The sequence below is a fragment of the Lampetra fluviatilis genome, chromosome 12, assembly GCF_964198595.1.
Source record: "Lampetra fluviatilis chromosome 12, kcLamFluv1.1, whole genome shotgun sequence".
Lineage (NCBI taxonomy): Eukaryota > Metazoa > Chordata > Hyperoartia > Petromyzontiformes > Petromyzontidae > Lampetra > Lampetra fluviatilis.
Genome location: NC_136286.1, coordinates 694216 through 816111, shown reverse-complemented (window position 1 = coordinate 816111; position 121896 = coordinate 694216). Strand labels below are relative to the sequence as shown.

The following is a 121896-nucleotide window of genomic DNA, read 5'->3' as shown; positions in this document are numbered from 1 at the left end:
ATGGGCACCTTTAGCATAATTTTTCTCAAAAACTGCAAGGTTGTGTGCGGATAACTTTTTCCTAAGGAATCTCTATATATTTCTGATGTTAAATATAAAAAAAGTAGGTAGTGCCCCACTTGGTGGAACGAAACCCTATTTCTAGGCCTCTTTTAGGCTACCGACAGCGGCCTACACGACCTCCTGCATCCCAGGCGAGGGAGTTAACGTCTCCTGGCCACCGTGGCGCCCTTTTTGCAATGCACAATCGCAGGGGGAATTGGATGACAATTGCACGTCCGTCTTGGCACGGCGGTGACAGCTGATGGCATCGACCCTCCTCAAGCGGCAAAGCTGCGCCCCGCACAAGCAGAGCGCTGCTTTGTCCAGTGGCGTTAATTCCACATTGCCATGGCGAGGGCGAGTCATTTCTTCATGCGGACACCGCGTACGTGTACAGCCCGGTTTGTGCACGGCCCGTTTGGGGCTCCACTGCTGGATGAGGTCCTGCGAGGTCACGTGGGCAAGGGTCTCAACAACACCGTGTGGGGCGTGGGGATTGTTCGGCCATACTTCACCACATTGGTCAGTGCGGATTGGTGAAGGTTATAGGAAGCATAGAAGTACAGGACAACAATGGATGCTATGCACCTATGCTGCCCACAACGTAGGGCCGTAGCCTATAGCAACGGTGGTGGCCCATCCAGGTAGTACCCAGGCTTAACTCTACTTAGCTTGAGACAAGTCACGTATGATGCACCCCCAGCCGTCACCCTGACCCCCCCCCCCCTCATAGTTTCCACGGTAACGGGGCGTAGGCCCCCATCCCGGGCGGTAGTGATTGACAGACAAACCATCCAATCAGCGTCCGCAACACCCCCCACCTTCCCACCACTCGCGTCCAATCGCGGCAGGGCTTCTTGCGCGGCTCCGTTGTCATGGGGACGCGTGGCCCCGGAAGCTGAATGCACGCGCGCGGCATGGCGGAGCCACCGCGTGCGGATCGCGACGTAAACACGGAGCGGAGGGAGCCGCTCAGGAAGCCGCGGAGCCGGATCGCGACGTAAACACGGAGACGGATCACGACGTAAACACGGAGCCGGGGAAGCCGCGGCGCAGCAGCAGTCGCAGATCTCCCCATGAGACGCCTCCAGTCGCAGCAGCTCCCGGGTAAGAATCGCGGTTTGCTGAGGCCACGCTCGCGTGCAACGCGGCGGGAGTGACGGCGGTTTCGCTGTCACCGCGCGTGCCGATATTGATGGATGTGCGGGGGGGGCGGCTGAGCTAAAGAGCTCCCGCGCACAGGCAGGGAGCTGTGAGGGGCGCGGATGCCACGCGACGGCTTCGGAGAGCGAGGCGGAATCCGTCGGTCGGTGGCTTCGATTCCGTTGCGTTTCCAAAGGTCGCGGTGGTTCACAGCGAGCGCAGCGACGCTCAAGGAACCCGGCGCCGCCCCCCGCTGTCGCGATATCGGCGGTGCGAGCGCGTCAACAGGCGACACGCAACGTGTACACAGTGCCACGCACACCGCGGTTCGTCCTCGTCCGCTCGCAAAGCAGGGGCTGTGATTGCCGCCACTCGAGTTAGACCCTCTAAGGGGTTGGCGCGATCTCCCCGCTGGCTGCCGTGTTCGTCGAATTACGCAGCAGATGTCCCCGCCGCGGAGACGCGGGTTTGCGTGTCGCCTGAAGAGACCGCCGCGCTTAATGCTTCCTCGCGATGATTGGGGACGTCTTCAGCTGTTGCTGCCACGCGGCGGGTCGCGCGCAGTGACCCCACACGACCCCTCGTGCCCGGGAGCTCCGCGGGCTTCGAGGACCGTCAAACCAATCGTATCATCAGTTCATGTAACTTTCACATGAAGGCTCTCAGACACCTACGTCCTCTCATCTCCACTAAAATTGCCAACACATTGGCATGTTGCATAGTTGGGTCTCGCCTTGACTATTGCAACTCCGTCCTAGTCCGGACCTCCACTGGCAACCTAAAAAAAAACTTCAAAGACTACAAAACAACCTAGCACACTCATCCCCGTCTCGACTCACTCGCCTGTCTCCGTGCTCTCAACTGGCTACCCATCGCCAGTAGGGTCATGTACAAGATCGCCTGTCTCTGCCACAATGCCTTCACATCTGCCTGCCCGCCATACCTTTCTTCATTATTGACAACTTGCAGCTTAGCACATGGCAGATGCTTGCGCAGCGCGACTCACGACCTCCTCTTGATACCAAGATCCAGGATGGTCATGTCTATGCGCCGCTTCTCAGTGGCAGCCCCAACAGTCTGGAACGCAATCCCTCTGCACATTCGCAGCATCACCTCAATCGCCTCCATCAAGAGAGACTTAAAAACTCCCCTCTATAACCACGTGCTTTCGAGCGAATCTGAGCTTGGCTCCGCGCCTCTGAGTTGCGGCCGTTACGTCCGCAAATTTGCGAGCGTTATTATTATTACTTTCCAGTCTTTTAATCTGCTTATCATCCGAGATCTGTTGTACGTAATCACGATTGCACTCTTTTCATGGGTTACGGGTTCTGCCAAATTTTAAACGGACACCTACCTATCTGTCGCATCACCAAAGAAATAACACTTGAGCGCAACAGCCAATTTGATTTGCGGAGCACATCCTGCTCACACGAATTAACGTCAAAACCGATCCCGGCTTAGGCTGATTAAATCCAGGCCGCTGGAGAACATTGCTCCAGAAGATCTCTTCGGCTGATGGAACTACATCTATTCTATTTGCTGTTGGCGACTCTCATGGCTATTTTGTTTGCACGAGTTCAGGTGCATTTTAAGGTTGTCACGGAAATGCTTCCTTTGACCTCCGGGGGCACGTGATCCATCGCTGAGCTGGGAATAGAAGATTTGCTTAGGAAGCCTCGAGTCATTCATCCTCACGAGGTGACTTGCCCCTCTGAGTTGATACTTCATCATGATGGCCTCTATGCTGGATGAGTTGGATCGCTCCAGGACACTGATATTAGTTTGTCTTTCTTCCCAGGTGATGTTCAGTATTTTCCTGAGACAGTGTTGATGAAACATTTCGAGAGATTTTACGTGTTTACGATAAGGTGGTCCAGGTTTCTGCACCATATAAGAGCGTTGGAATGATCACAGCATTATACACAGCCACTTTGGTCTTGGTGGTAATGTCGTGGTCTTCAAAGACCCTGTTCTTGAGTTTGCCTAAGGCAGCACTAGCTCGGGCAATCCGATGTTGGATTTCATAATCAAGTAAGACATTGCTAAAGAGATGGCTGCCTAAGTATGGGAAACTGGGAACGTTTTATAGTATTGCATTGTTGGTAATGATTGTAGGGGGTGGTAGGTGTCCTCCCGGAGCTTGTTGAAAAAGGATCTTTGTTTTGCTGGTATTCAATGTTAGACCCATCCTGCTGTAAGCATCTGTAAATATGTTGACGATGACCTGAAGGTCAGCGTCTGAGCAGGCACTGACTTGGTCATCATCAGCATATTGGAATTCAATAACGGATGTGATTGATGTTTTCGACTTGGCTGTGAAACTTTGATGTTGAATATGTTCCCGTCTGTCCTACATGTGATATTTATGCCTCTGGGAAATCTGATCTCTGTCAGATGAAGCATTCCCGCCAGGAAGATGGAGAAAAGAGTTGGTGCAATAACGCAGCCTTGCTTCACACTGGTCCTTCCAGAATGATTCTCCATAGTGCTTCACAAATAACAGAATCGGAAGCTTTAGTCAAATCAAAGAAGGTCATGTACAATGGTAGTCTCTGCTGCTGGCACTTCTCTTGGAGTTGAGGGGCTGAGAAGATCATGTCTGAGGTTCCCCTGCCAGGTCGAAAGCCACTCTGCGATTCAGGAAGGAGTTTTTCAGCAAGTGGTAGAAGTCTGTTTAGTAGGATTCTTGCCAGTATTTTCCCAGCGGTGGCGAGAGATTCCTCTGTAGTTGTCACAGTCTGACTTGTCACCTTTTTTGAAGACGGTGACAATGGGGCATCTTTCAGTTCACCAGAACAATGCCCCCTAGGGCCCCCTTCCATGCCATAACATACTCTGGTGTCAGAGAGAGGCTCTAACACTCGCAGTTCTACTCTTCTACCAGTAGCTGGCGCTAAACGCCGTAGTGACCCAATATATATGACTACACTTAGCCACGCAGATCAGTGGAGGTTGGTTTAGGTGTGGAGTATAGAATCGGAGTCTTTATTTAGACTGGATGAATCCGATGAGCTTTGAAACTCTTTTTCACAGATGTCCAGAGTAAACACGTTGGGACATAGAATCAGAGTACCTGTACAGTATAACATTGGGCAATACCGCCAGTGGCCCTTGCTGTCCACATTGCCTCGAAAGCCTCATCACAGATTGTTTGTGAATGGTGCACTGTCTAAGCTCAACGCTGCTTAGCCAGGTGCATTATAGGCGATTTGTTCATGGGCATGTGTCTCACGGGGATTGTATCCACTGTTACGTTGCCCCTATTAACGCCGCTGGGGGGGGGGGTACCACATGTTCTGCAGACGTCTGTAGCTTCCCCTGGTGGTGGAGGAGCGGCTGAGGAGTGAAGAGAGCACTGTGTTCCAACAACTTCCCACAGAGCGGCAGCGGCCTCATGCACTGCTCTACCCCCTGTCCCCCCGACCATGATGGCTCACCTGCCCGGGAGCATTGCCGTTCACCCCATGTCCCCTGGTCACAGCCTTAAGGACAGGGGAACCTCAGCCCGGAGGCCAACGGCTATCACGGGAGAGCTGAGCTCGAACAGCGACCAACCAACTTGTAAGTCAAGTGAACAAAAATGAAACCCACCACATTCGTAAATAGCCAGGAGTGTAGCGCGGTTGGCATTGGCCTTGGTAGAAGGAATGACATGGGGCCTCCTGTCTAGCCCATGGGCCCCCGCGTGGTTGCACTGCCTACACACCCAATAACTACGTTACTGTCAATAGCACCGCCTTGCAACAGGAATGTATATGGTGGGCTAACGTTTCAGGCATTGGCCTGTCTTCAGAGATTAAAGATTATGAATTTGGTGTTATTAGACTTTAGTTTGAGCAGCTTCTGCATCATTGCCTACATACTAATTCGAACGTTTTGTCTAATTGTGAATAGTGAGTAGTGTGGAGGGGCTTGTAATAATCCCACCAGCTTCGTGTGGATTTATCAGAGCCCATGCCTTTGTGTGTCCAGTATTCATCATCGTCGTGACAAAATCATGTTCATCATGGAATCACGATCATCATCATCTTCATTTATAATGCACAAATGACAACACAAGTCCCAATACATAACCTCTAAAAATATGTTTGCAGATGAATATTTTATGAACGAGTGATATTATGAGCAGGTAATTACCGAATGAAGTGACTTGGCTACGTGAGCGGACTGTTGTTCTGTGCATCTGAAGGGACTCGCTGTGTCTGTGTTGAGATGCAGCAAACTCGTGTGGGGAAAACTGGCCAAGCAATACATGGCAAATGATGAATGTGAAATGTGACAAACTTGAATATAATCACTGAGCCTCACTCAGCCTTGTGTGTCTTTATTTTAGCTGCTGCTGCTGCTGAAACATTGCCATCTGGTGGACAGTCTCCTGCAGGCGGCTCCAAGGTATAATTTCATTCTTCTAAACCAGTGGATTTAATCTCTTTGGTATGCCGAGTCCCCAATCAAGATCACTAGATCGCGTGCCCTCCTCCCCTCCTCAGATTACTAAGGCCACAATACACAGATGTTCACATCTCTAGTCAATGCGGTTTTGGTAAGGTATTTTGGTTTATATCTTGGAGTGGTTTTTGACACCAAAACGTGGCGCTGACGTTTCCCACGCATATTAATATTTTTCCTGCACGGTATCTATGCCACTGCCTGCGCCCCCCATGATGAGTTTGGGGAGGGCACCCCCACAGTTTGAGAACCGCTGATCTAAAGAATGCTTCATCAGGTATGCAAATTAATAAATGATGACTCATTAACTGAAAATAAGTAGGTTATAAGAATTATTATCATAATAATTAGATTTTTACGGTCATGATACTTACATCGAAATATAGCGTGCAGGAATTAAATACGATAAACGCAGAGTGTATGCAAATGTTTTGTTGAGGGCAATAGAGTGGATGCTGACTGTCAAAACGAGACAGACCGTACAGGAAACAGCCGAGCCAGAATGGTAACGATGAGACGAAATTCGTCCTCTTCAAGTGCGATCCCGAATTGTGACGATTCATCAGATTGTGGGGGGAGCACTGAATCATTAAATGGTTCATAATAACAATTATGTTTATTTATGCAGGAGTGCTTCACTGACTCTGAAGACTTTTGCATGAGGGTCCTGAATGCTTTTGGCAAGTTCTCTTCGAAGGAAGTTTCGCGTGCGGATTAAAACACGAGTATCCAGAGAACATCCGCACAGTGGAAGGGTTAATCCGCAAGTGATCGACACAAGCTGGCCTAACGAAGCCGCTTGCTGTACTGCCATCTGGTGGCCACCTCTCAGCCTGGCGGGTTTGAGAGTTTCGCAAATTTGGTTGATCCACCAACCCTTGCCTCCAAAGCGCTGCTTAATAATAATTCATGAGTTGTCTAGGTGCTTTCTAAAAGCGTTATATTAACGTTTAGTGAATGACAGAGAAGAACGCGAGTACTGAAGTGTGGGTTTGGTGGCCCCAGCTGATGAGGAAGATGTGAGACAGCCATATCTCAGCAGCAGGAGAGAGTCGGGGATAATTGTTGCTGAGCCCGAGGAGTGAGTGAGTGAATCAGCCTCTTAAACCAAACTCGGAGCAGGACAAGGTGGGCCCTGTTCTCCACACGCCAGGTGCTGGTGCGATCCCTTCGATGCGTTTTACCTGCGTGGCTTCTCCATGCAGAATGTCGATGCGCAGTCTTGTTTCGCATTTTCTTGTTGGCACGTTGCTCGTTCTATTCATGGCTTTCCTGTATTTTTTAACACACATTTGCCTTGAGATGTGTATCCTCATAATCTTTCTTGGTCATAAATAATTTGTATCGTCAATGTACATTATGTCATTAATGGAAACGTGCGCTTAATGATTAGCAGGCAATTCTGGTTGTAGATAATCGCTGTGTGTATTCTTCTCGATCACAGGGTGAGGGGAGTATGAGCAAGAGTGGGATGGAGCCTCAGCTGTCCAGCTTGCTGGCGCCTATTCAGGACGGTCTTCTTGACATGGTGCACGACTTCCGCGTGAACGGTACAGTGGACCACTGCGGGGGCCCTGCATCACACAACTACTGCTTGCACACATCCGACGTGAACTCGTGGGCGTGCAGCGCTGAACTCGGTGTAAACTGCCGCTAGCTCAAAGTGTTCCAACGATTTGCCGTACAGCACTCTTGTGTTTTCGCCTGCAGGATTGAAACCGCTGGTGCTGGGCTCCCAGGTGAAGGAAGGTGGCACTCGGCGGAAGCGCGGGCCCAGCCTCATGACCCGGTTGAAAACCATGGCTGGCCACGAAGGAGGGCAGCACGAGGAATGCCCCGGCCAGCAGCTGAGCAGAAAGGGTGGCCATCCGCCAAGGGAAGGGGGCAACCGTACCCAGCACACGCTCACAGCACACCTCCACGCCTGCCTGCAAAACCTGGGCAAGCACTATCGCAGCGTTGCCGTACCCACCACTCCGCACACCAGGTGGGTTGTGTTTTGGTAGTCCGTGCATCCGCTCACTCGCGCGGCAGCCAGTGCGCATTTGACGACCGTGGTGCTGACCACCTGTTCACGACCGTGTTCGCAGATGCTGCCACTTTGTGGTGGAGGAGGGTGAGGCTGCCGCCCTGGCGTTCTGCCATCACGCCGGCTACGCCATCGTGGGGGCGCACTGCCAAAGGCTGCAGGAGCTTTCCAAGCGCCGCGCACGGCTCCTCTTCTCCAGAGACTACGTTCAGGCTCTGACCTCGGCCTCCTTGTACGTGCGCCACGTGTCGGGGCTGCTGAGCGCCGACAGGGACTTGCTGTGCGACCTGCGAGGTCGGTGCCACTCTGGCAGCATTGCAACGTCTCAACACCAACTCCCGCCTCTGAAAAGCACCTGCAGTGAGTTGCAGGATTTATGTAAGAGCTGGAGTGGACTTTACCAGCGGGTGAGGAGCGGCCCGGCTTTCGGAGAGAATGCATGGACACACGGTGCCCACTTACCTGGGGTGGCACAGAGTAGTACCCGCGACCTACGGACTCAGCAGAGGTCTTGCTTTAACAGGTCGTCCCTGCCGTTGCTGGCTTTGCAAGGTGTTAGTTGCATGGAGCAGCTGCTGTGCATCAGGCTGTGTCTTCTTGCCAGGCATCCTGATCTTGTGCCAAAAAGCGACATTTGCCAAGCCATTGTCATGTTCAACAAAACACTTGCAGAGTTCCAAACGAGTGATTGCGCCAAATGCTGCATTTACCCAAAGATTGATGCTTGTGCCTTCCCCAGTGGGTTGGCTGTGAAGGTCGTTTCTATGGAAAAAGTGCTCAAGATTGTTGCAAATGAGCGTGCAGTATCAGTTGCTCACACTCTGTGCAGTGCCTTTTCACCAGACCAGGAGTGGGACGTCAGCTTGGGGAAAGTGGCCAATGCAGACGATGACTTTTTGGCTCAGATTGGTCTCCTACCTGGTTCTGATGTCCCTGTTGGCTCCACTGACGAAGGCCTGACACCCGGCCAGGCTCCTCCAAAGGACAAATTGAAGGACAAGACTGCATCCATTGTGTGCATTCTTAGGCAGCTGTGCTCAGCAGAGGACGGCTTTATGAAAACAATCCTGGCCGTCTGTCTATCCAACGTAAGCCTGCCCGAGGAAAATGCCGTCCTACAACAGGAAACTTGTATCGTCGGTCAATCATACCTGAGCCATCGCTTGTCGGATTACATTGAGCAAGGCAGTGAAAGGTGTTTGGCTGAAAGGTTGCGCGTGGACGGTGAAACTCCGCGGATCCCGGGCCCCCCTGCTGCAATGTTCTCCGAGACGACGAGTTGGGCGCGGTGGTACCAGCGGCGGTTGTGGCGTGGCGTGTCCTCTCGCCTGCTGGGACGGCTCTTCTTACCCACACATGCCTGCGACGGCGGTGCCCATCGCGGCCTGGGACCCTTGGGTTTCCACCCTTACCCGGTGGTGATGGCGCTGGTTGAAGACCTCCGGAAGGCGGGCGCGCAAGGTGTGTTCGCACAAAGCCTTCATGTTTACACTTCGTCTTTTCTTTTTTAATCGATGCAGTGCTCTCAGTTATCCAGGCGCGAATGAGCCTTGCTCGTCCGTGTCTTTCACACTCGCGCTGGTTCTGTTATAGTTGCTGCTTACTCACCAAGGGGCAGTGACTCTGTCGCGCTACTCTAGAAGCTATCGCATAGCTCACAAACGTCAACTGGGACGTATTATTTACACAAACTCGCCATGCGCTCGAAGAAGAAGTGACTCGGTGCCCATGCGACTACAAAATGCTTTGGCAAATAAACTGATAACTTTAAAAAGCCAATAAAAACAGTTGATACATTCTACGTATTCACCCACATTCTATAAAGGTTCGCTATAAATGCCCTTTTTACAGCCCGACTTACACGTATTTTGCATCATCCGTGTTTGTGTTTTACACTGCGTAACCGAGAGTTGGCTGCATAAAAATAAAGTTTGTTATGCCGTTCAACAATTTGTGAGCTGTTGGCAACCGTGCATTTCCCCTCGCTCGTTCCGAGAGGCAACTTACGAGAGTCGCTGTCCTGCCGTGCAGAGTGCCTGCCTCTGGAGTGCCAGCAGCAAGTGCGGGCTGCATCCTCGCATCTGCACGCGTGGCTGGTCATGAGGAGCTGGGATGCAGGTGCCTGTCGCCCCCATTCCCCGCCCGCCCCCACCATTCCCCTCCATCACCCACACCGACCTCCCTCCCCGCCCGTCCGTCCGTCCAGAGTTGCGGCTTATCATGATGGATGGCGAGTTGAAGAGCAACGCGTCTTGCCCAACAACCACAGATTTACCACTCACGGTCCGGACGCGTGATTAATGTCATTGAGATGCGGGCGCTAAGTGACTAACTATTGGCATGTCTGGATGGATTGCAGTGTTTTGCCAAGCGCTGAGCTCGGCGTCGCGAGACCGCTGCGCCCCGTGCGCCGACGAGGGTGCCTGCATGACCACGACTGCTCGGCTCTTCCACCAGTCTCTGCTTCCACTGCAGTCCTTGCTGGGTACATTGATCAACTGGCTGTCTTCCAGCATCTGTGCTTTCCTGCCCTAACGATCTAGATGGAGCAAATAGTCCCCTCTCGTTAGTAACCTTTCCAATGTTCTGATATTCCGAACTTTACAAGCCTCGCAGTTATTTTATCAGTTTGCTCTTCAGACGCAGAATTACTATTTTTAGAGACACTGCACACGGTTGTTGTGTGACCACTAAGGCCAGGTAGGGGTATTTGAGATATCCGTGACTGTAAATGTGGACAGAGGCAGACCATGTGGCACACTGGAGGAGGAGGGAGGAGGAGGGAGGACTGAGAGCACTCGACACTGCAAACGATGGCACTATGGCCATGGCATGGCCTGGTCAACACACACCAGGAGAATTCCAATCAGAAAATAAAGTTGTAACAAAAGCATTGTCTTTTATTTCTTTTGTTTGTAGCCAGCTGTCATGGTACCACATTGCTGCCGTCTGCGAACAGCCCGATCGCACGGTGTGCTATGGAGCAAGGCTTGGCCACCTTGCAGGCTGCGTTCCATTGGCTGTCGACTAAAAGCTTCCACTTCTTGGCGTCTTGGTCCCTGGAGGAGGTCTTCCTGGTGACGCAAGGAGATCTCCGAGTGAGTGCTCAACCTTGCACGACCGCTCATCAGCGGTTTACCCGTGTGGCGCTGATGTTTGAAGGCAATTTGCCAAAGTACAGTGCATTATGAACACTTGTTTTCTGTTTGCATAAAATATGATTTGTCGTTGGTTTGTGGTGCTTACAGAAGCTTTATTTTTATTGAATGTCAGGTTTTCTTGGAAGCGAGTTCGGCATTTTTGTTGCTGGCTAAAGCCGCTTCCGTGAGTGCGGGGAGCGATGGGCGGCAACGTGATGCACGCAGTGCGCTCACTCTGCTGGAAAACACAGCCTTGCAGCTGCAGGTGAGATGCCTCGCCCGTCATAACAAAAACAAAGATCTCCTGTATAGCCTTTGCAGGCCGTTGGGGAAAGTGCGGTCAGCGAGCATCCGTGAAGGCCGGCACGATGCTCCAGTGTCGCGTGTCCGGCGCCACACCTGGCCACCTTTGTCTCCCCAGTGCTTATGTTTTCCAGGAACCCGGGAAAGGCTGCGTCTACCTAGGGCAGGGGTTGAAACCTGTGGCTCCGGACGTGCATATGACCCTTTCAGGACTGCTTTGTGATGTTATTTATTAAAGACCACCATCTTGTGTTCACATGTATGCATTGCGGCTCTTTTTTTTACCAAATTCGAAAAAATGTCTCAATGTTATTTTGGTTGCCGACCCCTGACCAAGGGGAAGTCGAGGACCAATTCAGGTGTCATGTGGCACTCATTATCCGTGGAGGCAGGTTCATAACCCCGTGCCACTAACCACCGCGCTACCGATTGTCTCCCTGGCATCGCACGCACGCACGTACTTACACAGGAAACTCCGTCGTGTTTTTCACTTATCGTGGATTCTCACTGCGTCCCTCGCAGGCCCTTTCGGAGGAGACCCTGCGGCTGTTTGCGAGTGACTGCAAAAAGATGGCGCAGGAGACACTGGAGCAGACCATGCCCCTCGGCAAGCAATGGCGGCTCGCCAAGGAGCTTGGTGAGAGGTCCCCTCCTGGCATCTCCTCTCGACTTGCCCTTACTTTCATTGCAGTAATTAACCTCGGGAGATATTGATGAGCTTGTTGGTGAGCTTATTGGTTCAGAGGGTGAATAAGAATAGTAACATACACGTGCATCCCTTTTGTCAATCCGCTGCTAGATGAGGGCCTTTTTATGCCACCAAGATCAACAGTTATTTGGTCATACTTCACCACACTGGTCAGTGCAGGTTGGTGAAGGTGGGACACATATACATTGTAGCATGGTACAGTACAACAAAGCATTCTGCTGCACTGCCCTTGGCTTCCAACGTAGGCCTGCAACAGCAGCCTACAGTACAAGCCCGTCTTGTGCTTGGTCGTTGCTATCCAAGCTAAACTACTTTTTTTATTTTACCAGGTAAGGTCCACTGACCTATGTAGCTCTTTCAAAAACGACCTGGTCACAAATGATAGCTCAACGAAGTTGCTTATAACGTGGAATGCTATAGCAGCCAAATACTCTAAATCCCATGTTCAAAAATCCACAAGACCACGAGGGGAGAGACATGAAAACTCCAAATATACAAGCATCACGGTTGGGATTGAACCCATGACCTCCTGCATACGAAGCGAGGGAGTTAACATCTCGGCACAGTGGCGCCCCACTGACCTGTCTCAAAGCTGCTTAGCGTCTGAGATCTAATGAGTCAAGGCACATTCTGTGTGATTTAGTCAGAGGATAATAGTAATATTCGTGATCTACTTTATTATAACCAGGATAAACCCGTGAGATTCACATCCCATTTCCAAAGGGGTATTGGCAAGATGGTATCGATATTTAAATTCTGTGTAAAATTCACAAAACCAGCCACAAATTTATACAGTCAATTTTGCACATCACAGTAATGCTTTACTTCAAACACTAAAAATGTTAATTTCCAATTAAATTGTAATAAAATAAATGAATGATATAAAACGTTACAAAGAGTTATTAAATTGTTTGAAGATGAAGTGCAGAGAAAGACATTACGTGGCACAATGTAAACATGAAATGGGAAATTTTACACGGATCTTAAAATGAGTGGTTACATCGCTCGTGGCTGAGCGTGGTTCCCATGGGGCCTGAGGCAACAAATTAAATGGGGGCCCCCTGTCCAATTTACTCCTTCTCTTCTTAGCCCGGTGTCCGAACCCCTGCGGTCCGTGGGTCCTGGTGCAGGTGCATTGCCTTTACAGTCGGATCTACACCACTGCATCACCACACGTCCACACGTGGTGTCGCGGCACCGGTTCGCGCCATCACCCTGCCCTCCCCTCCTGTCCCCCACAGCGGCACGCCCCACGGAGCCGAACGAGTACGCGCTGGTGGCAGTGGCCACGGTGGTGCAGCCCGTGATGGAGGCGCTCGCTCCGCTGGAGACGCACTGCCAAGCGGAGCCCGCAGCCCAGGTGTGCTCCGCCCTGATGCTCGCATGGATGGAGCACATTGTGCACAAAAAGGTTGTGTTCAGGTGACTGGAGCATGTGGACGTGCTAGCGTTTGCTTGTTGAGTAATTCGTGCTGCACTCGCCGATCATTCTGTTCCTATCATACAGACAAGGATGCGCATTATGAATGCGAGTACAGTTAGCTGTTAATTATCCGTATGCAGATTATCCGGGCTGTGGATTAACCGTGCTTGTGAAAATAATAGTAAAATATGAGAAGGGGCTGTAGGGGCTAATGATTTTCACTGCGCGAGTTAGCACTGACACAAACAAGGGGGATGGGTTAAGTCGGGAACGTCCTTCGCATGTCGGCAATGAGCCAGTGTTTTCAACTGCCGCTCAACTCTCAAGTTGTCACTCAATCCTTGGCACGATTTCTCGAGTGCGTGTGCCGTGTGCCCATGGCCAAATAATCCGCAGTGCACCCAATCCCATTACAACCCGTAAGCTAAGCAGAGTTTATCCTAGATCGTTCTTGGATGGGTGACTTCTATGCAAATAATCTGGTGTTGTAGACGTCGGAAACGGAGGTGAGTGCAATAATATCAATTTTTCTGTACTGCCCGCACCATCATCAACCCACATTGACCATCGTGAAGTTACGGTTAAATAACCCTAACTTTCCTGCATGGCGTGAAGAGGTCCTCATCCAGCAGTGTACGCATGCGTTTGTGTAGCGTGCAGGGCGGGCTTCAGCTGAAGATGGATTTCCAGGCGCTGCGCTCTTACGTGGCCTCCGAGTCGTGCCCCCTGGCACCGGAGACACGCCGCCGAGTCCTCGGCCTCAGCGTTTTCCGCCATGCGGAGGAGGCGGCGCGCTGCCTGCTCAAGCAGCCCCGCCGCCCGCCCAACCTGCTGGAGCGGGGGAGGGGCCAGCTGAGTGAGTGCCCTGGATTCCCACACCCTGCTGCCCCCCTCCTGTCATTGCTTGCCTCTGTTACCGAACTTTGCACCAAGGCCTCCGGCTTGCACCGCTGTGCGGTATCGCGGCGCGAACGCGGTTGTGTTTGCACGTAGACCTACTCAGGTCCCTCCTTGGCCATTTTATTTTATATGATACGGACTGCGCCTTATAAATGAGTTCACATTACATTTCAATCGGCTGTGTGCAGATTAACCGAGTTGTGGATTAAACTTGCTTGCACATTTTTTTTTATAAAATGTTTTTACACGCCCTGGTTTAATTATGAGCTGCTCACTTTCCAAGGATCGGTGACTCACGCAACCACAAACACATCAGCAAGTAATTTGATATTTTAAGAAGAAATAAACAGACCATGCTGTCTTCTTCCCCACTCTGCCTTGGTAGCAACAGCCTCATTTGCATATATTTTGCATTATAGTGCTTATGTGTTACTCCTCTCCTATGTCGTGGATTACTGAGAGTTGACTGGTTTTTTTCCTACACCTGCAGAGTTTTGAAACATTTTCATAAAAAGTTGACTCTTTACAGTGCAGTTTATTAAAAGGAGAGGTTGGTTTTTAGCCCGACATTGCACCCTTCTCGCAGGCAGCTTGTGCAGCAGGGGGTCGGAGGTCAGCAGTTACCACAGCCTCGAGAGCCTGGACTTCCCGTGCATCAGCTCCAAGGTGCTCCCAGTCGGGGAGCCCCAGGACCCCGGCGAGTCGGTGGAGAGTGTGAAGCCGTTCCCGCCCGCCCCTCCGAGGCAGGGCAAGGCTCACGATTACGGCACCAGCAACGCCACGGCACCAGGTGGGGAGGGAGAGAAGTGCTTCCCGTCCGCCAGCGTGGACACGGAACGCTGCCGCCCGGTCGCAGACCGACGCGACGACGACGGCGGCGGTACCGCCAAGGCCCGCGGGCACGCGACGTCAGACGCCGGGCCGCCAGACGGGAACCGCGTTTCCGTGACCGAGGAGGGGATCGTGCCCGACAGGACCACCTCGCCCCTGCCGGGCGAGACGGACGTGTTTCGGCAGGAGGTGTGGCTGGCCTTGAGGCTGCACGGTGGGGTCAGGCGGTGGCGCTTCCCACAGCTGCCCTGCTTGACCAGAGAACCGGAGCAATGAAGGCGATGGAGCTTCGGTGCCGGCGTTCCTTCAGCAGAGGATTCTCCATCGCACGGACTTGCGCTGTGTGAACGAGCACCCTCTGCAGCCTGCATGCAATATGAGTAATAGACGTTTGGGGAATGCTGCTACGCTGGGGTCCACATGTAATGAAGCCATGTTCTCAGGGCTTAATTTCTGACCGCATATATTCTGGGTAGAGTAGGCACGTGACTCGTAGCCACAGCCATAGTGAGCAACATAATGGATGTGCTGTGCCGGGAGTGGATATTTTTCGTGGGCATACCCGGCTGAAATGCTTGTACTGTTTTTCATTGCGATTGTGTACATTTCCCCACTTGCATGCAGTAAGTCACGGATGTTTGGAGAATGCTGCTCCACGTAGGTTCAGATGTAATGAAGCCATGTTCTCAGAAGCGTTTGGCTGATGAGAGCAATGACCTGATTTCTGCAATTTCTTGTCATATATTGATACATCTATAAATTGTAAAGGACACATTGTAAACTAATCTATGCTTTGTGAAATGTATATTTTGTTTACTTTGTACGACATAAACCTTTTATTCTAAATGTTTGATTTGTAGATACAAAGTCTTTATACAGGACACTATGATACCTTGGGTATTTTTTTGTATTTTATGCAATGGGAGTCCTGAGTAAATGTTTCGCATATTTTCACTTGTCGGGGCGACCCTGCTGGTGAGTGGGTGTGGAGTGACCTTTTGGATGAGTGCAGTTTCTCATGCTCCATAACTCACCCATTCGCACACCAACCACAATGCTGCACCTACAATCTAGCATCAGCCGTGTTCCATCCACTGCTGGATGAAAGCCCCCCCAAGCCGCTGCCTTCACTCACGGTCCTACGATCCATTCAGTAACTCGTTCCTGCACGGGAGCCGATTCAATCGCTCCCTCTGCACCGTGGACATCCCCTCACCAACACTACCGGTGTTGGTCACGACCACCGGAGATCGTTGTTTCAAGTGTACCGCCCAAGCACACACTACGTTACATCAAATAGTAGTGTCTGGGTCGTACGTGAAATCATAATTGTCTGATGTGCAGCGCTTTGGCGGTTGTTCGGGGAGTAAGAGCAACGCGTACGGATCTCTTTGAGCATCTGGTTGTCGTGGTTGCCTGACAGGCCTCGCCTCTTGGGAGCGGCCCGTCCTAACCGTGTCTGTCTGGCTCTCTCCCCGACTTGGCCCTGCTGGCGTTTTGCAGACAGAGGTGTGACGATGCAACAAGCATGCATTATTTACAATGAGACGGCCACTTCGATAAGCGCGGATGTCGTGCGCCGTCCCCACCCCCTCCATCTGTACAAGCGGTGGTGGATGCGGTGATCCGTTTGAGATGACCGCCGCTTGCTGGATGAACGTCGTCTCAGGGATTAGCAACAGATGGGAAAGTCTTGGAATCGCGTGGCTAAATAGCGCCAGCAATCTCCGCCTGCCCCGAACGCGGACTGTATTCACGCGGACTGAAGGGCCGCGTGTGGCTGTGGAGGCCGCGAGGTGGCAGCGCCGGACCTCGGCCTAACCTTGTCGTGCAACAAACACGACAACGACAAGAATAACAACAAAAACTCCGTAGGAAGCAGCAGTAACCAGGCCGCGCTGTGTGTGGCCCTGTGGGTTGCTCGGAGAGACCGAGGCTCTGTCCTGGCAAGTGAGTCCACGTGTTCCCAGCGCAGAGCCGAGTGCGCACGCACGTGGGCTGTTGTCGGTGCGCGTCGTTCCGTTCGTGTCGTGCCAAGTAGGCGATGGACATCACGCCAATCAGCCGGCTCGGCGACAGCGGTTCTCGAAGTACTGTAAATCCGTGCCCTCGTTCGGAGGAGTCGCCCTCGTGGGCAGCTTAAACTATTAACGAAGTCAATAACTCTGCTGGGTCTGGGCCCGGGACTCTGGATCTGCAATTTCCCCGAACACTGAACTCGGATGTCGTCCGGACTGTTCCACTCGGGATTTGGAGGGTGTCTCGATCACGCGCCTCGATCACTCTCACGCGGTTCACGACGGCGCGACCATCACGTATCATGAAATAGAGCTCATAAACATTACAACAAAGATAGAAATCAATTTTCTAAGGTCACTGTCGCATAAGTGGAGCGATTTTAGTTTTAACCCCGAACCATTCCCCCCCCCCCCACCAGAATGTGGCGCGGGTGGTAGAGTCCGCCTATAAAGGAGGCGGCCCCACGCGCTCCGCTCGCAGTGAGAGCGGCGGTCGCCTCGGGGACGTCAGCGGCAGCAGCAGCGGCGGCGGCGGCGGCGGCGGTGGTGGCCATGGACGCGTACGTACGGGGCCCACTCCTCCCCCGTGCAACCGCGTGACCCGGGCGAGTCGGGCAGGCGCAACACGTCCGCGGCTGTCCATGCCTCGCGGTGATGAGAGCTGCGGTCGGGGCCCCGTGGACGGGTCCAGCGAGGGGGCAGACAGAGAGATCGGGAGTGGGGGGGGCGCGCGCGTGCTCGGGCCTCCACCCTGGGCCTCGCGAGCGGCCTCGCCCGCAGGACCCCCCCAGCCCCCCCCCCCAGCCCCCCCCTAGCCCGAACTGAGGTCCCTTTGTTGTAACGAGTCCCGCGGCCGTGGCGGCGACAGAGGGGGCGCTGGGGGGGGGGGGCGCTGGGGGGGGGGGGGCGCTGGGGGGGGGGGGGCGCTGGGGGGGGGGGGGGCGCTGGGGGGGGGGGGGCGCTGGGGGGGGGGGGGGGCGCTGGGGGGGGGGGGGGGCGCTGGGGGGGGGGCGCTGGGGGGGGGGGCGCTGGGGGGGGGGCGCTGGGGGGGGGGCGCTGGGGGGGGGGCGCTGGGGGGGGGGGCGGCGCTGGGGGGGGGGAGCGCTGGGGGGCGGGCGCTGGGGGGGGGGGGTGCAAGTGACGAGGGGCGGGCAGGGCTCGCGTGACGAGGGGTGAGGTGATGTCCGCTGACGAGGTGGACATTGGGACGCGTGAGAAACGAGGACGTGGAGACGAGGACACGGGTGACATGGTGTGTGTGTGTAGAGAGAGAGGGACTTGCGTGACGAGGTGGCGATAATACAGTCGCCGCTGATGAGGTGTTAGATCGGTAACCGAGTGACGAGTCGAGTACAGTATACATACTGCATGGTGCGGATCAAACCCGCGTGACGAGGTGGCGGGGACGGAGCGTGCGAGACGAGGTTTAGACGGGCTGAGTGGGTGGTGACGAGGGGTTTGTATGTCGGTGGAGCGCATTGGACAGAGGGGTGGTGGAGGGTGGACGCAGCGCAGGGTGACGATGCACACCCATCCACCTTTCCGCGTGTGTCGGTCGACCCAGTTTACATTGGCCACTTGCTCTCTCCTCATTAATCCCGGGTGCCCTAAGTGGCAGCCCAGACTAAATCTGCGATGCCTGGAGAGTTTGTGTGGAGGCCCAGTCAGTCGGGTCCATCATCATCACCACCCCCATCCCTCGGGAGCGATGGGGGGGTGGGGTGGGGTGGGGGTGCGTGAGCGATGGCCGAGAGAGAGGGGGGTGGTGGGGGGGGTGCAACCGCGCTGATATTTGATACGCCAATTAATTTTCGAGGTTACGTTTGTGTTGGCAAACCTCTAGTATTGCCAGCAAGGTTGGCGAGGTCTGGTTGTGTTATTTCGGGGTTTGGGGCTTTGGTAGCTGGAGGAGGAGGTATGTTGGTAGTGGTTACGCCCCACAATGCATGGCTTCTGCGAGGTGTTTACAGGCAATTAGGCGGGGCTGCAGGCAATTCTCCAGGCAATGTTGCAGCCTTTCAACCATCTGACACGAGCGGGCCGTCGCCTCCTATGCATGTCCGACTTGCTCCCTTTAGTCTTGATTAATGACAATGTTTGAGAGAGAAAAAATAATACATGCAACCAAACGCATCAGTTCTTGGCAGCGTGCACGGCCAAACTATTAATTTCCTGTTTAAAACTAAATATATTTAAAATATTAAAATCGCGCATATGTTTGCTCTTACAGCTGTGGTAACATTTACACGTGTGTCTCTGCTGCTTCCTTGTTTGGTTATAAGCCGATTTTACAGAGCAGCCATGCCCGACCTCCTGCACCTCTTGGGCCGCGAGGGCCATGGACTCGAAAACGAGGCCACATGAGGCCCTTCCTCCCTCGCTGAGCCAGTGTAACCTGATTAATGCTCCACCGTGGGCCCTATCTCCTGCCCGTGCCCCCCCCCCTCGTAATCTCCCCATGGGCCCTGTCATGTCTCATCTCCACATGGGCCCTGTCATGTCTCATCTCCACATGGGCCCTGCTTCCCTGGTAGCCCTTCTGTCCCAGGGCAGTGCTCTTTGTGCCGGCACATGGTGGAGGTGGTGGTAGCTGTGCTCACTGCAGCGGCCACCAAAACCGTCGCCCGGCACCGTCTTAAACAATAATGAGTGCTTGTTCCTCTGACCCACTGCCAGCGCAACACACTTCCCTAACTGCGCCGCGGCGTCAAGTCCTGACACCGCAAACGCTTGCGACACGAGCTGCTGGAGTGTGTGCCGTGCCAGAGACCAGCTTCTGAAAAGCATCACGAGTGTCCCTCACCGTAATCATTACCATCATGGCGGGGGGCGGGGGGGAGGTGGTTTCCATCGCGCTTTTTTCCCGAGAGAAAAATAAAAATTGCTGCGGTGTTGGAAAATGCCTTTGCCCAGTTGTTTAGCCGAGGTCCTAGTGGCAGGCCTCGCTTGGCTGTGGCCTTGGCCTTGTCTGCTGCACGTCCCCTGCCAGGACCGGTTTTATCGGCGAGGGGAGGTCGCTGGGAGGCTTGGGTTGGCTTTCATTCCCTACTGCGGGGCTGTGTAAAGTAGAGGAGTGGCAGTGGTGAGGCTTACAGGCAAAGCGTGCAAATTAGTGTGTGTGTGATTTAACTGGCTTGCGCCAAGCCATTATAGCGACTGGCGTTTAAAAACTGCAGCTTTGGCAAAGCGGTGCAAAACTTGAGCGCAAAATCTTCGCTGGGAAATTTGCCACCCTTCCCACAGGTTTGCAGAGGGTGGGACGCATGTCTTCCACGATCAAGCCCCCATGTTCAGACCTGGGTGGGGACAGCAGCACAGGCCTGACTATTCAACACATTCTCTGCAGCCCCTACGTCTGGGACTCCCCCCAACGCTCCATGCTGTCGAATCCCTGCCCTTCCTCAAGTCCAGGCTCAAGACCTTCCTATTTTCCTGTACCTATCACTGACTTTCTCGATGCAAAAAAAAACTATCGCCACTTTTTCAGCACAGCGTCTTGAGATGCAATTGTATTTAGATGGTCTTAAATAAAAAAAGAAACTATTTAACTTTAATTACCTGAAAATACCGAAAGAATCAAACTTCTCCAAGATTGAGTTTCCCACTGTTGTGCCAGGCCTGACTCTTCACTCGACGATAACTGAGAGGCGGGGGGGGGGAACGGTTTACTCAGAGCTGTCTTGATTCAATCACGCACCGCATGTCACCAATCTCACGCCTGCCGTGTCGGTCTCCTCTCTCTCTCCGCCTGTCCAAGGGGGGCTTCATCGCTCGCTCGCTAGCTTGCTCGCTCGTTCTCTCCCCGCTCACCTATTTGCATCCATCTTAATAGCGTGGCCATTTTGAAGCCAAGTGCTGGGTGTGCACCCCTCAGTAAAAACAAACACAGGCCGCCGCTGCGCCGTGACCCCCCCTCACTCTGATTGCAGTCGCTCGGAACATCTCTCTACTGAGGGGCTTCCGCCTGACATCTAGGAAAGCCTTGTGGTAAACACACTTGGAAGTGAGTGGGGATATTTAAGGGCGCGACAGTGGTGAGATGTTAACTACCTCGCATGGTATACAGCAGGTCGTGGGTACGACCCTGACGCCTGCAGTATATTTGGAGTTTACATGTTTTCACTGTGATCGCGTGGATTTTTTCTTCAGGTCCTGCAGTTTTTCCCTCCACATTTAAAAACATGCATTTAGAGTATTTTTCTGCTTTAAATCTCCACATTATAAGCCACTTCGTTGAGCTGTCATTTGTGGCCAGGTCGCTTCGGAAAAAAGAGCTCTATAGCTCGGTGGTCCTTACCTGGTAAAATAAAAAGAAATCGTTTTTAAGTTTCATCTGAAGTGGAAAGCTACTCGCAGGGCGCGGGAGTGACAATGGGTGCTGGATAACAGGGAGGGAGCGTGCCGCTCTCTTGTTGTGGCGTGGGGCGCTTCGGTCCACGCTTTGCTAGCGAAGTGCCCACGGTGGCACGTGATAGCGCGGCGTGCTGGTAACGACTCGCCACAAACACCTGCTTCCTGAATTTGCAGGTGATTTGACTGCCATTTGCTGCCTGGGCCATTTGTTTTGGATTGCGACGTTGCCATGGTGACGCTCATCACGGAGAAGCTGAAGAGCCAGGCCCTGGAGGACTCTTCCCGCCAGAGCGCAGGCCTGGTACGTGCACGCGTGTTTGTGGGTGTGTGGTACGACTTGGCCTCAAATGAGTACCTGGTGAGATGTGTAAACATTACCATTAGGGAGACCATGGTGGCCAGGCATGGTACTGGCCACCCACCCCCTCGTATTTATTTAGCTGCAGTAAATTTCCACGTGACAAGCCACTAAGTTGAACTATCATTTGTGGCCAGGTCACTTCTGAAAAAGAGCCATGTAAGCTTAGTGGGCCTTACCTCGTAAAATAAAAATAGTTTAGTGCCGTGTCGGCATTCATATATACTCACTAATGGAACTTTGCCCTGTTAAGGCTATACAGAGATCGTTGTTTTTGTACATGTGTGCGTGCGTGGCACATGTGCCTGCATGTGTGTATGGTACGTAGGCTCCACGCATGCACAGCTCATGTGTGTGTGTAGACTCATGTATGTGGTATGTACACGCCATGCACACACAACTAAAGTACGTGTGTGTGCGTTTGTGCTCGCACATAGGTACGTGTGCTACCTGCGTGTGTGAGGGGGGAGGTATCGCAATAATTCTAGCCGTGTTGCGAATCTGGCAACATTGGTCCTATTACCAGTTGAGGATTCGCATCAGTAGCACGTGGCAACCCAACCGTTCCTGGGCCTCGTGTAAGTCAACTAAGCCTTGGATGATGACCCGCTGTGTTGTGCAAGCATCAGCACGGCAGAGACGCGGACAATCTCGCAAGGTGCTCGCTCCACTTGTCTCTTTGTATGTCGTGCCGGTCTCAATAGGTGCTCGCCAACAGTACTTGACACAATAATGCATGTGGCCTAATGGGGGGGATCATTGTGTGTGCGGTTGGTAGACTTTGCACACAAGTGCAAAGGCAATATTTTTAATGCGCTTGTGATGTTTGTGGGTTCAATGTGACTCGACCTTGCCGTGCAGCGCAGCGGGCCCCAGGATATAGGTGGTTATTAACCCACGCCTCGCTCGAGTAAAGTAGAGCAGCAATTTGTTTTGCAAGCATGTTTTGCTGTTCTCAAAACGATAACCAATAGCCCCAGCAAGCAACACTGGGGTGGGGTGGCCGGTCCAGTGGTTAGCGCACACTGCATTATAAACCCCACGACCCTAGGTTCATTCCCTTTCCTTGGCTCACATCAGTGGCGAGTGATGTCTGAACCGGTGCTGGGTCTTCCCTTTGGCAACCGGCACCGACCAGCCGTGGTCAAGTAATGGTCAAACACAAACCCACGTGACTGACACGTCCACCCCGCAGTGGCTTAACAAAGGGCTGTGTGTACGCTCTCGCGAGATGACGCGATGTCGCACGGCCCCAACGATGAAGCGTTGTGGCCGCGGTGGAGCCGCCGGTGCCGTCATTCTGTGAAAGCGTCCACCGCCGATTCGGAATTTTTTAAATGGGAGGGGGGGGTGGTGCCCAGTAACGCGAATGTGCATCGCCTTCACCACTCGCACCTCTGTGCCAATAACCAAACGACTGCTTCCCGCCGAGTTTTTCACAGCCGTTGCCCTAAAGGGGTTGGTGGTGCTCGGCAGCAGCAGCGGCTCGCTCGTTGAGCAGCCATAGACAATAGGGGCCGACACCCCCTCCCCTGCCCCAAAGCCAGCAGCTCTGCTCGGGGCCACCTGCTGTGCTGAGAGCCTTTAGGGCCCCACTGGGTGGGAACAAAAACAATTTTAATCCAATTCGTCTGAAAGAAAACACGCTCGAGTACAGTAAGAGCAGCAATTGTCAGTGCAAGTGTGTTTTGGTGTATTCAGAACGATAATCGAGAAATCCAGCAAACTATCCAAAACAATCCGACAAAGTTACCATTGAGGGGCTTAGGAAGTGGTGGCGGTACCCTGTGAAGAAAGTCTCCAAACTGTGCGGACTCCGTCTGAATGATCCATGAGGGTGAGCTCTGACAAAGGGTGAGCTCTGACAAAGGGTGAGCGCTGGGAAAGGGTGAGCACTGGGAAAGGGTGGAGGGCGATCACGGCCAGCCTGGCGGTCGCGCGGAACCCCAGACCCCACGCCGCTAGAGCCAGCCATGGAAGGTGGATGGGTCAGACCGACAAGTGTGATGACGACGATGCTGCTGCTAATTAGTACTTTGAGTTCGATCGTGCGGGTACAATGTTAATAAACAGCTGTGCATCCCTCCACCACCCGACATGGCCAAACACGTGAGGGGGGGGGGTTGTCGCAGGGAAGGATGCGCGCCCGGTTTGGTTTAAGTTTGTGCTGCGTTAGTCGGGTGGCTCAGGAGATTGTGCACACGTTGCACTGCCCGGTGGTGCCTGGGTGGGTTGCCAGATTTTTTTTGCATAGTTGCTGGACTAAGACCCAAAGGCCAAACATGTCCACGTGGCCAGCGACCAACGGCTCTGTAAAAGTTGTAAAAGACGCACGTTAACATGGTTTATTTAATTGAGCAAGCTTGGCGGGGAAGGGGGTGGGGAAGCTAACCACCACGGGTGCCTTGGTGGATGGCAAACGTCGCAGGGTACCTCGTTAGGTCACGGGGTTAAACTAAAGAACTAAACTATTTTTATTTTAAAAACTTAGATTTTTTTAACCAGGTATGGCCAACTGAGCTATGTAGTTATTTTTTTTCAGAAGCGACTATGGCCACAAATAATAACCCAATGAAGTGGAAATTTATAGAGGGAAAAACTTGGAGAAAAATCCACACGACCATAGGGAGAGAGACATGCAAACTCCAAATATACAGGCATCAGGGTTGGGATCGAACCAACGACCTCCTTTATACCAGGCAAGGTAGATAACATCTCACCCAGGTTACTGAAGAATCTTGACTTAAAGCATTCGTGAATGCAGGAATTCGTATTCTTTCGGTAAAGTCATGTATCTACGTGACTTTACCGAAAGACCCAAAGAATAGGTTCCTGAAGGTCGAGGGCCACGGTGTGGTGGTGCTGAGAACGGGCCACACTGACACACAAACGCGCTGACACACAAACTAACGCACTGCGCCGCTAAGCGGGGCCTGCGACGCTCACGACAGGTGTGCGGCGGGGCAGGTGCAATGCGGGGTCACAGGCAGCGCAGTGCACCGCCCACATCTCCGCAGCCACTCCCCGTGTCTCGGGGGGCGACCGCGGGGCCGTCAACCAGGTCGACGCGACGATTCCCCTGCCTGGTTATGCCACGTGGCGAACTGGCGGCCAGAGAAGCGGAGCGATGACTGCGGTGGCCCACGTCGGGGCTCGCCGCGGGAGGTTCGCGACGCCGGAATGATCGCTCGCTCGCACGGAGCCCGGTGGTGTAGCTATCTAGAGTCTGAGCACGCGGGAGAGGGGGGCGTTGACCTGTGGCGAGGAACGATTGTGTCACTGTTTGTATTGTGTGACTGACAATGCGGTAGGAGGGGGGGGTAATTGTTGGGTGTGTTGTGTGGGGATATTGAACATTCAATATTGATCGGCGTGCTCATTTATGTGTTGTCTGGTTGCTGTGCGTGCCCTCCGCGTGTATGTGTATGTCTCTATCTGTGGGGAGCAGTAGCGTAGTGGTTAGTGCGCTGCGCTACGAACCTGGCAACCCGATTCCCGCTCACTGCCAACACCGGTGACGATTATCTGAACCGGTCCTGGGCCTCCCCTAGGTCGACTCGGCCTCAAACGGGTACCTGGTGAGATGTGTAAACATCGCCACTGGGGAGACAAAGGTGGCTGAGTGTGGTGTTGGCCACCCCACCCCCTTGTGTGCCGTGCCAGCCTTCATAGGTGCTCACTAACAGCACTTGCCCTAACAGCCTGCTAAGGCTATACAGGGGACCTTAGTCTGTATCTGTTCTGCTGTCGACGTCGAGCAACCACACGGCCTTGATTTTAAACATGTGCTTGAGAAGGCAAGGAAGGGTAACCGGTAGGCACAGCCATTTTGTAAACCACTGCTGGATGGAAGGGCGGCTTCCCCCTGCTCTGCAAGTTTTCGGGGTCATTTTAACATGCTTCACCAACAATAGTAGAATTTTGCTTTGTTGATGGCGTATGAATCGCCACATATTGATGCTTTCGTAGGTGATTTTACACTGGCATCATCAGCTTAAGAATCGATATTAATCGGGTACACCTTTAGTCTGCAGTACTCTTAACACAAGGACTCGCATGAATTGTTTTAATCCAGCCGGTGTGGCCTATTGTGCGCGTGTGCGTGCGTGTGCGCATGTATCATTCTGAAGAAGGTCTGTGGCGATTGGGGTATGCGTGTTGCATGTTTGTCGGGTGCAGGGCGTGCAGGATATGCGGCTGTTGTCATTCAGCCCTTCCCGGGAATGCCTATTTCACAAGCGCACAGCCAGACCCTCGCACGCATTCATTCGCAAGTCTCTCGCGGGGCCAAACAAACCTGGAACAGCCATGGAAAGTTCTGTTTTTTTGTTTAACCAGAGGCCCCTTCCCCTCTCTGCTTTGTGCGTTCACATGGCATTCTCTCCGCGCTGTCATTCGGCCATCGGCTTTATTGTAGCTGCGAGTATTGCACAACGGCGTTAATGCTCGATTGCGAATAGTGTAACACCCAAAACGCAATTGGCGGTGGCGGGTAAATGTGTAACGGCGGCCCTCGTGCGCCTTCGCAGTTTAAAGTCTGGGTAAGAAAAAAAGATATTTTGTGAAGGCGGTGGAGTTGAGAGCGGGGAGAGGAATGCGTGTGACTCGAGTTTTCGGGCAAAGTGAAGTAGTCGCCCCGGAGGCACTTTCTGATATTCAAGTGCGAGGCTCCGTGATGATGCAGGCCGCCTCGCTAAGCAACTGCAGGCCTGCCCTTTAGGACACAAAGGAAATGTAAATACCGGGAGAAGCACTTGAGAACACACGCACCACGCCGCCCCGTGGGGTGGGAGGGAGTGGGGCGGGTGGGCGCTCGGTGGAGCCACAGGGCCCATGAGAGCCGTGCTGTGGGCCCTCTACACTCCACAAACGGTGAGATGGCCGCACGCTATGCCATGGACTCGGGGCCAGAAAACGCAGGCCTTAGCCCAAACCAACTAGCCAATACCAACACTAGTGCTAGCCCTAACGAACTAGCCAACCAAAGACTTGCACAAGCTGTAATCAGCGAGCCAAGCAAACCCCAGCCCTAACCCTAGTCATACGAGCCACACAAACTATAGCCCTATCAGCACTGCTAACCAAACACTAGCCCTGAGCCCAAACCAACTAGCTGAGAGGGACACTAGCCTTTAACTATCAGCATCTGCCAACTAAGCACAAACTCGAACCAGGTGGCCAAGCAGCCACTAGGACTAGCCCTGACAGTGACTCCACGTGTTCACAAAGGCCCTTTTTCACTTGCTGCTTGTGTTTGTGTTAATGACAATGATGTTCGCTTTGCCTTTGCCCTGTTTCCTGAGCCCCCCAGTACCCCTCACTGCCCCCCCAAGCCTCCCACTCACACTGGGAACCTCCAGGGTGGTTATGTTAATTGAGAGCTATTTAATCTGTCCCACGTGTCTTATAGAGAGAGAGCGTGGAGTGGATGGGACTTGGCTCCCTCATCGTTGTGCGGGTCTCGTGAGTGGTAGTAGTTTGTCCTGGTGCTATTTCACGATCGTTTTAAACTAAAAATCTAACTTTTTATTTCACCAGGTAAGGCCAACTGAGCTGTATAGTTCTCTTTCAGAAGTAACCAGGTCACAAATAATAGCTCAACGAAGGGGTTTATGTGGAAATTGATAGCAGCCAAATACTCTAAACGCATGATTCTGAACGTGGAGGGAAACACCGGAGGACCCAGAGAAAAATCCACACGACCACGGGGAGAGATATACAGGCGTCAGGGTCTGGATCGAGCCCACGTCCTCCTGCGTACCAGGCGAGGGAGTTAACATCTCGCCACCGCGGCGCCCCTTCGGGCTGCAGGGGCGCCTGCAGGGCCCTGCAGTAACAGGTGACCGCTCACAATGGGCGCTCGCCCCCCCTCCCCTGTGCCGCCGCTTAGCAGGTGCCACGCCGGCTCGTGCCGCCCCTGGCCAGGTGTGGCTCGTTGAGCGTGTTTGCGGTGGCGCTGGCCTTTGTCCTGCGTCGGCTCCAGCCGCCCTTCGCCGCGTCGCATCGCCCCAATAACGATCGGTCTGCTCATCATTGATCGCAGTTTCTCGCGAGTAATTGGTATTGCTCGCATATGGTCAGAGTGCTCGCTAATTATCTGAGTGCTCGGTAGCAGTTGCCGTGCTTACGAACAATCTGAGTGTCAGCTGACACTCGGAGCGCTTGCTGAAGATTGGATCAGTAAAGTGCGCGATTCAAAGAATTTTCGTGATTCTTGGCACAGTTTGATTTTTTTATTTAGCCAGCACTGCCTGCACATTGACTCAAGATCAACAGCCACCCATGCACCAGTCGGCCAACAAAAATTTTTTCGAATTTTTTGTATGACTGGCAAATGGGGGGCCTCTGGTGGCTGCAAACAACTGGTATGTCAACGCACATGATGCAGTGTGCATGTCGTGAGCCAAAGCATTTATTTTAATCGATGCATCGTTGCGCAGCGATTAAAAACCCATGAGTCAGACTTTGTGTGGCTGTGTTGCAGCCAAAAAATCGGCAAAGGAGGACATTGACTGCATTAATTAAACGTTATTGAAACCGTTTTTCTTTTCCCCCGCGGGACCAGGCTTCCCAGTAAATGAGAAGTAATGAACAGGCGGTCTTCCAGTGCGGAGAACTGTGGAGGAGAAACCCCGGTGTGGTGCTCCCACCGATGATGAGGACGGCTAATTTAGCCGGGAACGATGTCTGCCATCATCATCGCGTCTGTGTGAAGGGGATGGGTGGCTGCGCAATAAGCGCCGCATCCCCCCCCCCTCCTTCCTCCTCCACGGTCCAACCGCGAGCAATTGCCTCGTTCACCCGGGGAGGTTCGCGAGCCGACCTTGCGCAATGGAGCAAGTGCTCGTGCTTCTGGTTGGTGGTTGTGACCGCTTTCCAACTTGGGTTGAAAGTGTTTGCATTAATTCCGTTCCAACTGTAAATGGGGGGAGCCTTGGGTAATTCTCGTAACGGTTAGGCAATGGAAAGTTCGTATAAAGTCCCGTTGCTATCAACGTTTTTTCCTCCCCAAAACTTGACAACAAAAAAAACCCAGCGCTAAACATATTCGTCTTGCCGGCCGAGGTGGTGATGTCACACAATGTGCACTCTTCTGTGGGAGGTGTGTGCTGCGACGGGACGTGGATTCAAATCCAGCATTTTGGCGGTACTGGCTCAGTCTCCCGACATGGCCATAATGAACCATCTGAGCCACCCGTCCTCTTCGCGCAAACACTGCGCTCTTCATTGCAAGGCCCGCGGGCCACTGGCGGTCCTTGGTGGCCTTTATTGCGGCCCCTTGACATGCGACCCCCAAAATACACAAATGCGAAAACACCCCCATCATCATCTTGCTGTTAATCCCCCCTCCCTCTGAAAAATAGCGAAGAACGTTGCCCCAACGTGAGCGTGCAACCGAAACACGTGGCGCTCGGCGGTGGTGCCGACTCGTGCCTCACTGGCCCGGGCTGCCCCTGGCTCCCACGGCTGATGGTTGCGTGTACGTAAACTTTGAGCGGAGCTGGCGACGAATGGGAGTCGGCGTTTCCCAAGGCCCGACTGGAGCGACAACGGCGTGGGAGCCAAGAAGGAAACACATTATTTCCTGCACTGGTAGAGGCCACGCAGGCTGTGGGCCCGTGCCAGCGATCGTGCCAATTGAATCGTGGAGGAGGAGCTGTTTGACAATGCTGGCTGTCGAGCCTGGGCCTCTGGAGGCCTTGCGAGTCTCTCTCTCTCCTTCCCAGGCACGTTATCGGACTGCAGGAGCATTTGTGGAAAGTCCCGTGTTTCCGTAAGGACTCTTGTTTTTCTTAATTTTTTTTACTTTCATTGGGGAAGTGTCGTCCCTCGTGGACTCGGTGTTGTTTATCCCCCTCGTGGTTAGGGAGGCAGGTAGGGGCTTGTGCACTGTGGAGACGACTGCGTTCACTGACTCATGCAAACCCCCCGGAAGTCCAGACACCGCTGAGACGAGAGCCGCGTGCCGAAATGCTAGCGCTCCGCCTTGCACCCGAGTGGAGCTTTAGCAGAAAAAACCCTAAGACACCTGCACAGGAGAGGTCATGCGACCCCCGTGCGACGTGCACGCCGCCAATTGAATGGGCGGCAGCTTGGTGGGACGTGCCTGCTGCGACGGGACGAGAAACCGCTCGTGCGACACGGGGAAGATCCAACACCGCACGTATCCGTCGCCAGAGTTTCTTTGTGCCACGTGCCGGCGCTCCTCAGTGTGCACGTGTGCGCTCCCTCCGCCGGGCGACCGTGCTATCAGTGACGTGCGGCGGTGTCCCCCGTCGCGGTACGGCGTGCATCGCGCTCGGTGGCCACGCTCGGCCCTGCAGGGTAGCGCCGCCCACGGAGGTGGGGGGCTGACGGAGGGGGGGGGGGGCGAGGTGGCTCGTCCTCCTGCGCCGGCGCTAATGAGCCCGCCCGCCTGGTTTTCCCGTGGTGTGCGGAGCTCGCGCCCGTCCTCGGGAGCGCTGGGAGTCTCGGCTTTCATGCGGCATCTTTGGTTCCAGCTCGTGACCCCGGGGCACGCAGTTGTGGCCCGCGGAGGCGAGCGGGAAGAGACGGTGGCGCTCGCTCGTGCGCCCAGTGCTGTTTGTGTCCACGGATCCTCCGCCCGCCGGCGCTGTTATTGTATAACAAGCTCGCCGAGAAGCAGTGACGGTGAACGTAGTAGACACTCGCGCAAAGCTCGCCACAAACATTGGGTTGGGCGCCTTGGGACTAGTGCCGTTGGTGGGCAGCTATCAAGACCGGCATGAAAACAACAACATCGTGTGGCCGGCATAAAACCCAGCCACCTTTGTCTCCCCGGTGTTGATGTTTACACGCTGCGCCATTTCAGCCTCATTTAAGTATGAAATGACGTAGAGGAGGACCACTGAGCTACGACTTGTTACAGATATTATCTGTGGTAATGAATCGAACCCATGTTGCTGGAATCTAAGCTGTGTGTGCGAGTCATTGTGCCACCACTCCACACGGAGATCCTCACCTGCACGCACACTCGCAGACGCGCGCACACTCGCAGACGCGCGCACACACACACACATAGGTGTACTGCATAACCAGGTAGGGTGAAGTGCTGTTTGTAACTGTTAAGGGCCGCTTGACACAAGCGAGAGTGGTGTGGGCTGCTCCCACACCCGGCTGCCATGCACACGCACACACACGCACACACACGCACACACAGTCCAAACTGGTCCTGTGCAGTTAAAATCCTATCGAGGGCAGTGGTTATGTGCAACTGCGTTGCAGGAACTTCGTATATAAACAATATATGCCACATTTAACGTATCTCGTAAAAATGTACAGCGTGCATATCTAATCGAGCACCTGATCTTGCGGAGTGTAAAAATGTCATGTAAGGCATTAGCAATGCTCCCTCTTGTTCAGGAAGGCGGATGTTGGAATGGCGTTATCAGCTTTCTTCGACCCTAATTTGTGAAGCCCTGCACAGTCTTTTGCTTACTTTTGCACTAAATCCCTTTATTGTGTAACAATCGTGCTCTTTTAGGATTGTTTTATTTATGTTGGGCCTGCGGAAAGTGGTGCCCCGTTGCTGTCCCGTGCACGCAGGGGGAAGTTCTGGTGGCTGCGAGGGGCACCGCCTGTTTTTATGTTTTAATTTTAAAAATGTTTCTCTCTCTCCCGTTCTCCCTTCCTCCCTCCTCCCATGCGGCGTCTTCTCCCTCCCCGCGCGCCTCAGTATCCCGCACAGAAGTTGACCCGGGGCCCCGGGTGGTTCCTGTATGACTTTGCTGGAAAAAACAGTGAGTAGACTTGTAACTCGCGGCACGTTCCTTTCTCCGCTGCTCCGGTTCACGCACGCACACGCTCGTACAAAGACAAATTTCCCCCGTATAGTCTGAACAGACTTTCGGGGCAAGTGCTGTTAGTGAGCACCTATGAAGGCCGGCACGGCACACGAGGGAGTGGGTGGCCAGCACCACGCCCGGTCTCCTTTGTCTCCCCATTGGCGATGTTTACACATCTCACCAGGTACCCATTTGAGGCTGAGTCGATCTAGGGGAGACCCAGGACCGATTTAGATAATCGTCGCTGGTGTTGGCCACGCACGTGTCCGCACCCGAAACCTCAACCCGCATCATCGTCGTCGTCGTCGTTGTGTGCATCGCTCCCTGCCGGCGAGAGGGCCCAGGCCTTTTCTCCTCCTCTCCCGGCCGTGCTCCGACCCAGATCGGCCCGGGCCGCAGTCCCGCACCCTTGGGGTGCCAATGGGTGGCGGCTGCTCACCAGGCTCCCCCCGCAAAGAGGCGCGGGGAGGCATGGGCCCGCGCGGGCGTTTGTTTGTTTTTGTTGGCAGTGTGGGTAACGCCTCGCAGAAAAATGTAATCTACGGGCGCTGCTTTGCATTGCTGGCGCCCCAGCGCCTGTTATCAGGGCTTCTCCCACTTGTTTCTTGCGCTGTCGCTGAGATGTAGCGAAGGGGCTGCCCCCACGGCTTGGCCGGTGTGGCTAAAGCGACAACGTTCACGTTAACTTGAAAAGGACAGTTTACCCCGGTGAACTTTCGGCTTAATAAAAATAGCCCAACTAGGGTTGCAACCCGGCGCTTTGACATAACAGCAATTGCGTAACGAATAATGAATTAGATGAACCGTAAAAGGGCCGGGCGCTGTGCTCTCGCCAGCAGCACCGCTCCCTGCGTTGGCAGTGAGCACCGCGACGACACCGAGAGTCGTTTTTATTTTGGTGCGGGTGTCTCGTACCACTAGACCTGGCGTGGCGACGGTGCCGCCGGTGAAAGGGAAGCAACCGAGCGGAGTGTGGGAGAAGGTGGGTGGCGGGGGTTGGGGTTGTTTCTACCAGCACGGAAAGCTACGCGGGCATTTCACCTGCTGCGGGCTGCGCCCCTTGCTGTGCACGGTCGCTCCCCTCTGTGGGCGTGGGCTCCGAGCCAGCGAGTTGCACCCCTCCTATTGAACGCTCAGCTGGAGCCGAGCGATACGCACACTGCACGTGTGCTGGTGCCTCACTCACGCTTCACCCACGCTGCACCCACGCTGCACATGTGCAGCAGACGAGAAGCGGCTCACGTTTTTAAGATGGCGTGGTAAACCATGTGACCGACATGAGCGTCGCACGCGGACCTGTCTGCTGCTTAACCTCCAAACGAGTGTGTCGGCGTGTTTGCCATGTCGTGCAAATTTAGCACCCCTGGACGCCCCCCCGAATGAGATGTTCGCAATGGAATTGCAGTGCGAAATGTGCGTAGTTAGTCAAGTAAATAATTGGCTTTGTCCGCGGGACGTGGAGCTTCCTGTGTGTACAGCCCCAGACCGCGGAGCTCGCTTTCTCAAGCCCACCGGGGACTCGGAGCCCATCGTTGTTTCCTTTATCAGTGTTGGCATTTGTTGTCGCAATCAGAATGATGTAGTTTTATAGACGTTTTCCATTATTTTAATGTTTAATTGCCATATTTGGAGCTATAAGAAGTTGAAATCTTTTGCTTGTGTTGCAATCGAAACGTCGTGATAAAATTTATTTTTATCTTTATTTATTTTCTTTACCTACGTGACTTTACCGAAAGAACCAAGAGTATACTGCAGTACAGTAACTGGGCCATTGTCAGTCCACTGCTGGATGAAGGCTTTCACGTTCCCGTGTCAGTTATGGGTGGTTGACTGTCCATACTTTACCACCAGTGCCAGTTGGTGAACCGGTAGTTGGTCTGGACTGTTTCAGATATCGCTCTTCACCGCTGTTATTAACCATGGCTGGGAATTGAACTCGGGTCGTCGGGTTCAGAGTACAACTCACTCTGCTCGGCGTCGCCACCCCTCCTGCTCGACACAGCCAGCCGGGTTTAATTTTCAATGCCATCCAACCGAGCTTTCAAACATTTGTGTGTTTAGTTTAATGACCATTCTAGTCGAGTAGGGGAGTGTGGGGGATTCTTTGATGCTCGTGAAGATGATCCCCTGTGAACCAAAGTTGGGTTACCATTCGCGATTTGTAACTAAAACTAAAAACACTAAACTCTATTTATGTTACAAGGTGTAAGGCCCACGGTGTTTTTCCGGATTGCAAACCATCCGAAAGCTCGGAATGCAAACCAGAGAAAAAATAACTTGCACGCGGATATGGTTTCCCCTCGTGGCTGGCCGCTGTCTTCCATTCCGATAACGCGGTACTCGGAGGACAAAAACGCGCGTTGGAAAGCGTTCGGCAATCGACGAGCGCGCGACATCGTCGCCGTAACCAATGCACGCGCGCGTGTGTGTGCGCGCGCGCGTCTCCCCCGCAGAAGGGAAGACCTCTATATGGAACATGTTCTCTCAGACGTGCCCCATCAAGATCCGGCCCAAGCCCAGCGTGGCCATGACAGCGGCGCCCAGCACCGGCCCGGGCTCGGCGGCCAACGGGGGCGGCCGCCACACGTCTCCCCGGCACGGCGCCAACGCCGGCGCGGGACTCAACGGCGCCGCCGCGACCTCCTCCTCCTCCGCCGTTGTCACGGGTCTAATCCGAGAGCTCAACATCAACGAGACGCTGGTGGGGGGCGGCGGCGGCAGCCCGCTGACGCCGCCCAGCAAGCGCCACTGCCGCTCCCTGTCGGTGCCTGAGGAGCTGTCGCGCTGCCGCTCGCCCTGGAAGCCCGGCTCCAAGATCTGGACGCCGGTCACCAAGCGACGGTGCCACAGCGGGGGCAGTGCCACCCTGCAGCGCTGCAACAGCCAGGGCAGCGCCGCCGCCAGCATGGTGCAGAGGCCCTTCCTGGGCTGCGGCGCCAGCTCGGCCTACTTCAAGCCGACGGTGACGTACGCGGGCTCCGGATGCTGCCTGGCGAAGGCGTCTAACAGCCGGGCCACCGCGGTCTCGCAGGCGTCCGGCGCCGGCGGCGTTGGCTGCGGGGCGCTGTTTCAAGGTTGGGGCAGCGTCGGCGGCGTCGGCGGCTTCCCCTGCTTCCCGGCACCGGTGACCCCTCCGGAGTCGCCCGTGCCGCGGCCCGCGTCGGCCAGCGCCGGCTGGGGCCTGAGCGGCCACATGGATGAGCGCAGCTGCACCCCGTGGGGCCAGTGTCTCTGGGCGCCGGCGTCCGCCCCGCTCGGCTCCAGCTCCGCTGCCGAATCGCAGGCGGCGGCGGTGGCGGCAGAGGCCGGTCCCGGCGCCGGTCCCCCGTTCCACCTGCTGGAGGCGCGGCGCCGACTATCTCTCTCGCAGGAGCGCATCACGGAGTCGGGCCGGGCGCTGCTTTGGGGTCACGCCGGCGGCACACCGGAGACCGTCAGGCGGGCAGCGCCGGCGCACGTGACCACCGCCGGCGCCGGGCACAACAGGCTTCCCCGGTGCCGCTCACAGCCGTGCGTCTCCAACGAGCGCAAGTCGGGGCTCAAGCGGCGGCGAGACGACGACGTGCGGTGGATCCGACCCTCGCTGGACTTCCTCAAGATGACGTCGCAGGTAACGAGCGCCGGAGGATTCGGGATCGGACGAGGATGAGCCGAACAGTTGCAATCGATTCTCGCGGGCGCGAAACTCGCGTCGAAACTTGCGCCTGCGAGGAGCGATCGTTTTACCTGCGAGGGGACGGCGAGAATGAGAGACGGTCCAGGGAAAAGCGGCTACAAAGGAAACGCACAACGCAGAATACACGTGAACAATGGTTGGCCTCCGCGTCTCGCTCTCACCGTCCCCATTGTTCAGCCTCGCGTGCGCTCTCCCTGTTTACGCTTGCATTGACACTCAAAGTGGAAAATAGGGTCAGCCCTTTGGCGATCGCCTCCTGATTGACCGTTGGCATGGACCGTAATTGATTGTGACACTCACAATTCGATGCATTTATCTTGAGCGCACAAATCAATATTAATCTACGAGTCGTTACACTAACGACCACCCCCTGCACTGCCCGGGTCCCGGCCTCCTCTCCCTGCGACGAGCGGCTACCTGCCGAAGGGCCGCGCCCTCACCTTGTCCCTTTGCTTTGACCCCGTGGCACCTGGCGCGCGAGTGCTTAGCGTGCGTGCTCCTGCAGCCCAGGTGTCCGCCGCTGCGGGGGCGTGAAGTTTGTACCCTGGGTGGGTGCTGTGCGCCGCCCGCTCTGTTTGCTTACCGCGGGGGTTGATTGATGGAGCCCGGCCCCGTGAGGTCGCTGCTCAAACACACACGGGGGGGGGGGTGGTCGCCGCAGCTGTCGCCCCGGGCGTGACGCCGCTGCCGGAGTGTGGTGGTGCGGTAGTGTGGTGGTGGTGCCGTGATACGGGTTTGTTGTGGGGTGCTCGTGTGGAGTGATGGTGCGGTGCTGCTGCGGCGATGTGGTGGTGTGTTGAGGTGGCGCGGTGGTACCGTATTGTTGTGGTATGGTGGTGGGAGTGCAATGGTAAGAGTGTGGTGGTGGTGCAGTGTGCTAGCATGGTGGTTTTGGGAAATTCGCCCTTCATAGCACGCGCATTAGAGACGAGTTGGTTTTAGTGACCTCATTGCAACAGGGCTCACTCTGGCCTCTCTATTCAGGCGCTATGAAGAAGGGTCATTGCCAGAAACGTCACCGATTATATTGTTTTCTTTTTTAAGGCCACATTGTTAACAAACGTGTTTTTTTGTCATATCTGTTGAAAAGGATCCTATTGAAATGCGGGATTTTATGTTGCCCAATGTGTTGACCTGCCCATTTATGGAATTGGGTGTCAGAATGTACAATTTTTCGTTTGTCACACGATGTGAGTGCGTATGGCTCGTGGGGTCGCTAGCGGGTTCACGCAAAACCCTGCAGCGGCTACAAACTCGGCACGCACCACGCGGGGAACAACAATAATAAGACGACAAGATCATTATTGAATCGATTCGTTACCCAGAGTTGTGACTGTTCATCCGATTGTGGAGAGTTGTTGTTACTGCATTGCCTCATCAGAAACTTGAGGGTTGCAGAATCAGACACTGTATACCAGGCGCGGCCATGCCCCGAGCCACGTGTGGCTGCCGGGCAGTTCAATTGCGACCTGCTTGATGTGAAATAGGAAAAATCTGCGTAAGCGGGAGGCGCTCGCATCACTCGCACCTGACAGTGGAGCCACAAATGAATACTCACGAGGCGCTCCCACAGATTTCTACATTTTCAATCCCACACCCAACCCGCGTCAGCGGACCGCCGCACGTGACCGCCCCACGTGACCGCGCATGTCTTTCGGCTTTGGGCCATGCTAAGAGTCAGGAAGTTTGGCCACCCCTGCACGAAGATCGCAGCGTGCAAACGCTTTCCAGCGCCGCGTAGGTTTGCGGTGCGTGTTCCGTCACGCCGTTTTTCAACTGTCGGTTGTTTCACGCCCCACCGGCGAGACGCGTCAATCAATTTTTATTTTAGGGTGCCAAACCGGTGCCGTTGAGTCTGTACCGTAACTCATCTGCATCGACAGCCGGTCGAGGTGGGTAGATCCTAAACATTGACTAAAGCCACTTGAAGTTTTGAAACGCGGGTTATGGAAACATTGGATAAACAGCTGATGGCATTCTTTTTAAAAAGGTTCCGCACGTCCAAATATAGACGAGGGTGAAGTCACTTGTGCAGTACCCCTTCTTTGCCCTTCACCCTTCGCCCTTTGACCCTCCGCCACCTTCTCCCCTGCCGTGGAAGAAGCGGTGGTAGCCCTCCCCGCGCTGGAGCGTCTCGGCGATCCTGTGGGTGACTTGCAACTCGTCAGCACTGACGGAGCCGTGTGCTCATCGCATGACGGCCAAACGCTATTTTAATTCTCAGGGCTTTAAATCGGCCACATTAAGCACAGAACCAAATGGAACGTGATGGAGTTTCTTTGGGCAGTCATTGGTGACCAGACTGAAGCCATCAACTCTCTGCGCTTGAAAACTCTGTTTCATCGCAGTTGGGCAGCCGAAACCCGTATTCAAACCCAGAGATGCTGCGGTGCTGGTCTCTGAGCCACCCGGCCTGCTTTGCTTCGCCGATGGCTGTCCCGCTGCGTGGCCGGTGGAAGGAGCCGCTCGTGTCGGTGGCGACGCGTAGCCACACGTGGTCACGCAAAGGGCCCGGCGCAGGTTCCAGTGTTGGGGTTCATCTCCGGCTCTCCATCCGCTAGGCTCTCGACTGAGGATCAAGAGTTTGTGTGGGAGGGGGGGGGGGCGCCAATCGTGAATCTGGTGCGATCTTTAGTGGGGCCCATGTTCACCTGCAGGGACGCGAGTGGCTCCGCATGGTACGTGCCTCCTGCGCGTCATCTCCCACCCCTCTCGCTCTGTGCGTGTGCGTACACGTGCCCGTGTTTGTGTCCAACTGTGTTTTTTTAAATCTGTATATATTTTCAAAGCGCTCTCTCTCTCTAAGTCTAGTGGGGGTGAGGAAATGTTCCACTCGAGGTTCACATGGGAATGCTGCTGCTGCAGCCCCACGCTGGCATCAACCGCCGGGGCACTGCGGGGGAGGGGCGCAGTGGAGGTGGGGGGGTCGTGGGGGGTGGAGGCAGCGGCCGCTGTATTGGATGGAAACGATGCCCCACGGCTCGCCGGCCCCGCCTCACCCCCCACCCACCACTCGGCCCCCAGCCCTCTCCTCTCATGACGTTTGACTGCTCGCAGGAATGAGTGCAATCGTCTGGTTGGCAGATTCCAATCTGCCGACGATTCTGCGTTGTGCGCGCAGATAAAACCTTCTTGTGACACCCGTCGTGGCAGCGGAGCTCTTGGGGGTGAGAGCGGAGGCCGTGGTGGGGGTGGGGGGCGCCGCCATCTCCCTTGCTTCTCCCTCGTGGTAGGATGAGGGTGGGGTGAGGGTGATGGGTTGGTGTGATGGTGAGGGTGGGAGTGAAGATGGGGATGATCGTGGGTGTGATGGTGGGAGGGTAGGGGTGAGGGGTGGAGTAGATGGGGGTTGGGTGCTATGGGTGAGGGTGGGGGGAGTAATTAAAGGAGGACGATAACGATGAAATCGCAGGATTCGCTGCCCGGCTCCGCTCTTCTCTGCCTCCCGCTCGCTCGCATGCTTACGCGTGCGGGGGCGCCAGCTAAATATAACTCGGGGCTGGCGTGAGAGAGTTGGTTTTTTTGGAGGTTGTGTTTTTTTCAAATCAAATAAATCATTTGGCTCTGAAAACCCGCATCCAGGGCCCATAGAAAGCGGAGGAGACCAAAGAGGAGGGGGGGGTGGCCTCGGTAGTTGGGACTCTCGGGCAGCAGGGGCCACCTGGTGTGGTGGGCACCTGGTTGGCCAGTGTCACCCTGGGGTCTGGGTCCGGCAAGCTCGCCTCTTGGCTGCTGCCCATGGAAGCACGTAGACCCTGCGAGGAGGTGGATGCGGACCGCACGAGCAAGCCCAGCAGCACAGCTAAGACGTGTGGTGCGAGACATGCGGCCCGGTTGGTTTGGGGAAAGCGAGAGAGAGATGGGGGTTGGGAGAGGGGAAGAGGATAAAGCTTAATTTACAGATCCCCCCCCCACCCACAGTGCGTTTTGAAATCCTGCCCGTGTGCTGTAGGGGTGAATGATATATTCACTTCCGTTACCAGCGGCTGGTCCTGGTAGCCCAGGCTCTCGTTTCTGTTTTTTTTAACAACGGAGCGGACGAGGCACGGAAAGAGAGCGGCAGGCCGCTGAAGGCAACCACGGCTGTAGGAAGAGCCGTCGCGACGCTGGGTGGTGCCCATGCGCTTGTGTCGCAGGTACGCTATTTAACTCGCTCCGTGAAGCCCTTGTCTCCAGGGTGCCTTTGGTGGAGTCGCACGGATGCGGCGGTCCTTGTAAAACTTTCAGAAATTGCCAACCCACTTCACACCCGACTTCACCACACTGGTCATTTCAGGTTGAGGGGGTTGTCCCAGGACCGGTTGCTGGTCCCGTTCGCCGCTGATGATAGCCATCGCCGGTCGCCAGGCTTGCAGTGCGGTGCGCTAACTTCTGCTCCACCGCTCCTGCGGCTGCGTATTTGTGGACAATAAACTCGCCTTCGGCACCATGGAGGGTAGCGAGCAGAGCAGAGCGTGTGTAGCAACAGGTGACCTGTGGCCGCCCTGTTTGAGCCACGGTATTTTCACCGTGCGGGCAGGATGCGGCTCCGATTTTACGTAACGACGGTCGTGCCGAGTGCGAGAAGGAAAACGAAGAGACCGGGCGACCTCCGTGCTGCCCCTTCCCTGGGGATGACTCGCCTTTCCCGCAATCTGCCTGGCTTCCCTCGCCCTCGCAGTTTGGCCGTCTTCGCTTCGTTCCCGGTGGGGGAAGGTCAGGGGTCAACAGGGATTGTTTTTATGGGGGGGAGGGTGGCAGCGGTGGTTGCGAGAAGCGGTGTTTGTACGGAGAGCCCCATGATCCATCACTCATTCATTTGGCTCCGATAGGTTGCCGCCTACACTTGCACGAGCATCACATCCAAGGCCACGGTGTCGCTCGCTCAGGGAGTGAACCTGGGGGGGGGGGGGCCCTCTTTTAGCGATTGGGGAGGGGCATGGGGAGGTGGTTTCCTTGCACAACATCTGAAGCCAATCCAGACGCACTCATTCTGCCCCCCTCCCACCGCCGCCCTGACTCCAGCCCCTTCCTTTCTTTCCTCTGGGTCCCTAATTGATTGAGAATGAGCCCCCAGGGGGGGCCGAGCAGCCCGAGTTGTCCCAGTGCCACGTGGGAGAGGAGAGAATTATTTTTTTACTTCATCCTGTGCACCTCTGCCCCCGTCACTAAACGACGTGAAACATGCACGCTACGACTCGCGATGATGTCGAGGATCAGTGGCGTTCTGGTTTGGGCACTGCACTGTAAACCAGGTGACTGGAGTTTAATTCCAGTGACGCCTGAAGCGGTGCTGGATACAGAAACTCGCACGGAACGAGCCCTTTGTCAATGCGTTGCCGAACAAAAGCCACCCCGCACCCAACATGTCAGATGTAGTGATTGTTTGACCATACTTCACCACAGTGGTCAGTGCGATTTTGAAGCGGTGGCCGCCCCCATCATCTGTTCAGATATCACTCGCCACTAGCCATGGCCACAAATCAAACTCGGATCCCCTCGCTCACTACTGGATCACCACTCCACGCACACAAGCGACGTGGATCTAGAATGGTTTTTGTTCACGCGCACGATCCACCGTGCGTACCGTGGGCTTTGGGGATGGAGGTGGCTCGGCACGCCATCGCGCATGGCGGGTTCCATCCATATTTTAGTTTGGAATTGATTTGACAAAAATTCTAACCGCAGCTGACGTGAAACTGCCAGAACTGATCTTTTATTTATACAATACACAGGCAGCGCGTGCAGTGCCATGTTCTCACGTAAGGGGCCCGCATCGTGTAAACTGCCGCGATGGACGGTGAGGGGAATTCACTGGCGCCGCCGCTCGGCTGCCCTCGATGAGCGGCACTGACGTTGCGAACCCGCTGCGGCATTAACCGGCGCTGTGGGCCGCGAGCCGGAGATTGGAGGGGGGGGAGGCTCCCTACTAAGTGACACTGGCATGTGGGTACCTGCACGGGGCATGGGGTGGTGGGATAAGTGTGTGGAATAATCATGCCGTAAATCACACGTCGTTTCCACAGTTGACAGAGTTGGGTTATTTATACATTCGTAAAAAAAAACATTCCTAACCCAGGAAAGCTGCTTTCAGTTTTAAGACGGTCCAGCTTGGAGTGTTTATTGTGGAGCGTTTTGTATGACATGTGGGAGGACGCTGAGGTATCCGGGGACAACCCACGTCTGCCAGGAGACGTCAAGGATTGGTGTCTGCAGCAGCCTCTTGGGAATGATGCCCCCTGCCAGCGATGCAAGGTGGACCTGTCGCACTCCTCATCTCGATGTGATCCATTCAGTAGTCCCCCGGTTTCCAGTGACATCGGTTAATGGTTTTTCGGTGAACATTTCGCCTCCCATAGGACCCTCATGGTTTCGATTTAACGTTAATATTTGTGTTAACGGTATGTTCATGTTATGCACGCGGATGCTAATTTCGGCCAATCCTAGTCCCTGTAAGTGGGCTGAGCATGCCTCGGCCAATCAGTAACCCCCATTTATGAGCGTTTAGACCTCGACTGGCCTTGTTTAAATTTTTTTTCTGTTTTGGCAGTGGAAACGGCTCTCTTCCAGACTCAGTGATTTATATTTTCTACTTATAAGTGAATTAATTTCACCATTTCGGTGAACAGTAGTTTTTGTGGATCCAATAAAAAAAGTTATCCGAGGGACTACTGTACATACATGCATAGTCACAGTCCGAATGTGGCAAATATGTAAAAAAAAATATCCGCAAATGACTTAATCGGAGTAACGCATGAATCGCCGCACCCGATAGCGAAAGCTTGGCAGGACCCTCCTGAAAGAGTCTTCATACTCTGTGAGGCTTTCTCCGGTGAACAAGTGTAGTGATAATAACAATAATAATAATAAGGACCCATTTCCAAGACTGGGGGTGGCTCGTCGGGTCCTGTGGATGGTTTCTTGAAGTGTCTCGAGTTCAAGGTTGCCCTAAGGTTTTGCATCGAGGGCCAGGTCGAATCTCGTATTCCGAGCCACACTCCTTGGCTACGCACAGTACCCACATGCTCTTCATCGGAGAGAGACGAGAAGGCATGCGTGTCGGTTAAACAGGAGAGACGGGAGAGATGTGTTTAATATGCATGTGAGAGGATAGCCGTAAAAACTATGTATTTAGAATACAGTGATACCTCGGTTCACGAACTTAATTCGTGAACTGACTCTGGTCGCGAACCGAATTGGTCGTGAACCGAGGCACATTTTCCCATAGGGTTCAATGTAAATCCGGTTAATCCGTTCTGACCTTTTTTTTTGGTTTTTGAAGCACAAAAATATGAAACAAATTACAATACACATTAGTACTGTACAGTATAGTAATGTATAAAGAGAGAACACTAACCTTGCTTGAGATGACTTCAGTAAGCACTCAAACGGGTAAACTGTACAATACAGTAAGTACAGTATTGTACAGTACAGTACAGTAGTACAGTACTATATGTGCTAAAAAGCAAAAAGTCACTGAAAGTGTCTTCACAGTACTCACAGTACTTCTTTCTGCGTCTCTTCTTCTCTCCACGATCTTCCTACAGGAAGTCACGACCACGTGACAGCCTGGAATTAGCATAAAAATGGCCGCAGCTCCTGTTCGTGAACCGAAGCAGATTGTTATGAACTTTTCTGTTCGTGAACCGAGTTGTTCGTGAACCGAAGCGGAGTTCGTGAACCGGAGCAGATTTTTATGAACTTTTCTGTTCGTGAACCGAGTTGTTCGTGAACCGAAGCGGAGTTCGTGAACCGGAGCAGATTGTTATGAACTTTTCTGTTCGTGAACCGAGTTGTTCGTGAACCGAAGCGGAGTTCGTGAACCGGAGCAGATTTTTATGAACTTTTCTGTTCGTGAACCGAGTTGTTCGTGAACCGAAGCGGAGTTCGTGAACCGGAGCAGATTGTTATGAACTTTTCTGTTCGTGAACCGAGTTGTTCGTGAACCGAAGCGGAGTTCGTGAACCGGAGCAGATTTTTATGAACTTTTCTGTTCGTGAACCGAGTTGTTCGTGAACCGAAGCGGAGTTCGTGAACCGGAGCAGATTGTTATGAACTTTTCTGTTCGTGAACCGAGTTGTTCGTGAACCGAAGCGGAGTTCGTGAACCGAAGCAGATTGTTATGAACTTTTCTGTTCGTGAACCGAGTTGTTCGTGAACCGAAGCGGAGTTCGTGAACCGGAGCAGATTTTTATGAACTTTTCTGTTCGTGAACCGAGTTGTTCGTGAACCGAAGCGGAGTTCGTGAACCGGAGCAGATTTTTATGAACTTTTCTGTTCGTGAACCGAGTTGTTCGTGAACCGAAGCGGAGTTCGTGAACCGGAGCAGATTTTTATGAACTTTTCTGTTCGTGAACCGAGTTGTTCGTGAACCGAAGCGGAGTTCGTGAACCGGAGCAGATTTTTATGAACTTTTCTGTTCGTGAACCGAGTTGTTCGTGAACCGACGCGGAGTTCGTGAACCGGAGCAGATTTTTATGAACTTTTCTGTTCGTGAACCGAGTTGTTCGTGAACCGACGCGGAGTTCGTGAACCGGAGCAGATTTTTATGAACTTTTCTGTTCGTGAACCGAGTTGTTCGTGAACCGACGCGGAGTTCGTGAACCGAGGTATCACTGTATATGGTACCAAAATGTAAATAATAGGAGATACATTTTATCGATCTCTCTGTGCTGTTAAAAGTGCCATTGGCCAAAACCTCAGCACTTACATGTTGTCCTTTTTAATGGTAGTAGAGAGATGTATTCATACGAAATCGGAGGAATGAAGAGATGGGGCAAGAGGGGTATGGAGGAAACGCGCGTGTTCAGTGCATGTTGCACATTGAAGGCTTTAGCCCAGCTTCATGTTCATTTGAAGTGAAAGTGGTGGGCCACCGTTTGGCCCACTCTGGCCTGAAGTGGAAGTATTCACCAAATTTAAAAAGGAGACCGAGAAAGGAACGTCTCTTGTAGCTGCCGATCACCTAGGCTGCTGAAACGGTCACTTGAGGTGTTTCACACCAGCACCCCGTTAACCTGTCACCTTGCGAGTTTTGGCGTGGCCCGGCCTCAGCGATGGTGCCCTGGCGGGGCTCGCAGTGGTGTGGGGGGGGCAGGGGCGCAAACAGCAGCAGCTCGAGGCCGCTCGTGGCAGCCGCGGGCAAGGGCAGACGTGCAGGGGCAACACTCCCAGTCGCTTCTCGCCCCGCGCTATTCCTGTCCGTCCACTCTGCTCGCGAGAGTCGGTTATTAATAACAAAAGGGTTAATATTCCCACCCCCCCCCCCCCAATGAAAGCAGTGCTCATCGTTAATCAACGCGAGGCCACTCTTGTCCCTTGTTTGTTTACAAGCCGCCGTCCACTCTCGTGGGGAAGTCCGGTTATCTCTTAATCATGGACGTGACCACCGTTGTTTTCCTGTGTGGGGAGGAGAAGGAGGGAGGCGAGGTGCACAGTGGGCTCAGCCCGCCGTCTCCCAGCCTGACCCGGAGGGGGGGGGTGACCACCGGCAGTCGCCCAATCTCGACGTGCTCATGCCTTATCGCACCGGCCGTCCTCCAGATACCGAACGACTCGGAACTAGCCAGTCGCCAGACAGCAGTCTCCAACGCCGCCTGGGTCCCTCTGCCCCTACCGCAGTTGTATTCCGTCAGCCTGTTTTACAAGGCCCCCCTCGTTTGTTACGCATGCTGCATCTGGAATGTACGGTTCGAGCGATGTTTACTTTTGAACCCGATTGATTCGGCAAGGCTTTTTTAAGCCGTCGATTTGTAAATCTCACGGTGATACCCGGCGTCTGAAGGATGCAGCGCATGAGCGACCTGTTATTGCGCTTCGTTTCCTCGCGCTCTCTCTCTCGGCCACAAACGCCGGCAAGCGCCATCCAACACTGGCCTAAGCACGGAGGCTGTTTGCCTATTTTTTACCGTATTTTATTTTAACAGTCTCTTGAGCACAGGGCCAAACATATCTAAGTGGCCAGTAACTAACAGCACTATAAGAGTTGTGATCGGTAGCAGTCAACACATTTAAGAGTTGATACAAACAGAGACGATGGGAGGAAGGAATTCCAAAATGGAGCTGTGCAAGAGAAGGAGCGGACAGAGAAGTGAAGTGACGTGCAGTGTGGTGGTTGAACAGTGCCCACGAGGACCCTCGCAACACGGGTTAAATTCCTGCTCCACAGATTCAATTCCCGCTCATTGATAACATCGAATCTGAACCAGTCCTCGGTGTCTCCTAGGTCTACTCTGCTTTGAATGAAGCCCTGGGGGTGATGTGTAAACATAAAAAATCAAGGGTATTCGAGTGCTGCTGACCATACACCACACCACCATTTGCATACTGTACCGGCCTCAATAGGCACTCTCTAAACATCGCTTGCCTTCAGGCTGAGAAGAGGCTGCTTGTCTATGTTGGTGCATGTGTCGTGCGTGCGTGTGTTTAACGTATCGGATGCGTGGCACGGCTGCTACCATTGGGGTCGGGACGCGTGCTGGGGGTGCTTGGGATGGCGCTGTGGCCGCAGATCTTGATGTGATTCACACCACCGTCACCCGGCCTGACGCCCGTGTGGTTATCGCCGTGCCGCCTTGCGAGGTCTGATTTGGCGCTGGGTGACGACCGTGGTGGCGAACGGGTGCCCCGGGGGGAAAAGTTTGCGTTCTCAGTGGCCACGTCTTGTCCAACCGGCACGGCCGTTAGACCGACTCTGAGCGCCGCGGTTTGTTAGACGGAGCATGTCTGGCTCCCACGTCTCCCAACGCGAGACCAGACGGTGACCACGAGGAAGGGGGGGGAAGAGCCTCGCTCAGCGTTCCTCCACGGTTCCCTCCCTCGGCCTCCATCTTGCACTGCCCCCTCCACCTCCTTCACCCCTCCACATCTTTCCCTCTGCCCCCCCGCCTCCACACTCCTCGCGTCGATGGAGCGAAGTTCTTTACTCGAGTGCACAAAAGGAGCCCCGGTATCGGGAGGGGCCACGCTGACCCTGTTCGATGACCCCAATTACCATCGGATTCCACGGTGAAACCAATTACTCATTCGGCTGTGAAGCGGTAGAAGCGGCGCACGGGGCCTGCGGCCTCCTGCGTGGTTTTGTCCCCTCCGAAGTGGGCCCCAGGATTTATGGTGCCGCGGCTTCTAGTCGGGCCATTTTATACCCCGAAACTCTCGGCGTGTCGCTCGCTTGGCCCCGACGCGCTCCCGAAGCTAGCGCCGTCCTGAATTCTAATCTACTCGGACACAACACATGCACACCGCACGCACGGAGGGGAGTGAGGTGGGGGGGGGTTCTTTTTTTACTTGGGTGGATTTACGCCCGACCTCCTGGCACACGGGAAACGCTTTCTCTCCATGTAAGTGGAATGGATGGCGTTTTTGTTTCAGATTGCAGCGCTTTTGGGATTTCGTGGCACTGGCCACAAAGTCCCCTGATCCAGCTCTGAGCATTAGAGACCATGTGGGGGTCCAGGTCGCCATTCGCGCGTGCGTGCGTGTTTGTGTGTACATTTTTACGAGTGAGTGTGTGTATCCATTATGCACGTGCGTGTGCGTCAATTGGGGGAGCAGTAGTGTGGTGGTTAGCGCGCTGCTTTACAAACCCGGTAACCCGAGTTCAATTCTTGCTCACGAACTGGTCCTGGACCTCCCCTAGGTCGACTTGGCCTCATGAGTGCCTGGTGCGGTTTCTAAACATTGCCATGAGGGAGACAAAGGCGGCCGGGCGTGGTGTTGGCCACCCACCACCTCGTGTGCCGTGCTGGCCTTCATAGGTGCTACTCGCTAACAGCACTTGGCCCAACAGTCTGTGAAGGCTATACAGGGTGGGGGGGGTCTTTGTCTATGTCAATTAACAGCTATTAATATCTAGAGTGTATGTGTGTTTTTAAGTGTGCCTGCCTGTGTGCGCGCGCGCGCATCAGTGTGTGCATTGGTGCGTTGTGCGTTCTAATCTCCGTGAGTGCGTGCGCATGCACGCACTCACGCCGGCGTAATGCGCATGCATTACGCCGGCGGTTGGGGCGGTCGCCGAGCCGGATCTGCGCCGGCAGGTGAGGTGAGGGAGCAGCGCCTCGCGGGGGCCCCGCGGGGGTGCCCTGCGCGCCCCCCAACGCCCCCCCCCCCGCATTCCTGTGGTGCGAGTCCTCTCCGTGACGCCGGCGACAAAACAAATATGAGCCGGGAGAGAATGGGACTTTGTGACGAGACAATGAGGCGAGCCGCGGGCACGCAGGCTCTCTTCACGAGTGAAATAGTTTCTGCCTTTCTTGATCTACGGAGAGACTCGCGTATTATGATACGCGTAGCGTGTGCGGGGGAGAGCGTGGGGACTTTGGGGGGGGGGGGGAGGGAAGCGCTCGCCCGGTCCTACTCGCGTTGCCTGGACCGGCCGCGTGCCCCCGCTTGCCTCTTGCCGACTCGCGGCGCCCGTCCTCGTTGACGTGTCCGGGTGTTCAGTCGCGAGTTTTTGTGCGGTCTGCGTTGCAGCGTTGGGCATCCACGCTTTCTGCGATTTTATTGTTTTGATGATCCAGAAGAGGTGGCACGTGCCTGCGATCTGGTGCTTTTGGTGGCATCGGTTGGTGGATCGTGCAGAGATTTTTGTGCAGCTTTCAAGCCCGCTACGCTCTGAGGCGGCAGTACAACAAGTAGGTTTGTGATCCTGTCATCTGTGTGAACCTCTTGAGTGCCATTCCCTTTAGGTCTGCGTTTTCTCCAGGAACTCCAGTTTCCTCCCACGCACCACGCATGAAACGGTCGTTAAACTGACCAAACGTCTCCCTGCAGGAGCCTTGTGAAAAAGTCTGGACAAATTTAATTAAATATCTTTATTAGTTGGTGCCTTCTTCTCGAAGCTGCCAGCATTGTCCCTTCCCCTGCGAGTTAGGGGGGAATAGTTTGGCCGCAGATGTGCGATTTGAGACGTGGGGTTGAAGCCCACTCCCTCCCTCCTCCTCTGCGCCGTGGCGGTGGCAGAGGCGGCATGGTGGCTCGGTGGCTCGTGTCCGAGTGATGGATGCATGCAGGGGAGGGGGTGGGGTATGGGTGGAGAGTTCATCCCAGCCGCCGCGCTGGGATCCAGTAATGAACTGCGCTGAGCGACGGAGCTGTCATCCATAATCCGATGCCTCGTGGCCCGCTCGCGCAGATGCGCCGCCATTTACACGCTCGCACCCCCGCGCTGCGTGCAGGCGCGGGCCGCTCGACGCACCCCTCGCCCGTTCGTTAATCTCTGTTTGTTGAGTTCCTATATTTTTTTAGACGCCGGTAAATTACCACGTGTTTTGTACCGCGACGCGCGGCCGAGGCCCGGCGTCTCCTCCGTCGGCCTGGTTCCAGCTCGTGCTGCCGGAGATTTGCATTTGAATGGCTCGGTGGGAAAAACCACGGCGCTCTAAATAGCGCGCGAGTATTAATTTATCGGCTGCACGGGACGTTTCAAGCGGCCGTGTTGCAGCCCCTGAGCTTGCGGGCGACTTCCCACCGCGGCCCCTTTGCCGAGCGAGTTGGTCCCAGGCGAGCAGATGTTGGACCTTGGGCCTTGGGTCTGGATGAGCAATTCCGATTCCCTCCGCCCAGTGCAGACGCGAGAACCCGCCGATGCGTGAATGCACGCGCGCGCGCACACTCGCGCACACGGGAATATTAACGCGGCCGCTGACGCACACACGCCGCCGATAATGTGGCACCATGTCACAGTTGGGAAAATTGATTTGCGCCGTGGCACGAAGAGGCTCGATGCCAACGCACGCACACATGCACACATGCACACATGCACACATGCACACACGCACACATGCACACACGCACACATGCACACATGCACACATGCACGGCGGCCGTGTGTTTTATGGCCCCGAGCAGAGTCATGACTCCGTGTCCAAAATTAGCGCCGTCCTGCCGGCTTGATGTTTGCGAGTGTCCGTCACAACCTGAGCCCAGAAGATGAAATGTTTTCAACAGTGGGTGGTGGTCGCCTCCAAAACCCCCCCTCCCACCCACCACTCAATCCCTCCGGCCTCCGTGCTGTGCAAAGTGATGAAATGTCACGTTGCCGTGTCTTTACTGTCGGGCGTTTTTACCAAGAAATACGGCGTCGTTAACACGGTGCTGAGAAAACAAACCGAGCGCGAGTCGCCTCTCTTCAACTCCGTTGTTGGCAGCGTGCGGACTTTTTGGAGGAGAGGTTCTCTGAAGCGAGGTTTCGCGTCTCTGCTCCGTGTAGTCATCCGAGCATTTTGCGTTGAGATGATGCCTGACAGAAAACGGGGAAAACAGTCACCTCAACCTCACAAGCTCGCAGCGTCGTCAGTATCGTTACCCGTGGCGGTCATAACGATGGTGGCGATGATGCCGCCGTTGATGATGCTAACGATGAGCGATGCTGATAACGACGCTGATGTTGCTATGAACGATGAAAGTAGTGGTGCTGCTGATGACCAATGAGTGGTTATAACGGTGGTGATAGTGGTGGCATCTAAATCCACGATGATGCTGGCGACGACGACTGTGACGATGGCGGCGCACGTAGGTCTGCCGCTCAACGACTGGACGCGCGTCCGCACGGCGAGGGTACGCGCCCTAATGAATGTACAACGCAGCGGGGGCCCCCTGCTTATGAGAACAGCATGACTCGGGGAACTTTAATGGGGAAAAAACATGCGGCAGAGAACCTCCGTTGAAATTCCCCGGGTGTTGGATTGCAGGCAGCACAAGACAGTTCATTGTTTGTAGCGGCACCGGGAGGGCCGCGGCGGCAAATGAATATTTCCAGTGTGGCCGAGGGCCCTGTAATGAATTGTAGGGTAACTGAAACCAAAACAGTTGGTGTTAGATTGTGGGAAAGTTTTACTGGCAGAGGAAGTGCTCACATGAATGAGCTGGAATGCGTGCGTGTGAGTGAGAGTGGGGGGGTGCCTCTCGGCAGCCCCACTGTCTCCCCCCCGTTGTTTAATGCGGCCTGTGCTCTGCGTTCCAGCACCCCTTGAGCGGAGTGCCGCGTGAACGCCGTCTGGCGTAATTCCTGGAAAGGCGACGCTCGGCGCGTTATCAATTTACACAACTCCTCTGGCAACGCGTCGCCGCTGCTGACTTTGCAAAACAAAAACAAAACCTGGGTCCTGGGCCCCCTGTGCACTGTACCGCACCGCCCCGTGCCTCGCCTGCTATTTTAGGAGTCCGTGTCTCACCGGTCTCGTAACCTTGAGTGCCAAATTGTGCTGGGGGCCGGTCGACGTTAATCGGCCCGTCGGCTGACAATGTGGGCCGTGGCGGGAACATGGGTCAAGCGTAATTTCTCGCTGAACGTCTTATGGGTCTGCTGCTACACTAGCCTTCGGTGGTACGTGACTTGTTGTAGCCATAGCTATAGAGAGAGGGAATACTGGGTGTGGTGTGCCGGTCGCGTAAATAATTTCCAGGTCATCGGCTGAAATTTAAGCCCCTGCAATGGGCGCTTGCGGCAGCCGCCGCTCGCCTCGAAGTGATTCTCTTGAAGACGTTCTGACTTCCTGTGCCCAGCTGTGAGCAGCCTGCAGATGACCGAGTATTGTGGGGGATTTTGCTGTAAAATATGGAAGGATGCATTCCGAGCGGTTCCTGCGTCTACTGTTCAAGCTGCACTTTGTGTCTGTGTTGTGGATGTTTGTGTGTTGTGTGTGAGTTGTGGGCTGTGTGTTGTTGGTGTGCCCCCACATGCGACATTGCCCATGCCATAGTCACAAAGGCTCCTCTGTGCTTGGAAAGCGGTGGAGCAGTGGTTAGTGCACTGCAAAACAAATCTAACGACCCGATTTCAATTCCTCTTCCAACAAATAACAGTGGCGAATATTTGAACCAGTCATGGGTCCTCTCCTAAATCTACTCTGCCTTAACAGAGTATACAGTGCAGCATGTAAACATCAACACTGGGGAGACAAAGGCGGTCGGGTATGGTGCTTGTCATCTACCCACTCATGTGCTGTGCCGGTCTTCATAGGTGCTCATGAACAGCACTCGCCCCAAACAGCCCGTTAAAGGCAACGGATCCCCTGAATGAAGGGCAGCTGTGGAAGGTAGCGCGACGTTGCGGGGGGGGGGGGCGGCACGGGGCAGGGGGAGCACGAAGGGGCAGGGGGGGCGGGCAGGGGGGGCGTGACGGGGCAGGGTGGCACGACGCTGCAGTGGGGGGCGCGAAGCGGTAGGGGGAGTGCCACCCCCACGTGTGGCATCGCCCCGTGCCATGGTCACAAAGGCTCCTCTGTGCCGCGTGGTGAATAAACGAGGGGAGAGAGTGAAGGAGCGAGAGGGCGCCCAGCTGCCGAGGGCCACACAATCGCAACTTGGCCAGACGCGTGCCACATTCAACCACGTTTGAAGGGGTGGGGTGGAGGGGGGATTGTTCCAGCCTGCTCACCATGGGGCCTGGTTGAGTCTCCTAGATACGTGGTAGCTTTAGCGTCCCCAGCTCTCGGTCGAAGTCTGCTGGTTCCCAGCACCGCGGCCCGGTCATGTTCACCATCGTGGCCCTTGGAGAAGGCCAAGCGGAAGCGAGCTGAGTGGAGGTGTCAGGTGGGGAGGTAAGGCAGCCTCCTCGCAACATCGCAAATACCTGTCGCACGAACAGAATGAGAACATCCCCCGCTGATGGTCAGTGTCCGTTTGTGAAGGCGGAGACCATAGAGATATAGTACAACAGTGGAATTTGCTGCACTGCCCACTACGTAGCCCCCACAAGCCCTTTGGCTCCATGTTTGTGCATGGCGGTCGCACGTCCAAGTGCATATCGAGGCTCCACCGTGCGTGGCCTCCGACATCCGACGAGATTGGGCATATTCCGGTGATGTGGTGGTCAGCATCGCTAATGCTCGATACAGAAATCTGGTTTCGAAGATTTTCTTAAATGAGCTCGGCCGAGGTGAAAACGGGCCCTGATGTTGGCTGTGGTGCTCGGCCCCCCCGTCGTCTCTTTAAAGAGGAGCTCTTACATTGATGAACTGTAAATGGTGACGGCGTGGGCCCCGGGCTCCGGCTGGGCGGTTGGAGCGAGCGCGTGCCCGCAGTGCCAGGCGGCCGTGTTCTACGCGACAGAACCAGGCTGCTCTTATTCGTCGGCTCTGAGCGAGGGCGCCCCGCTGGCGTGCAGCGAGTCTGGTGCGGCAGTGCAAGCAGAGTGGGCCAGGTCTGCACCGGAGCAACCCGCACCTCCCTGCCGGACGCCGGGCGTCAACGGTTACAGTCCATAATTGCGCTCGCTCTACGCCTGTCCAGCGGTCAATCCGGATGAAGGCCCTCTCCAAACCACCGCCGCAGCCTCCTCCCTTATCAATTTGCGATGTAGTGCAGGTGATGCACCCAGCACCTGCACACGAACCGATTTTCATCGCTCGGTCTCCTCGGTGAACGTCTCTTGGACGCGTTCCTTGGCTTTCGGCCAATCGTCCCTTCGGTTATTTACTACTTGTGCAAAGTCTACGCAAAAAGTATTTTCTCGTGTCACGTCCAGGCGAGCGGAACAAACGAGATGGCGCGAGCGTCGCAGTTAAAGTGGAGGACCCGAAGACGAATCGATTCCTGAATTGAGCCGTGATGACAATCCGACGGATCGCTTTGCCGGGTGGGGGGGGCGGTGGGATTGAGTCGTCGCAAGCCAGTCGCCTGCGGTGGGAGGAGAGGGGGCCACGGTACCCGTCAAAACCGGTCCAGGGTTGTGCTGCGTAAACAAACGCTGCGGTGGCGGCGCAGGGCTGAGCACGACGTCGTTTGGTGTTTGCACGGGCCAGTTGATTTTTTTGTTCATTACTATGAGGCGTGACGTATTTTTCCCCCTCCTTGCGATTCCACGAATAGCTCCTGATTCGATCCAAGAGTAGATTTGTTTTTTGTTGTTTCGTGGCCGACGCGAAGTCTCGAAGTGGCCGCAGCGCACAGGAAGAAGCAATCGCAACACGCGCACATCGACAATAATAATCACCGTGTTCTTGTCATTTGCTGCCACCGCACGGTGTTGACTCGCTCTCGCAGAGAGGGCGACCTCCTGTATACCAGGAGAGGAAGTTAAGTTGCCACAGTGGTGCCCATATCTGTAGTACGACAATCTCCTGGCAAGCCGGTATGGCTCCTCCTCGACGCCCACGGAAAGGGAATTTCTCAAAGTTTCGTGGCGATCCACCAACCCTCACCTAACCATTGCTGGATTGCTGCCCACATCTGCAGCCACCACCACCCGGCTATAATAATCATCGACAGTAACCAATGCGCGCATGGTGGACGTGTGTGCGAGGATGTCGCGCGCGACCCCCACAGTCCACCGCCACCGCGGCGCAATTTGTGCTCGTCCATCGGGCGACTACCAGGCGCCAAGCCTCCCCCCTCCATCGCCTCTCTGCCTCCCAGCGAGTGAAAATCACCGTTTATGGTTCTCGGTCACAAACATCATCGCACAGTGCGAGACTCGGCCATCATTACCGCCGCCCCATGCTGGGCTGTAACCCGGCGACCGTGGATAAGGTAATTAGAGCGGTTAATCATAACCTCGGCGCTCTGTTATTTTTACTTTGCGGCGCGCTCTCACTAATACCTGGAATACCGGCGCTGACGGCCGCGTGAGTCGAGGCAGAACCGTCTCCGCGCGAACAACCGCGCCGGCTCTGCGTCGGCTGGCGGCGTAACCCTGGCTCTTTTAAGCAACGCCCGCCTCGTCCGGGGATTGAACCCCCCCCCCTCCCGCCAGCATGCCTTCCGAGCAAGGTTCCGTGCGAAGGTCGCTCGATGGCCGTTTTTTCCACTCTCCACCCCGCGGCATGCGCGGCTCTGCATGTTCCCTACGCAGCCCCTCAACCCCTCCGCGGCCCTCCAATCGCCGACTTTATTTAGTAAAAAAACTGGAGGTCGCTTGAAGGTTAATTCTGAGAGCCGGGAGTACAGTGCCTGGCTTGTGTGGTGTCGGAAAGCTGGCCAGGGCTACGGTGAGCAGCACCGTGTGGGGGGGGAGGGGTGCTTCGGCCTGTTGTGCTTATGAAAATTAGAGACTCGCTCTTATCCATGCACACTCTCCTCCCTGCACACTCTCCCCCCTGCACCCCCCCCCCCGCACACTCTCCCTTCCTCACGTTCGCTACCTTCGCAACCACTTGTGATATTTGGTGGCTGTGGTGAAGCTTTCCGGCCCTGGTAATTGGGACTCGATGGCTGCCTAGGCTGGCTTAAGTGCCGTCACGCGAGGCCCAATGCTTCGCTCGGCGTGCGTCTTCCCTCACCGCCTTCGTGCCAGACTCGCCGGGCCTTCCACCCCCAGGTTTTTATCATTGGGGAAAGCTGCCACGCCCTGGCCCGACACCTGGCACATTTATTGTACCCGATAATGAGGCTTTGAATATATAAACCGTTAATAAACTGAACTATTAAAACTGTTTATATTACCAGGTAAGGCCCACTGAATTAATGTAGCTAATTATTAGAAGCGACCTGGCCACAAATGATAGCTCAACAAAGTGGCTCATCGTGTGTGTAGCAGCCAAATACTTTGAACGCACGTTTCTAAATGTGGAGGGATAAAACTCGAAGACCTGGACAAAAATCCACGCCACCACAGGGGGGAGAACTTGCAAACTCCAAATATACAGACGTCAGGTTGGAATCAAACCCACGTGCTCCTATATATACCAGACGAGGTAGTTAACATCTCGCCACCATGGCGCCCCGATAAAAGAGCGTCTCAAGGCAGCCATATACACAACAGCCCACACGAAAACCATTTAAATAAATGAATAAGAATTACGCGGCAAAGTAGAGGGGGTGCACACTGTTGGAAACGCCATGATCTCGTGCTGCTGCTGTGACGGCCGGCCCAACAGCCGGCGGATTGGGCTAACGATCAACGATTGTGCAATTCGTAAAACTATCTCGTCGCGACGACGTAGCCGAGTTTGCTTGAGCGTGTATTGGCATGTTGCGATGGACGTGGCCGAGGAGCTGCCAAGGCCCTAAGCAAGGGCCCGGTGGGAGTGGGAACGTGGAACGGCGGCACGGTGACGCTGCCGCGTGTGACCCTCGCGAGATATGGAGCAATTAAAATAACTGAAAAGCGGAGCAAATGCGCCGCGGCTTGTTTGCCTGCATTCTTGCGGTGCCATAAAATGGGGTTTGAGAACCCGTGGTCGGGACCAGCGAGAGGTGCCTGCCGGCGCGGTACGTGGCGAAGCCTGTTCCACGGTGGCGCTCGCTGCAGCGCACGGCACCGCCCCGCCGGCGTTTGTCGCCACAATGTTTTGCTCGTTTTATTGACCCCTAAAGGGATGGTCGATGATGAGGATGGGCTGAATTGACCCCTGACTGCTTTGAACTCTGCGACCTTACGCGTGCGAGTCGACCATCGTCCCTACCACAGATGCGTGCACGCACACAAACACGTCCGTGTGTCTGTGTGTAAAGTGAAGTGGTTGCACAGTGGCTAGAGAACTTCACAACAAAGCTGGCGACCTTAGCCGATTCCCAGCGACTGGTCCTGGGCCTGCCCAGGGAAATTTCTACCTTAAATGAGTACCTGTTGCAGTGTGTATCCATCAGCACTGGGGAGGTGGCTGCCTGCATTTCGTCCTGATCAAACCACCCCCACGTTCGTCGTGCCTGCCTTAATTGGTACTCGCCAATAGCAATTGCCCTGACAGTCTTTATATGGAGGATCTTTTGTCGTATGTGTGTGTGTGTGGACTGCACACACAGACACTGCCCAGCGGCCACAGAGCTGTCACGGTGGCCCCGAGTGGACACCTCGTGGGTACAGCTGCGTGTAATCGCAGTTGGTGTGGCCCTCCCCGTTTCTCTTGCCATGCGACTGCGGGTTTTCTATTTGGCACGGGCAGTTGCCTGGACGGCCCAAGAAGAACCGCGGCGTCGCACGCTGAAGGCCGCTCGCTCGTTACTCAGTCTCAAGACTCCATCTAAGAGAGGGTCCTGCCTTTGGATGATTGTGTCGAGCACCAGGACACCCAGCACAGCCCAGCAGCCAGGAGCCTTTGTCTCGAGCAGTGGAGGCTGAGGAATAAATCGCTGCTTAAAAAAAAAACGGCCTTAGCGCTCCATACAGAAGGCCTGCCGGGAGAAATAAACACAAGGCTTGAACAAAAGTTTAAATGTATCTGCTTGTTTTACATTGAAAACTCGTAGCAGACATGCCCAACCCCCCACCTCCTCCTTCAGGGGGTCAACAATTGAGCCGTAAATCTGGTAATCTGCAAACTTGGCGAGGAAACCCCCGGCGGTCACCACCGTGGCCTTGAATGGGCTGCAGGTTGGGCGCTGCTTCCAAGTCCTGGGGCGAGAGAGAGGCGGGAACGGGGGCGGCACGCGTGGAAGCGGCCGAGCCGATGTGCCTGGGTACAGAGCGGGAGGAGCGCGACTCGGGTTCTTTTTACGGCGCAAATTCCAGACGATCGGGATTTTGTTTTAAAATCCAACGTCCGGAGCCGCGCAGAATGGTGGTGGGCGCGTGGCACGACCTTGGTGTTTAGGTGGTGATGGAGGGGGGGGGGGAAGTGGTGGGGCGGTGTGAGTGGGGGTTTTGGCCCTGCTCGGCGTGGGTGTGGAAGGCCAATCCCGAGTGGCGGCAGCAGTGGTGCCGGAGCACGTGACTCAGGGTTCCCCCCCCCTCTACCCCTGGTGAAAACCCGCAGGTGCTGTTTAGCAAGCGACGTTCGTCTCGGCCTCGCCCCATCCCGGCGGCGCTCTCGTCGTTCTCCATGTCGCGTCGCCACGTGCGCCGAACCGCGCGCTCCGTGCACTTGTCACGTCGCGCTCCCCTCTGGGGCGCCCAGAGACCTTGAGCGTCTTCTCTCGCCACAACCGTCGAGCCTGGCTCCGTGTGGCATTCTCTTTGTGGAGCTGTCGTGTCACTTTTTTTTCTTTCTATTAATGGAAAGTAGCTCTGCTCGTGGTCTTGCTATAGCGCCCGTGGGCCGACTGCCAGCGGCGCTACGGCAACGAGCCACGGCCGCTCCCACCACGAGGGCCGGGGAGGGCTGCCCTCATTTTTTGTCAAAATCAGCACAGCTCTGTGTCTTCAACGAGCGGAATATTTCATTAAAGGAATGGGCCGAACTTCCCAATACAGGGCTCTCTTGTAAAAAGGCTCTGCTGGCTGTAGATATACGACTCTCATGACTGAAACTTCAACCGCGGTTGACTTTTCCAATAACGCGTCCATGAGCTGCGTTTGCCGCTCACGCGTTTTTAGCGCTGGCGCGCGTCGTGGCAATGTGGCCCCTCGTGCCCGGGTCCGAACCGGCTCTGCCAAAAGTGCCGCACTTGCCCAGTGTGTCCTCGAAAATACCAGGCTCGTGCAGGAGGTGCCCCTGCCTATTCATTGTCTCATTAACACCCCGCTATGTCCACGAAGATCGAAGTTTGCTCGTTTACGGCTTGTAACGGTGTTTTTAAAAAGCAATTCGAAGCAACTGTTAAAAGCCACCACTCAAACCGCTACTAAAACCACCACTGATCCCACCACTAAAACAACCACTAAAACCAACACGAATACCAACACTCAAACCGCCACTAAACTCACCACTAAACTCACCACCAGAACTTCCACTAAACCCACCACTCGAACCACTGCTAATACCACCGCTAATACCACCGCTAAAACCACCAAGACCCACACGCCAATTTTGGAATGCACAACCCACTCCTGCAGTAGTTGCTGTACAGGCCGGCACTAATCTGGGACTGTGCAGCGCGTCTCTTTTCTGTGCAGCATCGAGGAGAGGCGGCGAGGCAGCGTGGCTTCACGTGCTGTTAAGATTTTGGGCTTGGAGGGGGGGTGGAAGTGCATTTTCTCAATTGATTCTAATTTAAAATATAAACACTTGCATTCCCACCCGCTCGCGTTATTTGAGGCGGATGGGAGGGACAACACCATGGCGGGAGCATCGTCGCTCCCATTTCTCCTCCCCGTTACATTTGACGAGCGGGGGACGAAGTTCCTGAAGTTCTCGTTTCACAAAATGGCCCCGACTATCTCGCTTGAAAGCGGCGGGCGCGTGGCTGCGGCGGCGGCTGCGGCGGCGGCTACGGCGCAGCGCACACGCCCCCTGGCCGCGTCTGCATTTGAACCTGAGTTGCGGATTAGGAGCTCTGGGGCCCGTGATGGACGGCGGTCAATTCCCGGTCAGGTTTGCTTTGTGAAAAAAAAAAAAACAGTGCTCGTACCGTGGTGAAACTGGTCCGCTTCATGAGAATGTGGAATTTCCCCCCCCCCCACCCCACTGGCTCGGGGCCACCAATAGAGGTGACCGCCGCCCAGGGAGACGCATGAGCTTTGTGGAGCGAACCCTTTGGCGCTGGCGCTGCTACTAAGTTTTACACCCCCATGTTTGCTCGATCGCATTTTGGCTCGAGCGCGTGATGGTCCGCGGTGCGACCCGAGCCCACACCCGTGATGAATGAGATCGGGGCGGGGGGGGGGGTGCGCGCGTGCTTGCGTCGGCGCAGTCAGGGGCGTGCGTTGGGTAAGCACAGGTGCGCGGGGGCAGAGGTCGAAGGGTGCTGCCCAATTCAGGTGCAGGCTGGGCGCGTCCACCTGCGTGTGTGTGTGGCACCATCTCGTTCTCGAGTGCCACCGGCATCATTCACGCAGCGGGGGGGGGGGGGCCAGGGTGGCCTCGGCGTACTTGGCAGCCGGGGTGGCGGACGGCGCTTGCACGACGACGGGCGCTTGGTGTGGGCGGAAGCTTGCTTGCGAGTGGTCGTGGTGTACGATGTCCGATCGTGCGTGCGAGTGAAAAAATTTGGGGTTGAGGTGAGAAAGACCCCTCGTCCGTAGCCGTATTGTGAAATCTTTTGTCCCCCTCGGAGCCACGAGGCGGTCGTTGCCGGGATTTACCACGCTTGCCGATCCCCGGCCCAGCCGCCTCCGCGCCCAGATTCTGCCCGAGGAGCCGCGCGATAGCACTGCCACACGCGATTCCCCGCGGCAGGCATCTGGCACCGGCGCGTGTAGCACGGGGGTTTTATTGGCACAAGTTGCGGTGCCGGGCGGTGCAGGTTTGGCAGGATGCACGATGCCACCGCCGTCGCCCCCAAGGACAGGAGTGAGCGGCCGAGTCACAGAATCCGTTGCGGGTCGCGGGGCCTTGGTAGAGCGGTGCCGAGGCCCGCGCGTTTGTTCACCGCAAAGCCGCTGCACGTCAGCGGGAGATGCCCTCGGCCTCCCTCTCGACCCATCGTTCTCCGCGACACCTTTAGTGTTGACACCGCACGTTTTCTCGTGCACTTTACTCTTCCCTCTTGTCTCTCCCTTGCAGCCTATATGGAGGCCGCTGGGCCCCGTGGGCCGCAAACGGTGGAGACATCCCTCCACGTCCGTCACGGGACGACACCTTAAGTCGATTTTTTCTGTCGCAGACGTCCTCCGCCCCTGTTGGCCTCATCGCATCACCATGGCTCTTGCTGGATGTGTGTTAGACGGTGGCAATCTCCTGGCACGCCAACACGTGCTTTGTATGGAGCCGGTAGCTGTGACCGCAGCAAAGCGGTGTTGGCAGCAAGCCGTGTCGACTCCGCAGACCCTGCCGATAGCTCCGAGTGCCGAGTGTCTCTGGGGCGCCGGGCTCCAGAGACGCTCGGCCATCCCTTGACCACGGTGTGCATGCAGTGCGTGCTGTGCTACGTGTGGTGCATGCGTGCTGTGCTACGTGCAGTGTATGTGGTACGTTACTCTACCCCTCGCCTCTGACGTGCAGGATCGTGCAAACAAGGAGACAGATGGGTACATTTCAATATCGACATGCTGATTCCAAAGAGCAAAGTTTCGAGTTTATTTTTTGCAAACACAGCTGTACAAGCTACTTAACCACACCTGGGCGGTGTTGGTGATTTTTACACCTTTGTTGGAAACGTCTCCGGTGCTTTATTTTTATCCCACGCACTGGGAGCGGCTTGCTGGGATTTTTCCATTCACCACTGCCTGGGATTTTAATTTGCCTGAAATTTTTAATGAAGGGAACTCTATCAAAGCTGCGGCCCGTGGGAGTTGCTAAGCGAGTCCTCCCTTGCGTCTCCCCTTCTCACTGCTCCCCGTGTCTCCCCACTCTCGCCTTGTCTCCCCACGCAGACGCTGAAGAACTCCCAGAGCTTGTGCTCGCTCGATGACGAGATGGAGGCCGCGAGCCCTGCGCTGGAGACCATCGTCTCCCCCAGCGAGGGCGAGGGCCACCTCGCCGCCGCGTACGCGCGGGCGGCGCGCAGCAGCAGCGGCAGCAGCGGCACCGGCAGCGACGAGGACGACGATGAGGAGGAGGAGGCGGACGGCAGGAAAGAGAAGAGCGACGGCGGAGGAGGTGTCTTCCACCTGGACTGCGATGAGCTGGACGTGGATGAAATCGAGAAGAACTGAGGGTTGAGAAGGGGGGAGAAGAAACGTGGACCGAGAGCTGGAGGGGCACGTGGGGGTGCGGCGGCAGTACTCGCCGAGACGCTGGTGACGAGCTCCGGCGGTGTCCGGCCCGGTCCCTGCCAGGTCGCGGCGTGGTGTTGGCTGCCCCCCCCACCCCCCACCCGAGGCTTTTGATGCGACCGTCTTCAAACATCGTGCGCAGTTTCATTCGAGTGGCTTTTGATGAACGCATCTTCCGCGGACACTGTTTGATGCATCACGACAAGGCCAGCGCCTCCCTCCGAGCCGCCCACGTGCGTTCGCCGACCGCCATGCGCGGTGGCGAGCGGGCGGCGATCCTCACTGCCCTCGTCCGCCCGGCCGGATGGCGCGGCTCGTTTTGAACTCTCTCGTGTGCGGATCGAACGGATAAACCTGCTCGTGTTAAACTCCGTGGCCCCGCCGTTGGAACTGACGTTGTCTGCGGCAGCGTGATGGCGCACGAGGTGGGGGGGGAGAGGGGGGAGGGGGAGGAGTCTTTCTCAGGGGCGTGAATTGAAAGGGGCTTTAATGTTTTGGTTTTTTTCTCTCCCAAATTTTCTTCTGGACCTGCAATCCCTGGCCCGCGTTCTATAAAGCGGCCTGCGTCCATGACGTCTGCTGTATTTCAGCAACTACACTCGGAGGCTTAAAAAAAAAACATTTGCGGAGGCTGAAAGGTTTTCCTTCTTTTTTTTGTCCGAGAAAATGTCACCTAAACATGTTTTTAAGTTTTAAGCTTCCAGACGTTAAGACATGCCCAGGAAACGTGCGTAAAGGCACGCACGCGTGTACGTGTGTGTGGTTTGCAGGAAGCGCACGGGGTTTGGGCAACTTGCGACGAAGCATGTGGAAAGCAATAAGCGCCTCTGAATTTGCACTAAACACCCTTACCAAGCATCGGGCGTGGCGAGTCTGTTCCACAACACAAGCGTGGCACAAAACGCGGGGGAGGGAGGGAGATGCCTTTTGGCCACAAACGTGATTTCAGAACAAGGAACGTACAATGTGCTCTTCCCAGACTGTTTCCAGCAAAATCCCACACACCACCAGCATTGGGCGACCAGCCTCTCCACTTCTCTCTTCGGGGAGGTCAGGAGATAGGAGATGATGGGGGGAGATGATTGGGGTGGTAAGTGCTGGGCGGCTTGTGAGATGATGGCACTGGTAGGTGGGAGATGATTTTGTGGGATTGATGGGGGGGGTTCAGAGATGATGAGAGATGGTGCTGTGGAAATAGGAGATCCAGAGCTCCAATTAACAAATGACCATCGGATGATCTCGCACCAAGGCTGTGATGTTTCGATTTTTATTCAGGGACATGCACAGCTAATCCTGGCCCCACCATGGCCCCATAATTTTATTCAGGGGCCTGTGGGAGCCCAAAGTGGCCCTGCGTGCGGAAGGGCGGAGGGGTTCCTTTGTTGATGACTGCGGCCAGTGCCAAGGGGTCCCTCCGAAAGACTCTCGGGTGAGAATGAAATTGGCGAGCGTTAAAGATCAGGAAGGATCCAATGAAGCACTTGTCAGAATTTGTAGGTTTCATTTTTTCGTTCCGGCACCACTTTGCAGTCATGTGACCACCCAACAGGGAGATCCCTCGGGGGTCCCAAGAGCCGGGTATGGCTACAGACCCCCCCCCCCCCCCCACGGCTCCACCTCTCGGTGGGACGGCTCCAATCTGGGAGCTGCTGCTGCTGCAGCCTCTGCTACTACTGCTGCCGATTGAGCGACTGCTGCTTCCCAAAAACCGCTGCTGGTTTTGAACCTTGTTACGAGAAACCGAGCACTTGAGAAGCACCAGACACCCCCCCCTCCCCTCAGCTAGGCTACTTTGTAGTGCTTCCCTGCAGCGGTCGAACTTTCCAACGTCTCGTTTCTTGTATCGCCGTTGAAAGCTCCCCTTCGTCGTTCATTTCTGCGTACATCTACGTCTTGGCCATTTTGAAACTTGCGTTCTCCGAGCTGGGCTCGTCTCTTGGTTGTGCCGGGGGAGCGGAGGTGGAACCTCGCTTCATTGCCTTTTCTGTTTTGGCCCAGTGAGCTGTTCCATAATCCGCGCTCGGAGAGGTTGACAAAGTTTACAACGCTCGGTTATCCCCGCCTGGTTTTGTTTCTCCATTCACTCCATGGCGTGGAAGCTTGATGACGAATGCAGCTCGAGTCAGGTTTTCTCATTCAGGACAATCTCTCTGTGTCGCCCCCTTCGGAGTCGCATGGCTCATAGTGTGTGGTCTCTAACTCGATTGGTCATAGTCCAGACGCTCTCAGGTTGTTTTTACTTGTGGAATTGTGCGATTTCTGTGTGTGTAATCTGTGCGTGCATCAGCACGTGTGTGTGCGCATGTCAGCGTGTTGACTCTGACTGTACTTGTCCCGTCTACACCCTTACGATTGAAGCTTTCGAGTGTTGCTTGAAAAGTGTATATTCTGTACAGACATTTTTGTAGTAAGAATTAACTTGTGTGGTCTTTCAAAGTAATCACTGTTTACTGACCCCCCCTTCCCCCTTGTTACTGGAGTAGATTTTTCCTTTCTCCGTTGCACAGTTCTCAAAGGCCAGTATAACGCCCCCGTGGCTGGGCGTGATGAGAGTGGCGGGCGAGTGCACGTAACCCGCGGTGCGCGCTGGCGCCGCCACGTAGACTCCCATCTCTAACACGGATCACCTCCGCTGCCTGTTCGTGTTCTTAAGACAGGAGGTGAGCAGAATGCTCAATTTAAAAATATATAAATATATATTTTTTAAAGTGTGTTGTAAATAAGGGGTGGGGTTGTGGGGGGAGGGGGGGTGTGCCTACCTGGGCTCGGCGTCTAACCTTGGCACCGGGCCGCAGGAAACGGTCGCTGGGAGCGACGCTTCGGCGAGTTGCCTGGAGCCGAAGCGTCGCCAGGACGGTCGCTCTCCCATCGCGCCGACGATGATGCCCTTCTCGGCTTGTATGCCGAGACGCGCCGGGCGACAACGCTGAGGAGAGGAAGGGCCGACTCCCTGGGGCAAGACCTCCTCGCTCTCTGCGCAAATTGCCGAGCAAGGGCTGGCTGCTTGGGAGCTGCGCCCGCGTTTGATGCCCGACGCACGAGTCCCCCCGCGCTGCACGCGCACGGCGGCAGCGTCTTGAAGGCAGAGCTGTTCACGCAACGTTGGACGGCGATGTCGGTTTAACAATTTTCTGTCGCTTCAGGGTAATGTGACACAAACCAATTGTGAGACCGCGTGCGTATCTGCTGCTCGTGCAGCCTGGATGCCAAATGCAGCGATTGATTGGAATCTCCGAACAGCTAATTCCCAGGCCTTTTTGGACCCAATGCACAGCAGCGTGCAGGGCAGCGGGGGGGGGGGACACGCAAATGCAGCTCGCTTCCAAATGTTGTGATGCTGCGTTAACGTCGGCGAGACCCTCCGGGGAGACTGTTGGTCGCGTGGGCTATGGAGAGAAAAGAGTGTGGAGTTTGCAGTTGCAAAAATTGCATGACGTCAGTGGCGATTCGATGGGGGGGGGGGGGGGCGGCTTGGGGGGTGCATATAATAACCATCGGCGTGGGGGGTCCCCTCAATGTTGCCCCATGTTGTTGGAGCGGCTGGGGAGGCACCGGATTTTAATTGAGAATGTTATCGCGAGATGTGTGACGATTCAAGGTTTGATGAATTATCTCGGCTCTAAGTCGTAATTGGATCCAGTAATAAATTACGGGAATCCCCCCCCCCACCCCGCTATACGTAATTAATGCGTTCCTGGGAAATGCGACTTGATCCGAAATGACTTAAAGCGAACTTTACTTTCCGACCGACGTAATGTTAGACTTAGGGGTTGCGTTCCTATCCCAGATTTCTGGATGGAAAAAATGCGCGACCTGATGTCATGAAGTGAACAAAGATGCACATGATTATTATGAGTTAACATACGCTTTCACTCATGATAAATACAAATAAGTGGATACAACTTTGGGTGAGCAGTGGTGGAGCTATGTAGACGCATAATGGGCAGGAGTAACCTTGCCTCTTCATCTGACGAAGCTGGAGCCGGTTCACCAGAGGAAGCCGGGTGTCCTCTGGGCTCTTCTCAAGACCTTTCTGGCTTGACTGCAGAACATTTATAATATTCTGTCGAAAGACACCTGAACATCAGTTTTATTTTTCTGCTGGTACAGCTCCATATGGCAGTGAATTCGAGTGGATATTTGTGTTGGTGGTGGTATTGGTTCATTGCCCTCTTCCTCAGCTCGTTCCAGCTGCATCGGATCATTTGTCAAGTCCTCACAAAATGAATTATAAATGACGTTAATGTACTGGGGCAGCCAATGTGTCAATGAGCAGACATCACCATACCGATTTTAAAAAAATCGCCTCTCTCGATCACTTATCGATCACATAGACACGGATCGTTTTGCTGCTGAAAAATCGGTATCGTTTCTGACGATTCCCGTATCAGTATCCCTTATTTTGGCAAGAACACACCCCCAATTAAATCATATTTGGGCAAAGTCACCCCTAATTTCTCCATTATATAATCCTGAAAATGAACCATCTATATTCTTTGGGTCTTTCGGCAAAGTCACGTAGATGGGTACACATTTATAATAAATATAAAATAAACAAAAGACTACGACGTTTCGATCACAACACAACGATCGCTTGTGTTGTGATCGAAATGTAGTTTTTTTGTTTATATTTCTTTTTATTCATTTGAACTTATCTTCGTGACTTTACCGAAAGACCCGAAGAATATGAATTTCTGCAGTCACGAAAGATTTAAGTCAAGTTTGAACCATCCATCATTGATTCTTGCGTATTTTTTAACAACGCATGTGGGAAACATTAAACCTATCAGAAAATGTGTCGCTTAATTCATAGGCAACGTATTTGTGAAACAACGCATAATGCAGCAACGTGTAGCGGGGGAATGCATTATTAGTTTACCCTCTTGTGGCGAATGTAGCGGCCTCTCGTGTACACACAAGGTGTGCGAACCGACAATGGTGTCCACCCGATTCGATGAATTGTTCACCCCAACTCGGGAGGACGACGCCAGTGACGGCCCACCACACCTCGCTCTCTCGCCCCCCTCGGGGCTCGGTACCTGCACGCTGCTTGATCGTATCGCCCATCCGGCCTCCAAACTCCCCCCCCCCTTCCCCAACTCGTGGAGTGAGGGTGGCGAGATGGATCACAGCTCCAGTGTGGAGTGTGGTCCGCTCCCCAAGTGGCTCTCCAAGTGCTCCCCCCCTCCCCCCCCCCCTTGTTGGCGCCTATCGGCCTCTCCCACTCTGGAACACGCCGAGGACCGCCTTAGGGAAACAGGTTTTCGGGTCGATGCACAACCTCGTCTTCTTACTGGTTCCTAGAATCAGAACTGCACCAGAGGTTCCTCGAGCCCCATTACAGAATGACCTGCACCCCCTTGTTCTGCTATCCACAAGCCCGACGTGGGCCCCTCTGCTGTGTGATGTACGGGGCAATTCGCCCCCCCCCCTCACCGCCCGCTTTAGAATCGCCACTGCCTCGAGTGAGGGAGGAGGAGGAGGCTTGCGTTGGGGGCCCCCGTGCTGAGCGTGGTCGTGCGTTTCGTGGCCTCTGTGCCTTCTCGGGCCCATGGCCCCCAGGGCTGCTCCGTTTTGTATTTGAGCGCAGCGGCTGCTGCTGATGCCGCCGCCGGTGCTGCTGTTTCCATGCCGGGGTTTCCTCTCTCGTGAGAGCCGCCGGCTGCTGCTGCTGCTGCTGCATCCACAGAGTGAGCGATTGAACGTCGGTGTGGCTCCAATAAATTCAAAAGTGGCCTAAAGCTGGGTGTGCTTCCTGGCGTGGTTTATGTGAGCAAAGCGAGCGTGCATTGTGTTGGCGACCCGAGTTTGAGTCCCGTTCTCGACCAGCATGAATGATGAATATCAGATACTGGTCCTGTGTCTCCCCCAGATCGACTCTGCTTTAAATGAGTTGCATGATCCGGTGGTGTGTCTTCAAGGAGGAATGTTAAAGCCAGGAGGGTGCGATATTTGGTTCTCGAATGAGATGTTTATTCTGAACATCTACGTAGTTCCGCTTGCTGTGGCCTGTATGGACGTGTGTGGTGTGTGTATGGTATATGTGGTGTATGCACGGGTGTATACGGCGTAGTGAGTGCATGATGTGTGTGGTTGTGCTGAGCAATGCCATGGGGAGAAGGCCAATTCAATTGGCCAAAGGACCTACCGTGGAGCTGATCTGCCCACTGACCATCAGTTTGTCATTTCTAAGATGCGCCTGCCATTCTTCAAACCCACAGTGTCCTGGTCTCAGCTGATGAAAGTTACAAGTGAGAATTTCATCCTCGCATACAGCAGGGGTTGGCATCTTCCTGATGTCGATGGGAAATTAGCGAGGTTTAGGACTGTGGCTCATGCAGCTGCAATGGCTGCTTTGGGTACACGGTCCAAACCGAGCCAGAGACCCTGGCTGATGGAGGTGTTCCAGCTGGCTGAGAAAAAGTGACAAGCCAACTCCCAGCGCCTACAGAATCCCACGTCGGAGAATGTGGAGGCTTACTGCAGTCTTCGCTCGGAGGTTTGGAGAGCCGTCCAGCGCTGCAAGGATGAGTGGTGGTCGTGGGTTGCAGCATCTTGCAATCGCAAATAACTCTTTAATTCCATTTTAAAAGTTTCTTGCAGTGCCACACCTATCGCCATTCTTCAGTGAAATTAAGGTGATCCGATCTCTGAACCCCACGAACAAGTTTGTAGATTTGCTGAGCATTTCTGAGGTCTTAGGGGAGGGGAAATCCCTCAGCCTCAAATATTGGAGGAAGTAGTCACCCCCTGTGAGTGGTTGGCTAAAGTGCCATCTGTTGAGGAAGTACGGAAGACAATCCAGAGTATGAGATTAGGGAAAGCGCTGGGCAGAGATGACCTCCAAAGCGAACTGCTGAGGGAGTGTTGTGTTTCTGCGCAGACTGCCCTATACGACGTCATAATAACAGTCTGTACCACTGGATGGGTCCCGCAGGATTGGAAGGATACCCTGGTGGTCCCCCTCTTTAAGAAGGGGGACCGCACAGACTAACAACTACAGGGGCATCCCCCTCCTCAGTGCGCCGGAAAAGGTCATGGTATTCAACATCGCCTTGCCAGGCACGCTGAGGAAAGGCTTGCAGAGCCCCAATGTGGTTTCAGGCCAGGGCGGTCCTGTACAGGTGTTGAGTAGTAGACGGAGGTACTCGGAGACGGAGGTGAGTTAGGGGCTTCCGCCAGGGTTTATTAACACATATCACTATCCCTGATTCCCTCTTTACCCCTTCTACTATCCCCGTTCCTCCAGTGACCCCGCTTACGTCACGGGGTCTCCCTTAAATACCCTAGGAGGGGTGACGTCACGTGCACTGCCCAGCGCGTGCGACCCCACGTCCCGTGATGTCACCGCACCGGACAGCGCACACGACGCCACCACTCTCCTCTACTCCTCTACATCACCCCCCCCGTGAAAAAAAAACAGCCGACCCAGCTGCAATCACCCCGCAAGCGGGGCCCCACACCGGACCGAAGACCGAATAATCACGAGTTTGTGTGCCTGAAGGTAAAACCGGCTGCTAGAAAACTAAACCTTAGGGCAGCAATGCCCTTCAAGCAGAACAGCAACAACAACCACAACAACAAAAAAACAAAACAAATAGAGCCCGAAGGCCTCATCCGCCGGATAGCGCCGAACGGGTGCCAGGGGCTGGGCCCGCTGAACGGCCATCAGGGCCGTCACCGGAGCCGCATCCCCCTCGAGCGGTTATGCGCTGCTGGCCCGCTCCCCCGTGCGGTGTCCGCCACCCGTGCAGGTGGCCCGTCAGCGGGCAACAGGCCCACCGCCGTGGCCTCCGGTGACCGGGGGGTCTCTGTCGGCCTCACTCGGGAGGGGCCTGGGGGCACACACACAGGTCGGACGTCACCTCCGTCAACGAGACCCGGCCGGTCAGGCACGCTGGATACATCATCAGCCGGCCGCTCCGGAATTGGGGGTGGATCCCCCAGGGTAGATGGAACATAACGTTTGAGCTGGGACGGGTGCACTATCCACTGTCGGCGACCGAACCGAATCCGGACGCATTGCGGCCGGCGGACCTCCACAACCTCCACGGGGCCCTGCCAAGGGCGATGCAATTTGGCCGATGTGCCAACGGGGACCTAGGGACAATGCAGCCACGCTTTTTGACCCGCTACCCACGGGAGGCCAGCTGCCTGGTGTTTGGGCAGCCGCTCATTAGCCGCCTGCCGGCTTGCGGAATTCTCAGCAGCGGCCTGTCGCGCCTCGCGCAGCCGGTCAAGCGCGACCTTCAAAGGGGTCGGCACCGCTGACCCCTTCTTGGAGGAGCCAACGTCCATCTGGACGTGCACCGGGGGCTCCGGTTCCCTACCGTACATCAAATAAAAAGGCGAAAATCCCGTGGAGGCATGAGGGGCCAACCGATACACCGCCAAGACCCCCGGGACGAACAGGTCCCAGTCTGACTGGGACGTGTTCACCTGGTGGCACAGCATGGACGTAAGGGTGCGGTTCAAGCGCTCTACCATCCCGTCTGACTGGGGGTGGTAGGGCGAGGTGCGGATTTTCTTGGTGCCAAGGAGGTCACACACCTCCTTGAGCAACCTAGACGAGAAATTCCGCCCCTGGTCAGTCAACAATTGTTCCGGCGCGCCCTTGTCAAACACGTACCCCTGGACGAAGGCCTCGGTGATAGAAGAGGCCGACTGATCGACCAAAGGCCATGCCATGGGCCAACGTGTGAGGTACTCAACGCCCACCAAGAGGTATTTGTGGCCCCGTTGGGATGCAGGGAATGGCCCCAAAATGTCGAGCGCCACGAGCTCATTAACGCGAGAAACCCGGATGGACTTGAGCGGGGCCCGGTCCCGGACAACTGGGGCCTTCCTCCGCGCGCAGTCGTGGCAACCCTTCAAAATCAGTGCCACGTCACCCTCAACACCCGGCCAGTAATAGTCCCGCTTAAGGGTCAATAAGGTCTTGTGGTAGCCAAAGTGCATAAGCTTCTCGTGAATGGCTCGGGTTAATTTACCACGCAGGCTAGTGGGCACAACCACACAATAGCGTTCCAATTGGGCATCCCAACGCATGAGGAGTCCGTCATGCACAGCGATCGCCGGGGCAGCCGATGAAGCTGGCCTTATGTCCGACACAGCGCCGTAGCTTCAGCAGAGAGGAATCCTCCATCTGCAAGCCGGACCATACTTCCCGGGGAAGTCCAAGGCCGAAATCCGCGGGCACCGCCGCACCTGGAGGGGTGTCCGCCTCGGCCGACGCGACCAACTGGGCCGCGGCGTCCCCTGGGGCCTTGCAACGGCTAGATCCCAGGGCGCAAGCACACCCGCCGCCTGCCGGCAATCGGGATAAACCGTCCGCATTTCCATGCTGTGTCCCCTTCCTGTGGATTACATCAAAGGGGTAATCCTGGAGCACTTCGAGCCAGCGAGACAGCTGACCCGAGGGCTGACTAATCTTCAGCGAATATTGCAGGGCCGCGTGGTCGGTTCGGACCCTAAACAGCCTACCGTACAAATATGGTCTATACAACTGAACAAAATAAACTATGGCCAAAAGCTCCCTCCGGGTCACACAATATCGCTGTTCCGTCGAGGACAGAACGCAACTGCCATAGGCTACCACCCTCTCAACCCCGTCGACCATCTGGGCCAGGACAGCCCCAATTCCCGTGTCGCTGGCATCGGTATCGAGCAGGAAGGGTTTCGAAAAATCCGGGTACCCCAAGGGCGGCGCATCCGCCAAGGCCGTGCGAAGCGCCGCAAAAGCCGCCTCCTCCTCCGCGCCCCAGTGAAACCTTTGGCCTTTGGCGGAAAGGGCGTGCAGTGGCTTCGCAATTGTCGCAAAATCGCGGACAAACCGGTGATAGTACGATGCGAAGCCAACGAAGCTACGCACCTCCGCGACAGATGTGGGAGTCGGCCACGTCCGGACACAAGCCGTTTTATCCGGGTCCGTGGCGACACCTGACATGCTAACAATGTGTCCCAAATACCTCACCGATGGTTGTAGCAAGTGGCATTTCTGGAGTTTGAATTTCAAGCCAGCAGCACGCACTTTGACGAACACCGCCTCAAGGCATTGCAAGTGCTCGCCAAACGTACGGCCAAAAACAATAACGTCATCCAAGTAGATTAGACAAGACTCCCACTGCAGCCCCGCCAAGACCATCTCCATGAGACGCTGGAAGGTGGCCAGGGCCGAATGGAGACCCATAGGAAGCCGATTGAACTCGAACAACCCCTGGGGCATGCGGAACGCTGTTTTGGGTCTAGAGGCCTCATCCAGTGGCAATTGCCAGAAGCCGGAGAGCAAATCTAAAGTCGAAAAGAACCGCGCGCCCGAGAGGGCGTCCAGGGAATCATCCATGCGAGGCAATGGATATGCATCAGCCACCGAGATCTTGTTCAATCTACGAAAATTGACGCAGAACCGGAGACTCCCGTCCCGTTTCTTGACTAGCACAATGGGGGTACCCCAAGGGCTAGTAGATGGGGAGATGATGTCCGCCGCCAACATTTCCTCGACAGCCGAGCGGACATGATCTTTTTCCGCTGGGCTAAAGCGGTGGGAATTAAGTCGAATAGGGGCCGCGTCGCCCGTGTCTATGTGGTGGTCCAAAAGAGTAGTGCGACCCAGATCAAACTTACTTTGGCTGAACACATCGGTGAACCGCTCGATGAGGTCGCGGAGTTGCCGACGTTCCCCGGAGGACAACAAGGCATTCTCGTCGCACAACGTGGCGATCCATGATGCATCGGGGTCCCCCGTGCGCATCACGCCCGCCACGACCCCTCCATCCGGGGCAGCGCTCTCGGGTGGAGGAGCCGGGGTCGCGTGTGCCAGGACGGCGCCGGCCGGGACTACGACCGGCAAGGGTCCCGAATTGAGGACCTGCAAAAAAAGGTCCTGGCCACCCGACACGGCTGTCAAGGCACCCACCAACCCCTTCGTCCTTGAAAAGTAGCTTGACGGGGACAGGAGGATACCCGTCTCCGTGGAGCCCATTTCGAGCGGTTTGCGCAACCTAAGGGGTATCAGGATTTGTGACGCCGGTGGTACGGTCACCGGCGCTTTATTCAAGGCCCGTACACCGGCGACCAAGGGAGACAGGACGGTAGGCGATTGTAGGAATTGCAGCCGCCTCCCTGACGGCATTTCCACACAGCCCTGGTCAACGAGAATTCGGATGGGCATCCTAGACAAAATGTCGGTCCCCAAGAGGCATGGCACTGCCAAGGTCCTGGAGACCAAAATCGGCCCGGCCAACTCAATCTCGTCAACCCGAACCGACGCTACAACGTGGCCCAAGATGCCCAAACTGCCGCCGTTCGCGGCGACACATGCCCCGCGAACCGGCCTTAAAGGACCCACGCTGCGGGGTAGCAGCCCAAAAATGGCCTCAGAAATAATGGTGGCCGACGCCCCCGTATCCACCAGGAGGCGAACGTGCACCCCTTGCACATATCCTGCCACCGCTGAGGAGCCGGCAGCTGCCGCCACCATCCTATGCGCAAGCGCATCCCAGTGGCGGGTCTGTCTGGGCCATTGAGGGGGTGATGACGATGGTGCACCCGACCCTTCGAGGACAACCCCATGACGATGGACCCTAGCCCCGCTAGATGCATGAGGTGAAGGGAGCGGCCGCGCAGATGATGCGTCGCGACTCGCCTGGGGCCCCGGACCCGATGCCAAGGAGGGTCTGGGAGAAGGTGGAGTCCCTTTTCCAAAGGCCCCCGGGGCATTCCGGCAGCCCCGCTCAATGTGGCCCCGCTGACCACAGTGGAAGCAGGCCACCGTGTCCGCCTCCTGTAGACGGGAAGGTCTCGGCCGCCCCCGCTGCTCCGGACGGCGATCACCCGCCCCCCTTCCTCGACGATTGGGCATCGCCAGGGCCGCGAGGGTGTCCACCCCCTAAGAGGTGGCCCCCCCGTCCAGCGCCAGGACCCCCGCACACGCCGCCATCTGAGGCCGTTGGCGGAGGGAGAGGTGCGCCTGAATGTTTTTGGCGACCGCCAAGGATGTGATCTGCCGATCATTGTTGATCGACAGAGCAATTCCTAGCTCCCTTGCCAGGTCAAGCAGCTTCCCCAAGGCCATAGAATCAAGTGCCCTGCCGTACAGGTCAGGGTATGCAGCCTGCGCCAGGGCCAGGAGCGAGCAGCGGAAGGCCAGCGGCAGTTTCCCCTCCTCCCGCCGCCGCAATGAAAACTTTAGCTGCGCGGTGGACGGCGGCTCAAAAACGTTGGCCATTTGGATATAGGCCGCCGGGAGTGTAGCCCGATTGGCCGGATGGATGGACTTGAAGGCCTGTAGAGCCCTTTCGTCCAAGCAGGTCGGAAGCGCCGGCAAGGCCTCCTCCATGGACCAGCCGACCGACATGTATGCCGCGTCGAACCGGTCCTGGAAGGCCGACCAGTCGCCCCCTTGCGCGACAAACGGCGCAATGTCGGGTAACCGGCGCTGCCATTGGCCGCGCGGCGCCGCGAGGTGTGGAAGCCAAGCGGCACCTGCGGGCCACCCGGCGGACGCGATGTGGTGCGGCGGTGGCAGCATTGCGGCTCCCGCAGGCCACGCCGAAGACGCGGAAAGGTGCGGTGGTGCTGCGGCCCCCATGGGCCACGCCGTAGGCGCAGCGAAGTGTGGCTGAGTTGCGGCCCCCATGGGCCACGCCGTAGACGCAGCGAAGTGCGGCTGAGTTGCGGCCCCCATGGGCCAAGCCGTAGACGCAGCGAAGTGCGGCTGAGTTGCGGCCCCCATGGGCCACGCCGTAGATGCGGCGAGGTGTGAAGGCGCCTGCGCTTTCGCGACCCACCTGTCAGCGGCGGCGTACGAAGCCACGGCGTCGTCCCGCGACGCGGCGAGGGACCACGGCGTTGCAGCCTCAACGGGCCACGCCGAAGACGCGGCGGTATAATTCGGGCCTGCAGCGGCCCCCGCGGCCCACCCCGCCGGCGCAGCGAGGTGCGGGACAGCGGCCGTAGCCGCGGCAACCTCTCGCGACGCGGCGAGGCACCACGGCGTTGCGGCCTCCCCGGGCCACGCCGAAGACGCGGCGGTATAACACGGAGCCGCGGCGGCCCCCGCGGCCCACCCCGCCGGCGCAGCGAGGTGCGGGACAGCGGCCGCAGCCGCGGCAACCTCTCGCGACGCGGCGAGGCACCACGGCGTTGCAGCCTCCATGGGCCACGCCGAAGATGCGGCGGTATAACACGGAGCCGCGGCGTCATCCATGACAAGGGACGCAGGCACGGCGAGGTGCAGAGCCGCGGCATCGCCGGTGGCCGGCCCCGTGAGGGCGGCGACAGGTGGAGCCGCGGCAGCACCCGCGGCCCATTCCGGTGGCATGGCGATGTATGGGGCAGCGGCAGCCGCCGCTGCCCACCCCGGCGGCCCGGCGAGGACGGCACGCGCGTACTTACCCGGGGCCCCCCCCGGCGGGCACAGCTTGATGTAGAGCCGCGTCGTCGCCGGCGGCTGGTCCCGCAGGAGCGGCGTGCCGAGAAACCCCGGCCGCGTCGGTGGAGAGACGCGGCGTCGCGGTCGCCATGGCAGCCATGGCGCCGACTTGCGGCGTCGCAGCAACAATGTCCGCCGGCCGCCGCGTCGCAGCCGTAGCAGCGGCCGCATACGGCTCCCGAGCCAACATGGCCACCGCGGATTGCGTCGCAGCCAACATGGCGGCCATTTCCGGTGGAGCGGTCGCTGGGAAAACGGCGGCGGTTTCAACATTGGCAGTTGGCGGTTGCTCCCGTCCCGAGTGCGGGCCGGTTGGCTGCGTCCGTGCCTCCACCTCGGCCAACCTGACGGTCAGCTGCCCCACCGCCTGCAGGAGCTGCTGCAGCAGAGCTGTGGGGACGCTCTCCGTCTCTGGCGGCGGCGGTGAGCTGGCACTCCCCGCAGCCGACTCCTCCCGCTCCGGCCCGCTCGTCTCCATGGGGACCGTCACCGGGGTCCCGGGCTCCCGGGCTCCGGGGTCACTGCTGGAGCCTCCTCTCCGCCTTCGGCACCCTCCAAGTCATGTGCCGGTGGGTTCTTACGCCGTGCGCCCGCTTTATACATGTTGGCGACGGTGTAAACTTCTGACACCAGTTGTTGAGTAGTAGACGGAGGTACTCGGAGACGGAGGTGAGTTAGGGGCTTCCGCCAGGGTTTATTAACACATATCACTATCCCTGGTTCCCTCTTTACCCCTTCTACTATCCCCGTTCCTCCAGTGACCCCGCTTACGTCACGGGGTCTCCCTTAAATACCCTAGGAGGGGTGACGTCACGTGCACTGCCCAGCGCGTGCGACCCCACGTCCCGTGATGTCACCGCACCGGACAGCGCACACGACGCCACCACTCTCCTCTACTCCTCTACACAGGTGCCATATTTTCTGTCTGCTACAGCAGAGGTGTAGGGAATTTTAATAGGATCCATATCTGCTTTAAAGACCTGATCAAGGCCTATGATATCAATAGATCAGGGATCTCGGTTGTTCGTCCTTTTGGAGTCCCTGACTGCGCGCAACCATTAAGGATCTTCATGATGGTGGGCAGGTCCGGATGAAGAAAGCTCCGTGGTCAGGAGTGCGAGCCATTCCCTGTTCACCTCGGGGTGCGACAGGGATGTCCTCTGGCACCTACATTATTTAACATATTTTATCGACCACGTAGTTCGAGAAGCTTTCCATGGCTTTACCAGAGGAATTTCATTTGGTGCAGATACAATGGGAAGCTGATCGATGCTCGAGTGGCTCCCGATTGTTCAACCATGTTATGTATACTGATGATCTGGTGATTTCTGCTCACTATGAGAAGTTGGAGGCTCTGCTGCTGAACCTGGAGCATGCAACTACGAGGTGGGGCCTTACCATCAGCACCTCCAAAATTAAGCACCTGCCTGGGTATTTTGTGTCATCAAACACTCCACCTCCTCAACTCCTCATTCGTGGGGTCGTGGAGAGTGTGAACAGGGTTCCATGCCTGGCAGTGTTCTTGTGACCAGTTCTGGTTTGACAGCAGAGGTCTCACTCCGAATCGGTCGAGCGGCATTATCTTTTCATTGGCTGCATAACGCTGTGTGGGAGCTACCTGGTCTGTCGCTCCACACGAAGCTTCGGGTCTTATCGGCCACGGTCATGCCCTCTCTTCTCAATGCTTGTGAAATGTGGACTCCCCTCATGGAACATCTTCACCGGTTAGAAACATTCAGGCTGTCCTGCCTACGATCCATCCTGGGTTTAACCAGGCTGGATTGTGTGAGGAGCTCACAAATCCTCGAAAGATCTGGACACAGTCCCATCGGTGAGTTCCTCTCGCAGGCAAGGCTGCGTTGGCTGGGACATGTAGTCGTCATGGCCAGCCACCGCATGCCGAAGCAGCTTCTGTTCGGTCGGATCGAGGGGGCTAAACGCGTGCCGGCACAGGCTAGAGAAGAGATGGAGTGATGTGGTACGAGAGGACGTGGAGCTGAGTGGACTTGCCAATAACTGGTACCAGCGGTGTCAGGATCGGCCTCTGTGGAGGAGGCTCGTGAAGGACGCTACTGGGCAGTTGGAGGCTGACATCCTCCAACAACAACGGGGGGCGGAGGAGCGACGCTCACAACAAGTGGATCGCAGAGGAGCGACGCTCACAACAAGTGGAGCGTATGTGTGCTGTGTGTATGTGCTGTGTGTGTGCTATGTGTTCTCTGTGTGCTGTGTATGTGTGCTGTGTGTGTGCTGTGTGTGTGTGCTGTGTGTGCTGTGTATGTGCTGTGTGTGTGCTGTGTGCGCTGTGTGTGTGCTGTGTATGCTGTGTGTGTGCTGTGTGTGTATGAACCATGCGTGGGCGGTGCGGGCTCCATCAGCCCCCGCCCTGTCTCCCTGCCTAGGTCCCTCACGGCCCATCACTCCCTCCCCCCTCCTCATCCCTCCCTCCTCCTCATCCCTCCCCCCTCCTCATCCCTCCCCCCTCCTCATCCCTCCCCCCTCCTCATCCCTCCCTCCTCCTCATCCCTCCCCCCTCCTCATCCCTCCCTCCTCCTCATCCCTCCCTCCTCCTCATCCCTCCCCCCTCCTCATCCCTCCCCCCTCCTCCCCCTCCCCCCTCCTCATCCCTCCCTCCTCCTCATCCCTCCCCCCTCCTCATCCCTCCCTCCTCTTCATCCCTCCCTCCTCCTCATCCCTCCCCCCTCCTCATCCCTCCCCCCTCCTCCCCCTCCCCCCTCCTCATCCCTCCCTCCTCCTCATCCCTCCCCCCTCCTCATCCCTCCCCCAATTCCCCACGCGAGTCCCCTCCACTGTGTTCACAGCCTGCAGGGCCGTGGGAACGCGAGGAGGGAGGGAGTCGCGCTCCCCCAGATTTTTTATATAAATCATTTTCTGTGCCCCCCCCCCGCCACCCATCCATCCCAAATCAAGTCGTGTTGTTCCCCTTCCTACAAACAACTTCATAACTCCCCCAACGAGCACAACCACAACAATTACCACCAACAACCACCACCACTGCGACACGATCGCCATGATTACAATCATGGCCACGAGTGTCACGATCATCCCCCGCCACTGCCGCAGCCATCGCTGCGACCGCTTTGACAGGCATCGTCACAACCACCACCACCAACCACAACTCCCCATCGTAACAACCACAACTCCCCATCGTCACAACCACCACCACCAACCACAACTCCTCGTCGTCACCACCACCACCAACCACAACTCCCCATCGTCACCACCACCAACCACAACTCCTCATCGTCACAACCACCACCACCAACCACAACTCCCCATCGTCACAAACACCACCAACCACAACTCCCCATCGTCACAACCACCACCAACACAACTCCCCATCGTCACAACCACCACCACCACCACAACTCCCCATCGTCACAACCACCACCACCAACCACAACTCCCCATCGTCACAACCACCACCACCAACCACAACTCCTCATCGTCACAACCACCACCACCACCAACCACAACTCCTCATCGTCACAACCACCAACCACAACTCCCCATCGTCACAACAACCACCACCACCAACCAGAACTCCCTATCGTCATAACCACCACCAACCACAACTCCTCATCGTCACAACCACCACCACCACCAACCACAACTCCTCATCGTCACCACCCCCAACCACAACTCCCCATCGTCATAACCACCACCACCAACCACAACTTCCCATCGTCAAAACCACCACCACCAACCACAACTCCCCATCGTCACAACCACCACCACCAACCACAACTCCCCATCGTCACAACCACCACCAACCACAACTCCCCATCGTCACAACCACCACCACCAACCACAACTCCCCATCGTCACAACCACCACCACCAACCAGAACTCCCCATCGTCACAACCACCACCACCAACCACAACTCCTCATCGTCACAACCACCACCACCAACCACAACTCCCCATCGTCACAACCACCACCAACCACAACTCCCCATCGTCATAACAACCACCACCACCAACCACAACTCCTTATCGTCACAACCACTACCACCACCAACCACAACTCATCGTCACAACCACCACCACCAACCACAACTCCCCATCGTCACAACCACCACCACCACCAACCACAACTCCCCATCGTCACAACCACCACCACCAACCACAACTCCCCATCGTCACAACCACCACCACCGCGGTCCCCCATTCCCCGGCGCTGACGCCATGGCCCCGAGCGAGGGGGTGAGCTCCTGGGGACCGTGTGGGCGGCAGGGGGGTGGGGGGGTAGTGCCGTGATGACGCTCGGTAGGCGAGGGGATGAATCCGGGGTTCGTTTCCCCGTCGCCCGCGTGCCGCTGAGTCTCGGCCGCCTGCGAGCGCCACCTCGCGGCGGAGCCACTCTGCTCCCTCCCTCCCCCTTCGCCTCCCTCCCCCTTCCCCTCCCTCCCCCTTTCTTCTCTCCGCGTCTCTCTCCACGGACCCCTCTCCGTTTCTATGGAGATGGGTGAGCCCCCGCAGCCCCGCCCCTTGCTCCCCCAGCCACCTGGACCCCCACGAAGCCCGGGGAACCCCCCCTACTGACCCCCCCCTCTCTCAGCCCCCCACCCCACTACACGTGGCGCTGGGAGCAGGAGTGGGACGCGAATCACGAGCCGAGCAAAGGGTGGTGGTGGGGGGGCTAAGCGGTGGATGTTGCCCTCGTGGTCGAGTCAGGGTTCGGGTAGGAGGGAGCCCTCCAGCTTGATTGGCTCTCGTGGTTGTTCGCGTTTGGGGCCAGCTGCTCCTCGTTTGCTCCGCTGGCTGGCTCGGGGCTGGGCGTCTGGCGTCTTGCAAGGAATGTTCACGATTCGCGTTTCTGTTCTCGTTTCACTTTTGGACTCCGCCTTCCCCCTCCCTCCTCCTCCTCCTGACCTCTCCTCCTCCTCCTGACCCCCCCTCCTCCTCCCTCTCCTCCCCGAGCCGTTCCCTCCCGGATGCACGAGTCGAACCCCTAACCCTGACCCTTGTGGGGAGGAGAGGGGGGAAGAGCGCGCATTCGTGTGAACTGCCCCAGTGACTCGATTCACTCAAGAGGGGGGGGGGGTGTGATGGGGTGGGGGGTCACGTGGACTGTGGAGACCCCCCCCCACACCGCTTCCCTTACTGGGCAGCCCCATGAAGCTGCCCCCCTCCCGGCCATCTGCGTGACGTCACTTCGCCTCTCATTCTTCTCCTTCGTCTCCGCACGGCTGCTGATGTAGCTGCAGAGCATCGACTAGAATCTCACAGCCAGGTGGTCCGTGCCAGACGACCGCGTCAGGAGCAGCAGAGTGCATCGTCGCTGGGATGTCCCCTTCGGATGTGTGGATCGGGGCATTGCGTCGTTGTGCGTTGTACGGTCTGATCTGGATGACCACAGGCGCACGCTGGACAGTTTTTATTTATTTACATTTGTGCATCGGGTATCCCGCATCTACTGCCATGATTTGTGCGGATGTGTTTTCAGAATCACAATCTGTATTTATACTGGAGGAATCCGATGATCTATGAAGCTCTTTTTCACAGATATCCAGCAGGGTGGGACCATGAGCTTCGTGGAAGATCAAAATCAGCGATCTTCTGCGTTGGGTCTTTCACAAGGTGGTGTTTGTGAGTTCCTTCCAACTCCATGCAGGTCTCCAAGCTTCATGCTGAAAGTTAGGCGCATGGGTCCAAAAGAGCTTGGTGTGACTTCAAGCGATGGCGAGGGACGTCTTTGACGTCCTGATGAATGGGAAGCGGCGACTACTTTCCTCAATTCGCAGGAATTCCCCGAGGATTGCGGCCTTACTGCGGATGGGTGTGAGTGGGGGGGGATTTGTGACAGCACGGGCAGCCCAGGGAGCTGGGGTCGACTTGGGGGCTCCAGTGACCCGCCGCTCCACGCCGGTGGTGCACAGAGCACACGGGGGTCGTCGTTGACGAGTGCAGCGCTGGCGCTGCGGCTCTGCAGCGCCAGCGCTCGCCAGTTCTAACGACTGCGAAGTCAGTTACGGAGATGTGACTGTGATGGCGACCACGTGGGTGTGACTCTAGCTCTAATCACGTGGATGTGACTGTCAGACACGTGGATGTGACTGTCAGACACGTGATGTGACTGTCAGGCACGTGATGTGACTGTCAGACACGTGATGTGACTGTGACTGTCAGACACGTGATGTGACTGTCAGACACGTGGATGTGACTGTCAGACACGTGATGTGACTGTCAGACACGTGGATGTGACTGTCAGACACGTGATGTGACTGTGACTGTCAGACACGTGATGTGACTGTCAGACACGTGATGTGACTGTCAGACACGTGGATGTGACTGTCAGACACGTGATGTGACTGTGACTGTCAGACACGTGATGTGACTGTCAGACACGTGATGTGACTGTCAGACACGTGATGTGACTGTCAGACACGTGATGTGACTGTCAGACACGTGGATGTGACTGTCAGACACGTGATGTGACTGTCAGACACGTGATGTGACTGTCAGACACGTGATGTGACTGTCAGACACGTGATGTGACTGTCAGACACGTGATGTGACTGTCAGACACGTGGATGTGACTGTCAGACACGTGATGTGACTGTCAGACACGTGATGTGACTGTCAGACACGTGATGTGACTGTCAGACACGTGATGTGACTGTCAGACACGTGATGTGACTGTCAGACACGTGGGTGTGACTGTCAGACACGTGATGTGACTGTCAGACACGTGATGTGACTGTCAGACACGTGATGTGACTGTCAGACACGTGGGTGTGACTGTCAGACACGTGATGTGACTGTCAGACACGTGATGTGACTGTCAGACACGTGATGTGACTGTCAGACACGTGGGTGTTAGGGATGGGACCGGGGAGCCGCCAGCAGAGGGTGCCGCTCAACCGCACTCCGAGGCTCCCACGTTGGAGGGGGGAGAGGCGGGGCGGGGTGCAGAGTCCGTGACGTGGGCTCAAGGCTGGGGGTGGGGGGGAAGCAGCTGGAGGAGGAGGAACAGGAGAGAGAGGTGAGGGGTGAAAGGGGGAGTTGGGAGGATGAATGAGATAGAGGAGGGAGCGGTAGCGAGGGAAGGGGTGAAATAGGGAGGGAGGGAGGGAGGAAGTCGTCGCGCTTTTCTGGATCTCATGGCTGAATTTCCACCGTCTGGGTGCAAGGAGCTGGTGACCGGGATGTGAGACCTGGGTGCGGATTGGGAGGTGACGGAGACCCCCGTGTGCGACCTAAGGAGGTCTAGAATTGGGCCCCCTGTGTGAGTCTCCGCCGCCATAGGAACGTGGAATTCTCACCACCAGCTCAGAGCTTTATACAGAAATTGAGCTCCGTTCTACGTTGATTTGGTCACGAACTTACGGGACTTTGTGAAAATATTTTTTTTTTTTTTCCCCAAATGTGATTGCTTCCGATCACTCGCAGAGCAATGCAACTCCTTCCAGTCAAACAGTAGTCCACGGAATTGGATGTGACAGAACTACCTTTGCGATACCTGCAAGTGACATCTGGTCCAGCAATGTCCCACCTGCCCCGCTGCCTACAGCACGTGATCTACTCATCGCCGGATGGTCAAACCAATAATTTAATGCTCAAAGCTGGACTTTAGCCACATTTAGAGCAGAATGTAATTCAATTCGATGGGGAGGTTTTACCATCGTCAATGAACTCCGGTGGTCATCCTCGCAGCGACTTTTGGCTCAGCCATCGAACAAAGACGGTCACCGCATCGTGCGGCGCTTTCAGATGCGCTTCTGCGGCCGTCTGGAACGCTCCTCCTTCCGATATTGGGAAACCACTGGGAGCTTTGCATTTTTAAATCAACTAGATTGACCAAATAATTTCTTTAGAACTGATTTTTGTGTTTAGTTTGTTGTCCTTCCCCCACACCTCCGATTCGCACGGTACGGTGCTAAAGAAGTTCAACATACATACATACGTATCAATCAATCCGCTTGAGAACCCGGTTTGATCAACAGGCGTCTGAAACATGAATTTGAACCCAGCATCTCCGCGGTGTTGGCCCAGTGCTCTGAACTCTGCCGTCCACGTTGCCTGTCGAAGTCGTCGACGCATCGTCACCGGCACTCGTGACGCTGCGTCTGTCGGAGGAGACCCGTGACGTCGCCACGGAGCTCACCACTCGGCTCCCCCACGCGCGCGACACTGCCCCCCCCCCCAAATGGATTTCAGTGCCCCCCCTAAACTGCTCTTCAACAACAACAGCAGCAGAAACAACAACAACAGCAGCAGCAGCAACCGTGAATAGTGGTGGAAGTCACGAGTGGGCCGACGCCGCGGCTGCGTGTCCCAGGCCGTCCCCCGAGAGCTGCAGCAGGACTCCGCTGACGTCACAGCGGTGGAGTTGTTTGGGGTGACGCGGTGGCTAGGGGATGTTCACGACCTCTCCTGGTGTGCAGGAGGTCGTGGGCTCGATCCCGACCCTGACGCCTGCTGCTGTATATTTGGAGTTTGCGTGTCTCTCTCTCATCATCATCACGGTGGCTAGGGGATGTTCACGACCTCGCCTGGTGTGCAGGAGGTCGTGGGCTCGATCCCGACCCTGACGCCTGCTGCTGTATATTTGGAGTTTGCGTGTCTCTCTCATCATCATCACGGTGGCTAGGGGATGTTAACTACCTCGCCTGGTGCGCAGGAGGTCGTGGGTTGGATACCGACCCTGACGCCTGCTGCTGTATATTTGGAGTTTGCGTGTCTCTCTCCTCGTGGTTGCGTTTAGAGTATTTGGCTGCTATACATTTCCACGTGACAAGCCACTTCGTTGAGCTATCGTTTGTGGTCGGGTTGCTTCCAGAAAAAGAGCTGTATGGCTCAGAATAGTGTTTTCGTTCATAGTTTTAGTTTCTTTGCGAAGGTCAAGGGCGCAGCCCCTGCAACTGCTCGCCCGCGCCGGAAGCCTTCACGAGAGGGGGCGCTGCAGAGCCCCTGGTGGGGGTCAGATGGGGAGCCTCCTTCCTCTACGAGGTCAGCTGCGCTGTCTGGGAAGCGCGCCGTGCACGCTGCGCGGAGAGCGCGTGCGACATGAGACGTTCGTCGTCTCGAGATGAAGAAGTGGTCGTGGTCGAAGCCGTTGGTGTCACCACCGCCGCCGCCACCACCACCGCCCCTCATGGCGAGCGCCTCCTCCCCTCCGCCAGATCCCGCAGCTGCTGCCGCACAACCTATCGTGACAGTCTCCCACCACCACCACCACGTGGCCTTAGGTCTCCCCTTGCCCTTGTCGCCGGGTTCGTAGGGACCACTCCAAATGTCCGTGTCGACAATCGGCGGCCCTCACCCATCCCGCGCACGCGTCCCACCACAGCGCGTCTGTTCGTGGCCCCATCACGTCCAGCGCACTCGCTCGCCGCCACGTGCGGCTCTCCCGGACTTGTGAGCCGCTTGCCGCCGACTCGCGCTCTGTTCCGCGTCTCTCCAGGGGTGCAACTACGGGGGGGAGGGGGGGGGCTGTGGCAGCGTCACGCGAGGGATAGGGGGGCTCCGTCGGCCGTAAGGGTGCCCCCGAATCAACAGTTACCGCAAGTTAACAATGTGACGAAAAGTTATCCTTTTTCCTCCTGATGACGACCGCTTGTGTTGAGATCGAAACGTCGTCGTTTTTTGTTATTTTTGTTATATTCTTTGAACCTATCGACGTGATTTACCGAAAGACCCAAATAATAAGTTATTCAAAATATGTGTTCATGAAAAGATTACCTGCTGTCTGCCATGGACCAAGCCCGATAAACGCATCTGGCTTTAATGTCAACAGAGCAGCATCAAGTTGCGCGATCCACCTCCTTTGAGGAAATCCGAGATCTTTGTGTCCGCATGGAAGCAAGACGCACGATAACTTAAATGTGAATATTGCCCCTTTAAATCGCTTTATTAAAACCGTCACTGCGAGACTGTTTTTCTCTCAGCCGAATACACGGTGCGCCTAAACTAGTATATCTAGTTATAGCCTTCATATTGTATATACGGGGTTAAAACCATCCGCAGCTATTTCAGTAAAAGCGAGTCGGGAGAAAGGAGTGGGGGGGGGGGCGACAGTCGGATCTTGCACAGCCCCCCCCCCCCGTCCAAGCTGCGAGTGTCGAGACAACTCCGACGCGAGGTCGCCCCGCGCGGACGCCGCGTGTGCCGCTTCGCTTCGGCGGCGTCTCGGCGCCGCCCGCGGCTGTTGTCGCGTTGATTCCGTGTGCGCGTTTTAAACAAACGAGGCAGAGGATGAATCATCGCACTTCGTTAGGTGCGGAGCCGCGACTGCCGCGTCTCGAGATTCGCCGGAGATTTATCGCCGCCGCGGCTGCCCCCCCGCAACCTCTGCCTCCGCCATCCATCTCCCTCTCGCCGCCAAATCTTAATGCAACAAATGTGGAGGCAATTACAGCAATTACCGCCGAGGCGCGCCGAGTGGGGGGCGGGGGAAGGTGGGGAGTTGGATGATGCGGACACAACGTTGGGGAGGTGGGGGGGTGGGTGGGTGGGGGGGCAGAGTGTGGATGGACCACCGCTGCCCCCGCCCCGCGTCTGGCTGAGCTCGGTGTCAAACTTCACGCGCTCTGGGAGTGGCTGGCACGTGGCAGATGCGAGAGGCCTTTCAAAGACGCGGCGACCACTTTTACGCGTTAATGGATGCTTCTACATCCAATGCCCCCGCCCACCCCACCCCCACACTAATACCGCCCCCCCCCCCCCCCGTGTAGATATGCAGGCTGTTAGAGAGGGCGGTGTGGTCAGCGCCACGACTGCCCGCCTTTGTCTCCCCATTGCGGACGTTCGCGCAGCGTACCTGGTACCTATTTACGGCTGAGTCGACCTATGAGAAGCCCGGCAAGTGTCCTGCGTGGCACTTGTTATACCGACGGTAGCCGTATCCAGGAATTCAAATCGGGTGGCCGAGTTCGCCCCTGCTCCGCATGCTCACGACGACACCTTGATACGCACAGTCACACACGCTCAAAGATCCCCCGACATCCTGAACAGACTGTTGGGGCTGTTAGCGAGTAACACCTATGAAGTATGGCAAAGGTGCTCGAGAGGGTGGGTGGCTAGCACCACGCCCGACCGCCTTTGTCTCCCTAGTGGCGATGCTTACACACCGCACCAGGGACTCATTTGAGGCGGAGTCGACTTAGAGGACGCCCAGGACCGGTTCAGATACTCGTCACTGGCATTGGCCGTCGAGGACACACACCAACACACCGACACACACCAACACAGTGACACACTGACACACACTGACACACACCGACACACACTGACACACACCGACACACACCGACACACACTGACACACACCGACACACACGTAAACAGTTACAACTAAAAACTGGAAGCAGCTGCCCGAGGAAGCTGTTGTTTGAATTGACAATTGACGGGGGTAGTTTAGTGGGGTGGGTGAGTGGGTGGGGGGTGTAGGCGCTGCCTCCCCCCTCTGCGTTTACCGCCTCCATAAAGCGCGAGGTGCGCAGGAGGCGTCCCCACGGGGTGGTGGAGCGGTGGGCAGCGCGCTGCGCTACGACCCGCCCCGCCGAGTTCGATTCCCGGGCACGGCTACCGTCACTGCCGAGTTATGTCCTGTATGTTGAACTTCTTTCGCGCCGTACGTAGCCAACGGTGCTCATCGGAGGTGCAGGCGAAGGACAACGAAGTAGAGACGAAAAGCGGTCGTAAAGAAATGCGTTTCAGTGTCGACCTGGGGTCGGCAACCAGCGGCTCGTTACGGACTGCTTCGTGACCTTTAGTGGTCACGTGCATCGCGGCTCTTGAAATATAGTTTTTTTGTACCCAATTTGAAACAAAAAATGGGTCTTATTTGTTGTTTAGGTTACCGACCCCTCATCTAGATTATTTAAAAGTGCATAGCTCCAGTGGCTTCCTAATATCAGAAGGAAGAGCGTTCCAGACGGCCGCAGAAACGCATCGAAAAGCGCCGAGCGATGATGCGGTGATCGTCTGTGTCGTGTGTGGGTTTTTTTTATTTTGTCATTTAACCTTTTTTTGCGAACGGATGAATATAAAACGTTCATTCTTCGGTAATTTCTTGAAACCGATTTTTTTACGTGGTTAATTTTGAGGAAAAAGTGGAGTTGTTACCGAGATTGGCGCTCAGTGATATTTGGACAACCCAGCCCAAGGTACCGCTCCCCTCTACCAAGCTGCACCGACTCGTGCGCTGAAGAATGGGCAAACAGAACCCCACGTGGTCAGCACGGGGTCCCGATGCCTTCATCCAGCAGTGGATTGACAACGAGCTTTCAATATCAATCTAAACAAAAACTATTTCTCTTTTACTAGGTAAGGCCCATTAAGCTTTATAGTTTTTTTCAGAAGCGACCTGGCTACAAATTATAATTCAACGAAGTGGCTTATCACGTGCAAATGTATATATCAGCCAAATACTCTAAACGCGTGTTGAGAAATGTGGAAAGAAAAACCCGGAGGACCCGGAGACAAATCCACGCGACCACGGGGAGCGAGGCATGCAGACTCCAAATACACAGCAGCAGGTGTCAAGATCGGGATCGAACCAACGACCTCCTGTCAAGCAGGCGAGGTAGTTAACATCTCCTAGCCACCGTGGCGCCCATACGGGATGACCGGGGCGAACTGCCCTGGGTGCGGATTGGGAGGTGATGCAGACCCCGTGTGGGGGAATTCGGTCGCGTGTGTGAGTCGCCCCCGTCATAGAACTGTGGAATTTCCGCCACCGGCTTTCGGCCTGTAAACGTGAGGCCGGCTCGGCCCCACTGCTCGTCTGAGCACAGACATCACTCGACGGTTCAGGACCGCGGCTGCGCGCGGTTGAGTTGAGCTCCCGCGGTCGCGCGGTGCAGGGGACGGCAACGCGGCAGTAGCCGGGGGTGCGATGCCGTGCTCAGGGTATCACGGTGTGATGATGATGGTGGTGGTGGTGTCATTTGGATGGTATGATGGTGATGGTATGCCAGTATGCCGATGTTGTTTATATGAGAATGATGATGGTGATGATTCTGACGATGGTGTAATTATACTCTTTGGTTCTTGCTTGTGTTGCGATCGAAACGTCGTGATTTAATTTATTTTATTTTCCACCTACGTGACTTTACCAAAATAACCAAAGAGTATGGATCCTTGCAGTCACGAAAACTCCAAATCAAGATTGTTGTGTGATTATAATAACGATGCACATTCTGGTGACTGGATGATCACAGAACACAAATTATGGCGCTACGTGAGGATGATGATGACGACGATGCTGCTACGTATGATGCCACTGCTGCTGATGATAATGCTTCTGTTGATGATGCTGACGATGATGTTCATGATGATGACACTGCTACTGCTGCTGGCACTCCTGATGATGATGCTGCGGACGTTGACGCTGCTGCAGATGATGCTGCTGCTGAAGAGGATGATGATGATAATGATCACCACATTGCTGATGCTGCTGCTGCTGTCCATGACTACTGCTGATTATGATGACGCGCTGCTGACGATGATACCTGCTGCTGCTGATGATGACGATGTTGCTCGGCGCGGCTGCCCGGCTCGCCACGTGCTCACGGGCCACGTGGTCCCCGCGCGCCCGGTAATTAAATCGCCGCGGCGTTCCGCGCGGCGGCCACGCGCGCTGATGGAACAAGCCATAAAATCACCGCGAATTCATTAATTGCCAGGGAAAATTAGACAACTTAATTCTCTCTCCCACCGGGGAAGGGAGGCCCAATCGTCGGGTAATCGTCGCGCGCTCCGCGCACCTTTAATCTCCTAAGCGATGACCCCCCGCCCCCCCCCCCGTACGCCACCCATGCCCCCACCCCGCCGCGGCCCCCGCGTCCCACCGGCACCCCCTCCCCTCGCGCGCTGCGAGGCAGCGCCACGAGTGGGGGGGGGGGGACCCCGCTCTGCACTGATGCAGGTGGGGAGCGGCCGCCTCGGCGCGGTGTGCGGAGTTCGCCTGTGTGTGCAGTTGTGAGTGTGTGTAGAAGTGTGTGTGTGTAGAAGTGTGTGTGGGTAGGCGGCAGCGTGTGTGTGTGTAGAAGTGTATGTGTGTGTAGAAGTGTGTGTGTGGGTAGTAGTGTGTGTGTGTAGAAGTGTGTGTGTGTAGAAGTGTGTGTGTGTGTAGCAGTGTGTGTGTGTGTAGCAGTGTGTGTGTGTGTGGGGAGTGGTAATGTGGCGGGTAGCGCCCCGGGTTCGATTCCCACTCACGGCCAACACCAGTGACAATTATCTGAACCGGTCCGGGGCCTCCCCTAGGTCGACTCAGCCTCAAATGAGTACCTGGTGCGATGTGTAAACATCGCCACTAGGGCAACAAAGGCGGCTGGGCGTGGTGTTGGCCACCCACCCCCTCGTGTGCCGTGCCGGCCTTCATAGGTGCTCGCTAACAGCACTTGCCCCTACAGTCCGTGAAAGTTCTACAGGGGATCTGTGCTGATGCGTGCATCGGCATTTGCGCGAGTGATGTTGGTGAATGTTCCGTGTCCGAGTCGTGCTCTGACCGCCAAATCACCACTCGTGCTCGAGGTGGGGGCCGTCATCCGCGTGGTGGGGGGGGGCAGTGGTGGTGCGGGGGGTAATAATCAGAGGCGAGCGGTGTTTGTCTCACAAATCAATCCGCGTGCTGGGGTCGTGACGAATGCGCACTTAGCGCCGCGCGCGTTCATCTCGCGGCACAAACACAGCCACGCTTGCCGAACGTCATGCATCAGAACTGGTCCCCGTCATAGGAGCGTGGAGTGTTCAGCTGCTGCCTTCGGATTGCCGATCGAGATGCGTATACTGTTATGCACGCAGCAACGATTGCACGTGCGGGAAGATGTTATGATTGTACAATGGTACCCCGTGGAGGCTGTTCAAGGCTGTTGGGGCAATTGCTGTTCGCGAGCACTTCCAAAGGCGGGGACTGTGCACGAGGGAGTGGTGTGGCCAGCTCCACTCCCGGCCGCCTTTGTCTCCCCAGTTCTGATGTGTACTGCACATCGCAGCAGTTACTCATTGATGAGGAGTTGTCATTGGTGTTGGCCGTGGCGTTAAATTCTGTAGAACACGCCTGATCCGTAGGCCAATGGGCTAAGCAATACAACACTACGGCTCCCCACACACACACAAAGAAAAATATCCCCCGTATAGCCTTAACCGACTGCTGGAGCAAGTCCTGTTTGCGAGCACCTATGAAGGCCACACTCTCACACACACACACTCACGCACACTCACCCGCACACACCCCGGCACACACCCGGGCACACACCCGGGCACACACCCCGGCACACACCCGGGCACACACCCGGGCACACACCCCGGCACACACCCGGGCACACACCCGGGCACACACCCGGGCACACACCCCGGCACACACCCGGGCACACACCCGGGTACACACCCGGGCACACACCCGGGTACCGCACACAGAGCGCGCGGGCTGCCACGGCGCTCGCAGCCGTAATGAGAGTAAAAGCAAGTGTCTCCGCGTTCTCGCCCTGTCACAGGTGCCGCTGGTCTCCTCCTGCCGCCGCCGCTTCTATTCCGGTAACGGTCGCGAGAGGGGGTGCGCAGGGGGTGCAGAGGGGGGTGGGAGGTTTTTGGGGAAGTGGGGGGGAGTGGGTCAGGCCAAACCTGTCTCCAAACATGAACGCGATTAAGACCACAGTTACTGTGATTATTGCTGCTGCTGCTGCTGTTGTTGTTGTCTCTGCGCGCGCGCAGGTGCGGAGGGTGTCGCGCGCGCGCGGCTCCCCTTCTTCTCATTAGGGACTGCACGGGGCCCTTGTTGGGGGCGCTGCGGGGAGTCTCGGCTCGGGGTGGGGGGGGGGGCAGGAGGGTTGGTGGTGGGGGAGGGGGCGAGGGGAGCGAATTGAGCCGTCAACACCGCCTCGCGAGCTCACACACAGACAAGACAAAGATCCCCCGTATAGCATTAACGGACTGTTGGGGCGTGTCCTGTAAGCGAGTAGCATCGAGAAATTCCGGCACAGCACGCAAGGCGGGGAGAGGAGGGAGGGGGGCAGCAACCACGCCCGGCCGCATTTGTCTTCCTTTTGGCGATGTTTGCTCACCGCACCAGGAGCTCGTTTGAGGCCGAGTCGACGACACACACACAGAGAGAGAGAAGTCCGTAAGCCCAGACGAGATATTCCGCTTCTCGGTGCCAGCCGAGGTGGCGTGACTTGAGCGGTCCCCATTTCCAATGCGTGGCCAAGAACAGAGAGAATTACGCGACAAGCATTCAATACGAGTGGACTTCCACATGCCCTGCTCCCTCGAGGCCGCCGCAATGACAGCGCCGCTGTCGTGCTGCTACCTCGAGGGGGTCCCCAGCCCCCGCCGTGGCCGCTCGGCGCGGCCAAGACTCGCGGAGCCGTCAGTGCCATCATCGGTAGAATCTCCTCCTCGTTCGTGCCCCAAACACCATCGCAGCTCCTCTAAAGACACTGGTGGTGGAGCCACGTCAACCACATCGGAACATCCTCGCCGAGCCGATGCGCGCATCGCCTTCATGGATTTCAGATTAAAGACACGAGCCGCAGTAGGGCGGTTGTGGATATGCAACCCAAACTATAGACCCTCCAGTAAACCCAGAGACCCAGCGAGATACACAGGTACTCATAGACGAGATACATAGAGACCCACAGAGATGCATGGACGACAAGCCACAGGAGTGTGGTTGTGGCCATACAACCCACACTTTGGGCCATATCGTAGACCACTCGAGGCAGCGCTCCTTCAGCGGAGGAGGAGGAACAACAGCGACCACGAACTCTCTTTCTTTCCTGAAGCGCTCTCGTCGTGGCGAACAGACCCCCGTCATTTGTTTGTACCTTACATTCATCAACAGCAGCATCAACATAAATATTGTGTTTTCTCATAATCGTCTTCACCCTCTAGGTGCTTGCTTGTAACTTGACCACGAGCCCTGTGGTCAAGAGCACCGGTCTGCTCGTCCAGGGATGAGGTGGGAGAGGGGAGGAAGGGGAGGGGCCTAACCCCCCGCACCCCCCACCCCCGTCCCCCCTTTCCGGGATCTCTGATTCTTCAAAATGCTGATAGGTCACGAGGTCTCTGTTCTGCAGTGCGGCGTCATTACCACGGGGCCGGTGTCAGGAACGTGGCGATGCGATTAGTGGCGTCGTGTGTCGAGTGGCGTGGTGGCGGGGTGCCTGGCGGTGGCTAGGAAGTGTCGACTACCTCGCCTGGGGTACAGGACGTCGTGGGCTCGATCCCCACCCTGACGCCTGCTGCTGTATATTTGGAGTTTGCGTGTCTCTCTCCCCGTGGATGTTTGTCCGGGTTCTCCGGAGTTTCCCTCCACATTTAGAATCAACATGCAGACTCTGTTTTTAACACAATCAGAATATGTTTTTATGCGTTTCGAGTATTTGGCTGCAATACATGTCGATATCATAGGCCATTTAATTGGCTTCTGCAACGAGCTAGACAGCAAAGTGGAACTTACCTGGCTACATACAATTACTTTAAGGTGTGCTTATGTGTGTGTATGTATGTTGCAATTATTTCTCCAACTGTGATCATCGGAGGTGCGGGGTTATCAGATCGTCCTTACTGGGCAGTGTGCTTCAGATTAAAGCTGTGGCGAAGTTGTCGAGAGTGCAGGCGGTACAACTGCGCTGGGGCCGCGCGCTACGGAGAGAGAGAGCGGACTTTCACTTGGGCCAGGGGAGGGGGCCCCCATTTCACTCCCCGCACCGGAGCCCGTGCCACCCACCCTGGGCCATTGAATAAGGGGACACGCGCCCCCCACGTGTTGTTTGTGTGCGTGAGTTTACCGTCGGTTCATGTCGGGGGGGGGGGCGTTCAATCCTCCCAATCTCCTTGCCCCCCCCCCCGGTGCTCCCTCTCAGCACCCCCCCCCCCTCAAGTGTCGCTTCACGGTCCAACGCCGGCGGGGAGAAGAGCGGGGAGGGAGCGTGGCGGGAGCGGTAAGGGGGGGGGAGAGAGGGCGGCGCGGGTGAGTGTTTTGACCCCGAGGAGATAGCCTCGACCCGGAGTAAATTAAAGGGGGCGCCTCGCAGCCTCGGCTCTGTCGCTCCCAATCCGAGCTCCGTGCGCGGCGCGGCGAGCGAATGCGCTGCGAGAAACAAACAGACACACAGACACAGAGACACACACAAACACACAGACACACACACAAACACACACAGACACACACACAGACACACACACAAACACACAGACACACACACACACAAACACACACAAACACACACAAACACACACAACACAGACAGACACACACACAAACACAAACACACAGACACACACACAGACACACACAAAGACACACAAACACACATACACAAACACACATACACAAACACACAAACACACACACACAAACACACAAATAAAACAAACACACATACACACATACACACATACACAAACACACACAAACACACACAAACACACACACGCACAAACACACACGCACAAAAGTAAAATAAAATAAGAGAGGCGGCCTCGTAACGGACAGTCGCCCTGATCGGATGAGAAAAGGAATTATATAATAAGCGCTTCTGGGGGTTGTTTTTTCTCTCTCTCTTCTCGCGACGAAGACAAACCAATTTATGCGGCGGCAGGGCGCGTAATGCGATTCCCGTCGGCGGCTCGGCGCGCGGCGCGGGGCCCGCGACGATCGCGCGGCCGCGTCCCGCGCCGCCCGCGACGCGAGCGAGGGCGGCGCGAGCAGAAATTTATTTCATGATTCATAACCCAGCAAATTTTCTAGAAAATGAGAAAAGTTAATGTCGGCGGCGGAGTTACCGTGATCTCTGGGACGTGGCGACTTGGCGCGCGTGACGCGGGGAGCGGAGTCATCCCTGCCCCATCTCGCCTCCCTCCCTCCCTCCATCCCTCTCGTCCCTCCCACCTCGCCCAGCCTCTCGCGTTCTCCTTCCCCTCTCCACATCTCTCCCCTCGTTCCCTCTATCCAACCTTTCCCTCGTCTTCCCTGTCCCATGCTCCTCTGTCTCCAGACTGACCTCCCCTCCACCTCTCTCCCTCCAGCAGCAAACCCTCGCATCTCTCTGTCACGTCCCTATCTCATTCTTCTCTCAATCGCTCTTTGCATCTCCCCACACGCCCCGCCGTCTCTCCCTCTGCAGCGTCTCTCCTCGCTTGCTCTCCCTCGCGCTCTTCGTATCTGGACGGACGCGGCCCCGGCACAGAAACGTCTCTCCCCCGCCAGTTTTCTGCAGCTCCACTCTGCACGATTCCGACTCTCTCCGCTCACTCCCCGTGGCTCTCCGCTCGCGCTGGGAGTTGAGCCGCAATTCTCTCGTCAATCACGGACCCCGGTTCATCCCCGTGGCGATGGAGATGTTGATGATGATGATGCTGCAGTGATGTTCACGGGGATGTTGATGTTAGTGATGTTAATGGGGATGATGATGATGGTGTTGAAGTAATGGTTAGGGTGATGGTGATGTTACAGTGATGTCACTATGTAACACAATTTTTGTTCCTTGGGTAGTAAGTGTTATTTCGTAATTGCTTATGCCTACAAAGTATAGAAAATGGATATTATTCCCCATAAACTTTACTTTGTGACTAGGACAGTGATATTTAGAAATTTACCTATTTCCAATGAGAAAACGGGAGAATTTGTGTCCCACATATGAATAAAAATTAACATGTATTTATACTAAATTAATAAAATAAATACTACAAAAGATTTTAAAGCGAGTAGTTTTTCGAGATTTACGATTATACTGTAAATCACTTTCACGAATCAGCCCCCAAATGTAGTCTCCCATCATGTTCTCGTAAAACTGTCCTTGGTAGCGGCGTTCAAAGTCCAGTATATCCTAGTGGAAGCGCTCGCCTTGCTCCTCCGAGTACGCTCCCATGTTCTCCTTGAATTTATCAAGATGAGCATCAAGGATGTGGACTTTGAGGGACATCTTACAGCCCATTGTGCCGTAATTTTTCACCAGTCTCAACCAGCTCCACATAGTTTTCGACCTTGTGATTGCCCAGGAAGCCACGAACCACTGCGACAAAGCTGTTCCAAGCCGCTTTCTCCTTACTAGTGAGCTTCTTGGGGAATTAATTGCACTCCAGGATCTTCTTTATCTGTGGTCCGACGAAGACACCGGCTTTGACCTTTGCCTCAGACAGCTTAGGGAAGAAGTCTTGAAAGTACTTGAAGGCTGCCGACTACTTATATACAGCTCTGACAAATTGTTTCATAAGGCCCAATTTTAGGTGCAGTGGTGGCATCAGCACCTTCCGGATGTCCACCAGTGGCTCCCACTTGACGTTGTTCCTCCCCACAGAGAACTCGGTCCGCTATGGCCAGTCCCACCTGTGGTAGTGCGCCTTGGTGTCCCTGCTGTCCCAAAGGCAAATATAGCAGGGAAACTTGGTAAAACCGCCTTGAAGACCCATCAGGAATGCCACCATTTTAAAGTATCTGATGACCTTCCAGCCGTACTCATCGTACTTCAAAGCATCCAGCAAGGTCTTGATGCTGTTGTAATCCTCTTTGAGGTGCACCGAGTGAGCCAGTGGAAAAGACGGGTACTTGTTACCATTATGGAGCAGTACGGCTTTGAGGCTCCTGGATGAGCTGTCAATGAAGAGGTGCCACTCATTCTGGTTATAGGCGATTTCGAACAGACTGGTCATATTGTGGCAGAAGCAGAGCCCATATTGACGGGTCAAGAAGCTGCAAGAAGGTTGGTGACTTTTCTTCTGATCTGCGACTTGCACACTTTCATCCAACAAGTTCCACTGCTTGAGCCTAGACGTCAAAAGCTCGGTATTGGACTTGGTGAGACCAAGATCTCTGATCAGGTCGTTGAGATATTTTTGGTTGGGGCAGTATGGGTATCTCTCCTCAGCTCCACCTCTGAAATTGTTATCTGGATCTACAACGTCTTCCTCGCCCTCTGACTTGCTGCTCTCTTCTAAAGACGGCTGCTCTCTCTCCGGAGGAGTGGGTACGGGGAGCTCATGGCAGTGTGGCACCGGGGCGATGGATGAAGGATGGTCCGGATACGTGATAGCAGGTGCATTCTTGCCAGTCCGACGTTTGGAAGGGTCCACCACGCAGAAGTAGCAGTTGCTTGAGTGGTCAGTGGGTTCCCGCCAAATTATTGGGATAGCGAACTTCATGGCTCTCTTTTCCCCTCTGTATCATCCTACAAAGATCAATGTATTTCACCCGTGACTAATGTGTAAGAGATTATCGCAACATTTTTCATTTATGATATATTTTTTTCAATAACATTGGAAATTGTAAAACATTTTGAAATTAAAACTTTTACTATTTTTTTTTTTACAAATTTTATAACATAAAATTCCGAGCAAAAATTGTCCATCTTACCCTCCAAAGTTTTTTGCATTGCTCGCAGATGAAATGAGGTGCCCAGGGTTTGTCTTGATTCCCGACAGGCATGCCGAAATATGCCTTGTAGGCCTCACACATCCTTGCAGATGCTTCCACAGAGTACTTTTTCGCTCTCGTTTTGATAAATTGGCCGCAGACCTCGCAAAATGTGTCTGCCAGATGCTTGAGCCTCTTGATGCCTTCTCAGAAAAATGCAGATATGCATCCACTTAGGCAGCTGGAACTAAACTGAACTGGTGGGCTTAAGGCCCCTTTATTTATACTACTGTTTATATTACTGGAAAGTTCTAGAATGTTCTAGAAGTTACTCCAAGTTTACTCAGCACTGAGTCTATCTGGAATGTTCTGTAAAATGGGTACATTTCAAAATATCACTGTCACAAAAGAAAAGTTTGTGGGGAAAAATATACATGTTCTGTACTTTTGAGGCATAAGCAATTAGGAAATAATACTTACTACCCAGGAACAAAAATTTTAAAAAACATTTGTTACACAGTGTGTTCATGGGGATGATGATGATGATGCTGTTACAGTGATAAGATGACGGTGCTATTGTTGAAGTGATTGGTTTGGATGATGATGATGATGAGATGGTTAGGATGATGATGTGATGGTTAGGATGATGATGTGATGGTTAGGATGATGATGATGTGATGGTTGGGATGATGATGATGTGATGGTTAGGATGATGATGATGTGATGGTTGGGATGATGATGATGAGATGGTTAGGATGATGATGATGATGTGATGGTTAGGATGATGATGATGATGATGAGATGGTTAGGATGATGATGATGAGATGGTTAGGATGATGATGAGGATGTGATGGTTAGGATGATGATGATGTTATGGTTAGGATGATGATGATGATGAGATGGTTAGGATGATGATGATGATGTGATGGTTAGGATGATGATGATGATGATGATGATGAGATGGTTAGGATGATGATGGTGTGATGGTTAGGATGATGATGATGATGAGATGGTTAGGATGATGATGATGTGATGGTTAGGATGATGATGATGATGTGATGGTTAGGATGATGATGATGATGATGTGATGGTTAGGATGATGATGATGATGATGATGATGTGATGGTTAGGATGATGATGATGATGATGTGATGGTTAGGATGATGATGATGATGTGATGGTTAGGATGATGATGATGATGATGATGAGATGGTTAGGATGATGATGATGATGTGATGGTTAGGATGATGATGATGATGTGATGGTTAGGATGATGATGATGATGATGATGAGATGGTTAGGATGATGATGATGATGATGTGATAGTTAGGATGATGATGGTGTGATGGTTAGGATGATGATGATGATGAGATGGTTAGGATGATGATGATGTGATGGTTAGGATGATGATGATGATGTGATGGTTAGGATGATGATGATGTGATGGTTAGGATGATGATGATGATGATGTGATGGTTAGGATGATGATGATGATGTGATGGTTAGGATGATGATGATGATGATGTGAAGGTTAGGATGATGGTGGTGTGATGGTTAGGATGATGATGATGTGATGGTTAGGATGATGATGATGTGATGGTTAGGATGATGATGATGATGATGTGATGGTTAGGATGATGATGATGTGATGGTTAGGATGATGGTGGTATGGCGCTTCACCTCGTGGCCGTGAGCGACGCCCTCTCCATCAAAGACGCGAGAGGGAGGCGGTGGGGGCTGGCTGGACATTCTCGCTCGGACTCTCAACTTCAATAGGGGACCCCCCCCCCCCCCACCTCCTTCACCTCCCATCCCTCATCCCACAATCCCTTCCACGCCCGCACTACACGCGGCAATTAATTAATTGATGTTGACGGGAGCGCGGCGGGAGTCGCTCCTAATCGTCTGGATACCCCCCTCGCCCCCACCACCTGAATCCCCCCCCGCCCCTACCACCACCCACATCCCCCCCCCACCACCTGAATTCCCCCCCTCGCCCCCACCACCTGAATCCCCCCCCCCGCCCCTACCACCACCCACATCCCCCCCCCCACCACCTGAATTCCCCCCCTCGCCCCCACCACCTGAATCCCCCCCCCCGCCCCTACCACCACCCACATCCCCCCCCCACCACCTGAATTCCCCCCCTCGCCCCCACCACCTGAATCCCCCCCTCGTCCCCACCACCTGAATCCCCCCCCCGCCCCTACCACCACCCACATCCCCCCCCCCCCACCACCTGAATTCCCCCCCTCGCCCCGCCCCTACCCGCATCCCCCCCACCACCTGAATTCCCCCCTTCGTCCCCACCACCTGAATCCCCCCCCCCGCCCCTACCACCACCCACATCCCCCCCCCCCACCACCTGAATCCCCCCCGCCCCTACCCGTACCCCCCCAACCTGAATCCCCCCTCGCCCCCACCACCTGCATCCCCCCTCCCCTTGCAGCACTCCTCCACATTTCTCAGGTAACCAATCACGTCACGACTCTGCCATGTGCTCGTGTTCATGATGAGGAAATGATGATGATGATGATGACGATGTTAATGAGGATGATACGCACCGTCACGTGATGCGCATACCTGCCAGGTGGCCCGCGAGGATCAGATTTGGCAAAGGACAATTGTACACACGCATGACAACAAAGACAACGATCCCCCATATAGCCTGAACAGACTGTTGGGGCAATTGCTGTTAGCGAGCACCTATGAAGGCCGGCACGCACACGAGGGGGTGGGTGGCCAGCACAAAGCCCGGCCGCCTTTGTCTCCCTAGTGGCGATGCTCACACATCGCACCAAGTACTCATTTGAGGCTGAGTCAACCTAGGGGAGGCCCAGGACCGGTGTTGGCCGTGAGCGGGAATCGAACTCAGTTGGCCGGTTTCGTAGTACAGCGCCCTAATCGCTTCACTACCGCTCCCCATAGTACACAGCGATACATATTTACCCCACACACACATAGTACACACCGACACACACACACACCGTCACACACTGACCCACACACACATAGAACACACCGACACACACACCGTCACACACACACACCGTCACACACCGACCCACACACACATAGAACACACTGACATACACACACCGACACACACACACACCATCACACACACACACACACACCGTCACACACTGACCCACACACACATAGAACACACCGACACACACACACACTGTCACACACCGACACACACCATAGACACCGACACACACCGTCACACAAACAAGTCCCCCCCCACCCCCCCGGTGGTGACGCCGCGCGTCCCGTGGTGTCCGCTGTGACGCGCCAAGTCTCCGTCAAAAGCTCCGCGGCCTCGTGGGGGACGCGGGACCCGCGTGGCCACGGCGCGGGGCGGGGGGCGGGGGTGGGGACATCGCGAGCGAGTCGGGTGGGGGGGGCGGTGTTTGCGAGGTGGGGGTCGGGGAGGATGCGCAGAGGAGGCGAGGGAAGAGGTCAGAATGGAGCGAGTGAATTAATTTGCGGGGCCGGGGTCCGTTAATTAGGCTGTCCGTCGCGGGAGACGCAATCTCCAAGCGCAGTAAACACATCTGCCCGCTTCCATTGTCGCCGCTGATCTCCCAAAATGAAGCCATTTTTCACCGCACGCAGTCGACTATCACCCCCAACTCGCTCATTCATCAACAAACTTTTTTCTCCCTGACACTTGCGCAGGGCGCGCGGCTCCGTGCGCGAGAGGAGTAGGAGGAGCCCTTCACACACACACCGAGAGAGAGAGAGAGAAAAGAATGGAGAGAAGAAAACAAATCTATGTTTAAAATTCCATTTCTGCTCTCGTCGCCCCCTCCCCGCCCTCCTCCTCCTCCTCCCTCCCGCTCTCACGGAGAGGTGACTCTGGAGTGGCCGGGTTCACGCAGCCGGAGCGATGTTAAATGACGGCTTCGCGCGGCGGCGGCGGCAGCGGCGTCATCAGCGCTGGACCAACGCGGCCGACGCGACGGCCCGGCCTTGTGACTGATGGTGGCTGATAGTGGCTGATAGTGATTGATGGCAAATGATGTGGGCTGATAATGGCAGAAGTTATACTCCCGGCGAGTAACTGCTCGGTTATTGAAGAAGCTCCCAGCGCGTGATAGCGACAATTCGGACATCCCGCGGTGGAACCCGAGAGCACACGCGTCGGAGAGACGGGCGACTGAAGTTGGCTGATCATGAATTTGTGCCACTGATGGTGGCTGATGGTGGATGTTGGTGGCTGATGGTGGATGTTGGTGGCTGATGGTGGATGATAGTGGCTGATGGTGTATGATAGTGGCTGATGGTGGATGATAGTGGCTGATGGTGGATGATAGTGGCTGATGGTGGACGATAGTAGCGGATGGTGGATGATAGTGGCTGTGATGGCGAGCGACGATTCACGTTGGCGACAGATGTGGGCTGACGGTGCCAGCCGGTGATGTCGACGGTGGCGGCGGCGCCTCCACGGAGCCAACTTCGGCTCGCGCTCCTCGCCTCGACGCGCCGCGGCGCTTCGAGGACCCCGACGCGCCGCGCTGCCGCGCCGGCAATGATGAACGCGGACACGCCGCACATTTATACGGAACAAGGATCTGTCGTATAAACCACGGAGATAAATGCAAAAAACAGAAATCTATAAATGTAGAGATAACCCCTCGTTCCTCCTATTTGAGGCCCTGGCATCCATCAAGAGGCTTTGCCACAGATAAGTGCGCCGGCGCGAGTGCGCGCGCGCTGTTGGTGACACTCCATCAGCCCCATTGACGGCTCCTTCCATTACCTTTGATTTTGGGCTCCGCGCCGTTAATCTTCGCGGCGTGCAGGCAACTCCGTGCAGGCAACTCCGTGCAGGCAACTCCGTGCAGGCAACTCCGTGCAGGCAACTCCGTGCAGGCAACTCCGCTCCGGCTTTACAAGTTCCGCGGAACTTAGCGTCGGGCACGGCGCAGAGCCTCGCCCCCCCCCCTCCCTCCCCCCCTCGGGAGCTAGCGAGGGCACGGCGGTTCGGGTCCGGGTTAGGGGTTCGTGTGCGGCGTCCCATCGGCTTGGGAGGAGCTTATGATATTGCTGCTTGCTGATGATTATTCTTTCGGCTGTCTCTGCTGCTGCCGATAATGTGTATTTATTTATGCTGCTGCTGATAGCGTTGATGGATGCTGATGATGATTATGATGTATTCAGGGAAGTCTCAATGAGTCTCAAGATGTATTCGCAGGACATTCAAGCATTGAGTCGTGGTACGTGCGATGCTGAACTTCTTTCGCACCGTGTTACCCTTGTCCCCGTTGTGCCGGCGTGCAGATGCCCCGTTTTTGAGGACGAGCCTGCACGGAGTTTGAATTCACAAAGATGGAATTTGAGTGCAAACCCAATATTAATGTGGTGAGGTTTGTTTTATTATTGCCCAGTCACTGATGACCGGGCCGAGAACATCAACTCACTGCATGGCACTTGGCAACTCGGCGCCTGAACCCTGGATTGGAACCCAGGCCCTCTGCTCAGTGCTCTAACCTCTGAGCCACCTGACTTCCTGGGCGGGTCATGGCGAGCGAACTCTGTCCATGTGACCCCAAGCCCGAGTGCCCAGATAAACCCCACGGGTTTTTATGACTTCAATTCTGATGGTGATTCGTCTGCTGCCGGTGATGATGGCGATTGTGATCGTGACGTTGATTACGATTATTAATTATGATGATGATGATGATGCTGCAAGTAATCAGGCCACCCAAAAATCTCACCGCTCCCACCGCCCCCGCACCCCCCGCGTGATCCACTCCTCTCACAGCTGCCTCTACGCCGCCCCACGATGGGAGCGGCCCGGGTATATCTGCGTATATCTGAAATCGTTTATTTTAATTGCCGCCCAAGTAAACGGGAGAAATTCACGGCTCCGAGGTCATCTGAGCTAACATTTATATTTTAACGAGAGCTGTTGTGTGTGTTTTTATAATGTGTATAAAGATGTTCCAGACTCGCCGACACCGCCCCACCCCCCACCACGTCACCACCCCCCCCCCCCCACCAAAATAATGCCGCGTTTAGGGCAAAAAAATATTCCGTACAATATTTCGGCCGATCCTATCGGGGCCCGCGGATCGTGCGAAATCACTTTGTCCAATTAAACTGTTTGCCGGGCTGCGGAGGCTTTTGACGCGAAAAATTTTCACGCACAGGATTTATTATTAAATGAGATTTTTTTTTTATGTTGGGTTTTTCACTTGCAGATTGCGGCGAGAATAAAAATTCTATTAGAGCGGCGCCCATAACCATCCAGGCACGTCGCTCCCACGCCCGCCTTGAGGGCCCAGATAATGGAAACAGTTAAAATAAAACCACATATCAGATCCGGCAAACACTCCAACACATTACTCTGAGGGGTTTTTTTAGCTGCCAGATTGGATTTATGTCCATTGATTACCCTCTAATTATTTAAATACGCGGCGCATTATATTTTATATGTACAGCCTCTCTATAAACGGCCGGCGCGGGTTCGTAAAATGTTTGCAAATGTTATTTTTTTAAATAGCCTTTTACCACCTGCGCCGGTGTAAAGGAATTAACGGTTCGGGTAACTGGCCTCTGCCAGGACTTCCCTGCTGATGCGCACGTGCAGTAGACATGCCAGCGGACCGCATGTTGACCATCCATAACGCCATCCATAATTCCACAAAATCGCGAACGCGTTTGACAACTGTTTTGAGCAATAGTAGAGTTTTTGTTGATTTGGTTCGCGTAAACAAAATGTGTCGTTAAACTTGCCACCACCCGACACAGCCAATTATAAAGGTTTATCACGTAAACCAAACGTGCCAATTCGTTACTAGTTCAGCACACCGGTGTGTTGGAGAGTAAACCCACAACATTTACAATTCGAGTCCGACGTTTCGCCGGTAATTACAACCGGCCTTATCAAACGCCACGGATATTCCCAGCCTCGCCGCGTGCACACCATTGGGGTAGGTCCTGTCGGCGAGCACCTGTTCAGGTCCGTGGGACGTGTGGCGCTTCACCCCCGGGCGCATCCTTCTCCCGACCGAGCGAAATCCTTGAACGCGTTCAGATACCGCGCGCCACAGATGTCCGTTACCCATAGCCGGGAATCGAACTCGGGTCGCCTGATTCGTAGCGCAGTGCACGAACCACTGCGCCGCCGCGCGCACAGTTGTTTCCTCGCACACAGACAGACATTCAGACAGACATACACCGACAAAACAAAGGCAGACATAAAGATAGATAATACAGATATATAGACAGACATAAATGCAGACAGATAGGCATAGACCCCGTAGATGCAACCATAAAGCGACATTATTCACTCAAACACACACAAAAAAACATACACCCTGTAAACCCAGACGCAAGAACAACCTCTTATGTTTTTGTTAGTAAAGTCACGTAGGTAAAAAATGAATAAATATTAAAAGATAAATAATAAAAGATACATAATAAAAGATACATAATAATAAATAATAAATACTTCATGCAGCAATCGTGCTGTGACGGTTCCACCTGAAGACGGAAGCTTGTGTTGCCTCCGAAACGTCGTGATTTTTATTTTCTTTCTATTATCTCTTCTATTATTATTTTTATAATCTATCTTTTTTTAATTTTTTTAATTTTTACCTACGTGACTTTACCGAAAAAAACTAAGAGTATGAAGCCTTGCAGTCACGAAAGCTTCAAATCTAGAAACAACAACAACAACCGCCATTCGCCACTGAGTGACGGCCACCACGTTACTTGTACTAAGCGAGGTGCACTCTGAGGCTACAGGAATGTTTGCTGGCAGGAGGTTACTGGACACACCCAGGGGTTTTGGGTTAACTTACTCTGTTCCCAATTGTGCCAACCTGTTATATTGTAGTCGTCCGGCGCTCCGTTGTTACTGGAGGACGACTGCCTCCAATTGCCCAGAAGCGTCCTTCACGAGCCTCCTCCACAGAGGCCGATTTTGACACCGCTGGTATCAGTCATCGGAAAGTCCACTCAGCTACACATCCTCCTGTACCACATCAGCCCATCTCTAGCCCGTGCCACGCCTGGGAATGATGTGGCTGGGTATGTGGGATGAATGTTCCAGCCAATGCCCCCTTACCTGCCGGAAGAGCTCATTGATGGTACTGAATCCAAATCTTTCAAGGATCTGCGAGCTCCTCGCACAATCTAGCCTGGTTAAACTCAGGATGGATCGTAGGCAGGCCAGCCCTGGTGTTTCAAAGGGTCCACGTTTTGCAAGGCTAGATAAGAGAGGGCATAATTGTGGCCGAGAATATTCACAGATTCAGCTTCCATATAGCGTCATGCTGCCAATGAAAAGATAACGTCGCTCGACTGATTCGGAGTGAGACCTCCGCTGCCAAACTGGAGCTGGTCATGAGGAAGCTGCCCAGGTACGAACACCCCATTCGCTGAGGGCGGAGCGTGTTGGTGACGCAGAGGACGGAGACCGCTGCTTTGTTTTGGTGGGGCCTTGCCATCAGCCCCACGTCTTAGTGACAAGCTTCCCCAGCAGCAGCAGCAGCAGCAGCAGCAGCAGCAGCAGCAGCAGCAGCAGCAGCAGCAGCAGCAGCAGCAGCAGCAGCAGCAGCAGCAGCAGCAGCAGCAGCAGCAGCAGCAGCAGCAGCAGCAGCAGCAGCAGCAGCAGCAGCAGCAGCAGCAGCAGCAGCAGCAGCAGCAGCAGCAGCAGCAGCAGCAGCAGCAGCAGCAGCAGCAGCAGCAGCAGCAGCAGCAGCAGCAGCAGCAGCAGCAGCAGCAGCAGCAGCAGCAGCAGCAGCAGCAGCAGCAGCAGCAGCAGCAGCAGCAGCAGCAGCAGCAGCAGCAGCAGCAGCAGCAGCAGCAGCAGCAGCAGCAGCAGCAGCAGCAGCAGCAGCAGCAGCAGCAGCAGCAGCAGCAGCAGCAGCAGCAGCAGCAGCAGCAGCAGCAGCAGCAGCAGCAGCAGCAGCAGCAGCAGCAGCAGCAGCAGCAGCAGCAGCAGCAGCAGCAGCAGCAGCAGCAGCAGCAGCAGCAGCAGCAGCAGCAGCAGCAGCAGCAGCAGCAGCAGCAGCAGCAGCAGCAGCAGCAGCAGCAGCAGCAGCAGCAGCAGCAGCAGCAGCAGCAGCAGCAGCAGCAGCAGCAGCAGCAGCAGCAGCAGCAGCAGCAGCAGCAGCAGCAGCAGCAGCAGCAGCAGCAGCAGCAGCAGCAGCAGCAGCAGCAGCAGCAGCAGCAGCAGCAGCAGCAGCAGCAGCAGCAGCAGCAGCAGCAGCAGCAGCAGCAGCAGCAGCAGCAGCAGCAGCAGCAGCAGCAGCAGCAGCAGCAGCAGCAGCAGCAGCAGCAGCAGCAGCAGCAGCAGCAGCAGCAGCAGCAGCAGCAGCAGCAGCAGCAGCAGCAGCAGCAGCAGCAGCAGCAGCAGCAGCAGCAGCAGCAGCAGCAGCAGCAGCAGCAGCAGCAGCAGCAGCAGCAGCAGCAGCAGCAGCAGCAGCAGCAGCAGCAGCAGCAGCAGCAGCAGCAGCAGCAGCAGCAGCAGCAGCAGCAGCAGCAGCAGCAGCAGCAGCAGCAGCAGCAGCAGCAGCAGCAGCAGCAGCAGCAGCAGCAGCAGCAGCAGCAGCAGCAGCAGCAGCAGCAGCAGCAGCAGCAGCAGCAGCAGCAGCAGCAGCAGCAGCAGCAGCAGCAGCAGCAGCAGCAGCAGCAGCAGCAGCAGCAGCAGCAGCAGCAGCAGCAGCAGCAGCAGCAGCAGCAGCAGCAGCAGCAGCAGCAGCAGCAGCAGCAGCAGCAGCAGCAGCAGCAGCAGCAGCAGCAGCAGCAGCAGCAGCAGCAGCAGCAGCAGCAGCAGCAGCAGCAGCAGCAGCAGCAGCAGCAGCAGCAGCAGCAGCAGCAGCAGCAGCAGCAGCAGCAGCAGCAGCAGCAGCAGCAGCAGCAGCAGCAGCAGCAGCAGCAGCAGCAGCAGCAGCAGCAGCAGCAGCAGCAGCAGCAGCAGCAGCAGCAGCAGCAGCAGCAGCAGCAGCAGCAGCAGCAGCAGCAGCAGCAGCAGCAGCAGCAGCAGCAGCAGCAGCAGCAGCAGCAGCAGCAGCAGCAGCAGCAGCAGCAGCAGCAGCAGCAGCAGCAGCAGCAGCAGCAGCAGCAGCAGCAGCAGCAGCAGCAGCAGCAGCAGCAGCAGCAGCAGCAGCAGCAGCAGCAGCAGCAGCAGCAGCAGCAGCAGCAGCAGCAGCAGCAGCAGCAGCAGCAGCAGCAGCAGCAGCAGCAGCAGCAGCAGCAGCAGCAGCAGCAGCAGCAGCAGCAGCAGCAGCAGCAGCAGCAGCAGCAGCAGCAGCAGCAGCAGCAGCAGCAGCAGCAGCAGCAGCAGCAGCAGCAGCAGCAGCAGCAGCAGCAGCAGCAGCAGCAGCAGCAGCAGCAGCAGCAGCAGCAGCAGCAGCAGCAGCAGCAGCAGCAGCAGCAGCAGCAGCAGCAGCAGCAGCAGCAGCAGCAGCAGCAGCAGCAGCAGCAGCAGCAGCAGCAGCAGCAGCAGCAGCAGCAGCAGCAGCAGCAGCAGCAGCAGCAGCAGCAGCAGCAGCAGCAGCAGCAGCAGCAGCAGCAGCAGCAGCAGCAGCAGCAGCAGCAGCAGCAGCAGCAGCAGCAGCAGCAGCAGCAGCAGCAGCAGCAGCAGCAGCAGCAGCAGCAGCAGCAGCAGCAGCAGCAGCAGCAGCAGCAGCAGCAGCAGCAGCAGCAGCAGCAGCAGCAGCAGCAGCGTCTCCAACTCTTTCTTACAGTGAGCAGCAATTACCAGATCATCAGAATCATGGCTGATCAATAGGGAGCCATGCGTTAACCTAACACAAGCATCGATCAGCCTGCCATCACATCTGTTCAAACGGAAATTCCACGGGCTCAGCTATGGAAAGCGTCTCCAACCAATAAATGTGCTCTAAAAATGTATTAAATAGTTCAGTGACCAGAGGACACCCATGTCGAACCCCAAGGTGAACAGGGAATGGCTCTGACTCCCAGCCATGGGTTCGATATCTGGCCACGGCTAACATCAAGTGACGAAAGGGAAGGGGGCAACATCGGTGCCGCCGCTCCACCCAAGTGTGGGTGGAGCCGCGGCCGATTGCACTACGAACGCTGCTCGCTGAGTTCGATTCCGGCCACGGCGAACGTCGCTGACGAGTGCTACTTAAACCAGCCCTGCGCCTACCCCCTTCACCAACCTGCACTGACCAACGTGGTGAAGTATGGTCAAAGAAGCTCTCAATCGACGCGGCGTGGGAAGGCCTCCATGAAGCAGTGGATGCACCATGGCTGATGATGATGATGGTGATTATCATACTCAACCGCGGGTTTGCGTTCTGGCGCAACGTGGACTGAAACGGGGCTCGGGTGAGAACCTCCGCGCCATGGGGCCGAGGTTACGACTCTTGCGTATAACTACACGGTGCAGATTCATAAGCAAATAACTCGAGCCCCCCAAAATACCCCCACAGCCCCTCACCTCCTCATCCTGGGTCGTTGTCATTACTCCTCATAACCTGCCGTGTTTAGGCGGCGCGCGCCCCGCGCTATCAGGAGGCATCTGCCTGTGCCGGAGTCCTTGAACTCTGGTCTCAATTTACATTATCTGGGCCCGGTGATTTACATGAGGGTGGGGTGGGGGGGGTGGTGGAGTAGGTGGGGTGGGGATGAGGAGCGCCGGTAATGGAACGCCAATCAGATGAGAGAGCGGCAGGCGGGCTCGGGAGCGCGGAAAAGTGTCGTTTGTTAGAAGTTTATCTGCACGAGTTCCCATCCCCGGTGGCTCCCCCGTAAGCAAGCGCGATAGTTTGCCGATTATTTTTCAGGTCCGGTAAAGCGGGGACGTCTGTAATTTATTAGTCTGACAACTAATTTAATAACGCGACACTGACGGATGCGTCCTCCATTATCCGCGGGCGAGCGGCTTCGGTAATAATGTGAATTCCGAGTCCAAAACGAAAACCGCGATAGCATCTTCATATGCATTTCGTTCGCGGGGAAATAATTCATGGTGCCGCTCGGGAAATAAAATCACAAGGGCGCTCTGCATTTTGAAGTGGCATATTCAAATGGCATCATCATTTTTCTCTATTTCGCACTGGGGGGACAAAGCGAGGCCGTGCGCCGCGCTACGGCCACGAGTTCCACGAATCCTCGCCAATGCGTAGACTCCGCGCCGGGTTTTCCCACGCACCCCCCCCCCCCCGCCTTCCTCCGTCCCAACATCTTTACACCATTAGCGATTATATTTTTTAAACTTTACATTTCATTTCAGCAGCGGTACTCAATGCAATATTTTTGTTGTTACAGAATCGAGATTTAAATCGCATCGCGAGATTAAAACGGACAGAGAGAGAGAGCGCGCTGGAGCGAGGCAAAGCTGGCGAGCTCTGTTGCCAAGTCGCGTATGCGTGACTCGCCTCCCGCCACGGGAATGTGGAATTTCCATCACTGGCTCCCAGAAGGCCCCCAGATGGGTAGACGAGATCATCACACCCTCGTCTAAGCAGGAGAGCTGCGCATGGGCGGTGTTTTTGCCCTGGGGGGGGGAGGGGGGATGATACTGATGCTGATGCACGCCACCACGCATGTGTTGCGCAGTGGACTTCTCTTTTCCTCCGAATTATTTTTGGTGACAGGCGGCGATGCCTCAATCGCACCCGATGGACGAAATCGCCGAATTATTTTTGGTGACAGGCGGCGATGCCTCAATCGCACCCGATGGACGAAATCGCCGAGAGACCCCGAGATGCGCGAGGCCTCGGTTTGAGCCCCGGTGAGGGTGTTGGGCGATCGGGGGTCCAGACGTGGCGAGCCTGGGAGGAGAGCCCGCAGGGTTCGAGGTCGGGATCGATCGTGGGTTGCGGAGGAAAGTTGCAGATGGGGTGAGATTTAGGGATCACAAATGCGAACGGGATTAGGGATAGCATCGGGGTTATGAATATAATTCTACGTATACAGTTGAGGAAACAGATGTTGATGTAAGTAGGGTGGTAGTGATATAGTTACAGATAAGACTGCAGTTATGGATAAGAATATGGTTAGCGTGAGAGGTAGGGTCGGTTTAGGAATATGGTGATGTATAGATAGAGGCATATGTATATAGTGTGGGAGAGAGGGCTGGGTATGGGGTTAGGGTTAGATATAGGGTCGGGGTTCGAGACGTGGCTGGACTTGGGGTGGGGCTTGGGAGGAGGCCTGCCCACTGTCTCGGCGCTGATGCTGAGAGCGATGGCGCCCACGTGGCTCCATCCAGCAGAGGATAGAGACTCCCTGACAATGAGCCGCGGTGTTACCGCCCCTGTCTGCTGCTTTCGTCCGAGTTGCTCTGCACATTCATTTAACAAATTTGAGGCCATTGGTGGTACGGGGGGGGGGGGGGGGTGAGCAGAAGATGGTTTGCGGATGGTCGTGAGTAGAGGAGAGGGGGTTAGTGGTTGGGGCCTGGCGGGGCGCAGAGCGGGTTAGCTGGGGTTGGGAGGCGACGGAGTCGGGTGGGGGGTACTGCAGGAGATGGAGGCAAGGGAGTCGTGGGAGGTGAAGGCGCAGTAAAGGTGCCTTGTTGGTGCCGCCTAATTTACAAACAGGCGCGCGCAGTCGCTCCTGCGCGCCTCTCCCGCGGCATCACTCACTCACGCCGCGCCGCTCATAACCTCGGTACAAACACCGCTTGGTATTCCGGGCCCGATCCACGCACGCGATAACATTTAATTTTATTTTGCTTTATTCCTTATTTATTTATTGGTTTGCTTGCCGGCGGTGTCTCTCCGCCTACACCGCCCCACCCCCGCCACCCCCACGTTCTGTCCCCCCCCACCCCCACCCTCCCTCCCGCAAAGAACCCAAACTTGGCCCGTAATGAAATGAAGCGGCGGCGCTTTAAATGCATTGTGATGTTTCAATTGGAAGCTGCTTGGGCAGTGATCATAGATCAGCGCGGCGCTGTCACACGTGATCACCGTTACGGGCAAAGTCGGAGAGACAATTAGAGCAGCGCACGGGAGCGCTGCCCCCTCATCTCCCATCCCCTGCCCGCCCCCCTCGCCCCCCCCCCCACCCCCCGCTCGTTGACAGCCCAAGCCTCACTCTGCGCTGCAGAGACACGAACGAGCCGCGGTGAGAGCGGGGACATCGCGGCGGCGGCAGACGTCCCGTGCCGGTGTTTCCTGGCCCGGTATTGCCGAGGCCCCCGTGGTGGTGGGGGGAGGGCAGGCGGGCTCCGATGAGACCGACACTGGGGAGGGAGGTGAGGGGGGTTGCGGAGTGTTGCAGGACGGGAGGGGGGGGCTCTCTTTGTGTGGGGGGCAGTGACAAAATCTCGGAAGCGACGGCCAAGTTCCTAATGACCACAAACCCTCGATCCTGGGCGCGTTGCTCGTGAAGGCGCGCGCGTGGGTGGCGGATGCGGCGAGCGGCTGTGGCCACGCGCCGCCACCGCCGCGTCTCGCCGGGACTCAAGTGAGGGGCACAGAGCGACAGTCGACCTCGCTCGGAACCACAAACCTCGCCCGTCGTCCTCGCCTACCACCACCGCCACCACACAAACCACCCACTCCACCACCACATAAACCACCCACTCCACCACCACCACACAAACCACCCACACCACCACCACATAAACCACCCACTCCACCACCACACAAACCACCAACTCCACCACCACATAAACCACCCACTCCACCACCACCACATTAACCACCAAATCCACCACCACATAAACCACCCACTCCACCACCACCGCCACCACACAAACCACCCACTCGACGACCACATTAACCACCCACTCCACCACCACCACACAAACCACCAACTCAACCACCACCACATTAACCACCCACTCCACCACCACCACCACCACCACACAAACCACCCACTCCACCACCACACAAACCACCCACTCCACCACCACACAAACCACCCACTCCACCACCACACAAACCACCCACTCCACCACCACCACACAAACCACCCACTCCACCACCACCACACATACCATCCACTCCACCACCACACAAACCACCCACTCCACCACCACATAAACTACCCACTCCACCACCACACAAACCACCCACTCCACCACCACATAAACCACCCACTCCACCACCACACAAACCACCCACTCCACCACCACCACCACATAAACTACCCACTCCACCACACAAACCACGCACTCCACCACCACCACACAAACCACCCACTCCACCACCACATAAACTACCCACTCCACCACCACACAAACCACCCACGCCAACTCCGTCCATTGCAGCCACAGCAGCAGCAGCAGCACAACTCCGTCCACCGCCGCCGCAAACCGAATCCGCCCATGACTCCGACAGCGCCTCCACCCCCAGCTCGCCCTCCCGCCCTCCCGCCCTCCCGCCCTCCCTCCCCCGTGCCCCCCGTGGAGTCCGCGGCGGTGTCTCCTCTCGCGCGCGCGCGCGACCTTTATTAGGCGCTGGCATTAGACGCGGTTATTGAAACTGAAAACGCAATCACGCGCTCCTGACAGCAGCCACTTTGCGGCGCCGCTATGCAGATCCGAGACGAACGGCAGAGAGCGGGTGGCGGGAGCGAGTGAGCCTACGAGGGCCACCAGACACCCACCCACCCCCTCACACCCCTGAGCCCCCACACCCCGTGCCCCCCAGCTCACTCCCACCTGCAATCCCCAAGCCCCCTATACATCCACAGGATACATCCACAGGGCATCGCGTGCTGCCCGGGCCCCCAGAGGCGCCCCACCCCCCACCCAAGACGCCTGGGATATCGCGAGGCCCTCCGCGGCGACTTGCGAGCCCGTAGACCCAAACCTCACGGACACTGCCGAGCCCCCCACGACTCACGGAACGAACAACAGCGCGCAGGGGGGGGGGGGGTGGTTGACGTGGTGAGGGGGGGGGGTGGTTGACGTGGTGAGGGGGGTGGTTGACGTGGTGAGGGGGGTGGTTGACGTGGTGAGGGGGGGGGGTGGCGTGGTGAGGGGGGTGGTTGACGTGGTGAGGGGGTGGTTGACGTGGTGAGGGGGGTGGTTGATGTGGTGAGGGGGGGTGGTTGACGTGGTGAGGGGGGTGGTTGACGTGGTGAGGGGGGGGGGTGGTTGACGTGGTGAGGGGGGTGGTTGATGTGGTGAGGGGGGTGGTTGACGTGGTGAGGGGGGGGGGTGGTTGACGTGGTGAGGGGGGTGGTTGATGTGGTGAGGGGGGTGGTTGACGTGGTGAGGGGGGGGGGTGGTTGACGTGGTGAGGGGGGTGGTTGACGTGGTGAGGGGGGTGGTTGACGTGGTGAGGGGGGGGGGGTGGTTGACGTGGTGAGGGGGGTGGTTGATGTGGTGAGGGGGGTGGTTGACGTGGTGAGGGGGGGGGGGTGGTTGACGTGGTGAGGGGGGTGGTTGATGTGGTGAGGGGGGTGGTTGACGTGGTGAGGGGGGGGGGTGGTTGACGTGGTGAGGGGGGTGGTTGACGTGGTGAGGGGGGTGGTTGACGTGGTGAGGGGGGTGGTTGACGTGGTGAGGGGGGTGGTTGACGTGGTGAGGGGGGGGGGTGGTTGACGTGGTGAGGGGGGGGTTGACGTGGTGAGGGGGGTGGTTGACGTGGTGAGGGGGGGGGTGGTTGATGTGATGAGGGGGGGGTTGACGTGGTGAGGGGGGTGGTTAATGTGGTGAGGGGGGTGGTTGATGTGGTGAGGGGGGGGGGGTTGACGTGGTGAGGGGGGTGGTTGACGTGGTGAGGGGGGTGGTTGATGTGGTGAGGGGGGGTGGTTGACGTGGTGAGGGGGGTGGTTGACGTGGTGAGGGGGGGGGGGTGGTTGACGTGGTGAGAAGGGGGGGTGGTTGATGTGATGAGGGGGGGGGTTGACGTGGTGAGGGGGGTGGTTGACGTGGTGAGGGGGGTGGTTGATGTGGTGAGGGGGGGGGTTGACGTGGTGAGGGTGGTGGTTGACGTGGTGAGGGGGGGGGGTGGTTGACGTGGTGAGGGGGGGGGTGGTTGATGTGATGAGGGGGGGGGGGTGGTTGACGTGGTGAGGGGGGGGGGGTGGTTGACGTGGTGAGGGGGGGGGGGTGGTTGATGTGATGAGGGGGGTGGTTGACGTGGTGAGGGGGGGGGGGTGGTTGACGTGGTGAGGGGAGGGGTGGTTGATGTGATGAGGGGGGGGGGGTTGACGTGGTGAGGGGGGTGGTTGACGTGGTGAGGAGGGTGGTTGACGTGGTGAGGGGGGGGGGTGGTTGATGTGATGAGGGGGGGGGTTGACGTGGTGAGGGGGGTGGTTGACGTGGTGAGGGGGGGGGGTAGTTGACGTGGTGAGGGGGGGGGGGTGGTTGATGTGATGAGGGGGGGGGTTGACGTGGTGAGGGGGGTGGTTGACGTGGTGAGGGGGGGGGGTGGTTGACGTGGTGAGGGGGGGGGGGTGGTTGATGTGATGAGGGGGGGGGTTGACGTGGTGAGGGGGGTGGTTGACGTGGTGAGGGGGGCGTGGTTGACGTGGTGAGGGGGGTGGTTGACGTGGTGAGGAGGGTGGTTGACGTGGTGAGGGGGGGGGTGGTTGATGTGATGAGGGGGGGGGGGTTGACGTGGTGAGGGGGGGGGGGGTGGTTGACGTGGTGAGGGGGGGGGTGGTTGACGTGGTGAGGGGGGGGGTGGTTGACGTGGTGAGGGGGGTGGTTGACGTGGTGAGGGGGGGGTGGTTGACGTGGTGAGGGGGGGGGGTGGTTGACGTGGTGAGGGGGGGGGGGGTGGTTGATGTGGTGAGGAGGGTGGTTGACGTGGTGAGGGGGGTGGTTGATGTGGTGAGGGGGGGGGGGGTGGTTGATGTGGTGAGGAGGGTGGTTGACGTGGTGAGGGGGGGGGGGTGGTTGACGTGGTGAGGGGGGGGGTGGTTGACGTGGTGAGGGGGGTGGTTGATGTGGTGAGGGAGGGGGTTGACGTGGTGAGGGGGGTGGTTGATGTGGTGAGGGGGGGGGTGGTTGACGTGGTGAGGGGGGGGGTGGTTGACGTGGTGAGGGGGGGGGTTGACGTGGTGACGGGGGTGGTTGATGTGGTGAGGGGGGTGGTTGATGTGGTGGGGGGGGGGGGTTGACGTGGTGAGGGGGGTGGTTGATGTGGTGAGGGGGGTGGTTGATGTGGTGAGGGGGGGGGGTTGACGTGGTGAGGGGGGTGGTTGATGTGGTGAGGGGGGGGTTGACGTGGTGAGGGGGGTGGTTGATGTGGTGAGGGGGGTGGTTGACGTGGTGAGGGAGGTGGGTGACGTGATGAGGGGGGTGGTTGATTTGGTGAGGGGGGTGGTTGATGTGGTGAGGGGGGTGGTTAACGTGGTGAGGGGGGTGGTTGACGTGGTGAGGGGGGGGTGGTTGACGTGGTGAGGGGGGGGGGTTGTTGACGTGGTGAGGGGGGTGGTTGATGTGGTGAGGGGGGGGGTGGTTGATGTGGTGAGGGGGATGGTTGATGTGATGAGGGGGGGGTTGACGTGGTGAGGGGGGGGGGTGGTTGATGTGGTGAGGGGGGTGGTTGATGTGTTGAGGAGGGTGGTTGACGTGGTGAGGGGGGTGGTTGACGTGGTGAGGGGGGGGGTGGTTGACGTGGTGAGGGGGGGGGTGGTTGATGTGGTGAGGGGGGTGGTTGACGTGGTGAGGGGGGGGTTGACGTGGTGAGGGGGGGGGTGGTTGATGTGGTGAGGGGGGGGGGGTGGTTGACGTGGTGAGGGGGGTGGTTAACGTGGTGAGGGGAATGGTTGATGTGGTGAGGGGGGTGGGTGACGTGGTGAGGGGGGTGGTTGATGCGGTGAGGGAGGTGGTTGACGTGGTGAGGGGGGGGGGGTGACGCGGTGAGGGGGGGTGGTTGATGTGGTGAGGGGGGTGGGTGACGTGGTGAGGGGGGTGGTTGATGTGGTGAGGGGGGTGGTTGATGTGGTGAGGGGGGGGGGTGGTTGACGTGGTGAGGGGGGTGGTTGATGTGGTGAGGGGGGTGGTTGATGTGGTGAGGGGGGGGTGGTTGACGTGGTGAGGGGGGGGGGTGGTTGACGTGGTGAGGGGGGGGGTGGTTGACGTGGTGAGGGGGGTGGTTGATGTGGTGAGGGGGGGGGGGTGGTTGACGTGGTGAGGGGGGTGGTTGATGTGGTGAGGGGGGTGGTTGACGTGGTGAGGGTGGTGGTTGACGTGGTGAGGGGGGTGGTTGACGTGGTGAGGGGGGTGGGTGACGTGATGAGGGGGGGGGTTGACGTGGTGAGGAGGGTGGTTGATGTGGTGAGGGGGGTGGTTGACGTGGTGAGGGGGGTGGGTGACGTGATGAGGGGGGTGGTTGATGTGGTGAGGGGGGTGGTTGACGTGGTGAGGGGGGTGGTTGACGTGGTGAGGGGGGTGGGTGACGTGGTGAGGGGGGTGGTTGATGTGGTGAGGGGGGTGGTTGATGTGGTGAGGAAGGGGTGGTTGATGTGGTGAGGGGGGTGGTTGATGTGGTGAGGGGGGTGGGTGACGTGGTGAGGGGGGTGGTTGACGTGGTGAGGGGGGTGGTTTACGTGGTGAGGGGGGTGGTTGACGCGGTGAGGGGGGTGGTTGATGTGGTGAGAGGGGGGGGTAACGTGGTGAGGGGGGGGTTGACGTGGTGAGGGGGGTGGGTGACGTGGTGAGGGGGGGGTGGTTGATGTGGTGAGGAGGGTGGTTGATGTGGTGAGGGGGGTGGGTGACGTGGTGAGGGGGGGGTGGTTGACGTGGTGAGGGGGGTGGTTGATGTGGTGAGGGGGGTGGTTGATGTGGTGAGGAGGGTGGTTGACGTGGTGAGGGGGGTGGTTGATGTGGTGAGGGGGGTGGTTGATGTGGTGAGGGGGGGGTGGTTGATGTGGTGAGGAGGGTGGTTGACGTGGTGAGGGGGGTGGTTGACGTGGTGAGGGGGGTGGTTGACGCAGTGAGGTGGGTGGTTGACGCGGTGAGGGGGGTGGTTGATGTGGTGAGGGGGGTGGTTGATGTGGTGAGGGGGGTGGTTGACGTGGTGAGGGGGGTGGTTGACGCGGTGAGGTGGGTGGTTGACGCGGTGAGGGGGGTGGTTGATGTGGTGAGGGGGGGGGGGTGACGTGGTGAGGGGGGTGGTTGACGTGGTGAGGGGGGTGGTTGATGTGGTGAGGGGGGTGGTTGATGTGGTGAGGGGGGTGGTTGACGTGGTGAGGGGGGTGGTTGACGTGGTGAGGGGGGTGGTTGACGCGGTGAGGGGGGTGGTTGATGTGGTGAGGGGGGGGGGTGACGTGGTGAGGGGGGGGGTGACGCTGCGTCTGGCATCCCCCCGCGCTTATTCGACTCTGCGGGGTTCGTTGTTAAGAGAGAGAGAGAAGGAGAGAATGTCACTGTTCCTCGCGAGCGCCTCATGTAATGCGAAACCTCTGAGTCGCGACCAGCGAGGGAGGGGGTCGAGGGGGCGGGGCGGGGGGGCACGGAGCGCAGCGCCCCCAGACGTCGCCGCGTTCGAGTTGGACTCCGTCCCCGGGTCGTGGCCTGCGTGGCGGATACATTCTCCACCTCCACATAAGTATCATCATCGAGACCCCCCCCACTCCACTTCATTATCTTAGTTCCTCCACCGCTACCTCCTCCTTGACCCCCCCCCCCCGACTCACCACCAGCTACATCACCCCCCCCCTCACCGCCCCCTCGTGTTCCTCTCTCCGCTTTCCTCCCTCCAGTCCCTCTCCCACTCTTCCCTTTTGCGTTGCGCCCTCCCACCGCTCTCGCGAGTTCATTGATGTCTCTCTTCATCACTCCACAGCACTCACCGCACAGCACCCTCGCCACACGACACGCTCACCGCAACACACGACTCTCCATATACCACACCACTCACCACCTGTCAAACCACACCACGCAACTCAAACCACTCAACAATCATATTCTTGGTTCTTTCGGTAAAGTCACGTAGATAGAAAATACAAATTTCACAAACAATTAATTTAAAAATGTATTACAAATAAAAGCAAAAGCAAAAAACCCACGACGTTTCGATCGCAACACAAGCGGTCTTCATCAGGCGGAGAGAAAAGAGGGGGCAAGCCTCCAAATGCCACTGCTTCGAATGAGGCGCTTCCCGAGTGAGCAAATCTGTGCGGCGTGAACAGCATGGGCGAGGCAGCCGGCGCCAATGTCGGCGCAAAGCACCACAAGTAGGAGTAGTGTTCATGTACAAGCAGTGTTCATGCACAAGAAGTGTTCATGCACAAGAAGTGTTCATGTACAAGACGTGTTCATGTGCAAGTAGTGTTCATGTACAAGACGTGTTCATGTACAAGAAGTGTTCATGTACAAGAAGTGTTCATGTACAAGAAGTGTTGATGTGCAAGTAGGAACATTTCTTGTACATGAACACCACTCCTACTTGTGGTGCTCTCCTCCGACATTGGCGCCGGCTGCCTCGCCCATGCTGTTCACGCCGCACAGATTTGCTCACTCGGGAAGCGCCTCATTCGAAGCAATCGCATTTGGAGGCTTGCCCCCCTCTTTTCTCTCCGCCTGATGAAGACCGCTTGTGTTGCGATCGAAACGTCGTGGGTTTTTGCTTTTATCTTTTTATTTAATTAAAAAAAATTATCTACGTGACTTTACCGACAGAACCAAGAATGTAAATTCCAAGAAGTCACTCAACAACTACCGCAGCAACAACAACCGCCATTCGCCACTAAGTAGCGGTAACGTCACCACGGTGCCTGTGCCAGGCTAGGTGCCCTTTGAGGCTCGCTGACAGGTCACGGAACAGACCCAGATGCCATGGGTTGCCTGACTGAGATGACAGGCTGATGCACCACCTGTGCCCCCTACTGTGTCAATTTGCTGTGCTTTAGCCACCCGGCGCTCCGTTCGTTGTTGTGAGCGTCGCTCCTCCCCCCTCCGTTGTTGCTGAACGGCGACTGCCTCCAACTGCCCAGTAGCAGCGTCCTTCACGAGCCTCCTCCACAGAGGCCGATCTTGACACCGCTGGTTCCACTCATTGGCAAGTCCACTCAGCTCCACGTCAACACCAACCACCAACCTCACCTGCATCGCCCCCACGCCCCAGCGCCCAAGCTCTTTAGTGACCCCCCCCCCTCACCTCGCTAACGAGTAACGGAGACTGATAAACAGTCTGAAACAACACACCGCTAGCGAGCAGCAGCACCTGTGAAGGCCGGCACGGCACACGAGGGGTGGGTGACCAGCACCACGTCTGGCCGCCTTTGTCTCCCCAGTGGCGATGTTTACACGTCGCACGAGATATTCATTAGAGGCTGAGTAGACCTTGTGGAGGCTCAGGACCAGTTCAGATATTCGGCACTTTGGCCTCGATCGCGATTCGGAATCGAACTCGTATCGCCGGGTTCGTAGCGTTGTGCACTAACCACTGCACCACCGCTCCCCACAACATGAAGTGACAAAGACCCCGTATAGCCTGAACAGACTACAGGGGCAAGTGCTGTTAGCGAGCACCTATGAAGGCCAACACGGCACACGATAGAGTGGGTGGCCGGCACCACGCCCGGCCGCCTTTGTCTCCCCAGTGGCGATGTTTACACACCACTGCACCAGGTACTCATTTGAGGCTGAGTCAACCTAGGGGAGGTCCATGACCGGTTCAGTGTTGTTGGCCGTGAGCGAGAATCGAACTCGTGTCGATGGTTTCGTAGCGTGGTGCGCCAACCGCTGCACCACCGCCCCCCCCCACCACCACAACATGACGTGACACCACGCGAACACGCGCACGTGCGCAGCCACTCGCGGAGTGTGAACACAGAGACGAGAGGGAGGCGCGCAGGCGCTCCCAGCACAACAACAACAACAGCAGCAGTAATTGCACGCGCCCGGCGTCGCCCGCCGCGCTCTCCCCGCGTGGGGCCACACCGACTGCAGCTGTCGGCGCGAGTTGAGAAGGAGCGAGAGTTGGTGGGGAAATTGAAGGTGGAAGGGAGGGAACGGGCGGTGGGGTGGTGGGGGGGTGGGGTGGTGGGGTGGTGGGGGGGGCGAGAAGGAAGGGGGTGAGAGGGAGGTGCGTTTTATTCTGGCTGATGGGGCCCTCACCGCCACCCCTATATCTCCTCCCCACTCTGTAAATTATCTTCTGCAAACTTTGTTGTGGAGCGGAGCGAGAGCCGCGAGCTCCGATTCCCGCGCCTCATTAAACCCCTCAGGGGGAGGGTGGGGGGGCTCCGTGTTCGCCAAGGGGGCCGGCATGGACCCCCGGAACGCTGGGGGGGTGGAGCAAGGGGGACTTCGTTGGCGATTCTAAGAGGGGGTGTCTATCCAACGCCCCCTCCCCTTCCCCCTAGTGTCCTCTGTGTCTGTGTGTACACGCTGTGTGTACTGTGTGTACATGCTGTGTGTACTGTGTTCACACACTGTGTGTACTGTGTGTACATGCTGTGTGTACATGCTGTGTACTGTTGTAGAGGTGTAATTGTGTAGATGTATGGGCACGGATGGGAAACAAACACAAGGGGCGTGGTTAGGGCTGTACACGAAGGAGGTGCTCGCACCGACGTCCGCACCTACATCCCCCACGGGCCCCTCCCGGGGGCCGAGTGCTATAAAAGGTGGTGAGCCGGAGGGCTCGAGGTCGAGTGTTAGCTTTAACCAGCGAAGAGTGAAGACCAGCTAGAATAGGCCCCGGAGCTCCCCTGGCTCGCTGTCCTTGTCAGGACCGACCAGGGCAAGCCGGTGGCGTGGCCCCGAGAGCCCAGACTGACGTTCTTATAAGAGCCGGTCTGGAGACTCAGGGTGCCGGGATCCCAGCTTGACCAGGGCTGGGATAGGTAGCCTCCCCTAGCTCCGTAGTGGAGGACTCGGGCGTAGGTTAGCGGGGTTAGACGTTGTGTCTCCCTGTTAGACGAGTGAAGGGGACGATACCCCTTCAAGAGTTGTGTGTACCCGTTACTGTACACGAGTTGGTATTAATAAATAAGTGTGCCTCCGACCCCGTCGTCAAAGCCTCCTGAATACTTACTATATCTGGGGTCAGAAGTGATCGTTCAACGATGGACACACGAGGGACGACACGTACCAGGGAGTCGGAGATGGAGGACACCTCGGCCGAATCGGCACCAGAGATGGCCGAGGTCGGATCGAAGCAGCCGGGGCCGAGTACACCCGCGCCACTACGACAGGAAGGGAGGGATGCGTCGGCCGAGGGACTTCGGCTGGCTCACTCCCGCCTGGCAGAGTTGCTCTACGCTGCGGCCGCCACGTTGGAAGAGATCACGCGGCTGGGGGCTGGAGGGGCTGCGCGGGACGACGACGGCAGCCGACGCGCGGCGCCATTTCCCGCCACCCCGACGCGGCTCGCGGTTAAATTTCCCGCCATCACTACAGTGGGAGCAGAGGGCGGGGCCAGCCCGCGTCAGGTGACTGCTGAGGGCCAAGCACAAGCCGTGACATCATCAACACCAGCCAGCGCGTCAACAACGGAGCGACCGGCGATGCCATGCTCGCAGCCCGCCCACACTGTAACGTCTGCTGGGAACGACGGAGCGCGATCCACGACCACAGACGTCGCGTTACAGCAGCGACTGCCGCCTCTTAAAGAGTTCGTGGGCACGGACGGTGACTGGGGTGGCTTCAAGAGACGGTTCCTCGCTCATCAGGAGATGGCGAACTGGACGGACGGTGAAGCACTACGCGCGCTGCCAGCGATGCTGGACAACGACGCCCTGGCTACCCTCACCTCGGCGCCTAAGGAAAAGCGCGCCACGCTGCACTTGGCGCTGAAACTACTGTCCGCTGTCTACGGGCCACCTTCGGACTGCAGGCAGCTGTTCCACGATCGCCAGCGGGGCGCCACCAAATCGCCTCTGGCTTTCCGGACGGCTCTCCTGGCCCTGGCGAAGGCAGCTTGTCCGCGGATGGATGAGGAGGGGGTGGACGCTATGGTGGCGGAAAAGTTGTTGCTACTCGCGGATGAGCTGGACGTCGCCGTCTTGGCTCAAGACGACTGCAGAGATGTCTTCCCTGCTGGTCGCGCGCCACATCCACGGGGGCTTGCGGTCCCTGCGTCGCAAGGCTGCCAAGGGGGTGACCGACCATGTCATGGCGGCTCCCGCCTTTCCATCGGTGGAGGTCTGCGGGGTGGAGCGGCGGGAGGAATGGAGATCTGCGGGACCACAGGCTCGGAACGGACCGAGCCGCCAGGAGCAGCCCAGGCCATCTGGGGCGCTCACACGCTGCTACAATTGTGGCCTTCAAGGCCACGTTGCTTCAGGATGCCGGGCTCCCCGTCAGCGCGGGGCGACACCTCGTCAGGACGCCGTGCCGTCTCCACCCAAGCTCCAGCAGAGAAATACGGCGAGTCGTGGCACCTCACAGATTTGGCCCATGCACACATCCGACACACACTCACGCGCTGAAACGAACAGGGCTCGCAAATCGACGGCGTTGCGTCGGATTGTTCTGAAATGCGGCGAGCGCTCCAACCGGGTCAGTGGTCGGAGCTCGCCCATCGTGTCGTTGCAGCGTCGGCGGGATCGTCGGTCGTGGTTGGTCATATTGATGGGGTAGAGGTGCGGATTTTAATTGACACAGGAGCATCGGCGACCATTATATCTGATTTGATTTATAACATCCTTCCCGTTCAAAGTCGTCCCTTGCTCCCCGTTGACGTGCCATGCTATGCTGCTAACGGGGCTCGCTGGGCATCATTGGGCAAATCTGCGCCAAAATTTGCATTGGAGACATTAAATTATCCGGGCCTGTTTTGGTTTCCTCCTCACTGGCGGTTCCGTGCCTGTTGGGGACGGATTTCTTGGCCAAAATGCCCATTCGTATCTTGATTGACCAGGGGTGCATCGAGCTCCCGTCGGGCCGACGTGTAACATTTTTGTCTTCCCCCACCATGGAGCGTCGGGCGTTTGCGACCATGCAGGCGCTCGTGGCAAAAACTGTGCGCGTACCCCCGGGGGCTCAGATGCTCGTCCCTCTTAGGTTGCGTCGGCCGTTTGCTGAGGGGGTTGCGGATCGGGGGGTCTTGTTGGGACCATCTCGGGCCGGGGTCAATGGACCCGATTTGCTAGCGGCTCAGACCATGGTGAAAGGGGATGGGGACCCCTTCATTGCGGTCCTTAATGTAGGATCGCGAACGGCCGTGGTTCCTCAAGGGACCGTGCTTGCACACGCAACGCTGGCACCCTATGAGGAACCACTCGTGGGTCAGGTAAGCACCGATCCTCCGTCGCGACCGGATTCGGACTGTGATGACGGATGGCTGGATGCACTTTGCGCGGGATCAGTGGACCTGTCCGACTCACAGCGTGGGAAGCTGCGAGTTCTCCTGAAAGAGTTTGCCGACGTTTTTAGTCAACACAAATTTGATATTGGTTGTACTAAATTGCTGCGACACCATATTGACACGGGTGACAGCGCGCCAATCCGCCAAAATCCCTTTCGGTTGAGTCCCGCCGAAAAGGATCATGTCAAATCGGCCGTTGATGACATGCTAGCCGCCAATATCATTTCCCCTTCCAACAGCCCGTGTGGCGCACCGATCGTTTTGGTGAAAAAACACGACGGCTCGCTGCGGTTTTGTGTCGACTTTCGGCGGTTGAACAAAATTTCAGTGGCAGATGCGTACCCGCTTACTCGAATGGATGAGTCGCTCGATGCCTTGGCGGGGGCACGATTCTT

At 56.2% G+C, this 121896-nt stretch overlaps 2 protein-coding genes across 5 annotated transcripts; both read left to right on the top strand.

Annotated features, from left to right (window-relative positions):
• Positions 1 to 940: 940 nt before the first annotated feature.
• Positions 941 to 15729, top strand: LOC144935003 (uncharacterized). 3 transcript variants are annotated; one of them, XM_078861287.1, is made up of 13 exons: positions 941 to 1149; positions 5519 to 5577; positions 7079 to 7184; positions 7345 to 7621; positions 7725 to 9124; positions 9695 to 9781; positions 10023 to 10148; positions 10583 to 10761; positions 10937 to 11068; positions 11629 to 11743; positions 13057 to 13175; positions 13892 to 14094; positions 14725 to 15729. In XM_078861287.1, exons 1-13 carry the CDS (start codon positions 1119 to 1121, stop codon positions 15314 to 15316), a joined length of 3426 nt encoding a protein of 1141 aa, XP_078717413.1. In that variant the 5' UTR covers positions 941 to 1118; the 3' UTR covers positions 15317 to 15729. The 3 variants fall into 3 exon arrangements, with proteins under 3 accessions (XP_078717413.1, XP_078717410.1, XP_078717412.1); XM_078861284.1 differs by lacking the exon at positions 941 to 1149 and adding an exon at positions 4482 to 4746; XM_078861286.1 differs by lacking the exon at positions 941 to 1149 and adding an exon at positions 4482 to 4746 and having other exon boundaries at positions 13057 to 13237.
• A 1735-nt stretch (positions 15730 to 17464) lies between these two features.
• On the top strand, positions 17465 to 63280 carry FAM53A (family with sequence similarity 53 member A). Of its 2 annotated transcripts, none has more exons than XM_078861282.1 (5): positions 17465 to 17547; positions 21515 to 21641; positions 31396 to 31459; positions 33958 to 35114; positions 60232 to 63280. In XM_078861282.1, exons 2-5 carry the CDS (start codon positions 21570 to 21572, stop codon positions 60511 to 60513), a joined length of 1575 nt encoding a protein of 524 aa, XP_078717408.1. In that variant the 5' UTR covers positions 17465 to 17547; positions 21515 to 21569; the 3' UTR covers positions 60514 to 63280. The 2 variants fall into 2 exon arrangements, with proteins under 2 accessions (XP_078717408.1, XP_078717409.1); XM_078861283.1 differs by lacking the exon at positions 17465 to 17547 and adding an exon at positions 32426 to 32486 and having other exon boundaries at positions 21549 to 21641.
• The last annotated feature ends 58616 nt before the right edge of the window (positions 63281 to 121896 follow it).

Coding starts and splice junctions, on each gene's coding strand:
- LOC144935003 (XM_078861284.1), top strand. CDS start 4,611: ATGATGGCTCACCTGCCCGGGAGCATTGCCGTTCACCCCATGTCCCCT. Junction 7,185..7,344: donor GCACGACTTCCGCGTGAACG/GTACAGTGGACC, acceptor TTTCGCCTGCAG/GATTGAAACCGCTGGTGCTG. Junction 11,069..11,628: donor ACACAGCCTTGCAGCTGCAG/GTGAGATGCCTC, acceptor CGTCCCTCGCAG/GCCCTTTCGGAGGAGACCCT.
- FAM53A (XM_078861282.1), top strand. CDS start 21,570: ATGGTGACGCTCATCACGGAGAAGCTGAAGAGCCAGGCCCTGGAGGAC. Junction 21,642..31,395: donor CCCGCCAGAGCGCAGGCCTG/GTACGTGCACGC, acceptor CGCGCGCCTCAG/TATCCCGCACAGAAGTTGAC. Junction 35,115..60,231: donor TCCTCAAGATGACGTCGCAG/GTAACGAGCGCC, acceptor CTCCCCACGCAG/ACGCTGAAGAACTCCCAGAG.